The sequence below is a fragment of the Vulpes vulpes genome, chromosome X (genome assembly GCF_048418805.1).
Source record: "Vulpes vulpes isolate BD-2025 chromosome X, VulVul3, whole genome shotgun sequence".
Classification (NCBI taxonomy): domain Eukaryota; kingdom Metazoa; phylum Chordata; class Mammalia; order Carnivora; family Canidae; genus Vulpes; species Vulpes vulpes.
Genome location: NC_132796.1, coordinates 102731810 through 102875988, shown reverse-complemented (window position 1 = coordinate 102875988; position 144179 = coordinate 102731810). Strand labels below are relative to the sequence as shown.

General features: G+C 45.3%; 2 protein-coding genes and 1 long non-coding RNA gene across 3 annotated transcripts; 1 reads left to right on the top strand and 2 right to left on the bottom strand.

The window, feature by feature from the left end:
- The first annotated feature begins 40704 nt into the window (after positions 1–40704).
- LOC112912392 (small integral membrane protein 10-like protein 2A) lies at positions 40705–44638 on the top strand. Its single transcript, XM_025989099.2, has 2 exons — positions 40705–42087; positions 44527–44638. The coding sequence occupies exon 1, from the start codon at positions 40960–40962 to the stop codon at positions 41164–41166; it is 207 nt and encodes a 68-aa protein (XP_025844884.1). The 5' UTR covers positions 40705–40959; the 3' UTR covers positions 41167–42087; positions 44527–44638.
- Positions 44639–59558: 14920 nt separating this feature from the next.
- Positions 59559–99306, bottom strand: LOC112912388 (uncharacterized). The gene is made up of 5 exons (XR_003233496.2): positions 99118–99306; positions 97669–97731; positions 68933–69100; positions 65691–65837; positions 59559–64922 (listed from the first exon to the last, which is right to left on the bottom strand). It is a non-coding gene; the product is annotated as an uncharacterized lncRNA (long non-coding RNA).
- Positions 99307–139279: 39973 nt separating this feature from the next.
- On the bottom strand, positions 139280–139893 carry LOC140596288 (small integral membrane protein 10-like protein 2A). Its single transcript, XM_072744876.1, has one exon. It carries the CDS (start codon positions 139759–139761, stop codon positions 139525–139527), a length of 237 nt encoding a protein of 78 aa, XP_072600977.1. The 5' UTR covers positions 139762–139893; the 3' UTR covers positions 139280–139524.
- Between the last annotated feature and the right edge of the window lie 4286 nt (positions 139894–144179).

Here is a 144179-nt window from a genome sequence, read left to right as displayed (position 1 = left end):
GCGGGTGGAGGGACGGCCCCGGACCATCTGGGCCCTCCCTGGTGGTCGAGCTGGACGCTTGGGGCCCGTGTGCGGAGGGCTGCCAGCTCTGAGGCCCAGCACGGTCAGGGCACGTCCACAGCCCAAGCGGCCCGCTTCCTGGATGCCTTGGAGCCGCGAGGAAGGCTCGGGGCTGAGGGCGGGCGAGCAATCCCCCTGCAGGAGCGCTTCCTCTGGGCCAGGCCGGCCTGCTGCCCGTGGCTTCCGTGCAGCTGCATCCGCCGCCGCGGGAAACCTGGGGAAACTGGAGGCTCAAGGTTCAAGGAGAGACACTGGGCATCCTTTGAGATACTTTCCGCGAGGTGGGGGGCGGGAGGGCAGAGGCGGGGCGGCGGGCGGGGCCTGCCTGAGCGGCTCAGTCGCTTGAGCTTGGGATTCTTGGGGTCAGCTCAGGTCCTCACCTCAGGGTCCTGAGGTCAGGCTCCCGCTCAGCCGGGAGTGCGCGCTTGGCAGTCTCTCCCTCCCTCTCCCTCTGCCGCCCCGCCCTCCCTCAAGGGAAGAAATCATTCTTCGTCCAAAGAAACTTGCCCAGGGATGGGGTGGGAACAGCGCCGTTTTCCAGGACTGGGCAGGAAGACTCATGAGTCGTTTTCTGTTTCATCCCCTCCAGGGACGAGGCCGGGGACCCCAGGGCTGTGAGCAAAGAGAGGGAGAGCATGTGGGGGGCGCGGGTGGGGGGCGGTAGAGGTCTCGAGACCTGTGCTGACATGCACGTGACCACCCCTGTGTCCACCAGCGTGGCCCCAGACGTTGCCCGAAGAACCTTTGGATGTTGGTACACGTGAGCACTGCAAGGGCTATCCACTCTAGCCGGTCGCCCTAACCCTCTGGCATATTCTGTGTGACCTGGGACGAGCCACAAGCCTCAGGCCCCTCCTCCGTACTCCGGGCATGATCCTAGCCCCCACCTCTGAGCTTTGGGTGAGGCCTGGGGCACCTGACCTATGCATAGGAGGCTCAGAGCAGCACCTGGACACAGCAGGAGGAGCGTGATCTGATCGGTGTCCTTCGTCCTTCACGCAGCCCAGGTGGCCGGTGGCCCACCCTGTTGCGGTCTGTTTTTCTCTCCCCCGTGAAGCCCCGAATGCCCTAGCAGGAGGCGGGTCACGCTGATGCTGGCTGAAGGACGAAGGACGCGCACCCCTTGAGCGGAGAGGCACGAAGGCTTGTGGATTTGCAGCCTTTGGAGGCATGGCTGCAGCTATGATGCCCGTGGCGGAAGGTGACCGAGGGTCACTCAGGGCCACCTGGACCTTCAGGGTTGCTCAGCAGAGCTGTGAGCGCTGCCCCCCACTTCCTCGGTGGCCCGCCTCTATACAGAAACGGAAGGCGGCGCACAGTAGACCGGCAGTGGGGTTACACGCCACCAGATGGATAGGGCTTCGCTTAGGGGGTGGGGTCCTTAGCCTTCGGCCTGTGGCGTTTCAAAGCCGAGCTGTGCCGTAGCACTTCCTGCCATTCCGTCTCTAGAGCACTTGAATGTGGCTAGTGGGAATGAGAAACTGAATCTTTCGGGTTAATTAAACTGAAACTGCCACATGGGACGTGCACTATCGTATGGGGCAGCACAGTCTTAGAGGGTCCTTGGATGTTCATGAACATCTTGTAAACCTTTGGGGTGGGATGTGTGTGTGTGTGTGGCGTGCATTTCTGGGAAGTGAGTCCATGGCTTTCATCGGCTTCTGCTAACTACCAAAGAGGTCAGGACCTGCAGCTTGATGGCTTTGGCAGAAAGGCAGCAAGGTAAGGGAGGTGAGGGTGGCCTCTGGTAACCACTGCGGTTGCTCCTTCCGGCTTTTGCCTGTGGGTGGCTTCTCGGGATGAACTCCTTTGTCGTTGACTTCTTCCTAGCAGGCTAGGACCGCTAGCCCAAAGCCCACTGGTGTGAAGCTCGGACTCTCATGCATCCCGCGGTTTTATATGTTTTTAAGATCTTATTTATTTGGCAGAGAGAGACAGAGCGCAGAAGCAGAGGGAGCAACAGAGGGAGAGGGAGAAGCAGGCTCCCACTGAGCAGGGGACCTGATGCGGGGCTCTGTCCCACGACTCCGGGTTCACGGCCTGAGCCAAAGGACATGCTCAGCCGCTGAGCCACCCAGGCGCCCCTCTCTCTGTGTCGCCCAGGAAGCAATCAATGCAAACTTTAAAAAAAAAAAAAAGGAATAGGGTGTGACCCTTGAACTCAGGGGTGTGAGCTTGAGCCCCTCGTTCAGTGCAGAGAGGACTAAGAGGCAAGTAAACTTTTGACAAAGGGAGCACCTTTTAAGTGAGACACTGACTTTAGAAATTGCCTCTCTTTAGCAGTGTGCAGCGCCCATTCTAGCCCTCCCACCTCGAGCCAGCCGCGAGCTCTTTGTCATATCTTATGGGCATTCTAAAAATTTTCTGTGAAGTAGTTCATCGCATCAATGCCTCGTACTTCATGAAGACAACCTGCTCTTTTGGATAGAGCCCTTGCTTCCACATCTCCAAACCTCTAAGTCACGCTTGATGGAAACGCCTGAGCACGCAGACCCTGCTTGCTGTATGTTTTAGACCCGTGACAGCGGGTGAGCTGGAACACTGGGCCAGGTCCCCTGAAATGGGAGTCACTGGAGAACGGTCTAAAGATAGGAATGGAGAAGAGACAGCTCAGAGAATTCAGAAGAACAAGTGCCCTGAGGCTTTAGGAGTCAATACTTTAGAGCAGGCACCGGATCTGAGGTGGAGTCTGAGTGTGTGTGTATGGGGGCGAGGGGGTCCCCGGTTCCAACTCCTTCTGCCCTAGGACATCCACCAAGGTGCAGCCCCCCTTCCTCCAGCTCTGCCAGCTGAGGCTTGAGTCCAAGGCTACTAGGCCACTTGGCGGAGGGTGACCTGATCCCAGACAAGGTCACATGACATCCAGATCCTGCTGCGAGCACCGTCTCAAGAGAAGGTGCACGTAGCAGCAAGGGCCCCTAGGAGAGGAGCAGGCAGCAAGGAGGAAGGGCACCGGTGGGCGGGGGGTGTGTTTTTGATTGGGGGGGGGCACAGCAGCAGCACCTTGCACACCAGCCGGTTCCATCATCTTGTCCCCCGAGGCCCCCCTGAGGGGGTAAGAGAGATGTCAGGGGACAGATAATGATGGAGATGAGAGAAATGCCCAGGACAACCGCGTCCCTACTGGGTAGCATCCTGCGGATTAGTAGCACGTGGTGTGCCTTCGCCGACCCCTGGGCCCTGCCCCGTAGGACTCCAGTCTCCAAAGAGAAGGCAACTGTCGGGGGGAGGCGGGGGAACAGTACCTGGAATGATGGGGACACAGGAAAGGAATAACAGGTCCCTTCCCCGCTGGCCTACAGTGCTCCAAGCCTCCTGTGGTCCAGTGGGCCCTCCGCCAAGCACCAAGAGGACTCCACTCTCCACCAACGTCCGAGGTTCCCCTCCTGACACGGAGACACCTTGTCACTGGATGACAGGCAAAGGACATGTCACCACAAGGGGCATCCCGCCTGGGAAGCACTCTCGTTTTCCACCTAGCCTGAGATGCCCCCCCACACCGACACGGGCACGCCCAAACCATGGGTCTCCAGCAAGGGGGATCCCAGCACAACAAAGCGCCTGGCCCAGCAACCCTGTCCTTCCCAGTTGGGACCGAGAATGCCCTCCTCCACCCCACCCCGAGAAGCCCTGCTGCCCGCGGGCACCGACGCGGGGAATCAGGCTCCAAGGGTTTGGCCCAGAATGGTCCCCTTCTTCCACTGGTAGACGGCATCCTGCCTCCCAAGGCTCCCAACACTGGAAACGTTGCTTGCCCCGAAGACACCGGAATCCTTTGCCCCACCGAGAATCCTAAGGTAGCCTGGCCTGGGGAGATTTCTTCCATTTCCTCCAGCAAGATCCGCAGGGACAAGTGGAAGTCCCAGCAGCAGCATAAACCCAGGCGACCAAAGGAGCACCACCAAGGCCCCAGCGCCCACCCCACCCCCCAACGGCTGGCTCAGGCAACTCTTGGTCTCTGGGTCCCGACTGCCAGCCGCACGTAGCTTGAACAGATGTCTGTAAAACAAATAATTGAGAAACAGCACCACACGGACGTGGAAAATCATCTTGTCCCTACAACCACAGCCCACAACAGTAGGCCAGCACCTGCAGGCCAAACCTCCACAGGACGACTGCTTCCTCAAGTACCAAGTGGAAAGAGAACCCGGTGTCTCCTCCCATACTTTCCGAAATGGCTAGGACACGACGGTAAGTCATCCTTCGTGCAAAGATCCAGGAAATCCTCCACTTGGATGAGAACAGTCAAGTGATACTAGCTCCAGAATTAAGGAGATGTCAGAATGAACTCATAAAGCATCGATCCCAGAAATAACACTTACAAGTCCACGGCGGGGGCGCCTGGGTGGCTCGGTCGCTGACGCGCCTACGTTCAGCTCAGGTCATGATCCCAGCGTCCTGGGTTCGAGCCCAGCATCGGGCTCCCTGCTTCTCCCTCTCCCTCTGATTGCTGCTCCTCCTGCCTGTGTTCTCACTCTCGGGCTTTCTGTCTCTCTCTCCCTCTCTCTTCCTCTCTCTCTCTCTCTCTCTCTCTCTCTAACCAATATGACTCTTGTTTAAAAAATGACAAGTACATGTTCATACCAGGCTCTTTGTAATAGCCAACAGCTCGAAGCAACCCAGCTGCCCTTCACCGGATGACTGTTGCAACGCACCTGCGGTATACCTATACAGCCATACAAAGAAGCAAGTATGGTTGGTTACACAGAATGACTTGGAGAAATCTCCAGGGAATTGTGCTGTGTGTGTGTGTGTGTGTGTGTGTGTGGTGGGGGGATCCCATCTCCAAAGGCTACAGAGCATAGGATTCCATGTAGAAAACATTCTTGAAATGACAAAATGATGTGAGGGGAGAACAGAGTGGAGCACCTGGGGAACTCATGGGGTGAGCGCCTGACTCTTGATCTCAGCTCACGTCTTGATCTCAGGGTCGTGGGTTCAGGCCCTGCACTGGGCTCTGCACCGGGCACGGAGGCTACATTTAACAAAAAAACAAAATAGAAACAAACAAACAAAGAAGGAGATCGGACAGATTAGTGGTTGCCAGAGGCCAGAGAAGATCAGGGACTGTGTCACAGGGGTGGACGGGCAGCACAGGGTGCGGGTGAGTAGAGCCAGGCCTTCCTCATGCCAATAGGCTGGATTGGAAGTAGATTTTTTGCAATTCTCATTGGCCGAACTCCTGGAAGGGTAAAGGAGACCTCTCTCTTTGTTCAACTGCAGGTCAACTACAATCATGTCAGAGTGAAAAGTCGAATTGCAAACAGGTATGCCACGGAAAGATCTGCCCCACCTCCAGCAAATTCCGAACCACCGTTTCCGAGGCCCTTGGGTTCACAGTCCAGACACGACTTGAGAAATTGCCTGTCTTTAGCAGCTAAAGACAGTCTGAGCCACCGAAGGGTGCTTTGGTCTCTCGAATGGGGAGGCTGAGCTCTGTCTCAAGGACGGCGTGTGGTATAGTGTAAGAAGGAATGATGGAGGGGGCTGTGGCTGAGGTTCACAAATGATGGTCGAGTGGACGATCGGTCGTCGGAGGCGCAGGGCCCAGGGACCAATGCCTGTACTGATGTTGGGCAGGTGGCTGGAATGTGGGCGTCTGGCTTGCGGGGAAGGACACTTGAGTGTCTCATGGACAGTGGGAGTGCACGTTTAGGAATGAATGTACTCAATTCTTAAGCTGGACACATATTAATTTTTTATTTTTATTTTTTTTTGAACACCTGTGTGACTCAGTGGTTGAGCATCTGTCTTTGGTTTAGGTGTAAAACTGGGGTCATGGGATTGAGTTTCGATCCGGCTTCTTTCAAGTGACTGCTTCTTCCACTGCCTATATGTCTTTCTCTCTCTGTGTATCTCTCATGAATAAGGAAATAAAATCTTAAAAAATAAAAAATGTAGATTTTATTTATTTTTTCCTGAAAGAGTGGGAGACATCACAAGCAGAAGCAAAGGGCAGAAGGAGAAACAGACACCCGCCTGAGCACAGAGCCCTATGAAGGGCTCGACCCTAGCACTCCAGGATCAGTATCTGATCTCAAGGCATACTCAACCTACTGAGCCACCCAGGGGCCTCAACATGTGTAACTTTTAAAACTACCTGTATGAATTCCTGGGTTCTAGGTAGAGTACTAGGGGAGTCTAAAGCTGCCTGAGGCCATCCCTATCTTTTTATTCCTGATTCCAAAGGAGGACACATCTTCTTCTATTATTGATCTCTTCGTTTGCATTGATAGCAGAACCGTGGACTGGACAAACATACTTGCTGACCTTTAATTGCATTCTGTTGTTACATTTTCGGGATGATATTGTATTCCATGGTGACTCACCTACCTAGAAAATACCATCATTCAATAAAACCATCTTGTTCATTTAAAATGCTGGAGAAGGACGCCTGGGTGGCGCAGTGGTTTGGCCCCTGCCTTAGGCACAGGGGTTGATCCTGGGGTCCTGGGATGGAGTCCCACGTCAGGCTCCCTGCATGAACCCTGCTTCCCCTTCTGCCTGTGTCTCTGCCTCTCTGTGTGTGTGTCTCTCGTGAATAAATAAATAAAAAATTTTTTTTAATTTTAAAAATAAAAAAAAATGATGGAGAAAACAGACCTAGAGCATTAAGAGGTTTTGGATTGGTCAATTTTTTTTGTCAAAGAAAAACAAGATTATAGATAGAGGCTGTACCATTTTCACCAATTCATATTATCTTCACAGAGTTTTGTTGCTTTTCCTGGCACCCACCTTTTAAAAGAGAACATCCTTGGGCTTAGTGAATCCTGATGAGACAATCTTCCCATTGCTTCGGCAGCACCTATGAAACAGGATTGGATTAAGGATTGTGTTACCCCTGGTCTAAAATCATCATAAATGAATGCTGGGTTTTTGTTTCCATTCATTATGTGAATGCTCTGAAGAAAGGAATTTTAATTTTGACATTAATGGAATTCCTGTAAATACTTTAAAAAGTCCTAAGGTAGGTAGCAGGTACTTAGCAAGGAGATTAGGGGTAGAGGTGTTTTTTTTTCTTCTAGGCCTACAGTAACCATCTTTTTTTTTAAGATTTTATTTTTAAGTTATCTCTGCACCCAACGTGGGCCTTGAGCTCACCACCTCAAGATCAAGAGTCACATGCTCTACAGACTCAGCCAGCCAGGCATTCCTAGAGTAACCATCTTTTTAAGATGGTTATTTTCTATCATGGAAGAGAGTGTTGTTCTGTACATACACTGAATAGCACATAGTTGTGGTTTTTTTTACCTATCACCTTACACTGAGTTATGCCCTTACACTGAAAGGAAAACATTTATATCAGATCTGAAAGCAAGGCCCGACTTACTGTCATGGGACCACACAGACTGAGGATCTGAGAAGTGGAGCTGGAGTCTCCCCACAAGGAGTGGGGACAGGCACAAGGGCTGGGGAGTGGGGTTACAGCAGTTTGAGTCCCAAGGAAGGAGGCAGCTTTAGGTTTGGGTGTGTAGTTAGAATGAACTTGAACTGACAAGAAGTATATCAACAGGGATACCTGAGTGGCTCAGTCGTTGAGTGTCTGCCTCTGGCTCAGAGCACGATCCCGGGATCCAGTTTCGAGTCCCACATCAGGATCCTTGTAGGGAGCCTGCTTCTCCCTCTGCGTATGTCTCTGCCTCTCTCTCTCTCTCTCTCTCTCTTTCTTTCTTTCTTTCTTTCTTTCTTTCTTTCTTTCTTTCTGTGTGTCATGAATAAATAAATAAAATCTTAAAAAAAGAAGTATATCAACAGAATCTCAGAGCAGGGAATGAAATGGAATCTTTCACAGATTTGTTTTGAAAAGCCAGGCCCCTTGTAGCTAAAGGGGGAGGAAGGTCACCAGGTAGGAAGGAGAGAGAGACCTAACACTTCTACTGGCCACCCTTGAGTCTACCCTGGAGTCTCATCACTACTGCATGCTGTCTCCTCCACTCCACCTTCTTGACACACATGTAAGGAAGCCAGATGTGCTGGAAGGAACATCGGTTTCAGAGATGAGCAGACCTGGCTTCAAGTCATGGTTCCGTCATTTATTTACCTGCTGGGTGACTTTTGACATACAACATACCCTCTCTCTTTCCCCCTCTCTACTGTCCCATCTCCCAGGCCTCTATGGCTCCTGAAAGCCCTTCCTCTCTGCCCTGGCAGCACCAAGTACTGTTCCAGTGTGTTTGTCCCCCACGTTTTAGAGAAACCCTGTCTTAGGAAGATGCTGGGTTGCCTCTAAGCCTTATTTTTATGAGCGGTTCCCTTAGGGCATCTCCTCGTCTGCTTGAGGGAGGAAAAGATCATGGAACCCCAAACCAGCCCTCTTACATCTACCAGGCAGTGGGGCGGAAAGCTGGTTTTTCCCCAGCAAGATTTGTGGGCTGGAGGCTGGCTCTAATAGTTGCCGCTCCTCTAAACTCAGTTTGGGATAATGAATGTCTTTTGCTTTAAGTTTCAGGTCCTTAGCTGTAATCCTAAAGTGTAGGGAGAGGAACCAAACCTGTGGTTACCAGGGGCTCCAGGTGGGGTTAGGGGATTAACCCTGAATGGGGGATGCAGAAACTTTCAGAGGTGATGGAGCATTCTGCATCTTATTCTAGTGGTGATTCTATGATAAGATGCATAGGTCTGTGTGCCTAATATGGGTGGATCTTACTGAATCTAAATTATACCCTAATCAAAGGAAAACAACCAACCTCCAGGGGCCAGGGAAAGCAATCTCTCTGGGTACCTAACAGGACCCTATCCCAAGAGAATGTGGTAGTGCCTGGAACAAAGCATTCAATAACTAGTAGCTGCTGTTCCAAAGTGGGCCAGCTGGGTTGGAGCCCTGCCAGCACTGCGCTCTCACAAACCTATGTACCTAGTAATCCCATTGCTACCTCTCCTGGGTTTGTCCTGTTCCCAGTGACTGCTGGAGTGGCATCTCTAAGGCCCACACCTGTGAGGTTCCTATTTATGTGGGTCACCAGGCAGTGGGTCCCTGAAGGCTTAGTGCCAGGTGGAGGTGGACAATCCCTCCAGAGAGGGCTGAGTCACTGCTGGAAAACAACCAGCCCATGGCCTGCCCAGACACTGGCCAGCAGGGCCCTCTGGGCTCCACTATCCACATAGTCTTTCCTGATGTCCCTGCAGAGAAGCCTGACCTTACCCTGAGCCGACTCACTTATTCTTGTCCATAAAATCCCTGTACTCTGCACAGAGGAAACAAGGAGATAAAGCCAGAAAAAGAGGTTTGTTTTGGTTTTTACTGAGTCCCAACTTGTGAATAGTGACTTATTGGGCCTCACTTATGGAGCATGCCTCCCTGTTTTCGTCATAAACTTTAAAATATTTCATTTCAATATTTCAAGTTCTTAAGGCTTGACACTTTGGCAAAGGAGGTCTTGCCCAAGGCTTTCGAATAGCAGTTATAGGGAAATGAGGAGCCATCTGGGGTGGACCAGGGGTCCGCGTACCTCAGATGTCAACTCAGATCACCCTGTCACTTTAGATTCCCATATAATTGACTTAAACCCTTGTCCTGCATCCAGAGGAGCCACAGCATGGGTCTAGGCATTCTCAGGAGAACTCGCTTTTCTACTAATTACACTCTTCTGGCTCCAAGTTCTTGCTGGGGCTGAGTTAGGTCAGGAAACAGATGTTCTCAAGTCTCACCCACACTGACTCTTCCTCACCCTGCAGATAAGGGAGTGTAGAAATTAAGAGCTCAAGGGATCCCTGGGTAGCTCAGGGGTTTAGCGCCTGCCTTCAGCCCAGGGTGTGATCCTGGAGTCCTGGGATTGAGTCCCACATCGGGCTCCCTACATGGAACCTGCTTCTTCTTCTGCCTGTGTCTTGGCCTCTCTCTGTCATAAATAAATAAAATTTTAATCTTAAAAAAAAGAAATTAAGAACTCTGCTTGCATATTTGCGTCACCTGAGGAGGTTTTAAAACTCCCAATGCCAAGGCTTTGACCGGGGAAACTTCCCTCAGAATCTCTGGTGGTGGAACCCAGGCATCAGGATTTTATAAAAGCTCCCCCAGCTGCTTATGTTGGGCAACCAAAGTTGAGAAATAGCACTTTTGAAGTTCAAATAGATCTGGGCTCATTTACTTCTTTTTTTCAAATATTTATTAATTTATTTGAGAGAGAATCTCAAAGACTCCATGCTGAGTGTGGAGCCTGACATGGGGCTCGATCCCACAACCCTGAAATCATGACATGACCTAAAATCAAGAGTCAGACACTTAACCAACTGAGCTACCCAGGGGCTCCCTGGGTTCATTTGTTTCTTTCTTTTCTTCTGAAAGTCGGCTCCATGCCCAGTGTGGGACTTGAATTCACGACTCTGAGATCAAGAGCCACATGCTCTATCAACTGAGCCAACCAGGTGCACAGACCTTGGTTCATTTCTTACAACTGCATATGAATCTACAATTAATTCAAAGTGAAAAAATTTTCTTAAAAAGATTTTTATTAATTTGAGAGACAGAGAGAGGGAACACAAGTGGAGCGGAGGGCAGAGGCAGAGGGAGAAACAGACCCTTCGCTGTGCAGGGAACCAGCAGACACAGGGCTCAATCCCAGGACCCTGAGATCATGATCTTAGCTGAAGGCAGACACTTAACTGACTGGGCCACCCAGGTGCCCTGAAAAGTTTTTTAAAAAGAAAATTTCAGGGATCCCTGGGTGGCGCAGCGGTTTGGCGCCTGCCTTTGGCCCAGGGCGTGATCCTGGAGACCCGGGATCGAATCCCACGTCGGGCTCCCGGTGCATGGAGCCTGCTTCTCCCTCTGCCTGTGTCTCTGCCTCTCTCTCTCTCTCTCTCTCTCTCTCTCTCTGTGACTATCATAAATAAATAAAAAAAAGAAAAAAAATTAAAGAAAATTTCACAAAGAATTAAGTGTAATATGACTTGCTTTATATTTGTGCCCTCAAAAGGATATATACATATATATGTGCTTCTCTATGCACAAAAAAATTTCTAAAAGGCCCTACAAGGTACAGCTAATAGCAGTAGTTTTGAGAGCAGTAGCTCTGAGGAGCTACTGCCAATGGAAAGAAGAAGACCTATATTTCACTGTATACCGTTTCAGACTCTCAATTATTTTAATACTGCGTATATTTTCTATTTAATTTGATTTTTAAAAGTTTATTCATTTATTTAAGTAATCTCAACACACACTCACTGTGGGGTTCAAATTCATGACCCTGAGATCAAGAGTCACATGCTCCTCTGACTGATCCAGCTAGCCACCCCTCCTTTTTTATTTTAAACAAAAATTATGGGGTGCTTGAGTAGCTCAGTAGGTTACGCATCTGCTTCCAGCTCAGGTCATGATCCCAAGGTCCTGGGATCAAGTAGCGCGTCAGGTTCCTCGCGGGGAGCCTGTTTTTCCCTCTGCCTGTATCTCTGCCTCTCTGTCATGAATAAATAAAATCTTAAAAAAAAAAAAAAAAAAAGACTGCGATTCCTGAATACGCCACCAGGGGGACAAAATTGCTTTATTTAAGTAAATTAGAATTGTCTCTTAGGACAAAAGCAGGAGCCACCTTTGGAAAATACAAATGAAGCAATAGTAGAAAATAAAAATCACCTGATGTCTCATGCCTCAGAAAAGCACACAGAGCACTGTGGTATTTTATCCACATTACATTTCCCCTTTACTTAAATGTAAATACAATATTTTAAATGTGGTATTTTGCTGCATATTATCTTGTTTCCACTTTGTAACATAAGCTTGTAAAAACCTTTCCTAGGTGTTGTATATCCTTCTGCAGCATTATTTTCTATTGCTTAATTATTACCAAAAAAAATCATTCTACCTTGTGGTTAAATTTTGTACATAAAAAAGGGGAGGAAAAATACTTTTCCTTCTAAACCTTCTAGATTCTAACTTGAGAAACCCTACCCACAATAAAAGACAGGTTAACAGAAAAAAAACAAGCACATTTAATAATATGTATATTTCCGGGGCGCCTGGGTGGCTCAGTCGGTTAAGCATCTGACTTAAGTTCAAGTCATGATCTCAGGGTCCTGGGATTGAGCCCCTCGTCAGGCTCTGTTCCCTCTGTTCAGCAGGGAACCTGCTTCTCCCTCTCCCTCTATTGCTCCCCCCTCTGCTCATGCTCTGTCTCTGGCTTTCTCTCAAATAAAGAGTCTTTAATAATTAGTATAATTATAACGATAATAATTATAATAACAAGTATATCTCCTGTGTACATGGGAGAGACCCAGGAAAACTTAGTCATTCCCCCAAGTGGCCCAAACTACCACATTAAATACTGTCTTCAGACAAAATATGTTAGGGCTAGGGGGTGCTGATGATGAGAGGCTCCCCAGAAAAGCACAGGAAGCTAGAGCAAAGCTGCTCGGCAGATTTAAGTTGCTGTCTTTTCCTTTGATAAGAGTTTCTGGAGATTCAGAGACATTGCCTTCCCAGTATACCTACAGAAACACCCTTACAAACGGAGATTTCCCTATAAATGTAAATGTCTCTGGGCACCTGGCTGGCTGGCCCTGTAGGAAGAGCTCTTGACCTCAGGGTGGTTAGTGAGACCCTCAGGTTGGGTATAGAGATTACTTGAATAGATAAATAATCTTTAAAATGAATAGTTAGATGTAAACGTCTCTTAAAAAAAGATAGCTTCTACTAGGGTTTTCAGAGCTTCTCTGATGTCTTCAGGCTCTCAAAATAAGCAGCCCCAAAGAAATATGCCAAAGCGGCATATTTTGGGGAAGCAAACTCTGCTCACCCCCCAGCATCATTGATAAGTCCTTTATTTTAGGTAAGCAGTGACTAGAAGAGGAATGTCTGGCTCAAAGGCAATGAGATCCTTTTAGGTTTGGGACACACACTGCCAAGTTGTTTCCCACCAAAAAGTGACAGATACTCTTCCCAGAAGTGTGAGAGAGTACTGCTCTGGCCCCTGTCAGTTACAACACTGTTCCCGTTGTTAGAAAAACAAACTTGAACTGGAGAAATTTTAAAGATCTAGTTGGCTTTATCGAACAATTTAGGATTCGAGCAGGTCCTATCTAGCAAACAGAAAGGAGCCCCAGGGGGCTACAGAAAGGGAAAGGTTTTCTAAAGGCAAAGAGGGAGAGGAAATTGTTAGCAAAGAACCCATTGTTTTAGGCAAGGTCACCCACCCCTAAAGGGAGCAAGCAGAAAGGGTCTGTCAGTAAATTTCCTAGTGAGTGCCAACCAGGAAATTCCCATGTTGAGGAGCTAAAGGTCACATTCCTAGGATAGTTGCAACTGCAGTTAGATTAGGTATTAGGTCTTGGTTGGGTTTAACCGGCCCCATTACAGCCCTGTGGTTTTCTTTGCAACAGTACCTTTTGAAATCTGTGCCAAGGTGACAGGCAACGTATTACGTCACGTTGTTTTAAATTGTACCTCTTCAATGATCAAATGTAAAACAAATACTTATTGAGCATTGATTCAGTCTCATGCTCTATATACTGGAAACCCGGCAGGGAACAAGACAGGTACTGTTCCACTGTCCGAGTCTCAGGTTCTCAGGAGATGGGACATGCCACAACTAAGGTCAACTGATAAACCGCAGTCATGGCTTAGAAAGGATATCAGCAAGGTAGCATGGGTAAGGGGCATGCTCTTTGGCTACTGTTGGGAAGAAAAAAAATTCCTTTCCACTTTCTAGGTTCCTTGGCTGCTCTAATAATTCAACTGAGGTAAAACGGATCTTAAAGTAGATTTGCAAATGAAGCAAGCAAGCATAACTAAGAGAATCTCTCTTAAAAGAGGCACGGGAGGCCATAAAAGAGGAGGAATTAATGCACACTCTCAGTGGGAGAAACCATAAACTTCTTAAAAACTTTTCAAACTAACATTGGGAGGGAAACAGGCATTCAGATCCAAGAGATAGACAGATCCCCCCCTAAAATCAATAAAAACTATTCAAAACCTCGACATTGAATAGTGAAACTTGCACACTCCAAACATAAAGAGAAAATCCTTAAAGCAGCAAGAGACAAGAGATCCCTAACTTATATGGGGAGGAATATTAGATTAACAACAGAATTCTCCACAGAGACCTGGCAGGCCAGAAGGGGCTGGCAGGATACATTCAGGGTCCTATGAGAAGAACGTGCAGTCAAGAATACTGTATCCAGCAAGGCTGTCATTCAGAATAGAAGAAGAGATAAAGAGCTTCCAAGGTAAGCAGAAACTGAAAGAATATGTGACCACCAAACCAGCTTTGCAAGAAATATTAAGGGGTCCCTGTAAAAGAAAGAGGAAGCCCAAAGAAATAATCCACAAAACAGGGACTGAATAGGTATTGTGTTGACACTAAATTCATATCTTTCAATAGTAACTCTGAACGTGAACGGGCTAAATGACCCCATCAAAAGACTCAGGGTTTCAGACTGGATAAAAAAGCAAGACCCATCTATTTACTGTCTACAAGAGACTCATTTTAGATATAAGGACACCTCCAGCCTGAAAATGAAAGGTTGGAGGACCATTTACCATTCAAATGGTCCTCAAAAGAAAGCTGGGGTAGCCATCCTTATGTCAGATAAATTAACGTTTATCCCAAAGACGGTAGTAATAGATGAAGAGGGACACTATATCATATGTAAAGGATCTATCCAACAAGAGGACCTAATAATCATGAATATTTATGCTTCTAATGTGGGAGTGGCCAAGCATATCAATCAATTAATAAGCAAAGTAAAGACATACTCAAATAATAAAACACTAATACTGGGAGACTTCAACATGGTGCTTTCTGCAAAGGACAGATCTTCTAAGCACAACATCTCCAAAGAAACAAGAGCTTTAAATGATACACTGGACCAGATGGATTTCACAGATATTTACAGAACTTTGCATCCGAATGCAACTGAAGACACATTCTTCTCAAGGGCACATGGAACTTTCTCCAGAATAGACCATATACTGGGTCACAAATCAGGTTTTAACCGAAACCAAAAGATTGGGATTGTCTCCTGCATATTTTCAGACCACAATGCTTTGAAACTTGAACTCAATCACAAGAAGAAATTTGGAAAAAATTCAAACATGTGGAGGTTAAAGAGCAATCTGCTAAAAGATGAAAGGGTCAACCAGGAAATTAGAGAAGAATTAAAAAGATTCATGGAAAATAATGAGAATTAAGATACAACCATTTAAAATCTTTGGGATACAGCAAAAGCAGCCCTGAGAGGGAAATACCTCGTAATACAAGCATTCCTCACAAAATTGGAAAAAAAAATACACAAGCTAACCTCGCACCTAAAGAAACTGGAGAAAGAGCAGCAAATAAAATCTACACCAAGCAGAAGAAGAGAGTTAATAAAGATTCGAACACAACTCAATGAAATAGAGACCAGAATAACTGTGGAACAGATCAACAAAACCAGGAGTTGGTCATTTGAAATAATTAATAAGATAGATAAAGCATTAGCCATCCATATTAAAAACAAAAACGACTCAAACTAATAAAATCATGAATGAAAAAGGAGAGATCACAACCAATACCAAGGAAATACAAATGATTTTAAAAACATATTATGAACAGCTATATGCCAATAAATTAGGCAATCTAGAAGATATGGACGCATTTCTGGAAAACCACAAACTACCAAAACTGGAACAGGAAGAAATAGAAAACCTGAACAGGGGGGAAATTGAAGCAGTCATCAAAAATCTCCCAAGACACAAAAGTCCAGGGTCAAATGGCTTCCCAGGGGAATTCTATCAAAAGTTTAAAGAAGAAACCATACCTATTCTATTAAAGTTGTTCTGAAAGATAGAAAGGAATGGAATACTTACAAACTCGTTCTATGTGGCCACCATCAACTTATTTCCAAAACCAGACAAAGACCCCACCAAAAAGAATTATAGACCAATATCCCTGATGAACACAGATGCAAAACCTAACAGCAAGATACTAGCCAAAAGGATCCAACAATACATTAAGAAGATTATTCACCATGACCAAGTGGGATTTATCCCCGGGATATAAGGCTGGTTCAACACTCGTCAAGCAATCCACGTGATAGATCATACCAACAAGAGAAAAACCAAGAACCATATGATCCTCTCAATAGATGCAGAGAAAGCATTTGACAAAATACAGCATCCATTCATGATCAAAACTCTTCAGATGGCAGAAGAGTGGGGTCCCCAAGTCACCTGTCCCCACCAAATTACCTAGATAACCTTCAAATCAGCCTGAAAATCTACGAATTCGGCCTGAGTTTTAAAGCGAGAACAGCTGGAATGCTACAGTGAGAAGAGTTCGCGCTTCTATTAAGGTAGGAAGACAGGAAAAAAAGAAAGAAACAAAAGGCCTCCAAGGGGGAGGGGCCCTGCGAGGAGCCGGGCTGAGGCCAGGGCGAGTGCCCCCAGGACAGGAAAGCCCCATCCCAGGGGAAGCAGAAGCTTCACCAATCTTCCTGGGTGGAAAGGTGCTCGCAGGGAGTTAGAGCAGGACCCCAGGAGGGCGGGGGTGCCCTCAGGCTCCCTGGGAAACTAACAGATACCTGTGCGCCCAGGAGAGTGCGCCAAGCTCCCTAAGGGCTGCAGCGCGCATGGCTGGATCCGGGAGCAGCTCGGAGGGGCTCGGGCGGCGGCTCCGCAGAGGGAGCTGCGCGGCCAGGAGCAGCTCGGAGGCGGCGGCTCTGGCAGAGGAAGAGGCTCCGTGCGGAGTGGGGTGCGTGGAGAGGGCTGCGCGGCTCCGGGAGCAGCTCAGAGGGGCTTGGGAGGAGCAGAGAGGGGGCTGTGCGGCTGGGAGCACGAATCCAACAGCGCAGGCCCGGGACCACAGGGCGCCAGGGACACAGCCCAGGATCCGGCCTCCCCCCAGTACATGAAGAGGCCAGGAGGGCACAGGACAGCAAGGACACTCCTGCCCCGAGCTGAGTAGAACAGCGGCCCCGCCCCCGGAGCATCCAGGCCCCTGCAGACTGAGAGCTGCGGTATTTACTGCGGGAGCTGAATCCAGGGCTCCAGAGCTGGCCGCCGCCACTGTGGTTGTTCCTCCTGGGGCCTCAAAGGGTAAAAAACCCTCACTGAGCCTCACAGTGGCCTCACTGGATAAACAGGATAAACATTACTCATTGAGCCCTACACCAGGCAGGGGGCAGAGCAGCTCCCCCAATTGCTAACACCTGAAAATCAGCACAACAGGCCCCTCCCCCAGAAGACCAGCTAGACAGACAGGGGAAAAACTAATTATTGATGAGGCAGCACTGGAAAGTTCCAGGGGAAGTCAAGGGACTTACAGTATACAAAATCAGAGGATACTCCCCCGTGTTGTTGTTGTTGTTGTTTGCTTTTTGATTTCTGTTTGCTTCCCCCACCCCTTTTTTCCCTTTCTTTCTTTTTCTTTCTCTTTTTCTTCTCTTTTTTTTTTCTTCCTTTTTTCTTTTTCTCTTATCTCTCCTTCTTTCTCTCCTCTCTTTTTCTCCTTTTCCCAATACAACTTGTTTTTGGCCACTCTGCACTGAGCAAAATGACTAGAAGGAAAACCTCACCTCAAAAGAAAGAATCAGAAACAGTCCTCTCTCCCACAGAGTTACAAAATTTGGATTAAAATTCAATGTCAGAAAGCCAATTCAGAAGCACTATTATACAGCTACTGGTGGCTCTAGAAAAAAACATAAAGGCCTCAAGAGACTTCATGACTGCAGAATTTAGATCTAATCAGGCAAAAATTAAAAATCAATTGAATGAAATGCAATCCAAACTAGAAGTCCTAACGGCGAGGGTTAACGAGGTGGAAGAACGAGTGAGTGACATAGAAGACAAGTTGATCGCAAAGGGGGAAACTGAGGAAAAAAGAAACAAACAATTAAAAGACCATGAGGATAGATTAAGGGAAATAAATGAGAGCCTGAGGAAGAAAAACCTACATTTAATCGGGGTTCCCGAGGGCGCCAAAAAGGGACAGAGATCCAGAATATGTATTTGAACAAATCCTAGCTGAAAACTTTCCTAATCTGGGAAGGGAAACAGGCATTCAGATCCAGGAAATAGAGAGATCCCCCCTAAAATCAATAAAAACCGTTCAACACCTCGACATTTAATAGTTGAGCTTGCAAATTCCAATGATAAAGAGCAGCAAGAGACAAGAAATCCCTGACTTTTATGGGGAGAACTATTAGCATAACAGCAGACCTCTCCACAGAGACCTGGCAGGCCAGAAAGGACTGGCAGGATATATTCAGGGTCCTAAATGAGAAAAACATGCAACCAAGAATACTTTATCCAGCAAGGCTCTCATTCAGAATGGAAGGAGAGATAAATAGCTTCCAAGACAGGCAACTGAAAGAATATGTGACCTCCAAACAAGCTCTGCAAGAAATTTTAAGGGGGACTCTCAAAATTCCCCTTTAAGACGAAGTCCAGTGGAACAATCCACAAAAACAGGGACTGAATAGATATCATGATGACTCTAAATTCATATCTTTCAATAGTAACTCTGAACGTGAATGGGCTTAATGACCCCATCAAAAGGCGCAGGGTGTCAGACTGGATAAAAAAACAGGACCCATCTATTTGCTGTCTACAAGAGACTCATTTTATTTATTTTTTTTTAAGAGACTCATTTTAGACAGAAGGACACCTACAGCCTGAAAATAAAAGGGATAACCATTTACCATTCAAATGGTCCTCAAAAGAAAGCAGGGGTAGCCAATCCTTATTTCATATAAACTAAAATTTACCCCGAAGACTGTAGTGAGAGATGAAGAGGGACACTATATCATACTTAAAGGATCTATCCAACAAGAGGACTTAACAATCCTCAATATATATGTCCCGAATGTGGGAACTGCCAAATATATCAATCAATTAATAACGAAAGTGAAGAAATACTTAGATAATAATACACTTATATTTGGTGACTTCAATCTAGCTCTTTCTACACTCGATAGGTCTTCTAAACACAACATATCCAAAGAAACGAGAGCTTTAAATGATACACTGGACCAGATCGATTTCACAGATCTCTACAGAACTTTACATCCAAACTCAACTGAATACACATTCTTCTCAAGTGCATATGGAACTTTCTCCAGAATAGACCACCTACTGGGTCACAAATCAGGTCTAAACCAATACCAAAAGATTGGGATTGTCCCCTGCATATTCTCAGACCATAATGCCTTGAAATTAGAACTAAATCACAACAAGAAGTTTGGAAGGAGCTCAAACACATGGAGGTTAAGGACCATCTTGCTAAAAGATGAAAGGGTCAACCAGGAAATTAAGGAAGAATTAAAAAGTTTCATGGAAACTAATGAGAATGAAGATACAACCGTTCAAAATCTTTGGGATACAGAAGAAACAGTCCTGAGGGGGAAATACATCGCAATACAAGCATCCATCCAAAAACTGGAAAGAACTCAAATACAAAAGCTCACCTTACACCTAACGGAGCTAGAGAAAAAACAGCAAATAGATCCTACACCCAGCAGAAGAAGAGAGTTAATAAAAATTCGAGCAGAACTCAACAAAATCGAGACCAGAAGAACTGTGGAACAGATCAACAAAACCAGCAGTTGGTTCTTTGAAAGAATTAATAAGATAGACAAACCATTAGCCACCCGTATTAAAAAGAAGAGAGAGAAGACTCAAATTAATAAAATCATGAATGAGAAAGGAGAGATCACTACCAATACCAAGGAAATACAAACGATTTTAAAAACATATTATGAACAGCTGTACGCCAATAAATTAGGCAACCTAGAAGAAACAGACGCATTTCTGGAAAACCACAAATTACCAAAACTGGAACAGGAAGAAATGAAGAACCTGAAAAGGCCAATAACCAGGGAGGAAATTGAAGCAGTCATCAAAAACCTCCCAAGACACAAAAGTCCAGGGCTAGATGGCTTCCCTGGGGAATTCTATCAAACGTTTAAAGAAGAAACCATACCTATTCTACTAAAGCTGTTTGGAAAGATAGAAAGAGATGGAGTACTTCCAAATTCATTCTATGAGGGCAGCATCACCTTAATTCCAAAACCAGACAAAGACCCCACCAAAAAGAATTATAGACCAATATCCCTGATGAACATGGATGCAAAGATTCTCAAAAAGATACTAGCCAATAGGATACAACAGTACATTAAGAAAATTATTCACCATGACCAGGTAGGATTTATTCCCAGGACACAAGGCTGGTTCAACATTTGTAAAACAATCAATGTGATTCATCATATCAGCAAGAGAAAAACCAAGAACCATATGATCCTCTCAATAGATGGAGAGAAAGCATTTGACAAAATACAGCATCCATTCCTGATCAAAACTCTTCAGAGTGTAGGGAAAGAGGGAACATTCCTCAACATCTTAAAAGCCATCTACGAAAAACCTACAGAAAATATAATTCTCAATGGGGAAGCACTGGGAGCCTTTCCCCTAAGATCAGGAACAAGACAGGGATGTCCACTCTCACCACTGCTATTCAAGATAGTACTAGAAGTCCTAGCCTCAGCAATCAGACAACAAAAAAACATTAAAGGCATTCAGATTGGCAAAGAAGTCAATCTCTCCCTCTTTGCTGATGACATGATACCGTACATAGAAAACCCTAATGTCTCCACCCCAAGATTGCTAGAACTCATACAGCAATTTGGCAGTGTGGCAGGATACAAAATCAATGCCCAAAAGTCAGTGGCATTTCTATACTCTAACAATCAGACTGAAGAAAGAGAAATTAAGGAGTCACTCCCATTTACAATTGCACCCAAAAGCATAAGATACCTAGGAATAAACCTAACTAAAGAGGTAAAGGATCTATACCCTAAAAACTATAGAACATTTCTGAAAGAAATTGAGGAAGACACAAAGAGATGGAAAAATATTCCATGCTCATGGATTGGAAGAATTAATATTGTGAAAATGTCAGTGTTACCCAGGGCAATTTACACGTTTAATGCAATCCCTATCAAAATACCATGGACTTTCTTCAGAGAGTTAGAACAAATTATTTTAAGATTTGTGTGGAATCAGAAAAGACCCCGATAGCCAGGGGAATTTTAAAAAAGAAAACCATAGCTGGGGGCAACACAATGCCAGATTTCAGGTGTTACTACAAAGCTGTGGTCATCAAGACAGTGTGGTACTGGCACAAAAACAGACACATAGATCAATGGAACAGAATAGAGAATCCAGAAGTGGACCCTCAACTTTATGGTCAACTAATACTTGATAAAGGAGGAAAGACTATCCACTGGAAAAAGGACAGTCTCTTCAATAAATGGTGCTGGGAAAATTGGACATCCACATGCAGAAGAAGGAAACTAGACCACTCTCTTGCCCCATACACAAAGATAAACTCAAAATGGATGAAAGATCTTAATGTGACAAGATTCCATCAAAATCCTAGAGGAGAACACAGGCAACACCCTTTTTGAATTCGGCCACAGTAACATCTTGCAAGATACATCCACGAAGGCAAAAGAAACAAAAGCAAAAATGAACTATTGGGACTTCATCAAGATAAGAAGCTTTTGCACAGCAAAGGATACAGTCAACAAAATTAAAAGACAACCTACAGAATGGGAGAAGATATTTGCAAATGACGTATCAGATAAAGGGCCAGTTTCCAAGATCTATAAAGAACTTAGTAAACTCAACAGCAAAGAAACAAACAATCCAATCATGAAATGGGCAAAAGACATGAACAGAAATCTCACAGAGGGAGACATAGACATGGCCAACATGCACATGAGAAAATGCTCTGCATCACTTGCCATCAGGGAAATACAAATCAAAACCACAATGAGATACCACCTCACACCAGTGAGAATGGGGAAAATTAACAAGGCAGGAAACCCCAAATGTTGGAGAGGATGCGGAGAAAAGGGAACCCTCGTACACTGTTGGTGGGAATGTGAACTGGTGCAGCCACTCTGGAAAACTGTGTGGAGGTTCCTCAAAGAGTTAAAAATAGACCTGCCCTATGACCCAGCAATTGCCCTGCTGGGGATTTATCCCAAAGATGCAGATGCAATGAAACGCCGGGACACCTGCCCCCCAATGTTTATAGCAGCAATGTCCAAAATAGCCAAACTGTGGAAGGAGCCTCGGTGTTCATCGAAAGATGAATGGATAAAGATGTGGTTTATGTACACAATGGAATATTACTCAGCCATTAGAAATGACAAACACCCACCATTTGCTTCAACGTGGATGGAACTGGAGGGTATTAGGCTGAGTGAAATAAGTCAATTGGAGAAGGAAAAACATTATATGGTCTCATTCATTTGGGGAATATAAATAATAGGGAAAGGGAATAGAAGGGAAGGGAGAAGAAATGGGTAGGAAATATCAGAAAGGGAGACGGAACATGAAGACTCCTAACTCTGGGAAACGAACTAGGGGTGGTGGAAGGGGAGGAGGGCGGGGGTTGGGGGTGAATGGGTGACAGGCACTGAGGGGGGCACTTGACGGGATGAGCACTGGGTGTTACTCTGTATGTTGGCAAATTGAACACCAATAAAAAATAAATTTATTATTAAAAAGAAACTCTTCAGAGTGTAGGGATAGAGGGAACATTCCTCAGCATCTTAAAAGCCATCTACAAAAAGTCCACTGCAAATATCATTCTCAATGGGGAAACACTGGGAGCCTTTCCCCTAAGATCAGGAACAAGACAGGGATGCCCACTGTCACCACTGCTATTCAACATAGTACTGGAAGTCCTAGAATCAACAATCAGGCAACAAAGAGAAATAAAAGGCATTCAAATTAACAAAGAAGAAGTCAAACTCTCCCTCTTTGCAGATGACATGATACTGTACATAGAAAACCCTAAAGACTCCACCCCAAGATTGCTAGAACTCATAGAGCAATTCGGCAGTGTGGCAGGATACAAAATCAATGCCCAGAAATCAGTGGCATTTCTATACTCTAACAATCAGATTGAAGAAAGAGAAATGAAGGAGTCAATGCCATTTGCAATTGCACCCAAAAGCATACGATACCTAGGAATAAACCTAACCAAAGAGGAAAATGATCTATACCCTAAAAACGACAGAACACTTCTGAAAGACACTGAGGAAGACATAAAGAGATGGAAAAATATTCCATGCTCAGGGGTTGGAAGAATTAATATTGTGAAAATATCAATGCTACCCAGGACAGTTTACACATTTACTGCAATCCCTATCAAAATGCCATGGACTTTCTTCAGAGAGTTGGAACAAATCATCTTAAGATTTGTGTGGAATCAGAAAAGACCCCGAATACCGAGGGAATATTGAAAAAGAAAACCAGAGCCAGGGGCATAACAATGCCAGATTTCAGGTTGTACTACAAAGCTGTGATTATCAAGACAGTGTGTTACTGGCACAAAGACAGACACATAGATCAATGGAACAGAATAGGGAACCCATAAATGGGCCCTCAACTCTATGGTCAACTAATATTTGACAAAGCAGGAAAGACTATCCACTGGAAAAAGGACAGTCTCTTCAATAAATGGTGCTGGGAAAATTGGACAGCCACGTGTAGAAGAATGAAACTGGACCATTCTCTTACACCATACACAAAGATAAACTCAAAATGGATGAAAGATCTAAATGTGAGACAAGAATCCATCAAACTCCTAGAGGAGAACACAGGCAACACCCTTTTTGAACTTGGCCACAGCAACTTCTTGCAAGATACATCTATGAAGGCAACGGAAACAAAAGCAAAAATGAATTATTGGGACTTAATCAAGATAAAAACTTCTGCACAGGGGCAGCCCGGGTGGCTCAGCGGTTTAGCGCCGCCTTCAGCCTGGGCCTGATCCTAAGGACCCGGGATCGAGTCCCATGTCGGGCTCCCTGCATGGAGCCTGCTTCTCCCTCTGCCTGTGTCTCTGCCTGCCTCTCTCTCTCTCTGTCTCTCATGAATAAATAAATAAAATCTTTAAAAAAAAAAAAAAAAAACTTCTGCACAGCAAAAGAAACAGTCAACAAAACTAAAAGACAACCTACAGAATGGGAGAAGATATTTGCAAATGACCTATCAGATAAAGGGCTAGTATCCAAAATCTATAAAGAACTTCTTAAACTCAACAGCAAAGAAAAACAATCCAATCATGAAATGAGCAAAAGACATGAACAGAAATTTCACAGAGGAAGACATACACATGGCCAACAAGCACATGAGAAAATGCTCCACATCACTGGCCATCAGGGAAATATAAATCAACACCGCAATGACATACCACCTCAAGCCAGTGAAAATGATGAAAATTAACAAGACGGGAAACAACAAATGTTGGAGAGGATGTGGAGGAAGGGGAACGCTCTTGCATTGTTGATGGGAATGTGAACTGGTACCACCATGCTGGAAAACTGTGTGGAGGATCCTCAAAGTATTAAAAATAGAGCTACCCTATGACTCAGCAATTGCACTGCTGGGGATTTGCCCCAAAGCTACAGATGCAGTGAAATGGCGGGACACCTGCACCCCAATGTTTATAGCATCAATGTCCAAAATAGCCAAACTGTGGAAGGAGCCTCATTGTCCATCAAAAGATGAATGGATAAAGAAGATGTGGTTTATGTATACAATGGAATATTACTCGGCCATCAGAAACAACAAATACCCACCATTTGCTTCAACGTGTATAGAACTGGAGGGTATTATGCTGAGTGAAGTAAATCAATTGGATAAGGACAAACATTATATGGTTTCATTCATTCCCAGAATACAAAAGTGAAAGGGATTATAGGGGAAAGGAGGGGAATTGAGTGGGAAATATCAGTGAGGGTGACAGAACATGGGAGACTCCTAACTCTGGGAAACGAACAAGGGGTGGTGGAAAGGGAGGTGTGCGGGGGGGTGACTGGATGATGGGCACTGTGGGGGGCACTTGATGGGATGAACACTGGGTGTTATACTATATGTTGGCAAATAAAACTCCAATAAAAATATACAAAAAAAAGAATATATAGAAATTACATTAAAAATAAATTGAAGGAAAGAAAAAGAATAAATAAACCTTTTCAGGTAGGTACAGCTCTGGGCCTGGCCTTAATTCCCTCCTCACCATGGCAACTAGATTATCTGCATTCTTCACTTCGAAAGCCAATGCCTTTCACAAATTTCAGTCCCTCATTGGCAAATAAATCCAACCAATCCCAGTTCAACAAGTTTCTTTCTTTCTTTTCCTTTTTCTTTTGTTTAGTTCAGTTAGTTTCGATCCCTGTTTTGTATGGAGGACCTAAATGAGAGCTACAGTTGTCACTTCTCACCTTTCTAACCCAGCCCCCTCTTTGTCTTCCTTGGAACATTGAGTCTGGTTTCTACCAGAATTAGTGTCTCCCAAACTGCAATTTTAATTGCCCAAATAAATGTCCATTTTCTTATCTTCTCAGTGCATTCTTTCTCAGTTGAGACAGGTTAAACTGCAGAAAAACAAGTTTAATAATGTGTTCTTTTTTTAAAGATTGTATTTATTCATTTATTTGACAGAGAGAGAGAGAGAGCGAGCACAAGCAGGAGGAACAGCAGAGAGAGGGAGATGCAGGCTCCCTACTGAGCAGGGAGCCCAATGCAGAGCTCCATTCCAGAACACCGGGACCGGGACCATGACCCAAGCTAAAGGCAGACACTTGACCAACTCCACCCAGGTGCCCCTCATAATGTGTTCTTAAGAAAACCACAGGCCCAAAATGGTGTCAGTTAGACCAAGTTCCCAAACTGGGGCTTCCTGCCTTACCTAATTGCAGTTTCAACCTCCCCCAGAAATTTAGTCTTTTTAAGATTTTACTTATTCATGAGAAACACAGACAGAAAGGCAGAGACATAGCCAGAGGGAGAAGCAGGCTCCCCATGGGGAGCCCGATGCAGGACTCTATCCCAGGACCCCGGGATCATAACCTGAGCCGAAGGCAGATGCTCAACCGCTAAGCCACCTAGGTGTACCGGGACTTAAACTCTTATGATGGTTTGCAACAGGCATCCAAGTCACTGTCCTACCTTGTCCTCTGGCAGCAGAGGACACTGGTCGAGGAGTCGGCCAAGAGCATGAGGTGTCCCAGCTAGAGCTGTGGCCTGTGAGGAAGCACAGGGGGAAGAGGTAGATGGGCAGGTACCTCCTGGGGCCAGGAGATGAGGGAGAAAAAGTTCAAGCCCTTTCCCTCAAGCTGGCCCCCTCCAGTCCTGTCCCTCCTGGTTCCCTTCTCCCGGGCAGAAGGCTCAGAGTTACCATTCCACTCCTTGGCCCATGTCCCCATAGGGCACAAAAAGAGCCCAGATTCAATCGATAGGGTTTGAGCAAAGCTCTCAGTGAAGGAATGCAGTTCAAGTGACCTTGTGGACAGGGCCCTCTGTGCCAATTCAATCTACTGTTGTGAAAGTGTATAAAGACAGAGATGTGTCCTAGCCTTGTATTACAGATGCTCAAAAAGCGTCGGAAGAGAATCTCTCATTGAGGACACCAACGCAAGTGGAGAATTGCTAGCAGGACAAAAGCCCCTGCTACTTGTCACAGTGTGTGTGTGAAGGGGCTGGCTATCGGCATCTAGTGTGAGTGCCTTTGTCCTCTGATGTCCAGAGCTGTCACTGCATACATTATATCCTGGTGGTTGGCACATCAGAACTACAACAAATCAACAGCCCTGTTGGCAGCATTCCACGCTCTTGCTCAATGGGCAGGACTCAGCTGCTCTCACACGTTTGGCCAACTCCCCTCTGCCCATCCCCGAGATGAAGCTGGTTATATTTTTGCTCATTCTGGGGCTATTGCTGATGACCTAGCCATTTGATCAGCCACATGAAAGAGTACCAAAATATAATAATAATTATTTTATTTTATTTTATTTTATTTTATTTTATTTTATTTTATTTTATTTTTTTAAAGATTTTATTTATTTATTCATCAGAGATACACAGAGCGAGAGAGAGAGAGGCGGAGACACAGGCAGAGGGAGAGGGAGAAGCAGGCTCCATGCACCGGGAGCCCGACGTGGGACTCGATCCCGGGTCTCCAGGATCCGCCCTGGGCCAAAGACAGGTGCCAAACCGCTGCGCCACCCAGGGATCCCCCAATAATAATAATTTTAAAGAAAATAAATAAATAAAGTAATAAATAAATAAATAAATAAATAAATAAATAAATAAATAGTACAGACTGGCAAATTATTTTTTTAAAGATTTTATTTATTTATTCATGAGAGACACACAGAGAGTGAGAGGCAGAGACACAGGCAGAGGAAGAAGCAGGCTCCATGCAGGGAACCCGACATGGGACTCGATCCCGGGACTCCAGGATCACACCCTGGGCCGAAGGCAGGCACTAAACCGCTGAGCCACCCGGGCTGCCCCAGACTGGCAAATTAAAGACACCTCTCTTGGGGCACCTGGCTGGCTTAGTTGGAAGAGCATGTGACTCTTGATCTCAAGGTCATGAGTTTGAGCCCCACGCTGGGTGTAGAATTACTAAGAAAAAGAAGAAAGAATTTTCTTTGGGGTGACAAACTGTGCAAACCAACTCTGAATGCTTATGAGACTGTCAGGGTCACTTACCCTCCAACTCCTTCTCCCTCGACCCTGGCCTACATCTCCCTCACCCTCCACCTGCTTTTCCTTCCACCTTGCATATTTTCCCTCTCGACCTCAGGCTCCTTCTCTCCCGATGGCCTCCTTCCACCTTCCGCTTGGCCTCCTTTTCCCTAGCCCTTCACATCCTTCTACCTCGACCTCTGAACCTTCTCTCAGGGTATCAACCTACTTCTCCCTACACATCAGCCTCTTTCTCACCAGACCTCGGCCTGTTTCTCACCTACAAACGGCCACCTTTTCCCTAGCCCTTGTCCTCCTTCTCCCTTGACCTTGGCCACCTTCTCCCTCAACCTTGGCCTGCTTCTCCCTAAAATTTGGCTACCTTCTCCATCTGCACTTGGCTTCCTTCTCCGTTGCCCTTGAGCTCCTCCCTCGACCTTGGCCTCCATTTGCCTTGACCTCGGCCTCCATCACCTTCTCCCTCCACCTCTCTCTTCCTCAACTTCAACCTCCTTCTCCCTCCACCTGGGCCTATTTCTCTCTCGAATTTGGTCTCCTTCTCCCTTGACCTCGGACTGCTTCTCCATCAACCTTGGCCTGCTTCCACTTGACCTCAGGCTCCTTTTCCCTCACTCTTGGTATCCTTCTTCTGTGACCTCTATCCTTTCTCTAGACCTTGGCCACCTTGTTTCTCCACATCGGCTATCTTGTCCTTTGACTTGGCCACATTTCCCTCTGCCGTGCCCTCTTTTTCCCTCGATCTCAGACTCCTGATGCCTCTCCCTCCACCCGCTTCTCCCTCGACCTTGATTACCTTCTCCATCTGCCCTTGGACTCCTTCTCCCTCATCCTCAGCCACCTACTGCCTTGACCTCAGCCACATTATCCCTGGAACTCAGCCACCTACTGCTTCAACTTCAGCCTGCTTCTCACTAGAATTCGGCCACCTTCTCCCTACCCATCCACCAACTTCTTCCTCACCCTCCGCCTCACTGTACATTGCCCTAGGCTTCCTTCTTCCTTGACCTCAGCCTGTTCTCCATCGACCTTGGCCTCCTACTACTGTGACCTTGGCCTCCTCCTGCCCCAACCTTGACCTCATTCTTCCTCGAACTCAGCCACCTACTCCCTTGACCTCCGCCAGCTTCTCCTTCAACATGGAACGCCAATATCCTCAACCTCATCCTACTTCACCCTTGACCTTGGGCTGCTTGTCTCTTGCCCATGGCTACCTTTCTCTCTCCCTCCACCTGTTTGTCCTTCAACCTCAGCCACTTTCTCTCTAGACCTTGGCCTCCTCCTTCGACCTGGGCATCCTTTTCTCTAGACCTCGGCCTCCTGCTGCTTTGACCTCAGTCACCTTGCTCTCTCCCTCAGCCTCCTTCTCCATCAACCTCGGCCTCTTCTTCCCTTTCCTTCAGGCTGTTTCGCCATCGAACTTGGGCCCCTTTTCCCTTGACATTGGCCACCTTCTCCATTTGACTTGGCCTCCTTCTCTGTAGCTTTTGGCCTCCTTTCCCTCCCCATTAGCCTCCTTGTCCCTTGACCTCGGCCTGCTTCTCCCTCTCTCTTACATTGCTCCATCATTGACCTTGGACTGCTTATCCCTCGACCTGCGCCTCCTTCTCCCTCAACCTGGACCTTCTTTTCCATGGACCTCAGCCTCCTTTTGCCTCGAGCTCACTCTCCTTCTCCCACAACCTAGGCCATCTACTCACTCTATCTTGACCTCTTCTCCATCGACTGCAGCCTCCTTCTCCCTCACCCTGGGCCTCCTTTTCTCTCACCCTGGGTCTCAGGCTCCTTCTCCCATGTCCTTGGCCACCTACTCCCTAGACCTCTTTCTTTCTCAACCTCGGGCTCCTATTTCCTAGACCTCAGCCTCCATCTACCTTGACTTCAGCCTCCTCCCTCAACCTCGGCCTCCTTCTCTCTCTCCCTGGGCCTCCTTGTCACTTGACCTGGGACTCCTTCTACCTCAACCAAAGGCTCCTTTTCACTTGACCTTGGCCTCCTTGGCCCTCAAACTTGGACTGCTTCTGCCTCATCCTTGCACTTCATCTTCCTTGACCTCAGCCACCTATTCACTTGATCTCGGCTTCCTTCTCCCTCTCCCTCAGCCTGCTTCTCCCTTGCCCTCGTCTTGCTTCTCCCTGTCCTCACCCTGCTTCATCTTCGCCCTTGGCCTGCCACTCCCTCTTCTGTTCCCACTGCTTCTGCTCACTCTCTTTTTCTGTGAAATAAAATCTTTAGTATAATTCAGAGTTGACTAAGAAAATGATAGAGCAACAGTTGCAGTTTCAGGAGAGTCAATGCACCATGGGTTGTGATTCTTTCACACTTTTTTTATTGGGCATGCCAAGATGGCTGACCCTGACTACTCTTTTCCTGGCCATTTTTCAGGATTGTTTTTGCATTAGGGTTAACAGCCCTGAAGAATGAGGTGATTTCTTCCCCTACAAGAGTGGGCCTTTTTCCATCTGTTGTAAAACTAGCGAATTCCCCAAGCTTGCTAATCCTCTCCTATACTGTAGCCCACTGCACGTGCCAACACTGATGACTGGCCCGTTGCATCCCCTCAATGAATGTAAGGCACTCAGTGAACCACAAAAAGCACTCTATATCCTCTAGCTTCTGCTTTGCCATTTTATCAGACTCTGGATTCTCATTTCTTTTTCCAGCATCCACAAAGCAGTAAGAAATTAGCCTTTTAGCTGATAAGTAGGATAAAATCTCATATCCTATAGAATTCCTGACAATACCTAGTCTTTTCATTTCCTTACGAGTGACTTCTAAGAAGTACAAGTTTTTAATTTTGATAAAGCCCAATCTATCAGTTATTTCTTTTGTGGATCATACTTTTATATCACATATAAAAATTCTCTGTCCAGTCCCAGGTCACACACAGCTTTTCCTGTTCTTGCTTCTAAAAAGTTTTACAGTTTTGGGACCCCCAGGTGGCTCAGTCAGTTGAGCATCTGACTATTGGTTTCAGCTCAGATCATGATCTCAGAGTGGTAAGATCAAGCCCCACATCGGGATACGCAACTGGCAGAATATGTGTGTCCCTCTCCCTCTGCTCCTCCCCTGCCCTCACATTTTTTTTTTCTCTCTCTCAAATAAATACATACATAAAAATCTTTTTTAAAAAATAAACAATTTGTAGCAGCAATGTCCAAAATAGCCATAATATGGAAAGAGCCCAGATGTCCATCAACAGATGAATGGATAAAGAAGAAGTGGTATATATACACAATGGAATATTACTCAACCATCAAAAAAATCAGATCTTATCATTTGCAATGACATGGTTGGAACTAGAAGGTATTATGCTAAGTGAAATAACTCAATCAGAGGAAGACAATTATATGATTTCACCCATATGTGAAATTCAAGAAACAAAACAGGATCATAGAATAAGGGGGAGAATAAAATAAATTAAATCAGAGAGGGAGAGAAACCATAAGAGACTGTCAACTCTAGGAAACAAACTGAGGGTCACTGAAGGGGAGGGAGCTGGGGAGATAGGGTACCTGGGTGACAGGCATGAAGGGGGGGACATGTGATATAATGAGCACTGGGTGTTATATGCAACTAATGAATCACTAAACTCTACCTCTGAAACTAATTTTTTAAAAGTGAAAATAAATAAGTTAATAAATAAATAAATAAAATCTTAAAAAAGAATTTTTACAGTTTTATGTTTGACATTTAGATTTATAATCCAGTTTTAATGAATTTTTTAAATAAGGTGTCATTTTTAGGTCGAGTAATTTTTTTCTTTTTTTGCCTGTTGACGTTCAATTATTTCAACATGTTTGCTAAAAGGTATCCTTTCTCCATGGAATTGCTTCTTCATCTTTGTAACATATCAGTTAGCCATACGTGTGTAGTTCTGTTTCTCAAATCTATTTTGTTCCATTGATATGTGTGTTTATCTTTTCTTCACTACCACATTGTTACATTATAGTATGATAATTTACAAAATAAAATAGCTGAAATGCAAACTTAAGACATGATCCTATATATGTTAGACTGTGTTTCCTGCAGTGTGAAAGGAGAGTATAATTCATATTCCATACTGTATGATATTGTCATACTGCATCATACTACATACCTATAAATCAGTGAGTTCATGAAATATTAAATAACTAGATGGTTGGGTTATAAGTGCTTTATATCATGCAGAAAACTTTGATATTTTGGTGACATTTAGGAAAACTGATTTAGATGAGATGAGAAACTTTATTTTTCCCATTTAAATTAAGAAAACAGAGTTTTGCTATCCAAAAATGTGGCCTCCAGCATATTTTCAGGAATAGTTTAGATTCAAGTCATGATGAGTGCATATACAATCTTTTTCCACACTTAAAATTCTAAATAACAACAATGGAAGCAACAATAATGATGGGGCTCAGGGCACCTGGCTGGCTTAGTTGGTAGACGCACCACTCTTAACCTTGAGGTTTTGAGTTCAAGCCCCATGTTGGGTATAGGGAAGACCTTTAAAAAAAGATGGGGTTCAGGGCAGACTGCTCCAAAATATGCCACTTTGGCATATTGATTATTTTGAATTAAAGGTACTTAAGAGGGAGGAGGCAGGGGGAGGGAAATAATAAAAGTTACTTCAGAAACAGCCAGTGCAATAACACTCTGATCCTCCTCTGTCCCCCTGAAAACAGAAAATCAATTTCTACTGGTAGACTAATCATCAGACCTCTAAGTCAGCAGAACCTAAAATCAAAGCCTTGCAAATGGATCTTGAATAGGCAATCCACCCTTCCAGCTGATTTAAAAAAAAAAAAGATATGACCGGGGTAAGGTATGGCCAGTGTGAATTCTGTTGAGTTTTTTCTTGCCTTCTTTTGCTGTAAAATGAGGTCCATCGTCAGAAGCAGTGTCGAATGAGATATCATACTTGTGAGTATGCTCATGAAAGTGGTATCAGTTGAGGTGCCGCAGGCAGGGAAGGCAAATGCACATGCAGTCCCCTCCATGATGGAGGGGGCTCCATTTAATCATCCTGCCACCAGATGGCTGCTTGGAGCCTCCTCCCACAGCAGGAAAATGGTATATGTTGGGGGTTTTGGCACTAGCCTCTGCTATTGGCAGGTTGGGATTGGACACTCAACTTTTCTGATAGCCAGATCAGCCCCAATGAGGAGAAGTACACATAACTGAGCCCATGCAGAGATTCCATCTCTGCAACCATTGTCACTTTGTACATGGGCCCCTGAGCAAGCTTCAGAGTAGTTGGGGGAAAAGGTTGACATTCTTATGCAAGTCATCTTATTTACATGATTATTGAGTGTCTTCATCACAGTTGATGACCTCTATTGGGCATTTATATGGAATACAAATGTGTTTATATTCTGTGGCCATTCCTAGAGGTCCAACCACACATTACTTTTCCCAAACCTTCTTGTCACCAGTACTATAAATTTTGTTCATTCCAAGTCCCTGAACATCAGGCCATTTCTCCTTCTAAGCAAAGTGAACAACCAGATATACCACTTGAAACTATGTTCTCAGGTAAGATTTTACTTCTTTGCGGTCCTCTGGGCTATGTGTGTGGGGTTATAATGCCACAGCAGTACAATGTCACACAAGCTGTATTTACATAGCTTTGAATCATCTACTCTTCAAACAACTGGTGCGATAGTTAATTTTCTGTGTCTATTTGCTGGGCCAAGGGAGGCCAAATAGCTGGTGAAACATTATTTCAGGTTTGTCTATGAGAGTGTTTCTGGAAGAGATTAACATTTAATTTGTGACTGAGTAAAGAGATCACCCTCACCAATGGAGGCTAGCAGCTGCCAATCCTTCAAGGGCCTGAATGGAACAGTAAGGTGAAGAGAAGGAAAATGCAATTTTCTTGAGCTGAGATGTCCATCTTTTCCTGCTCTCAGACATTGGATGAAGCTCCTAGTTCTTAGGCCTTTGGACTTGGGCTAAATTACACCACTAGCTTTCCTAGTTCTCCAGCTTTCAAACAGTAGACTGTGGGACTTCTTGGCCTCTATAACCTTGTGTGTGAGACAATCTCTATCATAAATCTCCTCTTATATATCTATATCTATATCTATATCTATCTATCTATCTATCTATCTATCTATCTATCTATCTATATCCTATTGGTTCTATTTGTCTAGAGAACACTAATACAACTAGTTATAGAGAGGTCCCTGCATTAGTCTGCTAGGGCTCCCATAACAAAATATCACAGACTAGGTGGTTTACAAAGTAGAAATTAAAATTTATTTTCTCCTAGTCCTGGAAGGTTAGAAGTCAGAGATAAGATATCAGCAGAGTTGGTTTCTTCCGAAGGTCTCTTTCCTTGGCTGGTTTCTCCATGTATCTTCACACAGTCTTCCCTCTGGGCCTGTGTCCTAATTTCCTCTTCTTATAAGAACACCAGTCTTATTAGATTAGGATTTACCTCAGTGACCACATTTCACCTTAATACCTGTTTAAAGACCTTAGCTCCAAATACAGTCACATTCTATCATACTAGTGATGAAGATTTCAACAGATGAATTTGGCAGGGTCACCAGATCAGTCCATTAGAGTCCCCATGAAACCATATGTGTGGGTTGAGAAGGGGAAGGCAGTGTGGGAGACAAAGCCACATGAGGAGAGTGAACCACTGCTCATGAACTTTACACATGCCCCCATAATCTGCTGAAAGCTAAGTCATAGTGTTGCAGGATTTCTTTTCCTCCATTCTTGGTCACACCACTTGCAACAACAAAGATGTAGAGGAGCCAAAGAGCAGTAGGCAGCAAGGTAAAGTTTATTGAGCAATAGTACAAAGCTCCAGAAGAGGGAGGACCAGAGAGGGTTGTGATTGGAATTTCTAAGCCTAGGAGTTTTTATGAGGTTGTGGGTGGACCATTTTAATCTGATTCACCCTCCATGCTCCTGCCACCCTATGAGGTTTTCGTCCCCACACTCGTCTACCTATCAGGTCATTCATTGTTCACGTGGGCAGGGGTGGAGGGCTCCTCCCAGGGTGGTGTAGAATAACACGATAGGGGCTTTTCCTTTTTAAGTAGTTTACTCTCGGGATCCCTGGGTGGCGCAGTGGTTTGGCGCATGCCTTTGGCCCAGGGCGCGATCCTGGAGACCCGGGAGCCTGCTTCTCCCTCCGCCTGTGTCTCTGCCTCTCTCTCTCTCTATCATAAATAAATAAAAAATTAAAAAAAAAAATTAAGTAGTTTACTCTTTTTTTTAAAAAAAAAAAAGATTTTATTCAGTCATTCATGAAAGACACACACACACACACACACACACACACACACACAGAAGTAGAGATATAGGAAGAGAGAGAAGCAGGCTCCATGCAGGGAGCCTGATGTGGGACTCGGTCCCGGGACTCCAGGATCACACCCTGGGCCGAAGGCAGATGCTCAACCGCTGAGCCACCCAGGGGACCTTAGGTAGTTTACTCTTAAGATTGGGGAGTCCCTTGCCTCTGCCTTTCTCCCGATGATCCTCCATTAATATATAGTATATCTATTTCTAGTTCCCCCTGTATTCTTCATGAGCCAAACAGGTATGTCAAATGGGGATGTGACAGGGATCCCTAACCTGGAATTTTTTAGTCGTGAAGATGAACCTAATTTCTGTGAGTCTTCCATGCCTGTAGTCTTGGTTTTAGTTGACTCTTTTGAAAGGAGAGCATAGGGGTTAAGAGCATGGACTCTGGAGCCAGTTACTGGTTTCATTTCTGGTTCCACCAATTACTAATGGGTAAGTGACTTAAACTTTCAATTCCTTATTTTCCTTTTCTGTAAAGGTGTACAATGATAGTGCCTACTTTGTAGGGTTGTTGGGCTTTTTTGTAATGTTATTTTGAGGAGTAATGTGTTAATATATGCAAAGTGCTTGGAAGAATGTCTGCCAGAAAATAAGTGCTTTGTATGTTTGCTGTGAGTGCTGTCATTGGAAGGGGAAGGCAGTTCCAGCCTTCCATCTGGCCCTTCTTTTTTTTTTTAAGATTCTTTATTCATGAGAGACACACAGAGAGAGAGGCGCAGAGACTCAGGCAGAGGGAGAAACAGACTCCATGCAGGGAGCCCAACACTGGACTGGATCCCCGGTCTCCAGGATCACACCCTGGGCCAAAGGCGGCGCTAAACCACTGAGCCAGCCAGGCTGCCCCCATCTGGCCCTTCTTAACAGAAAAATTCTCACTGCACAGGTTAGGGAGCCAGTTGGCATGTTTGGCCAGTTGCTGGTTCTATTACAACTGAAAACCCAGGAACAGGGGAAATTACCACAGCATGAGTTTGTGTACCCACTGGGCCTACTATACATTGGATTTAAGCCAAAACTCCATTTATTTTTTAAAGATTTAAAAATTTTTATTTATTAATGAGAAACACAGAGAGAGGCAGAGACATAGGCAGAAGGAGAAGCAGGCTGATCTGAGGGGCTGTAACACTATCGTGGTGACCCGATTGGCAGAATTCTTTTCTTTTTTTAAAATATTTTATTTATTTCTTTTAGACTGAGAAAACATAAGTAAGCATTGGGGAGGGGCAGAGAGAGAGGGAAACCAAAGCTGACTTCCTTCTGAGTGAGGATCCTGATGTAAGACTCAATCCCAGGATCCTGAGATCAAGATCTGAGCTGAAATCAAGAGTCAGACACTTAACCGACTGAGCCACCGAAGCGCCCTTGTTTGCCAGAATTCTTTTCATGAAATGGGACATGCTTCTATTTCTGTCCTAGGGCTTCCATATTCCAGTAATCACCACCAAAGATCACTGTTAACCAAACCACTTTGATGGCCACTCTACCCAGTAACTCTATTCTGGGGCATGGTTATCAGTTAGCTTTTGCTGTAAAACAAACCCCTACAAGCTTAGAGGCTTAAAACAACAACCATTTATTTAATAACAGTTGTTAGGCATTGGCAGCTTGGGCTGGGTCATCCTGCTTGCGTCAGCTAGACTGTCACGTGTCTGTGGTCAGTTGCTGCTGGTGGTCTTGGTGACAGGACCACTAAGGGTTGGTTGGCCATCAGTTGGGGCTACAGGGATGATTGGGACCTAAGTCTCATCTGTTTTGTTCACATGGTAGTAGCAGGTTTCCAAGACTAGCAAGAGTACAGGCCCCAGTGCATAAGCACCTTCCAACCCTGTGCTTGCACTAGTTTTGCCAATATCCTGTTGACTAAAGCAAGTCATATGGTAGATTCAAGAAAAAAGAAACAGACCACCTCTTGTTGAGAAGATATGCAAATTTCATGCAAAATGGGATTCAGGAAAGGGAAACATTTGTTGCTATTTTTACTCTCTACCACAGGCACCAATTCCAACCCCCACCCCCACCCTTTCTGGACCCCTCTCCCTTTCAAGCACATCACCTAATCTCTTCAGAGAAACACTGTCCATTTTCATCCGGAGATAACTAGCTGGGGGAGGGAGGCGGTTGGAGGGTGGTGGTAGAAATGCACTTATTCAGCCATTTTTCAAATAGATTTTATTTTATTTTTTTAAGATTTTAAAAATTGTTTTAAAGATTTTATTTATTTATTCATGAGAGACACACAGATAGGCGCAGAGACACAGGCAGAGGGAGAATGCAGGGAGCCTGACGTGGGACTTGATCCAGGGACTCCCGGATCACGTCCTAGGCTGAAGGCAGGCACCAAACCGCTGAGCCACCCAGGGATCCCCAAGATTTTATTTATTTGAGGGAGAGAGTGCACAAGGTGGGGAGCAGCAGAGGGAGAGGGAGAAGCAGACTCCCTGCTGAGCATGGAACCCAATGTGGGGCTTGATCCCACAGCCCTGAGTTCATGACCTGAGCCGATGGTAGATGTTTCACCAACTGAGCCACCGAGGCATCCCTCAAATAGATTTCAAATAACCAGCTCCTTTGATGTGATCTTCCCACTTCCACTCTCCATACTTAGAGAGTGAAGGTGCTTCCTCCAGGAAATTGGCTTCTGCCTCTGCCTCACCTAGGCTTTGCCTGAGATTTGCTGGGCCCTGGTGCCCTCCCGTAAGACTGATCCTTCAGATGGAGCCCATCTGCATTCATTCAATTTCTCAAACTCTTGGTCCTTTATCCTCACCCTTTCTACTAATTTTATGAATGAATCTACTTGGTACTTCTTTCTAATTGCTTCTATTTGATTTGGAGAGGTAAACACCTGTCTTCAATTTGGTGTCTTCTACTACAAAAGCCTTCAATTACATTTAAATCTATTATCTCTAGACCCAATATAGCAGTTAAAAAAATGTGTTCCTCCCATATGTACTAAGAGTGGGTGATACAGATAGAAGACTTAAGGTATATGCACTCTATCATGGGAAAGAAGAGCCAGGAGACTTGTACACTTTCCTAAAGACAATAATTTTAGCCTATTGCTGTTTATAGTCAGTATGTGGTATGAGGAAGGAGGCATTTCCTTTACTTAATGCGTCACTACAGACTATTTTGTCTTCTCTGGTTTCTCCCAGGGTAATGGTTGAGATTTTATCATTTCCAGGCTGCTTGTGTTGTTCTGCCTTAGGCAAAAATTTTTTTTTTTTAAGATTTTATTTACCTATTCGTGAGAGACACACACACAGAGAGAAGCAGAGACACAGGCAGAGGGTGAAGCAGGCTCCACGCAGAGAACCCGACGTGGGACTCGATCCGGGGTCTCCAGGATCATGCCCTGGGCCAAAGGTGGCACTAAACCGCTGGGCCACCGGGGCTGCCCTTAGGCAAAAATTTTAATATAAAAATAAGCAAAGGGGCCAGGACTTACTACTAGGCATCCATAAGGAATAATACCTAGCCCATAAGGTATCAACATGGAAAGATATGCAAGATATATTATGTTTAAAAGCAATTGTCAGGGTGCCTGGGTGGCTCAATCTGCTAAGCGGACAATTCTGGGTTTCTTCTTGGGTCATGATCTCAGGGTCATAAGATCAAACCCTGTGTGGGGCTCTGTGCTCCATGGGGAGTCTGTTTGTCCCTCTCCTTCTGCTCCTCCTCCTGCTCGCTCTCTCTCTAAAATAAATATATAAAACCTTTAAAAAAGCAATTGTCAGGGCAGAAGGTTTATGATTCCATTTTTTGCTCTGTGACTTGCGTGTGATATATGTATATGCCTTGCTTATTAATATATGTAAATAATTTTTTAAAAGATTTTATTCATTTATTCTTGAGAGACACAGGGAGGGGGGCAGGCAGAGACACAGGCAGAGGGAGAAACAGGCTCCATGCAGGGAGCCCGATGTGGGACTCGATCCCGGGTCTCCAGGATCAGGCCCTGGGCTGAAGGCGGCGCTAAACCCCTGAGCCACCCGGGCTGCCCCAATATATGTAAATAATTGATAAAAACATATACCAATCTGTTAATAGTCTTTCTGATGAATTGTACCATTCTTATACTATATTTTTATAATATTTCAAGGTTTTACAAGTGATCAGTAAAATAATACTAAAAGATTAAGAGATTTAGAAAAGTTGCTCAGCAACTTAATTGATAATTAAAGTGAATGCAAATCAGAGGAGTCATGAATCTTAATTATTACCTTACATATTGGTGAAAAAATTTCAAGATTAACAATGTCGTATACAGCCCTGGTCCCAAAACTTTTTTGATCAACCACATGTATTAAAAAATAGAACTTCTTTGACCTCGAACACTAAACATATATGTTTATGTGATTGTTTGTGCAGGAAACAACAAATGTTGGAGAGGATGCGGAGAAAAGGGAACCCTCTTACACTGTTGGTGGGAATGTGAACTGGTGCAGCCACTCTGGAAAACTGTGTGGAGGTTCCTCAAAGAGTTAAAAATAGACCTGCCCTATGACCCAGCAATTGCACTGTTGGGGATTTACCCCAAAGATTCAGATGCAATGAAACGTCGGGACACCTGCACCCCGATGTTTCTATCAGCAATGGCCACAATAGCCAAACTGTGGAAGGAGCCTCGGTGTCCATCGAAAGATGAATGGATAAAGAAGATGTGGTTTATGTATACAATGGAATATTACTCAGCAATTAGAAACGACAAATACCCACCATTTGCTTCAACGTGGATGGAACTGGAGGGTATTATGCTGAGTGAAATAAGTCAATCGGAGAAGGACAAACAGTGTATGTTCTCATTCATTTGGGGAATATGAATAATAGTGAAAGGGAATATAAAGGAAGGGAAAAGAAATGTTGGGAAATATCAGGAAGGGAGACAGAACATAAAGACTCCTAACTCGGGGAAACGAACTAGGGGTGGTGGAAGGGGAGGAGGGCGGGTGTTGGAGGGGAATGGGTGACGGGCACTGAGGTGGACACTTGACGGGATGAGCACTGGGTGTTTTTCTGTATGTTGGTAAATGAACACCAATAAAAATTAATTTAAAAAAAATAAAATAAAAACGGGATTATATTCCTCATTCTTTTCTGCCACTTGAAAATTTATGCTTACAGTAACATCGCCTGCAACAATGTTTGGCATAAGAAAAACTGGAAACATTTAGAATGTTCATCAATAGGGGACTGGTTAAATAAATGATTGAACATTATTAGGCAACATAGATGTTAGGGTAGTGATCAGTCGTCCAAGAGAGTGAGATAGTTATATATTATTGACTCGGAAAGAGCACTGTTTGAACATACCAAGTCTGAAAGTATATACAGTAAACGGAATGGTAGTTCTGGCGGGGGCGGGGTGAAGAATGTGAAACTAAGCAGGGAATCGGCTTCCCATTGTTCTTATTGTTTGTACTGTTGAAAATTTCTAACCGCTTGTTTGCATAACTTTTCCCATTAGAAAATACTAAAGATCTAAAACCAAATTTTCAAAGTCGTTTGAATAATTACAGCAGAAGGTACACATTTTACAGTTGAGAAAATAAAGAGGTTTTGTGTGTTCCTACTAGCTCACAGTTGAGGATTGAAAAAAAATTCCTAAAGGGATTTGAGGCAACAAGAAATGGGTTCACGCTTCTAAGCCATTGAAGATCATGTTTATGAAGGAACTCTTTTAATGTTTGGAGCAAGTTTCGTTTTGCTTCCATTAAAAAGGACCACCCGGAGGAGAAAGCCCAGTCTCCCGGGAAAGCCATGCGCCCCTCCTCCTTCCCTCCCTCCTCGGCCTCCAGCCTCTGGTCCTCCCCCCGCCCCTGGTCCCCTCTCCCTCCCAAATCCAGGGGCTCACGCACTCCAGCGCACCGCTCGCCCCCGAGGCAGCTCAGCCTGGCGGCCCGGCGAAGCACCAACAATCACGGATCGCCGCTGCCCGAGAACAGCCAGGAAGGAGGGCGTGTGCGGTGCAGCGCGGCTAGCATCGACCGGAGCCCAGTGGGCCCCCCACGCGGATTGCCCCCGCGCGCATCCCTCGGTCCGTCGATCGGTGGGTCAGCACTGCTGGCTGGAAGCCCTGGGCTCCCTGCACTCGTTTGGGAGGCGACACCAGACCGATGGCGGCAGCGGCGGCCCTATCGGGCCTGGTGGTGCGGCTGTCGCGCTCCAGGGCGGCTCGTGGCTCCTACGGCGCCTTCTGCAAGGGGCTCACGCGCACGCTGATCATCTTCTTCGACCTGGCCTGGCGGCTGCGCACCAACTTCCCCTACTTCTACGTGGTGGCCTCAGTGATTCTCAACGTCCGCCTGCAGGTACATATATAGAGCAACTAACTTTGTGGATTTCGGGAGGGGGGAGCCTGGCAAGGATGGCTGGCTTCCACCGAGCGGCCCGCCCGCCCTAGGGCACAGCGCGCAGACTGGCGGGGCAGTCTCCCCACTGCCTGCCTTATCTTTTCATGTACACGGGTGGCTGGAAATCATTTGTGGAAAGTCTACCGAATATCCAAAAAAGCCACATAGAATGAAAAAGTGATTCATCAGGAAATAGAGAAACAGGAAAGAACTCTAAACTCTGAAAGTCTTCAGAAATACTCGAGAAGTTCTTTCAGCCGTAAAACACAAAACAGCCAGAACGGGAGGAACCTTCGAGCCACAGGATGCTAGAAGTGGGTCGGGGGGAACAAGAGGAAAGGTTACTCAACCGAAAGGTAAACCTGAACAGCACAACAACAGCCCCGTTAGGAAGCAGATCTTCCCAATTAGGATAAGATGTGAACAGACTTCCAACTGAACGGAATGAGCAATAGATGGATTGAGTTAGAAGCTGGAAGAAATTAACAACGTGATCTGAAGGGCAAACGCTTCTTCATCCCAAAAGCCAAGGCAATGGCGAACAGAAACTACAAGGGGAAACAAGTATCTCAAACTGTGCAAGGAAAGCAGGCTTCGGAGAGGAAGCAACCTCAGTCGTGGCCGGGTTTTGAAAAGCTGCCAGGAGTGGGAGAAAGGGAATCCGCTCCCACACTAATTTGTGCAGCAAAACTCTGCGTCCACAGAGACCAGTCATCCCGTTCAGCTCTGCTTTGCATTGAACCATATTTGAAGAATCACTTCGGCGGAGACAGAAGTTACAGTTTTCCATTTTTGGACCAAATCTGTCAGCGAAGCAGGGAAGACTTCATGATGGTTATAGAACCGGATGGGAACATTAGCCACTTTCACAGCGCAGGGTCCAGGCAACAAGTGAGAGGGAAAAGAGGAATTGGAACTGGGCTGGCCCGGGGGCGGGGGGGTCGCTATTCTCATAAAGCAGGAAGTCCAGATTCTGTCTCTAGTTGAAATAAGGCAGATTTAGGGATCATATTATTAAAGTGAACAAGGTAGCTAATGGGAGATTTAAAAATAGTGATTCGGCCATACTGAGGGAGGGGGAGGTGCTGGAACAGCAGGAAGACAAAATTCCTCATGTTATCAAGTCAAAAAAGAGTAATTAAAGCATGTTCTTAAGGAAGAAAGGATGTAACTGCTAAACAGGTGTAAACATTTTTGCCTCTGGCTTGGGAAACCGAGCTGAGCAGGATGGGCAGGGATTTACTACTTTTCATTATATGCTTTTTTTTTAGTATTTTATTTTATTTTTTGAAAACTAGAATTGCTTTGATTAAAAATTAAAACTTAATAAAAACTGAATTGACTGCAAGTAGAAGGAAATTTGGGGGGGTAGGAGCTGGGGATGGGGACAAGGCCAAGGAGATTCTGCCTTCCTATCTTTCTGCAAAAGTGTATGTGCAGAAATGTATGTGTATGTGCCTCATACACATGAGTGTATGTGCCTCAAATGTTCCTGAACATTTCCATGAAGTACGATTTTTTGGCTTCTCACACCAAACTTAGACCCCAGGGAAAAGCTTTAACAATAAAAATGGGGCAACCCGAGTAGCTCAGCAGTTTAGCGCCGCCTTCAGCCCAGAGCGTGATCCTGGAGACCTGGGATTGGGTCCTGCATTGGGCTCCTTGCATGGGTCCTGCTTCTCCTTCTGCTTGTGTCTCTGCCTCTCTCTCTCTCTCTCTATCTATCTATCTCTCCCCCCTCTCTCATGAATAAATAAATAAATAAATAATCTTTAAAAAAATAAAAATGGCTGGGACACCTGGATGGCTCAGTGGTTGAGCATCTGCTTTGGCTCAAGCCATGATCTCCAGGTCCTGGGATCGATTCCCACATTAGGCTCCCCACACAGAGCCTGCTTCTCCCTCTGCCTGTGTCTCTGCCTCTCTCTGTGTGTCTCTTATGAATAAATAAACAAAATCTCTTTAAAAAATTAAAATTAAAAAATTAAAGTGGCCAGTAATCTTCAAGTAGCCCAGAACCTCCTCACTCTCTGAAACTGCACATTTCTGCAGTGCCTTAGTTAAGGTAAAAATATACATTTATTTATTTTGTAAAACTCACAATTTTTCAAAACCGTTTTCCAGGTTTATCAAGGTGTAAGTGATATATAACACTATGTAAATGTAAGCTGCACAGACTGTTGGTTTGATACACTTCTACACTGTGACATGGTTGCCACCAGCATCAGCTGACTTCTCCTTCACATCACATAATTACTGTTTTTTTTTGTGGTGAAAACATTCAAGATTCGTCTCCTACTTGGTAACTTTCTTTCAAGTATATGATAGAATATTGACTGATCTCAACGTTGGGACTTAAATCCCTAAAGTTTCTTCATCTTTGTTTTTTAAGATTTTATTTATTTATTCATGAGAGAGAGAGGAAGAGACACAGGCAGAGGGAGAAGAAGCAGGCTCTCTGCAGGAGCCTGATATGGGACCCTATCCTGGACCCTGGGGTCACACCCTGAGTCAAAGGCTGAGCCACCCAGGCATCCCAGTTTATTCATCTTCTAAGTGGAAGTCTGTACTCTTGGACTAACATCTCCTCACTGCCCCCGCCCCCGCCCCTCTGGTAACAAGTCTCCTACTCGGTTTCTGAGGGTTTGGCTTTTTTCAACTCCATGTATAAGTGAGATCATACAGAATGTTGATGGACACTTTGACGATTGCCTCCAGATGTTTAGACGAGGTGCTGATTTTTTTTTAAGATTTCATTCATTTATTCACAAGAGACACACACAGAGAGAGAGAGGCAGAGACACAGGCAGAGGGAGAAGCAGGATCCATGTGGGGAACCTGACATGGGACTCGATCCCAGGACTCCAGGATCACGCCCTGGGCTGAAGGCAGGCTCCAAACCGCTGAGCCACCCAGGGATCCTAAGGTGCTGATGTTTTAGTGTTGGTCATATTAGAGAGCAGGTGTTCTAAACTAAATGCCCCACATTAGTATAGGGATGCAGGGCAGGCCACCCCACGATGAGCCATTTTGACATAAACATCACTTTGAGTCAAAAGCTTTGAGAACCCAGCAAAAGCCGCAAAAGCTCTTTATCTCCTCCTCAACTGCCTGCCCTTATCGGGCAGAGAGCTGGGAACAGAGTATCCTCTTTACCTAAAAAACTTATCTGTATAACAGAGCAACCTTTGTTTTCCAAACATCTTAAAAACAAAAAACAAAACAAAACAAAACAAAACAAAACAAAAAAACAAAAAAAAACAAAAAAATAAATAAAAACAAACATCTCTCCCCTTCCTGCTAATGGTCTTTCTCCCCTTTTCTTTTCAGATCCTACCCCTCTCCTGAGCTCCTAGAGGCCTTGTGTTGCCTCATTGTTTCTGTAATCTCCTGTCTGTGTGGGTTCCTCATTGGTCCACCATTAAACTTGACTTTCTGCTCATCTGTCTCATGTCAATTTGATTCTTGGTGGGGGGGTGGTGGTGGTGGTGGCAAGAAGTCCTTGAGGGTCAGAGGAACTTCCTCCCCAACAGTAGGAGCTTGGTTCAATAAAAATAGCACAACTATGCGACACCTGGGTAGCTCGGCAATTGAGCATTTGTCTTTGGCTCAAGACGTGATCCTGGATTACCAGGATAAAATCCCACATCTAGCTTCTTTTATGGAGCCTGTTTCTCCTCCCTCTGCCTGTGTCTCTGCCTCTCTCTCTCTGTGTCTCTCATGAATAAATAAATAAAATCTGAAAAAAAATATAGCACAACTATATAAAGGAGTACCATGTAGTCTTTTAAAATAAGGATTCTTTTATCCAAGTGGAATTAATCTAATAGGTGGGAAATCAGAGGCAGAGAGAGAAGCAGGCTCCATGCAGGGAACCCAATGTGGGACTCAATCCCGGAGCCCCAGGATCATGCCCTCGGCCCAAGGCAGGCACTCAACTGCTGAGCCACCCAGGCATCCCATGGTGATGATTAGTTTTTAATCATGTTTTTATTTAAATTGTGAGACCTTTATATTTTTGGTATAAGATTCACTATCTGGTGGGTGCCACAGATGCTAGAATTTGGGGAAAGCTTACAGTAGGCCCTTGATTCCCAGAAGCCTCACCTTGTACTTCCAGGGCCCTATGCTGGTCATACAAGAGGCTCAGATGGAGCTCAGCCACTTACGGAGGATTTGAATTCTAACCAAGGAAACTTGATTTAATAAAATATTAAAAGCATTATTTATACCAAATACTCAACATAAAAGCAAATCAGTTTCAATGTGGAAATTGTAACTAATTAAATACCACTTTCTTCCCAGAAATCTATCTTGCCCATGAACAAAGATCAAATGCATACATTTCTAAACAGTAAACAGTTTATACTTTTTAACTTGCAAAGAGCACAAGCTTTTGGTTTTGTGTTTCACTTTTCAAGTTATTTCCCCTAATTCATTGCAGGGATAATTTCTCTCACCTCACAGCCAAAAAAAAAAAAAAAAAAAAAAAAAAAAAGACAGGCAGTGTAACTACATCATCCTCAGATTTATTAACTTACTCCCTTCCGTGCTCATCCGTCCTTCGAGAGCTGAATATCTCTGGCAACCTTTACACTGGCTTATTGTAGTTCAATGCAGTTCTCTTGAGCATAGCTAACACTACCCTAGAGCAACAGACTTTAACTCACACTTTCCTATGGAATTCTCTGAAAGCACCAGATGGGAAGGGGCTCCTCTCTTACATGCCAAATATTTTCTCCCTTGACTCTATCATTTCCTCTTCCCAGGGCCTCTCCTGATAATACCAATCATCTGATTTGAGAGGCACAGATGCAGATTCCAGACCGGGGACTTCCTCAGCCTGGGCCTTCTCTTGTGACCCTTGACCCACCCCCCTCCTTGGACACAATTCCTAAACTGCCTTCAGACTCAGACTGGTTCTGGTCTGAATAAACGACTGGCATGGGCACCCTTCTCCAGAAACTTAAAGAGACTGTCTCTGGCATCTTTGTCCCCAGTGTAGGGGTAGAAGTGGTTGGAGAGTTACAAACATTGTCTTTCAAGACATGACTTACCAGAAATCCCCCTTTTGATGTTTTACTGCAAATCTAAGAGCTGCACTTAAAATCCTTCTCTTTCCATCACCTGTCTTTCTACCCTAAATACTGCTGAGGCCTGGAGTAATGAATCCTGGGAATTTTCAGCAGTTCCCAAAAGATAGGGTGTTAAGTAGATAGAAAAGTAATGTAGAGTATAATAACCTTGTCCTCCTTAAATTCCTAGCAGGTACAAACAGCCTTCTTCCATTCATGGGATTCCAAAAATATTTCCTCCTGGCATAAATTAATTGCTCAGTGTACAACCAAGAACTACACATATAAGCATTCCTAGTCATCCTAGTTGGAGATGAGGTTTTGGGGCCTCTGTTTATAGTTCAAGTTCTCCCAGTCATGATCCTTAATTGCTCTAGCTCTGCGACTATCCCAACTTGATACTGACATTCTGCAATACCATGACCTAAATGTTGAATTCATCACCGCCATGCTATCCTATTTACAAATGGAAGAGGTGAGAGAATTAAAAAAGCAAGTAAACAATCATCAGGGACACACAGGTAGAGGGTACAGTCCTGATTTCTGCAAAAGCCACGAAGTGGTCCTGTCATTTATGATTTCTCTGTCAATCCCATGTTCTCCTTCATTCCTGAAGAGTCTGAACCCTAGATGGTCCTTTGTAGGGTTGCAGTACTCTGTCGTGTGCCCCCTTGGGCTTGTAGTGAAGAATTAGGGGATTAGGGAATACCCTAAGTCTCATCCATATTCGTGCTTGTCCTCATTCTACAGCATAAACACCATGATCACCGATTTCGAGTGACTCCAGGAACTAAGAGTGGCTTTATGGAGTGGAACCCTGGTTTCAGACCATACTGGATGTTTTTCTTCTAGGGAACTAAAACCTCTAAACCAGCAGAGTAGAAGTAATGAGAAGTAAAACTTGCAGATGGGTCAAGTGCCATGATGAGAAGCACTTCCTTTATTCCCACCCCTCGTTCCTAGTCTTGCAAGTCTTGGGAGTGGGAGAAAGACATGTTCTTTCTCAGGTTCACCCATTGGCCGTGCTGCTGCTGACCGACGGAGATGTCCACATCCGTGATGATGGGCACTGGGCCACCATCTCACTGAGTGACAGCGACCTGCTGAGGCTGGAGGGCGACTCCCGCACTGTGCGGCTGCTGAGGGAGCTGCGCCAGGCCCTGGGCCGCATGGTGGAGCGGAGCCTGCGCAGCGAGCTGGCCGCTCTGCCACCTGGCGTGCAGCAGGAGCACAGGCAGCTGCTGGCCCTGCTGGCAGAGCTGCTGCATGGGCCCTGTGGCAGCTTTGACGTGCGCAAGACGATATATATATCAACCAAGATGATATATTGGTTGCTGGTTCATGCTATTCATTACATACTAGCAGTCTCTGCTGTAATTCTCTCATCAGGGCTTGCCACAGCTTCCATATAGTATCCTGATTTACCCCAAACTTTTGGGGGCACCGTTGTATCTGCTAAGGGCCAAGGTGGAGTCTTCCTAGCATGGGAGCCTACAGCAGGTGGAAAACCTGTTTTAGCTGTGTGTCCACAGTAGCCTGTGTGTGGCAGAGATTATATCTCCTTTATCAAGGATGGCCGCAAAAAATTCTTTGCAATTCCCATAAGGATTTTACTTCCTCTGTTGATAAGGAGAAGGAACTCTAATTGACTCCCTTTGCCCCTTTCCCTACCCTATACCCCCTTCTCCAAGAGCCAGGGAGCCAATGTGACAGTGTAGAGGAGGCAGATTTGAGTCTCTGGCTGGAGATGTCTGAAATCAAAAGGCTTGTTGGAGCAGCCTATACCCACAAGGTGAGTAGGAAGCCAAGGGTGGCTACCCCCTCCCACTCCATGCCTCTCTACAGCTCTCAGGGACGTGCAGAAGATAACTTCAGTGCTTTCTATCACACCATGTGTTCCCTCACAGAGCTTAGAGGAACCAACAGAACCCAGGGGAGCCCTGGAAGCTATCAGCCAGATAAGGAACATGCCATTTGAGGGGACAGAGGATTGAGGACTTGGTCTGATGGGTTTCAAAGGACACCTGAGGGTGCCTGGTTGGCTCAGTCAGTAGAGCATGTGACTCTTGATCTCAGGGCCATGAGTTCAAGTCCCATGAGGGGCATACATACATACATAGAAGCACACTCAGATGTCCCCCCCTTTGAGAGGGTTCTCAGCCACAGTTGAGGGGGGCACACCGAGAGGCTAAATATCAAACAGCATAAACAGTAGCTACATACTCTAAGCCATGTGCTGCCCAATGCGAAGTCTACCCAGGAATGGTAGAATCATCCTGGAGAAGGACCTCAGGGTCTCACTGGGCAGACTCAGGGAAGAGCTCCATTTTTCCCCTAAACTCCATCAGCACCCTGTCTACTATGCGGTAGGTACTCCTCCAGGAGTATTCTGAGTCCTTCAGTGCTCACATTCCTGAAGGCACTTGATAATTAGCCTCTGAAAGGTTTAAGGCTGTCCTGATCCCAGCTGTAAGTCGCCAAGGTCAATGTGTACAGGTGCTTTCAGGGCAAGGCCAAGGGGGAGGTTCACAAATGTAACAACAAATTTCTTGCTCAGGGGACACCTGGGTGGCTCAGGGGTTGAGCAACTGCCTTTGGCTCAGGATGTGATCCCAGGGTCCTGGGATCCAGTCCCACATCAGGTTCCCCACAGGGAGCCTGCTTCTCCCTCTGCCTATGTCTCTGCCTCTCTGTGTCTCTCATTAATAAATAAAATCTTTTAAAAAATTATTGCTCAATTTCACCTGTTTCCCCATTCTAAGGACTCTAAGTCTACGTAATTAGTGATTCAAGCCTGGGCCCTGTGTGGGAGCTATTCCTCTAGCTGTTAGATTGGTATGGTGACTCAAATGCTAGACGCCTCTGTTGGCCAGACCTAAGCATCTTTCTGGTTATACAGATCAACTAAGGCCTTGGTAGATGGTCTAAAGATTTCATTCTTGGGAACTCCAAGCTTAGTTATCTGTAGTCAGAGATCTCTGTATGTGTAGTAATCTGTTCGGGCTGCCGTGATGATATTCCATAGCCTGGGGAGCTTAGAAAATAGACATTTATTTACTCATAGTTTTGGAGACTCAAAGTCCAAGATTAAGGTGCCAGCAGAGTTGGTTTCTGGTGAGGCCACTCTTTCTATTGTAGGAACTGAAGGCAGGCCGCCCCAAAATGGACCACTCTGGTGTGAAATTATTTTGAGCTGAAGGCCGCCGAGACCCTGCAGGCTCAAGGGAAAGTTTTGCCCCTTCTTAACTACTTAGAAGAATCTAAATTGAGGGTCTTTCCCAGAATAAGAGTTATTACCAGCGATAAATTTTATCCAGAGTTACCCATCTGGATGGCAGGCCAAACATCTAATTACCAATATCTGCCCCGTAAAATATATTCCTTTCCTCTAAAGTCCCAGATCCTTACCCTCTTCTGTTTAGTTCAGGATGACAGATAGACCTCAGATTGCCTGCTATCTTTGGAATTTCCATGTCTGTATGGATTCCCCGTAGGTATGCTATTATATGTGATTTTCTCATATCTCATGTCAACCTTTATCTTGTTCATTTGATTCTTAATCCATCTAGAAGGACCCTTGAAGGAGAGGGAAATTCTTCCTTCCCAACACTGTCTTATAGATGGCTGCCTTCCCATTGTGTCCTTACATGACTTTTTTAAATGTGTGTGTAGAGAGAGATCTCTGGTGTCTCTTCTTCTTCTTATCAGGACCCCAGTCCTATAGGATAAGGGCCCATCCTTATGACCTCACTTAACCTTAATTACGACCTTGAAGTCCCTATCTCCAAATACAGTCACCTTGGGAGTTAGGGCTTCAACATACGAATTTAGGAGGTTGGGGGAGCACAGTTCAGTGCATAACAGTGTGGCAGAACACTCCCAGATGCCTTTTATAGTAACAATACCTACTTTGCTGCTGATGTTAACTGCCACCACCTAGACTCTATTCTTGTCTCTGTGCAACATGCTACAAACCAGACAGCCCATTTTAATGATATCTACTTTTTCACCAGCATCCTCAGTCTAGAAAGAACAGTCAGCATAAGTGCTTTTGAAAGTTTCTGATGCTTCACTACCTACTAGTTTCCTGAGGCAAAGGTAACAGGACAGACACTTAAATTTCTTTGGAAGGTAAAGTTAGGGAGTGAATGGGGAGGATGCTCATGGGATCTGACACAGTATTCTCATGTTCAGAACTTTTAAATCTCTTCCTCTACCTTATGCCAGTGGGTTCTAGCCCCTCAGTGTCATATATCACAGGGTAGCATGTGGGCCCAGTTTGCATTAGACAACCCAGAAATAGAATCACAGTCTGCTGCTTGAGCCTGGCCCAGGGAATAAAATTCATGAATGTCTATCACTCATTCTGCATTTAACTCTGTTCCTTGACCAACCTTGCATCTCACTTCTGACTCCTGGATAACATGCCTTAAGTCAATCTAGAAGGATGACAGAATCTTTGGATGGTGGATATTATGTTCTCCATGAGGTGGCTCCTCCCTGTCTACCCACAAACACAGAATAGACAGCCATTACTGGCTCACATTATGAATTAAATGACCATTGAATCCTTCTTGGTGGATTTGGAATAGCCTCATCTTCACAGGATACCATATTATCTTCTCTACGTGGGGAGGAAGGAGGGTTACAAACAGTTGACTTCAATATTTATTGCCCCCCACAATGATTAGTGCAAGCTGATCATGACTCTACCATTCCCTTTGTCAGCAGATGGGGAAAAAACCCCACTGATCCAATTGGGACCACTGAAATGTGAAAAGTGCACTAGGGTGCTTCCAAGAAAGATCCCCTCTCTCCTAAGAAGTAAATTTCCCTCTGGACATTGTTAGATCTGAATATGACCCCTGTGAACTGCTGTAGCCATCTTGCCAAGATCCGGCCAATAATGAAGCCCCATCCTGGAGGATGACAGATCCACAGAGAACTCGAGAGCTGGAGATCTGTGTCTGGAGCCTGCTATACTTCTGGACTTGTTCCCTGATGTCACTAAAAAGGGGGAAGCTCTTACTAAGTGTATAACAGGTGACTTAAATACACACGTGCATTTCCTTTGTGTGTGAGAGGCTCTCTCTTGCCCAACATAAACTATTTGAGTTGTTGAGGTCAAAGCCATCATTCAAATTGTCACTAATTCACCGAAGGAGTTCAATGAAAATAAATCAGATGGTGAAACTGAGACTGAGGGAGGGGAGATGGCTTAGGAAAAGCGGTTGTTTCAGCACATTAATCTGTGCCTGTCTGTCAGGACTCCAGAGAGGGTGCTGTGGGCAGAGTAGTTGGCTTCGCTGCCACAAATCTTCCATGGCAAAGGGACTTCTGCCCCTCACCTCCCCCTTCCCCAGATAGACGTCATTTTCCGTCAGCTCTCCTCGTCCCAGGCTGGAAACCTGGCCTGTGACGCATACACACAACCAGCCCAGGACTTCCCTGGTACAAGCATCATGATAGACACTCATTTGACTAAATCATTTTATATCCTCACTCAACTTCATCCAGTTCCAGCTTTCCAGCCTGTGCAAACACAGCCTAAATCAAGAAATAGACTGCCATCTAGAGGTCAGTCATATCAGAGGAAAAAGGATTCAAACATTTTTTGCTGGGTTCACACTTAGGGAAAGTTCTTCTCCTATTGGGGCCTAAATTTTGTTGCCTGGAAAGTAAGGGGGTCGTCCTAGGTCAGTGGTTCCCAAAGTCATCTCCACAAAGCGGGTATGCCTGTAGTGGCTTGTAATTAGGGTTGTGCATCAGAATTTTCTATGATCTTTGAAAGAATATATATGCCCATGCTTCATCCCCAAATATTCTGGCTCACTGAGCATGGAGCAGAGTCAGGGCCTAGACACATTTGTAAGACAAAAGCAAAAAACATTCCAGGGGTACCCGAGTGGCTCAGAAGTTGAGCGTCTGTCTTTGGCTCAGGTCAAGATCCTGGGGTACTGAGACTGAGTCCCAAATTGGGACGTCTGCTTCTCCCTCTGCCTATGTATCTGCCTCTCTCTGTGTGTCTCTCATGAATAAATAAATAAAATAAAAAACATTCCATGGGTGCTTCTAAAGTACTCCCATGTTAGGGATCTGTGATGTAGGTAGTGATAAGAGCTTCTCCAACAATGCTAGCCAGGCTTCCCTCACTACTGGGCTCTGGAAACCTTTAATATTCCACTGTACATTGTGGATTTCCAATAGGTGTTAATAATATTTAGCTTTCTCAAAGGTGCTTGACTGACCACAAAAACACCTCCTAACAATTCAGACACACCAGTGTTTCTTAGATCGCGGTCAAGAAAATCCTTGATTGGTCACTTTGGATTGCCAAAACAAAATACCATATACTGGGACACTTGGGTGGCTCAGGGGTTGAGCGTTTGACACAGGGCATGATCCCGGGATCTGGGATCGAGTCCCACATAGGGCTCCCTGTATGGAGCCTGCTTCTCCCTCTGCCTATGTCTCTGCCTCTCTCTGTGTGTCTCTCATGAATAAATAAATAAAATCTTTAAAAACAAAAAACAAAATACCATAGACTGGGGAGCTTAAACAACAGAAATTTACTTCTTGGAAGTCCAAGATCAAGGGGCCAGTCAAATCAGTTCCCAGGGAGAATTCTCCTCCTGGCTGGTAGATGATTGCCTTCTAGCTATGTCTTCCATGGCTCTTACTCAGTGTGTGTGGACAGAGAGAGAGACAGAGAGAGAGAGAGAGAGAGAGAGAGAGAGAGAGAGAGAGAGACAGGGGGCTCTCTTCTTCTTTTCCTAAGAACACCAATCCTATGGGATTAGGACTCCCACCCTCATGACTTCATCTAACCTTAATTCTCTCCTAAAAGCCTTATCTCCAAATACAATAATTTTGGGGTTAGGGCTTCCACATATGAAATTGGGCAGAGGAGTGGGGGAGGACACAAGTCAAACTATAGTGCAAGGAGGTATCCAAGACAATCTGAGTATACATCTTAAGATTCTTAGTGAACTATGTTTTTTGATGAACCATTTGTCATGATATTAAGGAACTTCCCAGGGGAAGACAGCATAAAATGACCCCAAAGGGGTGTGTTTTCAAAGTGTTCTGATTGCCTCTGATGAAAGATATTGACAAAGAACAAAGTATTACTGTGATGACCAACAGGAACCAATATTCTGAGCCTGCTCAGAATGCTAGTCCATGTTGATATGGGGAACAAAAGCAGAAGAAAAAGTATTAGATTTCCTTACTGCTTACAGTTCACTGACAAGTCCTTGAAATCAGCAAAGTGGGGACACCTGGATGGCTGCCTCTGGTTGAATGTCTGCCTTTAGGCTCAGGCCGTGATCCTGGATTCCCGGGGATCTGAACTCAGCACCTTAGACCGCTCGGCCATCCTGATATGATTCCCAGGGATCTGATCAGCATTGAGATGGAGTCCCACATGGGGCTCCCTGCAGGGAGCCTGCTTCGCCCTCTGCCTATGTCTCTGCCTCTCTCTGTGTATCTTTCATGAATAAATAAATAAAATCTTTAAAAGGAAAAGAAAAGAGAAAAGAAACAGGCAGAGTAACATTGCTCCAGGGACTCAGCTGTCTCCATTTTTAACACTCTGCTAAGGGCAAAAGGCAATCCTAGACTGACACCCCCACCCCCACCCCACCCCAGAATCCTGTAAGCCTACTTTAACATATAAACATTCCTTTAGGGATCCCTGGGTGGCGCAGCGGTTTGGCGCCTGCCTTTGGCCCAGGGCGCGATCCTGGAGACCTGGGATCGAATCCCACATCAGGCTCCCAGTGCATGGAGCCTGCTTCTCTCTCTGCCTATGTCTCTGCCTCTCTATCTTTCTCTCTCTCTGTGTGACTATCATAAATAAATTTTAAAAAAATTTAAACATTCCTTTAGAAATTTCCTTTATCTCTATCCCCCAAGATATGAGTTGGCAATCATCCCACAAGCATATGGCCCACCTATATATATCTGAAGGGTCTCATGACTAAGGTTTTATTAGACAGCAACAAATGACCTTTTCCCAACAATAGCCAGCCCCCTCAAGGCCCTGGAAGCTTTGCTTTCAAAATTCCTGAGACTTACACTCTCCCCAACCCCCTCCCAACTTGAAAGTATATAATGCGCCACTCCTCATGATCCAAGTGCAGCTCTTTCTATCCCCGGGTCCTGTCCCCATGCTTTATTTATTTATTTTTACAAGATTTTATTTATTTATTCATGAGAGAAAGAGAAGCAGAGACACAGGCAGAGGGAGGAGAAGCAGGATCCATGCAAGAAGATTTACATGGGACTGGATCCGGGTACTCCAGGATCATGCCCTGAGCCAAAGGCTGATACTCAACCTCTGAGCCATCCAGGCATCCCTGTCCCCATGCTTTAATAAAATCACCTTTTTTGCACCAAGAATATCTCAAGAATTCTTTCTTGGCTGTCAGCTTCAAATCCTAACATCTTTCCTACATCACATAACACATTCTCACTCCTAACCTAGATGGATCCATGCCATGCCTTATTTATTATCACAAAGCAAAAACTGTATTCCTGAATCTGAACTTTGCACAACATTCAAGAAGTGGGCTAGATATTTACTTTCTTCTACTCTCCTGGAGGTAGACAGGAGATTCTCTTTATTTTTTTCCTCTCTCTTTGGGTACAAGAGGGAAGGCTGAGTTGAAATTCCAACTCCTTGCAAACTCACAGATGGTTCCTTTATGCCCAGTTTTGGATTCAATATTCACCATTATTAGGTTAGAAGAGATTCATATCCCACACATAGACATTGTCCTTATATATTAGCTCATGTCTATGAGTCTATGTTCTGTTTTTGAGACTTTGCTTTAGGTATTAGCTCATATTTCCATGCATAGACTGTGTTAGGCCACAGCTGCAAAGGCCATAGCAATACCTCCCAGCCCTGGATGCATAGCATTTTGTTCTGGGATTTTGCCACTCCTTCCATCAGGAAGTGGGGCCTATATCTCCACCCTCTTGAACCTGGGCTGGCCTGTGACTTGCTTGAACTAAATATAAGGCAGTGGAAGGGACACTGTGGGATTTCAGAGCCTCATCATGGAGACTCTGAAATTTTCATTCTTGTTCTCCTGGATCCCTGAGACCTCCATGTCAAGAGCCTGGGAGCCTAATCTCCTGGGAGCTATGAAATAAATAGACAGCTGAGCCATACTTTAACCAAAGCTACTGAGCATGAGGCCAGGCTAAGCACGTTCATCTTCAATCCAGAGTCTAAAGCTACCCTGGAAAATATTGACTTGCTATCTGGATCTGACACTAAGGACCAATGACTCTTGGCCTTGTGCTCTGTAAGGCCCCATATTGCTGGCAGTTGAGCAGTGACTCAGAGTGTTCTAAGAGGGCAGAGAGAAGACTCTGAACCCAATCTTCATATAAACAGTCCACAAGCCCTCCTCAGGGTGGTGAGATGCAGAGCCGGGGCTGGGCTCTCTCCATCTTCCAGGCTGCCTATTGTCATTTTCTGGATTCTTGCTGTTTGTCAAAGCCATCCTGAAGGTTTTATCTCACCAGAACCCATTTTATAAACACATGTGTGAATAGGCAGGGCTGAGGGGAAGGAAAGTGAGGAAAGAGTAGGCATGGTGGTCAGCCCAGGCTCTGCCCTGCCTGAAACACAGCCTTGACCCTCACATCCTAGGAGAGGCTCTCCTACCCATCTTGGCCCACAGGATCTGGTTTATTCTGTTCTGTGGGCTTGTGCTCAGGATCACATCCCACTGAAGCCTCATGGTCTACCACCAGTGGCTACATAAACATCATCTCGATGCCACTGTGCCATCCTAATGGCACAAATAAAGCACGTCCCAAATGAAAATGACAGAAAAAATGAATACACTGATGCACTGAAAATGTGGGATTGTGGCCGTGTTTTCCTCTCTTGCACAATTGCTGTCCTTGCCTTTACTGTGAAGTTAAACTGCTGATGGGAGTGTTAATTAGCACAACAAATGAGGGTCCCTGTTCAGCAGTATCTACTGAAGCTAAACATAAGCATCCCTTGTTACCCAGCAATTGGAACTTTGAATTCTCTGCCTCACAGATAGATGTGTATAGATGTTAAAGGAAAAAGGTGCTCAAGAACGGACTTTGGAGAGCAAGAGAAGAAGCAAAGAGACTAATTAGGAGGCTGTTAGATTATTAATCCAGGAGAGTGGTAAAGGCAGTATGGACAAGGGTAGTAACAGTGGAGGTGCAATGAAGTGGTCAGATTCTGGTTGTAGGTTGAAGGCAGAGTGAGGATTTGCTGAAGTTAATGTGGGGGCATGAAAGAAACAGAAGAGTCGAGGAAGACACCAAGGGGTTTGACTTGAGCAATAGAAAGGAAAGAATTACCCTTTACCAAGGAAGGGAAGATGGAGGAAGAGCAGGTTTGGGAGGGGCAAAACAAAGCCTTGAATAGAAACTTCACAAATACAAAAAAAAAAAAAAAAACATTTATTTTTAAGAGTAAAACTATAAAATCAGTGAAACTAAGTTTCCTTTAAATGTTCTAATATAGGGACGCCTGGGTGGCTCAGCAGTTGGGCGCCTGCCTTCAACTCAGGTCATGATCTTGGGATCCAGGATCGAGTCCCACATTAGGCTCCCTGTGAGGAGACTGCTTCTCCCTCCACCTATGTCTCTGCCTCTCTCTCTGTCTGTGTCTCTCATGAATAAATAAATAAATATTTAAAAGAATAAAAATAGGGCAGCCCCAGTGGCTCAGCGGTTTAGTGCTGCCTTCAGCCCAGGGCATAATCCTGGAGACCCAGGATCGAGTCCCACGTCAGCCTCCCTGCATGGAGCCTGCTTCTCCCTCTGCCTGTGTCTCTGCCTCTCTCTCTCTGTATCTCTCATGAATAAATAAATAAAATAAAAAAATAAAAAATAAATAAAATAAAAAAAGAATAAAAATAAATAAATGTTCCAATATATAAGCAATCTATAAACTTAGAGTTCTACTTAAGGGGAACCTTGGGTGGCTCAGCAGTTGGGTGCCTGCCTTTGGCCCAGGGGGTAATCCTGGAGTCCTGGAATCGAGTCCCACATCAGGCTCCCTGCATGGAGCTCTGCCTGTATCTCTGCCCACCCCGCCCCGTGTGTCTCTCATGACTAAATAAATAAAATCTTAATAGAAAAAAAGATTTCTACTTAAAATTCCAACTCCAAACCCTTTATTTGATTACATATTTTAAATTGGAACGTTGGGGGCCACATCATGTTTGAGCCAAGTTGTTGTGAGCATGCAGGAAGGGGGTGATCTGCAGCATTATTTCATTAAAAAAAAAAAAAACACGATTTACAAAAGACACTGGAGTGTCATAGCCCTAACTAAATGATGAGTTACATGCATACATGCGATTATATTAGAGAAGGTAATGTCATACTCAGAGTGGTAATTCAACATTGTGGTGTTGGTCATAGACTAAAGCACATGCCTCTCATAAAATCATATGATCCCTTGTTTTTCTCTTTTCAACATTTGTGGAGATGACCATATGATGAGCATCTTTGGGACTCTCAATATAGCAAATTAAGCGATCCCTTAAAATCTAATTCTTCTTATATTCCCTCATCATAGTGCATCACTCTGACTATGCTGCTTCGGATTATGTTGGCTAATATTTGGGGTTTTCTCATTAATGTTGCAAGAAACATCTGCAGCCTGGATGCCAGTAACCTCTGCCTGAGAGATGCATGAGTAAGCAGGAAAATGTGTCCACAGAACCTCGCGCAAGGGGCGTCCAGAGACGTAGGGTCCACTGAGGAACTCAAAAGGATGAGAGGCCCGCAGGAAAGGTGTGCACCAGGCCGACCTCTCAACTCCAAAACTTTGGAACCTTCCCCTCTCCAAGCATAGCGGGCTCCGCCCCCGGCCCCTTCCCTCACCAGCAGTCAGTTCCGGGGACCCTAGGCCTCACTCCTCGAATTCCACCCAGCCTCCTCTCTCTAACGTTAGGCCCTCCCCCGCCCTTCTCGGGCCCTTGCGCACTTCCCACTAGCGGCCTTGTGGGCGGAGCCTGCGCAGACGTCTGGTACTGCCCATGGCCCCGCCTGCCCCGGCCCTGCCCCGGACCCCGCCCCCGCAGAATGCACCTCTACAGAGGCCTAGGAATGTAATGATGGAAAGTAATGCCATTTAGTGGTGTTTGGTAAGGACTATAAGTAAATGCCTCGGGTAAAATCATACCCGCCGACCTAAAATAGGCCCAACGGGGAATGGGTCACAGCCTCACGTGAGACACATTCTGTAATACGAGAGGATAATAAAAGGGATATAAAGTTCCAGCTGTAGTTTGAGAAAAAGAGAAGTGATTTAAACTCTGGGTACTGATGAACCTCTCAAGCAGGAGGAAAATGAAACACTGCAACTGGGGTCTCTCTGGACTGGACACCAAGAACAGAGCTGCTGATGCCCAGCCATCTCATATATTTACAGACAGAACATACTGCAACAGGCTGGCTCTCCTTTCCCTTGGGACGTTTTACCACAGTAATGATAAAGCTATTCGTTGGGATATTTTGGTAAAGATTTAAGTAATCTCTACAACCCAATGTGGGGCTCAAATTCAACCCAGAAATCAGCCAAGCACCCCTGTTGAGATATTTAAACCATCGAATGCTGTGGGGGAGACATGTAATTTTACTTAACTGGAAATTTTAAACAAGCACTGGAAACTGTATTGATATGTTTATGGAACAAACTTCCAAAAAACCTCTTCTACCCACCTAACTAATTTAATTCTGCTGTTACTAAGCCTTTGTTAGACCTAGTGGAATGTTGTAATGAAAGATGCCTCAGATATAAGGGACCAAGATTCTAATGCTGACATCACTGGTGAATTACTAAGGACTTGCTGCTTCTAGTTTTGATCCTACTGATTTCTGGACTGATCTGTATAATCATGCTGGCCATTGTACCTCTGCCTTACCCTTGGGAGGACCAGGAAAATCCCCCATCACTTCCCCAATCCCCAAATATGTGTCTGTGGCCTGTAGAAAGTGCTAAAAGGACCACTTTTCCTAGGGAGCTATTGGATTGCCTAATAACTTCAGGTGAGTACTTTTGTAAACAAAAGGGTAGAGCTTTCCAAAGAGAGGGAACTTTTTAACCCCGACTCTCAGAGACCCCATTCCCTTGCCACACCCTACTGTTAATGTGTCAGATTCTATAGTTCAGAGCTCTGCCCCAGTTCAGGTGATGATGCACATGGCAGAGCTATAGCTTCTGTGATCATCCTGGCGTTAATTGTGAATAAGAAAAAACTACAAATGAGATTTTCTAAAGCAAATCGATTTTATTAGAACACAAGTATTTTACAAAATAAGAAACTTGAGCGACAGACCCATTTTATTTGTTTATTTTTTAAAGATTTTATTTATTAATGAGAGACACACAGAGAGAGGCAGAGACACAGGCAGAGGGAGGAGAAGCAGGCTCCATGCAGGGAGCCTGATGTGGGACTCGATCCGGGGAATCCAGGATCACGTCCTGAGCCAAAGGCAAACGCTCAACAGCTGAGCCACCCAGGGGTCCCCACAAACTCATTTTAAAGACAGAAATGAAGATATAGCTCAGGGGAACTCAACAGTATATCTTCTAAATTATATTCTCTGCAGTGAAAGAATATTAATGAGCCTTTTCAGGGAATTATCCCTTCTTTTTATTAAAAGGGTTTTTTAAAGATTTTATTTATTTATGAGAGACACAGAGAGGCAGAGACACAGGCAGAGGGAGAAGCAGGCTTCAGGCAGGGAGCCTGGTGCGGGACTCGATCCCAGGTCTCCAGGATCACGCCCTGGGCTGAAGGCAGCGCTAAACCACTGGGCCACCAGGGCTGCCCTTTCAAAAGGTTTTTTAAAGTAATCTCTACACCCAATCTGGGGCTTGAACTTCATGACCCTGAGATCAAGAGTCACATGTTCTACCGACTGAGCCAGACAGGCACCCCCAAGTTATCCTCATTCTTGGGGCCTAGTCCCAAACTCTAAATATAACAAAAGTATCACTGGCTCAACTATGATAGGTTGAAAAGTATAAAACCACATAGATATGGTTAGGGAACTCAGACTGGGGAACAGGCTAAAAGAAAAGTACCTCCTGGTGAGACCAAGTGGCCAGAGACTACGGCACTCCACCCTGTAGAATACAAATACAGTACACATACACATTTTGATATGTTCTCATATACAGAATATTTTGAAATATTTCTTGCATAAGCACAAAATCATTTCATTTAAACAATGAAAATAACCCCAATCCAGGCCAATCCCAAAATCACATTAACCCAAAGTCCAATTTCTGGTTATATGACAAATAGCTGTTGTCACAGGGCCAATCCTTGAGTCCAAGTCCTCCAGGTGAAGTTCATGGCTTCTGTAGAACGGCTGTGATTCAGTGACATTTAAAATCCTATGGACTAAAGGTTACCCTTATACATAGCCAGGGCAAAGGCCACATGGAAATGGAACAATCAAGGCAAAACAATAATAAAGAAGCAGTAATTTCCCATTTCCCTGCACAGAAACTTCCTTCCCTTTCAGTTTGCAAATCTAATAACATTTGAAGGGAGCACTCATCTGTAATCATGGGAGGGGTTTTATTTTATTTTATTGTGTGTCAGCACCCCCACTGGCACCACCTGTAGTCTTTGAGCAGAGAGCAGAGTGGGGTCTATGACAGGCCTTTAGCATTCTGTAAGGCTGCTGTTCTGATGGGGGAAATCGAGGCAATCAGTGAATCTCCTCATGAGTAACTGAATACAGCCCACTGCTCTTCTTTTCTGAAACTGATAAGAAGCAGTACAATAGGGTCTGTATAGAAATAAGAAAAGACACGGGAAGCTCAGAAGCCCCACCGGAATCTCAAATGCTGCAGGCTGCCATCTAATCCATAGACCACACTCCTGAGACAGCACAATGGACAGAGGGGGGTAAACTCAAATCCAAAGGGGCCCAGAGGCCATTGCTTAAGCTTTCTAAGGGTGCACAGTTTTCCATGCCATTCCCACCCGGTTGAGAGGCCTGCACACTAACTATCCCTAACACAGGCCCCGAGTTCTCCCCTCCTAACAAGTATTCTGTCAGGTCCTCTGTTTCACGAGGTAGGCAAATGACCCCTCCGGCCCACCAGTACACTTCAGAAAGGGAAGCTATGAGCTGCTGGGAAGTACAGCTCAAATTGCCAATGGACCCCTGAGGGCAGCCCATCTAGTCAAACCGTCTCCAAATGAGGTTTGTAGTTCCAATCCTCATTGCAGTGGGCTCTGTGGGTCACAGAGAGCTCTTCCAAACAAAGGCAAGGCTAAGAGCATAAGCATAAGCAGGAGAAAGGACAAACAGTTGCTCACACTCAATAACCATCTCTCAGGTGGTGCTTCTGGCACAAGATGCTCTAGAGGGAGTTCTCTGCACAGGCCTAACTTTGGCCAGTACTCAGGACTCACCAGTCGGGGGGGGGGGGGGGGGGGGCACACAAATCCCCAGGGGACCTGGTATCTCCTGGTAGCATGTTGTAAGGGCAAATAAAATAAGAATTAAAGTTAAATTATCCCCGTCAAAAGGAGGGAGAGGACCTCCTTATTCACAAAACTTGTAAATCTGAGTTCCCTGTCTCTTTGCATGGTAGGCAAACCTTTTTAAAAAGTTAGATAAGCCTCTTGCCAATTTTGCAACTCAGGAACTTCCCCAAGGGCCCTGCAGGGCCCAAGAACTAGGTAAGGGGGGTGGGACAATTTAGGCAGCTGAAGCCCTGAACTCAGCTACACCCTTGAGAAAAACAGAAAAGGAATGAACACCACAAGGTAGTGCCCAAGAGGCAACAAAGAATGTCTCTGGACAACAACATCACTGTAAGCAACAGAAGTTCCTCCTCAGAAGGAGGCCTCAGATTATTGTGACATGCAATAAGATAGCAGGGTGAGGGGCTGCAGATGCCTTTGTTCATAGGCCTACGGTAACACAGAATTAAAATGAGACAGCAGAACCCACACCAGTAAGCAAAACCATCACTTGGAAAGTGGAGAATAATCCTCTGTCATTCTAACGAATGTCTCAACTATACAAGACAGTCATAGTTTCTCATAGTATATCCATCAGTGGTCTCCTGTCCCCCAGCTATGCTGACCCAAAGGGAGTATGGGAGAATGGAGAAATGCAGGAGACACACTCCTGAATCTACAGTACCCACCACAACTTCCACACCAAGTCCCTTGTCCCCCACCACTGTCAAGTTTCCTTACCCTCTTAGAGAGCACTCATATCCCTGCTGGACCCCATATTTCACTGATCAAGTGACCAAGAGGCTGCAATGGGGAAACTAGAGTACCCACAATTCAAATTCCAACTCCCCCTTCTGCTTTCACCCCTTTGGTATTTGGTAGCCTCAGTACAGCACACGGATGCATGAATCCTTTACTGTTGTGCCTACAACACTTTGTTTCCTTGACTGGAAACAAAATCCCCTTAAAGCAGTGTCTCCAGTACCACGTCCAGTCCATTGACAGAAACCATGCGCTTCCTGTCTTCCCACCAATGTGCAGAGTTTAGTCAGCAGAAGAGTGTAGGAAGTTAACAAGAAAATGCTTGGACAGAATTCCAACCACATTCTCATATGCAAAATCAGGATTCCTATTGATCCCAAATATGCCATTGCTCTGCATGGTACACCTCATTTGTTCAGCACCTTTGTGTCAGAGCACAGAAGCCTGACAACTGCCCATAGACAATTTTTTCCCTGCAACCCAATATTTCCCAAGCCCCAGATGCTGCCATTGCCAGTATGCACTTCCTGTAGGCGTTTAACAAGGCATTTGAGCCATGGGCATGTAGAGGGAAGAAGTGTCTGGCCTGTGTATTAGAAAAACATACCAGCAACAGCAGTTCACCTTCATTAGTCTCTCCCTGGCAACACAGGTCACTATCAATTTTAAATACTGAGCAGTCAAATCAACCACACACAATTAGTCACCAGAAACAACAGCAGTTGCCTCTAAAAAGACTCCCTCAGAGTACTGTTCTAGAAGACAGTATGGGGGAAGGGCCACCATTCCTTGAGCCACTTTTCAAAGGCTAAAGCAATGCACAGAATGAGGGAGAAACAACAAAGCCTTCCTCAGCAGAGTCCAAAATTCTCAGGGAAGGTAGAAAAATAAGGAACAGACCCCATCATAAAAATTTTATCTTTGCCAGAGGGTCATATGTTCTCATGTGACATTCAACAATGTGTACTGTTGTCTTCTGTCCTTCAGCTATGCCAATCCCAAGTAGTGCCAGGGATGGGAAAGTGGGCAGAAGACACTGTTGAACACACAAAGTCCAATACACCTTTCACACTGGAGACCCATATTTCCCTGTCCTCTGAAAGCAGCTCTACAGAGGGAGGACCTCTCCCTAGAGAGGGAGAGGCCACTCTTCCTAGCCCTCTCTCCATCTCTAGGTTTTAGGCACCCGAAGGAAGGACCACATCTAGTCAGTCATTCCAGCTCTCCTGATCAGAGAATCCCTTCCCCTTTTTGAGCCCCTAACCCCTACAGTTCTTCTCCTTAAAAGAACAGACAATCAGAAGTGGCTGGAGCACCAACCATGAAAACCATTTAGTTAAAGATGTGTTCACCCACATAAATCAGTAGAGCCACTATGGAAAACAGTATGATGGCTGCTCACACAATTAAAAATAGAACTACCATATGATCAGCAATCCCAGATCTGGATATTTATATAAAGGAAATGAAGCCACTATCCCAAAGAGATATCTACATCCCAGAGTTCATTGCAGCATTATTCACAATAATTAAGACATGGAAGCAACCTAAGCATCCATCAACAAGATAAATGGATAACAAAAATGTGGTGCATTTATACAATAAAATATTATGGAGCCATCAAAATGTTTGCATGTAACAGGGAACCAATGTAACAATGAATATACTCCATTTCAAAGGTCGTACCTTAAAGTGTTCAATATTCATCCTCTTTCCATCACCCACATAAACCAGAGGAATGAAAAAAAACACTTAAGGCAAACAGATTTGACATGGAATACTTTACACCAAGAATTTATAGCACATTAACATTCCTGCTGCTAAATAGACATCCATTGAGTACAGGCCTCATGAGGCAAATAATATGGGCTCCTGGGAAAGAACCACCAAGTTAGATCCTCCCTTAAATTCTGAGAAGGGTCACTTTCTCTTTCCCTGAGGGTCCTGGTTTTGAGAATGCAACCAATTAGAGTTACCCTCTTGGAATCCTCAACATGTGACTTATTTTTAACTTATTTTGACTTATTTTAAGTCAATAAGCCAAGAGTAATTCATATTTGTATTTAACACTCTCCCACTCAACTGTCAAAAGTCTTCACCTGACTTTCAACAAATGAACCACTGCCCAGAAAGAAGTAATTTTATACAGGACAGGAAAAAGAGAACTTTTTGGCACTGCCAGTTAACAAGCACCCTGTAGCCCCAACTTGATGCTGAGCCACATCAGCTTCAATGTAAGATGTCCACGTGAGCCAGAAAAGACAGCAGCTCAGAGCAAGGCAAAGTCTGCGTTGCCCAGCAACCTCCTGGCATCATAGCAGAATTAAAGAGGTTGATTTCCAAAGAGATGCCCAATTCTCTGTGAGGATACTTGCTGGCCCTGTGAAAGGAAACAAACACTTAACTGAAACCATGGCAAAAATCTAAGAAATGAAGTGGAAGTGAGGTCTGGACAGGTAGGGAGAGGAAGAGGAGCTAAACCAAGCTATAATGTTCTGCTCCAATATATGGATTCTGAAAATGTGTCCTAATTCCTTTGGTACCTCCTGTGTGCTGAACACTTACTAAAGATTATCACTCTTGATCTTCACAACATCCCTGATAGCAAGGTGTGACTTCCATTCTGCAAATGTGGAAGCTGAGGCTCAAAGATAAGAGCAAGAAAGAGCCAGGGGTCTTTCAGACTCAGATACTAGAAATTAATTGTGAATGAAACACAATGGGTGGTCTCAGCAACATCTACAAAGCAAATGAGCAACATCTGCAAGCCTCCTCCACCCCAAAATAGCTAACAGTGTATGGAAGGGCAAATATTTAAAAAAGTATTAACCTACATATTACCTACCACTGAGTTAATAAGTAGTGCCTAGAAAGTGATCCTGCCACTGTTTAAAGCTCCTATCTAGAGACTCATAGAAGGCATATCAACAACATCTTAAACAATGATACAACCGAGAGGAGAGAGATGCTATTCTCCACTCAACACCTGTGGCCTCAACACAACAACATAAGTTTGCACTTACCTGTATGGCTGCTCTGGACTACTAGGTCTAGGTCCTCTCTTCGCATTACAGGCTTATAGGCTGACCAGACTGCATCACAGATCCTAAAGGAAGTGGTGATTGTACAAATCTACAAAGAGACTTACCTGTGGGAGGCCAGCTTAGCACCACTGCAGGAAAATTAGGTAACTTGGAAACTCATAAGATGAGTGGATGGGGCAAACTTCCACTTTCCCTTATCCAGAGGAATTTCTGAAAGTGGTTGGTGGGGCCATAGTACCCAATCATGCAGCCTGTGTGAAGTAGGCCAAAAGAGTGAAAGATAATGTAAGACAGGAACTGCATGAATCAAACCACAAGATCAGGCCTTTAGAGGCCTGATTTTCCCCTCAAAATGAACCATAGTTCATCCTGCTTTAATCAAACATCATAGGGGAATTACTCAGTATTATATTGAGAAGTATCATCAGTTATTTGCTAGAAGGGGAGGGTCTCAAAATTCCATTTTTTCTATCTGTGGTTTGATTCAGTAACAATGACAGATAAAGTAAAACCCAAATACCAGCAATGAATCTTTCACATCTCCAAAGGTAATCAAGGTACATTTAGAGATCTATAGTGTTCCACCAATATGAGTCATTAAATCATTTCTACAGGAGATAATATACATAATTCAAGTCAGTATCAAGAACTGGCCAGCAAAAAGGCTAATAAGGCAAATTCAACTATCACCATTATCAAAAGGAAGTAACTTTTTTACTTAATACCAAGTATCAGGTTACTCTTAGTGATTAGGGTTTTGAGCAAAGCAACAGCTTTCCTTTAATTCTCCCCTTGAATACACATTAGGTGTCACACAGAGGCATGAGTATAAATAGACTGGCACTGACTATTTCTTAAGCCAATATGCTAGCACTAGAGGCATTAAGGCACAGTCAGCTCTTGTGGCTGAAGAGGCAGGGACCTCTGTGTTTGGGGTGGGGTAGGAGGAAAGGAGAGTAGCAAATCCAGTCTAGCCAAGGACCTCAAACAAGGAGGATTGGAGTTGTCCTGGGCCAAACTGTTCAGGACATAAACCAGTGTGCCCTTGTTTGTAAACAGAAATTACACGAGTAATTTTTTTTTCCTATGGGAGAACACCTGGGAAGGAGCACATAAGCCATCATTTAAAGAAATAACAATATGTCACATGCACAATTAGTTTTTTTTTTTCACAATTACAGTTCTAAAATAATTTTCAAAAGTGTGCAGGATGACCAGCAAGGGCCATTCCCTTCTAGAGAACAGAGAGCACTCATTCTGGGGATGAATTTCCTTCTAGGTAAATTGAAAATGCTCCACGATTTTCAAAGGAAATGCACTAAAGAACACTATTGAACTACATAAAGTTGATAATCAATGTCAATTATTGTGAGAAATAGAACCCCAGAAGGAACTCAACGACCTCTGGCAACGCCCGGTGACAGGCACTTCCCGGAATTCAATGGCCGGTAACAGGCACTTCCGGGAATTCACTGTCGTAAAACAACAACCGCCCAGCTAGTCAATGTCTGTTAATTTTTTTACATTTAAAACAAAAACTTTATCTTAAGTACAACTATGAAATAAAAGACACAGGACTCGGTTTTTTCACACATTTTAATGGCAAAATAAAATGAAACATTTTAATGGTAAAATGAAAAGTTGGGCTACCGGACCGCCGGCAGCCAGTAACTGTCGTAAAGCAAGAAGCACAAAAAAAAATTTTTTTAGAAGCACCAAATTAAAACACTTTTTTTTTCTCATTTGTAATTGAAAAAAACGTGAAAAAGTTTTAACACAAAGCTTATGAACCAACATTTAATAGAATAAAGTGATACCAGACACAATTCTTCTGTAAAACACAATCCCAAACTCTACTAACGGCAGGCATCAGATGGTTAAAAGCATTTATTGTCATAAAACGTCAAAGAGCCAACTGATTACAATTACTGCACTGTAACTTGAAAGTATCTCAAAACGTTTATTATTATTGCTTAAGATTTTATTTTTAAGTATCTGTATACCTAATGTGAGGCCCCAACTCCCAACCCGGAAATCAAGAGTTGCAGGCTCTACCCACTGAGCCAGCCAGCCCCCGCACCCGCCCCCCCCGCCAAAACGTTTAATTTTCAGAGAATTTATCAATATAGAACAAGACCAGAATTTAACAAAATAAATTATGTCAAACATGCAAGTTTATAAACTTAAGGCACTCAATCAGACGTTAAATTATTCCCCCGTAAATTGAAATTTACACCAAACCATTTAAAGGAAATATATGAGGAACACTGGGATCAAAATCCAATTGAATGCATTAAGATGAACATGTAAAATTAAATGCCAACACAGTGCTCAGTGTTAGCTAACAAGAGCGGCTAAGGGACATTCAGAGTGTAAAACTTTCAAAGTCCAGCTGGACAATTTATTTCCAAAAATGCACACTGAGAATACTTTCATTTGGAGAATATTTGTGAAACACAGCCAAAATAGAAATTAAATAAACTCAAATACTGCAACGTTGCGATATCATAGGGGGAAAAAACCCCACTGCTGTTATATTATAAAATAAAATAAGAACCAGGACCCAGGCAGGCATGATTCCCATCAGGAATTTAAAGCAACAAGGTCTTGCCAACCAGACTGCTTTTTTTCTTATTCGAAACTTGTAAATAACATGACACTTTTTTTTTTTTTAATGGAAAACACACGAAAAAGCTTCTGGACAACCCTCGGCTGAATACCAGGTATTAAATACACAATTACATAAAAATGCAATGTTCAATGATGCCTGAAGAAAATTCCCATTGGTCAGTGAACAATCCCTGAGCCGCCCTTGTGGATGTTTACTCATTTCACGTTATCAGGATTGTTCCCCCTTTTAAGGCAACATATGAAGAAGACCATTCCAATTTTGAAGCAAATGATATTAAACAGTCATGCTGTTAAATGAAAAACAAAACCGCGCTTTTTTTTAACCGCGCTTTTCAAAGACAAGCATCAGCCATCCTAATCACACACATGCTCCTCAGTGCCTTACTTTCCTTTTTTTTTTCAGATCGGAAGTAACAAATTCTGTCACTAAGATACTTCATTAAAATGGCCAAGACCAAGATTTCAACAATTCCTGGTGACATATCCATCCCACAACACTGGATATCAAAAGCAAAATCAGCTCCCTGGCGGCCAGCATGTTGTTAGGTAAATGGTAACACTTCGACCGGAGGCCGCTAATGGGCCTTCTCTAGTCATCAATTGAGAAGCCCAAAAGACACATCTGTCAAAGTATATTAGGACCCACCATCTACCAGCTTCTCTCAAAATCACACATACAAACAGCCAAGTATGAAATAAAGTAAATTAAACTTACGTTTTTTGAGATCGGAGAAAAAGCAACCGCCATTTTCCGTCAGCACTGACTGGAACCCTCTACGGAAGCTGCACTGTACAATCCAGATTTGAACGCACTTGGTCACGTGATAGAGCTGTTTTAACCTCCTTTCCATGGCCCTGCCCTCAAACGTCACCATTGGAGAGCCTGCAATGATTGACAGCAGCCTGTCCACTCTCCTCAGGTCTATGAGTAGAAACCGCCATGTCTCCAGGTCCAGCTAAATTACTCCAATCTTTGCTCATATTATTGTCTTTCTACATCTCTGTCCAGCCCTCAATGCTTAACTCCTGCATTTAGTCTTATGCACATGACTTTTCCTTTAGTTCTAGACATCTCAGACTTTGGAAATCTCCCTAACAGATTTTATTCCAGTCTAGCTCAATTGCACCCTCCTCCAGGAAGCCTTCCATGCTTTACTCTTCCCATCCCTAGAGGTCAATGTGAGTTCTTCTTTTCTATTAGATATGGATATGAAGAAACATCAGAGCAGAGAGGCAGGGACATCATGTGGGCTTTGGGATCAGACAGTACCAGGCTGGGCACAGTGTGAAGGACCCGAGGTTTGCACCTGGAATTTTGGCCAAGTCAGTGAAGGCTGCAGAAATCCGGAGAAAGTCAAGGGAAAACTGACAACAAGGTAACTTACAGGAGCCTCCTACGATTCATCCCAGCAATAAATTCAAACTCCCAACCACCCTTTTCAGGATTTTCATATCCTTTCTGCCCTTTCCCTCTGTGAAAATCTTGCCATCTCTTTTTTTTTAATTTTTTAATTGGAGTTCAATTTGCCAACATATAGTATAACACCCAGTGCTCATCCCACCAAGCGCCCCCCTCAGTGCCCATCACTCAGTCACCCCAACCCCCCGCCCACCTCCCCTTCCACTACCCTTTGTTCATTTCCCAGAGTTAGGGGTCTCTCATGTTCTGTCACCCTCACTGATATTTTCACTCATTTTCTCTCCTTTTTCCCTTTCACTAATTTTTATATTCCCCAAATGAATGAGACCATATAATGTTTCTCCTTTTCCAAATGACTTATTTCACTCAGCATAATACCCTCCAGGTCCATCCACGTTGAAGCAAATGGTGGGTGTTTGTCGTTTCTAAAGGCTGAGTAATATCCCATTGTATACATAGACCACAGCTTCTTTATCCATTCGTCTTTCGATGGGCCCCGAGGCTCCTTCCACAGTTTTTGCCATCTCTTTAGGGCCAAGACATAACTCAGTTCTCTGATTCTTTCCCTGATTTCATGTTCCCTCCCCCAATTGCAAGAAAAATCATATCTTCTGCTGCTATAGGATGAACCATAAAGGGACTTCCTATCTTTGCTGCAAAGGCCACTAAATTTCATGATTATTGAAAGTCCACTTCTTTTCGGGAGGCTATCTGCTGAGTAATTTTTGCAGCTGTTCTCAATTTATAAGCTGTACAAGCTAAGGGGTGCGGCTCCCCTGGGCTTGACTACGTTGAATGTTCAACTCCCTATACTTTATCATGGCAGGTGGACCCCATAGCCACTGGGTCACATTAGCTGGACTTCACACTCACCCGTGCACACTGGCCCTGGGAAGGACACTCTCTTGCTAGCACTATCCTTCCCGTATTCATCAGGGGCTGGGAAGAGTTGTGATACTTCACTGTATGAACAATGGTTATGCAGTGGTTGGTGTTATGCATGTTATGCAATGTTTGGTGATGTCACCCTACTCGCTATGACGATTAATTATCTGTGTCAACTTGACTGGCCATGGGATGCCCAGATTCAGTGTTATTTCTGGTTGGACCTGTGAGCGTGTTTCTGAATGAGATTTGCATTTGAATGGGTGACTTAGTAAAGTACATTATCTTCCCCAGTGTAGGTGAGCATTATCCAACCCACCTAGGCCCTGAATGTAACACAAGGAGGAGGAAGGAAGGAGTGTCCTCTTTTGTCCTTCCTCACTACTTGAGATGGAACATCTCATCTCATCTCTTTTTTTAAGATTTTATTTATTTATTCATGAGAGACACACACACACACAGAGGCAGAGACACAGGCAGAGGGATAAGCAGGCTCCATGCAGGAAGCCTGATGTGGGACTCAATCCCAAGACTCCAGGATCACGCCCTGGGCCTAAGGCAGGCACCAAATCGCTGAGCCACCCAGGGATCCCCTTCTCCTGCTCTTAGTCTGGGGTTCATATCCTGTCTCCCCTGGTTCTTAGGCCTTCAAATTCACACTGAATTACACCACTGGCTTTCCTGGGTTTCCAGCTGGCAGAGAGGACTGTGGAACTTTTTTGGCCTCCATGATTGTGTGAACCAAATTCCTCATAATAAATTTTCTGTTGGGATCCCTGGGTGGCGCAGCGGTTTGGCGCCTGCCCTTGGCCCAGGGCGCGATCCTGGAGACCCGGGATCGAATCCCACGTCCAGCTCCCGGCGCATGGAGCCTACTTCTCCCTCTGCCTGTGTCTCTGCCTCTCTCTCTCTCTCTCTCTCTCTCTCTCTCTCTCTGTGTGACTATCATAAATAAATAAAAAAATTAAAAAAAAAAATAAAATAAATTTTCTGTTATATTTATCTATCTAAATCTAGGCCTAGATATATATCGCTTATTGGTTCTGTGTATCTGGATAACGCAAATGGACTTGGAATATCTCAGCTAGCTGCAGCTGTTAAGAGATGGCTTCAGAGGCTGCAAATAGAACTCTGGAGAAACAGCAAAACCCAATAAAGTAAAATGAGTTCCAAACTATAGGTGAGGAAACTAAGATAGCAGAAGCAGACAGCCTGATAGTTGACAGTGCTAAGGACACAGCCATTGGCCCAGATAGGTTTCTTATCCACTAGAGTCTGGCCACTCGTTTACAAATTCAGGAAAGGTTTATGGTTGAACTCTTCCAGGACTGGGGTTGGGAGTAAGGATTTTGCAAAGATCTAGAGGGCAGGAGAGTTGTTGCCTGCTTTGTCCAGCAACCAGTGGAGGGATGGATTTGGGAACTTAATCCACAGGGGAAGGGAAGAGAAGAAAGACAAGAGCTGTTGATGTGAATCCTGTCCCAGGATCTGACAACCCTTTCAATCTGTCACAGAACCCTTTGACTGGTTCTGTGGGTGGACACATGCTGGACCCTTTCAATGCCTAGCATGTGATGACCAATACCACACAGGTCCTCTTTCTCAAATCACCTTTGTGTCACCAATCACTGTATCACCAATCATTCCTGTCCCATTCACACTTTATCCCAGGCCAATGGCTGGGCTTTCTACCTGTCTGGGAAGCACTACAAATCACTACTTATTGACTAAGCATTATGGCTAGTGGTCATGTTTTTAGGCTGGATCTTTGCTGCTTGGATTCATATACCAGTTCTTCCTCCTATCAGCTGGGTAACTTTAGATGATTTTTGTGCCTCAATTTTTTCATCTGTTAAACAAGCATACCAGTAAGAACCATCACATTGGGCTGTTATAATACGGAGTTAATGCAAAGCCCATTCTGAGTGGCTGGAGCCTTCCCATACCAACGTGGCTCATATAAATCTGCATTTTCTAATTACCAGTCAAAGCACATAATCTGCATCTAAGACACTATCCTAATTACCAGTCAAAGCACATAATCTGCATCTAACGACACTATCCAGTTCTCGCATTGTTGCTTCGGCAACTTTATCATTTTCATCTGTGGTAAATTCTCCATGCTACTTATCAAATCAACTAGTCCTAAGTTTTCAGGTCATATGCCTCATGTCTCCTTTCTAAATGTATCACCAGGGACACCTGAGTGGCTCAGTGGTTGAGCGTCTGCTTTTAGCTCAGGTCAGGATCTGGGGTCCTGGGATGGAGACCTGATTCAGGGTCCCTGCTCTGCAGGGAGCCTGCTTCTCCCTCTCCTTCTGTCCCTGCTTGTGTGTGCTCTCTTGTCTATCAATAAATAAATAAAATATATTTTTTAAATCTGAACTTGTGCTGTACCTGTCCCGCTGTGGTACGGAAAAATAAGTCTGTCTTCCAGTCCTGAGCACCCATACACTTTGATATATTTGTGATACACACACACACACACACACACACACACACACACATCTCACAGATATGCACAATACAAAGACATCACAAAGGAACCCTGTAACTACTATCCACTAAAAGAAATACAATTTACCAACCCCCTTGAACCCCCACACCTGGTCTCTCTTAATCACAATATCCTTAATCCCTCTCAAAGGTCACCATGATCCTAACTTTCATAATAATCTCTTCCCTGGGATCCCTGGGTGGCGCAGCGGTTTGGTGTCTGCCTTTGGCCCAGGGCGCGATCCTGGAGACCCGGGATCGAATCCCACGTCGGGCTCCCGGTGCATGGAGCCTGCTTCTCCCTCTGCCTGTGTCTCTGCCTCTCTCTCTCTCTGTGACTATCATAAATAAATTAAAAAAAGTAATAAAAATAAAATAAATTTAAAAAAAAATAATCTCTTCCCTTTTAGTTTCACTGACAAAGCTTGCGTCCGTAAATACTAAGCTTTGCCAGAGTCAAAAAAAATTAACCTCCCCTCATTTTTGGATATATGACTCATAGGTAAGTATTCAAATGAAAATGCGGAGAACCCTCTACTCCTGTCAAGAAAGAAAACATTTCCATTATCCCCAAAGCCTTCCCCCACTGCCTTGTATTCTCCTATTCAATTGCTCCTCCCACCTTCAAAGAATATACATTCTTCAGTCATTGTTTGTGTTGCTCTGTGCATCCCCATTAGACCCCATTTGCTATGAAAAATATTTAATTTCCTTGATGATTCCTTTTCTGTTTGTTCTATCAGTCACTGAGAAAACTGTATTAAATATCTTCCACCATGATTGCGGGTTTGTAATGAAATTTCTCCTAGAGGTTCTCTCCAATTGCCATTTTGAATTTTTAATTTGTCGAGACACATTAAGCAGTAATTGTTAAATACTACTAATGAATCGAATCTCTTAATATTATCATACTTTTTCAAAGATTTTATTCATTTATTGGAGAGAGAGAGAACAAGCTGGGGAAGAGGCAGATGGAGAATAAGAGGCAGACGCCCCACTGAGCAGGGAGCCCACATGGGGCTCCATCCCAGGACCCTGGGATCATGAACTGAGCCTGAAGGCAGATGCTTAACTGACTGAGCCCTCCCAGGCGCCCCACCATTATACTTATTAAGTGAGCTTCTTAATTCCTTTTCACCTTAAGTTTTGTCTTTAAGTTGTTTTGTTTGTTGCTACCTTATTTCATTTTATTTAAATTCAATTTACCAACATATAGGATAACACCCAGTGCTCACCTCACAACATGCCCTCCTTAGTGCCCATCGCCCTGCTACTACGTTAGCTGCACTTGATTTCTGTTAGCCGTTATTTGTGTAGTACGGTTTTACCCATCCTTTTCCTTCCAACCTCTATGCAAACTAAAATGGAGGATTTTTCTAGTAAACAGATTATTATCAAATTTTCTATTTTTAATCTATTCTGACAATTCTCATATATTAACACATTCAGTGCATATATATATTTTTTCAAGATATTTTATTCTTTTTTTAAAGCATTTTATTTTTTTAATTTTTATTTATTTATGATAGTCACAGAGAGAGAGAGAGAGAGAGAGAGAGAGAGAGAGGCAGAGACACAGGCAGAGGGAGAAGCAGGCTCCATGCACCGGGAGCCCGACGCGGGATTCGATCCCAGGTCTCCAGGATCACGCCCTGGGCCAAAGGCAGGTGCTAAACCACTGTGCCACCCAGGGATCCCAAGATATTTTATTCTTAAGTAATCTCTACTCACAACCCCAAGCTGAAGACTCACACACTCCAGCAACTGGATCATTCAGATGCCCCTATTTAGAGCACTTACATTTTATGACTTTACTGATATATTTGGATTTAAACTTGTCATCTTTCTAGGTGATTTCTCTTTGGCCTACCCTCCTGGTCTGTGTTTCCCTTTCTTTCTTTTCCTGACTGATTCTGAATTTATTGTTTTCCTGTTTCCTACCCCCACCTTCATTCTCATGGAAGCTTTATGTCTGTTTGCAGCTCTTAGTGGTTTCATTCATGATTACAATATGCCTTCTTACTGAGGTCCCCTCCTGCTGTGGTTGTGCAGAACCCCCGGGGAGCCAAGGTAAAAGCGACCCTCAGGAGGACCCTCGATATGCCTTCTTGATTGATCAAATCCTCATTTTATGTGGTACATCCAACATCTCCCCATGCAAAGCAAGATCTTAGAAAATCTTATTTCCATGTATTCCCATGCTGATTTCTATGCACCATTTTTATGTATTTTAAGGCTCTCTATTTTTTTTTAATTTATTTATTTATGGGGTGCCTGGATGGCTTAGTCAGTTAAGTGGCTGTGACCCACTCTGGATTTTGGTTTAGATCATAATCTCAAGGACAAGTGATCAGTGGGGAATCTGCTTGTCCCTCTCCCTCTGCTCCTCCCCACCCCACCTGCCACTCTCTCACACACTCTCTCTTTCTAAAATAAATAAATAAAAATTTTAAAAATTCTTATTTATTTATTTATTTATTTAAATTCCAGTTAGTTAACATACAGTGTTGTATTAGTTTCAAGTGTACAATACATTGACTCAATGATTCCATATAACACCTAGCGCTCATCATGACAAGTGTACTCTTAGTCCTCATCCCTTATCTCCCCCATCCCTCCAGCTACCTCCTCTCTGGTAACCAGCAGTTTGTTCTCTACAGTTAAGAGTCTCTTCTTTAGTTTGTCTCTTTTATTTCCCTTGCTCCTTTGTTTTGGTTCTTAAATTGCACATATGAGTGAAATCCTATGGTGTTTGTCTTTCTCCGCCTGGCTTATTTCACTTACTCTCCAGCTCCATCCATGCCATTGTCTCTCTGCATTTTAAACCCACAAAGTTGGAGATCGCTGCTGCGTGGCTCAGTGATTTAGGGGCTGGGTGGTTCAGCGGTTTAGCACCTGCCTTCATACCCAGGGCATGATCCTAGGGTCCCGGGATCTAGTCCCACATGGGGCTCCCTGCATGGAGCCTACTGCCTGTGTCTCGGCCTCCTCTCTTTCTCTCTCTGTCTCTCATGAATAAATACATAAAATCTTACATAAATAAATAAACTCCATAAAGCAGTATTCATTCAGATCTGCCCACATATCTTCCCAATCTATTACTTTTCACTCATTTGAAAATTTTTCTTTGGCCCAAGGAATATCTGTTAGTATTCTCTTGAAGTCCCACATTGGGGCCCTGTGAGGAGCCTGCTTCTCCCTCTGTCTATGTCTCTGCCTCTCTCTGTGTGTCTCTCATGAATAAATAAATAGAATATAAAATAAAAATCTCATTCTGAAACATTATTTAACCTGAATGGGAGGTAGCTGTGAGAAAGCACTATCATCAGGGCATTTACTGGGAAAAAAAAAAAAACCTCAGAGATAATTGTTTAACATTATCATCACCTGAGGTTGCCAGCATCTTGTATTTTAGAGTAAAAGATAATAAAAACAAATACATAATAATATATTTGTGAATACCTGTTAAAATCATTCATCCTTCATTGCCCTTATGTTTTATGTTTCAAAAATTTCCACCCTAATTTTGGTTGTTTATTCTTCCATGTGAATGTTAAAATCAGGTTGTCTAATCAAAAATATCCTCTTTGTGTTTCTGGTGAGATTATGTTGGAGGGGAATAGTGCACATAATTGGATTAGAAATAATATTGGCAAATCACCTAACCCCATCACTGGTTATGTATTGGAAGTATAATTTAACTTGGGAAAACTTAATATTTTTATGATGGTGAGTTGTCCTATCACAGATCTGTGGGTTCATTCCACTTCTTACAATATTCTTTTATAGAGAGAAAGAGGCAGCAACAGAGGCAGAGGGAGAAGCAGGCTCCACGCAGGGAAGCCCAACATGGGACTCAATCCCAGGTCCCCAGGATCATGCCCTGGGCTGAAGGCGGCACTAAACCGCTGAGCCACCTGGGCTGCCCCAATAGCAAGCATATTAAGAGACTTCTTAACTTTCAACTGTTTTTACATTTCCTAGTCATGTTGCATCATTCCTAAATATGCTCTCTGGATTATGTTGGCTAATATTCAAAGTTTTCCCATTAATGTTGCAGGGAACATCTGCTGCCTGGGTACCAATAGTTCTCTGGCTAAGAGATGCACGAATAAGCAGGGAAAATGTGATGCAGAAGTTCATGCAAGGGATATCCAGACGCTAAGGGTCCTCTAAAGAACTGGAAAAGATGAGTCTCCCCCAGATATGGTGCACACCAGACTGATTCCTCAGAACCAGAGCACTTTGCTCTCCCTCTCTACCCGCACCAGCCCCGCTCAAACCACCAAAGATTTGGGGTCCTGGGCTCCTCCCCTGGCCCCGCCCCTCGCCCACCGCCCACGTGGGAAGCCACGGCCACGCCCCTTCATTCTGACTCCGCCTCCTCGACCGGTAGTTAGGCCTGGCCTCCCGCGCACGCTCCCACCCTGTGAACAGCTCCCGCCCGAGCGCCTGCGCCCTAACGACCGCCCGGCCTCATGGGCCGGGCCCGCGCCAGCGCCCCGGCCGGCGCCAACCCCGCCCCCGGGCCCGAGCCCGCCTCCGCGCGCACGCACTTCCCGCCACGCCTCCCCGCCCACTTCGGCCCCGCCCCGCCCCGCCCAGCCCAGCCCTGTGAGCGCGAGCGCGGCGCGATGGACGGCCGGGTGCAGCTGATCAAGGCCCTCCTGGCCCTGCCCCTGCGGCCCCAGACGCGGCGGTGGAGGAACCCGATTCCCTTCCCCGAGACGTTTGACGGCGACACCGACCGGCTGCCGGAGTTCATCGTGCAGACGGGCGCCTACATGTTAGTCGACGAGACCCTGTTCTCCAGCGATGCCCTGAAGGTGACGTTCCTCATCACCCGCCTCACCGGGCCGGCCCTGCAGTGGGTGATCCCCTACATCAGGAAGGAGAGCCCCCTCCTCAACGATTACCGGGGCTTCCTGGCCGAGATGAAGCGGGTCTTTGGATGGGTGGAGGACGAGGACTTCTAGGCCGAGAGCCCCTCGGGCCTGGGGGCGGGTGCTCGGGGGGAGGGTCCGCTGCGCCCGTCGCCCGCCGCGCCTCCCCCTCCCTCACCTTCGCCGCGCTCGAGTGGCCGCGCTCTCCCCCGCGCTGCTGTCCCCTCCCGCGTAGTGCTTGCCTTTGTTCCAGGAATAGCGCTCCAGGTCCCCGCCGCTGCCTCTGGGCCCCGCTCCGGAGCTCGCCGCCGCCCCGTGCGGCCAGCCGGGCCCCTCCCGTGCACACTTGGACTCGGGCCCGCGCTCCAGCTGCGGGCCGGGCTCGCGTTACACGCCGGGCGGACCACCCACAGCCCGGCCGCCGCGGGCCGCCTCCGCCAGACTGACCGCCAGGCCTGCAGCGCGGTGCCAGGAGACAGACCCGCGCCGTGGCTGCCGCCGCCGCCGCCGCTGACGCCCCCCACCGCGCGCCACCACCAGACTGCGGCCTCCAGCGATCTGAGCTCAGCCACGAAGTGTCTGAGCCGGCCGCGGTCCCCGGACACTGATTCCAGCAGCTTGCCACCCACCCCCGCGGAGGGGCCGGCCAGCCTCTCGCCTCCAGTGAGACTCGTTCCACGCCCCCTCCTCCCAGAGACCTCTTCTGCTCCTGCCAGGTGGCCGTCGGGCCCCAGGGTTGCTGGCAGCCAGATCCAGGCACTCGTTTTCTTTTTCCTGTGGACCTGTGCGTTTTGCCCAGGTTCTTTTTGCCCAGGTTATCTTCTCAATTTGCATTATTTTCTTAGTTACGTGTTTGTTGGTCAGCATTATAACGCCTACATTCTACACAACTTCTCGACACTACCTGGATAAACGTTTTATCCTTCTCAGTTAATGTCAGACGCTATTGAAAAAGAAATGTCTCAATAAATATGGCATTTCTCCTTCCTTGTTTCTGTAAAGGGGTCCATGTCTTGTGCAGAAGAGCTTTCCCTTGCAGTTCCATGAGTTAATATTATAGACTCTCTCCTCTCCGTTGAGTCTTGCATATAAAACATCAACGTTAGATAGAATCCTTAGGTGGTCCTGGGGATGGAGACCCCACTGACAACTGGTCAATCCCAGATGATGACTCCTTTGAATGATTGAGGATTTTTCCAAGCCTCTTAAGAAATGGATCTTTACTTTGGCTAAAACAGTGTGAAAAGTTAACCAGGAGGCTACTCTTAAAAGGTTTCTTCTTTTCCAAAAAGTCATTTGAATGCACCTAAATTGTCAAAAACCATTAATCCCATATAGATGGTGAACAATATCAAATCTTTATTTAACCCATTTTTCAAGAAACCAGCAGAATGATGTAGGTGCTTTAAAAAACACTTATACAGCCTTCATTATGTGGGTACTGGGGGTGGGGAAAAGCATGCAGAAATGAGATTGTTTATGTACAAACTTGGTTATTGACCTGTAGAACAATAAACATATAAACTTATCTAATAAGCAGAGAAAAGTCATTGCTGCTTGTTTATCTACAGTTTAACCATTTATATATTTAGTACTGTAAAAAGCTTGCACTCCTTCACCAGTTATTGGTCATCAAAATTAAATATCCTGAGTCAGATGACCCATAGGTGGGCTTATACACAGTTCTTTAATGTGATGTGTAAAGGTTGTACCACCAACTTTTTGTCTCTTTTCTAAGTTTTGGTGATTTTCCAGAACACAAGGTAGTAGAATAAATCACACCAGTGTTTTTTGACTTATTCCTCTCTCCATCTCTTTCTTCATTTGAACATGTAAGCATTTGTTAGTCATTTGTTCTGATTCACAGGACTGTACATTGAACTGGAGGTACCTTACCTGCAGGATGTGCCTTGACTATTTTTTTTGTTCCTTCAAATAGTGGAACCACCATTAATTTGCAATTTGGTACATAATAGGTCAAAGTCTTGACGTCAGAGAAAGAATTTGAATTGCTTAATGAAATGTTTTTATAATTCTCAGCATTTTTAAAATAATTGAAAGCAAGCTCATTGTGAGGTTCTAATTTAAGGTGGTGGCAATTGGCCTTTTGGATGGGTAGAAAAGAGTATTGTTTTACATATATTCACTGTTTAGTTTTAAACATAGGACTCCTGGGTGGCTCAGTTGTTTAAGCATCTGCCTTTGGCTCAGATCATGATCCCAGGGTTCTGGGATGGAGCACTGCTTAGGGCTCCCTGCTGAAAAGGGAGCCTACTTCTGCCTCTCCCTCTGCCTACCCCCCCCCCATGCGCGCGCTCTCTCTCTCTATTGCACCTGCGTACGTACTCTCTCAAATACATAAATAAAATCTTAAAAAATAAACCTAGATTTAGCTAAAGTGGTTTGAAAAGAGTTTGGAAACACTTTATAGAGTCGGTCCAGTGTATTCCCTACAGTCTGTGTCCAACTGGCTCTAGAGGTAGGTAGGAATGGCAGGGGCTTCTGGATCTGTTATGAATGGTGTCAGTAACCCCCTTCCCCTCTCAACAAAAACTCTTGCAATTTTCTTCGTCTTGCCAGTGTGGCTCTGTTTGGGATTGTTCCTTTGTCTACTCTGGTTCTATAATCCCCAGTCCTTTATTGTGACAAAAATGTCTGGGAGATGGTTAATACTTCTCAAGAATTAATCATGAGCATTTTCACAAGATTTCATAAAGGGAGAGAAGGAAGAAATGGTATGTGTAAGGGCAGAAGGGAGGCTCTTTTTCATTTGTGTCTCAGTTCAGGCTGCTGTAATAAAATATCACCGGCTGGGTGATCTAAACAAAAGAAGGTTAATTCTCACAGTTCTGGAGGCAGGGAAAGGCAAGTCAGGGCACTGATATATTAGGTGTCCTGCAAGGGCTCACTTCCAGGTTTACAAATGGCTGCCTTTTTGCAGTATCCTCACATGGTCATAAGAGGCAGATAGAGAGTTCTGGTCTCTTCCTTTTACAAGGGCACTAATCCCACGATGGTGGCTCCAACCTCATGACCTCATCTATGCCAATAACCTCCACCCATACCCTACCTCCTAATACCATCACACTGGCAGGTAGGGCTCTGACATGCAGATTTGGGAAGGTTACACGCATTCAGCATGTGCAGTGACTTTGCCACCTCAACCATGACAGTTGTCCTTGGTTTGTTTCCCTCCCTTATTCTCAGCAATTGAGTCTCTGCCTCACCCTGAGGTCCCATCTTGGAAATGAACTTAACTAAAGGAGTGAGAAATATAAAGATTTTTTTAAGGGGTAATATATGAGAGCTGAGAGAGAAAAGGCAATTAACCCTTTTTTTTGAGGTTGGGACCAATATTGATTTAAAGTCTATAGTTAAGGGGATCCCTGGGTGGCTCAGTGATTTAGTGCCTGCCATTGGCCCAGGGTGTGATCCTGGAGTCCCGGGATCAAGTCACGCATCAGGCTGCCTGCATGGAGCCTGCTTCTTCCTCTGCCTGTGTCTCTGCCTCTCTTTCTCTCTCTCTCTCTCTCTCTCTCATGAATAAATAAATAAAATATTTTTAAAATGAAAATAAAGTCTATATTTAAGATAACATGGCACAGGGATCCCTGGGTGGCGCAGCGGTTTGGCGCCTGCCTTTGGCCCAGGGCGCAATCCTGGAGACCCGGGATCGAGTCCCACGTCGGGCTCCCGGTGCATGGAGCCTGCTTCTCCCTCTGCCTGTGTCTCTGCCTCTCTCCCTCTCTCTCTCTCTGTGTGACTACCATAAATAAACAAAAATTAAAAAAAAAAAGATAACATGGCACAAATTTTGGGACTCACATGGACAAAAAATTTAAGATGTAGACATAGAGAGGACGTAGTGACCTATTTAGTGTCTTGAGATCTTGGGTTGCTGGGCAATCCTGGTAGAGAACTTGTGTAATAAGTGGCTTGAAAGTACAATTTTCAAATTGTTACAACCCTAATTCTCACATAGCTTGGTGATGAACGACTGTCAAAATCTCATTCAATTTACTATCCAGGAAATCAGCAGAAAGACAGAGTAACTTCAAAGTGTGGAGAAAGGGATGCAGGAAGACAATTGTTAATTTAGATACAAGCCTGGTTGATGTCCCGGAAAACAGCACTTCTTTCTGTATTTCTACAAATTAACCTCTTAAATCTACAGTATGTTTTCAATTTTCACAAAGCCAGACTTTATTTCATTGAAAGGATGTCCTTGGATTAGAGATAAAGGTCTCTATAATAACAAAACAGCTGGATATGTTTGAGAACTTCCTATGTCCCCAGACATTTACACAGATGTTCTCCTTTAATCCTCAACATCCTCCACGAGGTAAGCACCATTTATAGTTAAGGAAACTGAGGCTTGACGTGGCCAAATCATTTGCCCAAGGTCCTACAGCTACAGAGTGGTAGAGCTTGGACTGATGGTGAAGGCACCAGAGCCCTGCATTCATAACCAATATACTTTTGGTCCTAGGGCCATTTTGATTTTTTAACAGCTTTATTGACATATAATTTACATACCATAAAATTCACCCAAATAAAGTGTACAGATCAATGGCTTTTTTTTTTAAGTTATGGAGTTACGCAAGTATCACCATAATCTCATTTTATTGTATTTTATTTTTTAAGATTTCATTTATTTATTCACGAGAGACACACAGAGAGAGGCAGAGACAGAGGCAGAGGCAGAAGCAGGCTCCCTGTGGAGAGCCTGATGTGGGACTCCATCCCGAGACCCTGGATCACAAACCCAGCCAAAGGCAGACACTCAACTGCTGAGCCACCCAGGTGCCCCTCCCTCAATAAATTTCTTGACTGTCTAGTTCTATCTTGGCATCTGCTTTTCAGAGGATCTCAAATAACGAAAGTCAAAAATTATAAATTGGATTTCATATAAACTATGAAGAATTTTACACTTCAAGAGATAGCTTTCAGAAAATTGAAGGCCAATGTACAGGCCTAGAGAAAAATATTCAAAATACATGTATCTAATACATGCGTACATATATCTGACAAAGGGGTGTTATGCACAATATATCAAGAACTACTATAACTCAATAGTAAGAAGAAAAATGGAGGTGCCCGGCTGGCTCAGTCACTGGAGCATCTGACTCTTGATCTTGGAGTTGTGAGTTTGAGCACCACATCAGGTATAGAAATTACTTAAAATTGAATCTTAAAAAAGAAGAAAAATGACAATTAAAAAATGACCCACCAATGTGCACTGTGGTGGCTCAGTCACTTGAGTATCTAGCTCTTGATTTTGGCTCACGTCGTGATCTTGTGGTGGTGGGATGGAGCCCTGGACTAGGTTCCAACCTCAGCAGGGAGTCTGCTTCTCTCCTTCTCCCTCTCCCTCTGCCCACCCCCATGCACAAGTTCTCTCTCTCTCCCTCTCTCTGTCTCTCAAATAAATAAATAAATAAATAAATAAATAAATAAATAAATCTTTTTTAAAAATTAAAAAATAAAATCTTAAAAATAAAAGAAAAACAACAATTTAAAAATGGCCCAGCAATGGGTATCTGGGTGGCTCAGTCAATTAAATGTCCAACTCTTGATGTCAGCTCAGGTCTTGGTCTCAGTGTTGTGAGTTCAAGCCCCATATTGGGCTCCACACCCAGTGAGGAGCTTACTTAAGAAACCATGGCTCAGTGACTTGAACAGATTCCTCACAAAAGAAGATATATAAATAGATGATAAGGCTATTAGAAATATGGTTAATATTACTATTAATCAGGTAAATAAAAAACAAAAATAAAACAAGTCTCTCACACACTAGATTGTCTAAAATTAAAAATAATAGGTGTGCCTGGATGGCTCAGTCAGTTAATCATCTGACTCTTGGTTTTGGCTCAGGTCATGATCTCGTTGGTTGTGAGTTCGAGTCCCACATTGGGCTCCATACTCAGTGGGGAGTCTGCTTGAAGATTCCCTCTACCTCTCCTTCCACTCTCTCTCAAATAAATAAATAAATCTTTAAAAAATTAAATTAAGAATACATTAATATAATGACAATACCAAGTGTTGGTAAGGATGTGGAAAAATGAAACTTTCATATACTGCCGACAGGAGTATGTAATTGTAAAACCATCTTGGGAAGCAGTTTAGCATTTTCTTACAAAGTTAAATATACACCAACTGTATAAGTTAGAAATTCCACTCTTGAGTATTTGCCCTAGAGATGAAAATATATGCTCAAAAAAAACTTGCATAAAGACTTGCATAATTATTTTCATAGTAGCTTTATTGGGATACCTGGGTGGCTCAGGGGCTGAGTGTCTGGGGATCAAGTCCTGCATTGAGCTCCCTGTGAGGATCCTGCTTCTCCCTCTGCCTGTGTCTCTGCCTCTCTCTCTCTGTCTCTCATGAATAAATAAATTCCTTAAAAGAAGTCACAGTAGCTTTATTTATAATGCATAAAAGTTGAAACTACCCACATTTTCATCAAATTAATAAAGAAGACAAACTGGTATATCTATGTGTTGGAATACTACCTAGCAATAACAAGGAATGAACAAATGAATGACTGCTGTGTGCTATAATATGGATGAATATAAAAACATTATGTAGTGGGGAAAGAAGTGTAGGGAAAGAAATATACTTCCTCTACCTTTCAAGGCCGTCCAGCTGAACTAAGGATTCAATTTATTTATTTTTAAGCGGAGCAGTTGGGTTTGGGAGGGCAGAAGGAAAGAGAGGATCTTAAGCAGGCATGTAGCCTGACAGGGGGGTTGGTCTCACAATCCTGAGATCCTGACCTGAGCTGAAATCAAGAGTCAGACATTCAACTGACTGAGCCACCCAGGATCCCCGAAAAATTAAATTTAAATGAAACGGATTAACAGGAGAAAAAAAACCCAAATTTCTTACACATGCATGGAAGCCCAATAATGAAAATGAGATCTAAAGAAATTACCAAGGCAGGCAGTTTTTTTTCTTAAGATTTTATTTATTTATTCATGAGAGACAGAAAGAGAGGCAGAGACACAGGCAGAGAGAGAAGCAGGCTCCATGCACAGAGCCCGATGTAGGACTTGATCCCAGGACTTCAGGATCACGCCCTGAGCCTAAGGCAGAAGCTTAACCCTGAGTCACCCAGGAGTCCTAGTTTTTATACTTTTTAGACAAACTGACAATAAATATGTGAGGAATTAACAGGATGACGTAAATGGATGCTTGGGAGATTTTAATTCATAAGGAATTTTTTAAAAGATTTTATTTATTGATTCATGAGAGACACAGAAAAAGAGGCAGAGAAATAGGCAGAAGGAGAAGCAAGCTCCTTACAGGGAACCTGACATGGGACTCGATTCCAGGTCTCCAGGATCAGGCCCTGGGCTGAAGGCAGCGCTAAACTGCTGAGCCACTTGGGCTGCCCAATTCTTAAGGAATTCTAAGCAGAATTTGGTCTGAGGCAGTAGATAAGTAAAAAAGTAACAAGGTTTGTCTCTACAGCCTTCTTGGCTGTAAATTTCCTATCTCTGGTAATAAGGATATCTCTCTATTTCTTAGGACAGAGAGGGTAGTTTTCATATGAGAGATTATTTCCTGCTTTCAGGAGGACGGAAGAGGGTCTTAGTGACCGTCATTGTACTGGCTGTTCCGCAATAGCTTCAACTCAAAATCATCAGTATGCCATTGTGGTAGATTTGGGGTGGCCTGTCCTTGGCCCCTACAGAAGCTGGAATAAAATAGAACATACTGTACAGTTGCATTTATATGAAATCCTAGAATAGGCAAAATGAATCTATGGTGCTAGACTGCTTGGGCTAGGTCTGTGAGTGGTCTCAAAGGGGCATAAGCAAACATTTTGGAGTGATAGAAATGTTCTTTTTTTTTTTTAAATATATTTTTTTCTTTATTTATTTATGATAGTCACAGAGAGAGAGAGAGAGAGAGAGAGAGAGAGAGGCAGAGACACAGGCAGAGGGAGAAGCAGGCTCCATGCACCGGGAGCCCGTCGTGGGATTCGATCCTGGGTCTCCAGGACCGCGCCCTGGGCCAAAGGCAGGCGCCAAACCACTGCGCCACCCAGGGATCCCGAAATGTTCTTTTTTTAAGATTCATTCATTCATTCATTCATTCATGACAGACACAGAGAGAGGCAGAGACATAGGCAGAGGGAGAAGCAGGCTCCTTGCAGGGAGCCCAGTGTGGGACTTGATCCCAGGACCCCGGGATCACAACCTGAGCAGAAGACAGACCCTCAATCGCTGAGCCTCCCAGGCGCCAGATAGAAATGTTCTATATCTCAACTCTGGGTGTTGACACACACACATATATGTAGCTATATACATACATACTGTGATTTAAGGCCTAACGTTGCAGCCCAGTATTATGTACTGCCTTGACATCCAGGGAAATCAGGAAGACCCCAAATGCCCTGATCATGAATTCTGCTCCCCGCTTTGCTCCCACAGACAGGGTCCCCCAGCCAAACAACTCTTCTCCATAAGACCAAGTACAGTCTTTGCTTATCCCTAAGTACCGGGTTTCTGTTTCCTGACAGCATGAGGGACAATTCAGCGAGGAATTATTCAAAGAAGCCAATCACATCTCTTCCTGGGACCCACCATGTCTTCTTGATGCCACAAAGCCCACCAGAACACTCCCTGTTTGTACACTCTGTGTCCAAGTGCAATCCCCGCCCCCATCTCTTCAGTATGGCATTTTTCCTCCGGGTTGTGAGTCTCTGTGACTAATAAAACCGTTGATTTTGTCTATCCAGTGCCAGGTGTTGTGTGTCCAGCCATCTCCATAACCTTAGAGCAGAAATCCCTCTATAACCAACGGGGTGAATTGGAAGCAATGAAAACACACTCATACAGCCAAACATGTCTGAATGCATTGAAACCCATACTTTAGAGTGGTTTTACTGGATGTAAAGTATAACTCCATTTAAAATTTATTTTGATTTGATTTGATTTTTATTTATTAATTTTTGAAGTAGGCTCCACACCCAGTATGGATCCCAACTCGGGGATTGCACTCACAACCCTGAGATCAAGATCTGAGCTGAGATCAAGAGTTGGATGCTCAAGCGACTGAGCCACCCAGGTAGGAGCCACCCCTAAGGTTGATTTTTAAACCTGCCACAACATGGATTGAATATCTACAATTTAATGAAATTTGTCCTATTTCAATATGATGCCATCTGAATGTTTGAGGACCCATGGGATGCCCATTAGAGGAGCCACTCAAATAGGCTTGGGTCTGGAAGAATTTCTGAATGAAAGGAACAGATCCAGTGAGTAGGAAATAGTCTTATGAGCCTGGTGAAAATTATGGGGAAGCAGGGGTGCCTGGGGGGCTCAGTTGGCTAGGTGTCTGCCTTAGGCTCAGGTTATGATCTCAGGGTCATGGGATTGAACCTCAAGTGGGGCTCCTTGCTCAGCGAGGAGTCTGCTTCTCTCTCCCCCTCTGCCCCTTCCCTTGCTTGTTCTCTCTCTCTCTCTCTCTCTCTCTCTCTCCCTATCTCTCTCAAATAAATAAATAAAATCTTTAAAAATATATGCAAAGCAAAGAAGAAATACAAAATATCCCAGGCAAAAGAATAAACAAGCTAGAGAGAGCCTGGCCCATGTCAGGTCCAGGAATGGTCCAATTCTTAAGCCAGAAACTCTAGCCCATCCCAGATTCCTCTTCTCCCCACCTTCCACTTCTCAACTAATTACTAAGAGTTCAAATGAATGTAAATGTCACTTTTATCTTCGTATCCTCTTTACCTTGAAGCACTGGATAGCTTTCACCTGCAAAATACTCATTGCTGGTCTTGTCCCATGTTCCATCCCTCCACAATCTATGTTCAATGTCATCCCCAGAGGGAATGTTAAAACACAAATCTAATCCCATCAGTGCTCCAGTCAGTATCTTCCCGCTGTTCCCCTGGTGACTATAGGATAAGTGATATGTGCTTTTGCATGCGTACAAGAGTCTTCACAGTGTAGCCTTCTACCTGTCCCCTCATATCCTGTTCATGACTTTTATATTATAGCCACACTGTCTCATTCTTCTGAACCTCAGATACAGGTGGCCCTCTTAGATTGGAATCGAGTCTCAACGAATTTACTACTTCCTCTATTGAGATGGTCCCTGCCTCAACTGGTGCAGATTTAACTGTTCTTTATCTGGGGCATCTGGGTGGTCCAGTCGGTTAGGCTTCCAACTCATAGTTTTGGCTCAGGTCATGATCTTAGGGTCACGATCCCAGGGTCATGATCGCAGGGTGGTGAGATGGAGCCCTTTGACAAACTCCACACTCAGGGGGAGTCTGCTTAAGAATTCTTTCTCTTGGGACGCCTGGATGTCTCAGTGGTTGAGCAGCTGCCTTCGGCTCAGGGCATGGTCCCAGAGTCCCAAGATGGAGTCCCATACTGGGCTCCTTGCATGGAACCTGCTTTTCCTGTCTCTGCCTCTCTCTCTCTGCCTTTCTCCTGTGTCTCTCATGAATAGTAAATAAAATCTTTAAAAAAAAGAATTCTCTCTCTTTCTCTCTCCCTCTGCCCTCCCCCTACTTGAACTTGCTCTCTCTCACACAAATAAATAAATCTTTTTAAAAAAAACATTCTTGGGGGGCCTAGGTGGCTCAGTCAGTTAAGCGTCTGCCTTCATCTCAGGTTATGATCATGAGGTCCTGGGATCCAGCCCCATGTGGGGCTCTCTGCTCTACAGGGAGCCTGCTTCTCCCTCTCCCTCTGTCCTTTCCCTCGCTCCCTCTCAAATAAAGAAATAAAATCTTTAAACACATTTTTTTAAAATAAAATAAAAATTTAAAAAATCCTTCTTTAGAGGTGTCTGAGTGCCTCAGTAGGTTAAGTGACTGCCTTTGGCTCAGGTCATGATCTCAGGGCCCTGAGAGAGAGCCAGCATCGGGCTCCCTGCTGTGTGGAGAGCTTGCTTCTCCCTCTCCCTCTGCCAGCTGCTCCCCTTGCTTGTGCTCTTTCATTCTCTCTGTCAAGGAAATAGATAAAATCTTTCAAAAAAACCCCACATTCTCTATCCTATAGTCCCACTGTGACATATACAAGCACCAATTCATTATCATATACTAAAAAAGTAATATGAATGATTGTTGTTATTATGGTTTTGGTAAGTCCCATTTACTGAATGCTCAGATTTTATATTTTTAATCTCATTGAATTCTCATTAGGAATTCAATATATATCTTTTGTTTCACCTACTTTTCGTATGAGAAAACAATGGTTTAGGGAGGTTATAAAGTTTACCTATTGTCATTCAGCCAGTGTGACTGAGCATGGACTCAAGCCCTTTATTAAACAAATCCCAAACTGAGATGCCATACACATATTGTTTTTACATTATAGCCAAATGGATTCTAAAGTCCCGGAAGACTTGGACTGTACTTTTGCAAAGACTTATCCATAGTTCATAGTAAAGTGCCTGGGACACAGGAAGTACTTAATAAATCATAAGTGACTGACTTACAAATGAGTGAAAAAGTCAATCAATCAAGGTCTTGCAGAGAAAATTAAAAGGGATGACAAATGAATTGTGAAAGCATTATACTAATGTCGGGCATTATAAGTATATCATATGTTAACCAACTAAGGTATATAACCAGCTAAAGATTAGAAGCTGAATGCAATAATGTAATTCACCAACGACATAATAATGTTTCAGATTGCAAAGATGTTGCTGTAAAAACATATATTTGTGTTGCTAGCACTCCCTTGTGTCTGTATATTATAATGTCATACAGAGATTTTGGAATGTATAAGAAATTATTAGGACAATTCATGACTCCAAAAATTATATAAGTACCCAGACCAATATACAGATCTACTAACAAGGGGACAATTATTTTTTAATTGAAAAATAAATAATATACACTATTGTAATAGTTTCAAGTGTCCAACATAGTGATTTGATATTTATATACATTATGAAATGGTCACCCCAATAAGTCTAGTCACAATCTGTCACCAAACCAAGTTGTTACAATATTATTGACCATATTCCCTATGCTGTACATTACATCCCTATGATGTATTTATTTATTTTTAAAGATTTTATTTATTTATTCATGAGAGACAGAGAGAGAGAGGCAGAGACACAAACAGAGGAGAAGCAGGCTCCATGCAGAAAGCCCGATGTGGGACTTGATCCCGGGATTCCAGGATCACGCCCTGGTCTAAAGGCAGGTGCCAAAACGCTGAGCCACCCAGGAATCCCCAATGTATTTATTTTTAACTGAAAGATTGTATCTCTTAATCCCCTTTACCTATCTCATCCCCTCTTTGACGAGTCAATAAGTTGGTTTTCTATATTTATGAGTCTGTTTTGTTTTGTTTGCTATTTGTTTTAGCCTTGAGATTTCGCATACAAGTGAAATCACACACTATTGGTCTTTCTCTGTCTGACTTATTTCACTAGGGGACCGTTCTGATGGGGAGGAGAGGATTGCAGAGTATGCTGGCTTCTCTAAAACGTTTTCTTGAAGAACTGTGCAAACCCAACCAGAAAAAAATGTGTACATGCTCACAAGGCCAATACGGAGATTAAAGGTCTGACTTGCATGGAGATTAATTTTTTAAAGATTTTTATATATTCATTTGAGACAGAGAGAGAGAGCGAGCAAGCATGAGCAGAGGGGAGAGGCAGAGCGGAGGGAGAAACACTCTCTGCTGAGCCAGGAGCCCAACATGGGGCTCAATCCAGGACTCTGGGATCATGACCTGAGCCAAAGGCAGAAGCTTAATCAGCTGAGCCACCAGGCCCCCTTGAGATTAATTTTCTCTCTCTCTCTCTGTCATTGTCTCGATTTTTATCTCCTCCCACAGGCCTGCTACACTGAAAGGAGCCAAAGGCTCTTTTTATTTAAAGGGTGGTGAACCACCTCACACCTTCTACTCATTTCAGAGTGAAATGACACACAGGATCTAGAATAAAGGGAGCGACGTGGACAGAACAGGCTAGGGAAGGGGATCTCCTAAAGATACTGATATGAATATGGGAGGAGTTTTGTAAAAATTGTGTCTCCCCCCAAATAGTATGTTGTAATCCTAGCCCACAGTACCTTAGAAAATGATGTTATGTGGAAATAGGGTCTTTACAAAGGTAATCAAGTTACATAAGGTCATAAGGCAGCACTAATTCAGCAGGATTGGTTTCCTTATAAAAAGAGGGAATTTAAACAGAGAGACACATAAAGGGAATAAAATGTGAAGAGACTGAGGGAGAGGGCAGCCATCTTGCCTCCTTGGAGGCAAGGAGAGGCCTGGAAAGCCTTTCTCACAGGCCTCAAAGGAACTTTTTTCACATCTTGATTTTCAACTTCTAGCCTCTAGAACCCTGAGAAAAACAATTACTGCTATTTAAGCGCCTCAGTGTGTGTTGCTGTGCCATGGTCACCCAAGCAAAATAATACATGACCATAAATTAAATTTTTCTTTGTGGAATGAACGTCTTTGGGTGAAAATCTAATTGAAGTTTGAGATTCCAAAATTAGAAGTGAGGCAGAGTTGACATTGCTGCCCGGGAAGCCCACCTTTTATCTGACACTAATGGGATACTTAACCTTTCCAGCCATAGATGAGGCAGCAGAGGCTTTTCTCAGCCACTATAGATTTCAGAGGTGAGCATGCAGAGAACAGTAAGAAGTGACGTTTTTCCTTTTCTGTCTTTCAGAGAAACTTGTAATTTCATCAACCAGGTTCAGACTAAATTAACAATCACACTTCTGCACTCCCTTCTCTACTACTCACACAACCAAGGCTCTATAAAGGTAATGCTTTTTCTAAAGAACCTGTCATTCTGCTGATTTCCTGAATAATATGTTAAATAAGAGTTGACAGGTGTTCAGCAACATATGTGTGAGATTCATGATTTGTCACAGAAAGATGTTATGCATTCCAGCAGCTCTTTGGAAACAAGGAAATGTTTTCCAGAGCTTCCTAGCTGCCTTTTCCTGATATTCCCTTGGCCAAACTCAGATGCAGGTCCATTTCCTAGGGGGTATGGGGTTGACGGGATTGGAAGAGTCAGGATATGGGCCCGCGTGAGAGTTGGTGGGCTCTCCGTCCCCGGGACCATTTGCTCTATTTGCAAAGATTCCACATCAGGCACAAGACAGCAGGGCACACCCCTGCTGAGCTAGACCCACGGACCCGAGTACCGGACCCCGAGTACCGGTCTGAGGAAGGGAGAGGTGCCACATTCACCGAGACTCAATTTCTTTTTATTTTTTTCTTTTTATTTTTTTAAAGATTTATTTATTTATTTATTTATTTATTTATTCAGAGAGAGAGAGAGAGAGAGAGAGAGAGAGAGAGAGAGGCACGGACACAGGCAGAGGGAGAAGCGGGCTCCATGCAGGAAGCCCGACGCAGGACTCGATCTGGGGTCTCCAGGATCACGCCCTGGGCTGCAGGCGGTGCTAAACCGCTGCGCAACCCGGGCTGCCCCTCAATTTCTTTTTAATAGCGTCTGACATTTATTGTAAAGAAGGAAAAGACGTTTGTCCAGGTAGTGTGGAAGGGCTGGGCAGAGTGCAGGGGTTAATTATTGTGTTGAACAAAAGGCACACATCAGAGAGCTGCGAATTGAGAACGGAACCTGCGCAAAACGCACAGGTCCACAGGAGAAGGAAAACGAGTGACTGGACCCGACTGCCAGGCACCCCTGGGACCTGGTGGCCATCTGGCAGGAGCAGAAGAAGTCTCTGGGAGGAGGGGGGGGGAACGGGTCTCACTGGAGGCGAGAGGCTGGCCGGCCCCTCCGCGGGGGTGGGTGGCAAGCTGCTGGAATCAGTGTCCGGGGACCGCGGCCGGCTCAGACACTTCGTGGCTGAGCTCAGATCGCTGGAGGCCGCAGTCTGGTGGTGGCGCGCGGTGGGGGGCGTCAGCGGCGGCGGCGGCGGCAGCCACGGCGCGGGTCTGTCTCCTGGCACCGCGCTGCAGGCCTGGCGGTCAGTCTGGCGGAGGCGGCCCGCGGCGGCCGGGCTGTGGGTGGTCCGCCCGGCGTGTAACGCGAGCCCGGCCCGCAGCTGGAGCGCGGGCCCGAGTCCAAGTGTGCACGGGAGGGGCCCGGCTGGCCGCACGGGGCGGCGGCGAGCTCCGGAGCGGGGCCCAGAGGCAGCGGCGGGGACCTGGAGCGCTATTCCTGGAACAAAGGCAAGCACTACGCGGGAGGGGACAGCAGCGCGGGGGAGAGCGCGGCCACTCGAGCGCGGCGAAGGTGAGGGAGGGGGAGGCGCGGCGGGCGACGGGCGCAGCGGACCCTCCCCCCGAGCACCCGCCCCCAGGCCCGAGGGGCTCTCGGCCTAGAAGTCCTCGTCCTCCACCCATCCAAAGACCCGCTTCATCTCGGCCAGGAAGCCCCGGTAATCGTTGAGGAGGGGGCTCTCCTTCCTGATGTAGGGGATCACCCACTGCAGGGCCGGCCCGGTGAGGCGGGTGATGAGGAACGTCACCTTCAGGGCATCGCTGGAGAACAGGGTCTCGTCGACTAACATGTAGGCGCCCGTCTGCACGATGAACTCCGGCAGCCGGTCGGTGTCGCCGTCAAACGTCTCGGGGAAGGGAATCGGGTTCCTCCACCGCCGCGTCTGGGGCCGCAGGGGCAGGGCCAGGAGGGCCTTGATCAGCTGCACCCGGCCGTCCATCGCGCCGCGCTCGCGCTCACAGGGCTGGGCTGGGCGGGGCGGGGCGGGGCCGAGGTGGGCGGGGAGGCGTGGCGGGAAGTGCGTGCGCGCGGAGGCGGGCCCGGGCCCGGGGGCGGGGTTGGCGCCGGCCGGGGCGCTGGCGCGGGCCCGGCCCATGAGGCCGGGCGGTCGTTAGGGCGCAGGCGCTCGGGCGGGAGCTGTTCACAGGGTGGGAGCGTGCGCGGGAGGCCAGGCCTAACGACCGGTCGAGGAGGCGGAGTCAGAATGTAGCGGCGTGGCCGTGGCTCCGCACGTGGGCGGTGGGCGAGGGGCGGGGCCAGGGGGGAGCCCAGGTCCCCTTGGTGTGGGCGGGGCGAGCTACTTGTCTAGAAGGGAGGGCTAAGTGCTCTGGTTTTGAGGAGTCCGTCTGGTGTATATTGTCCCTGCTGTCCATTCACCTGTCATGTTAGTTGAATGTCCCTTCCATTTTGCCCATTTCTCCCCCTCAGTCTCAGTCCAGCTGTATCCTTTGCGGACCTTGTCTCTTGACTTCACTTGAGATTCTGTGAACACATTTTCCTGCTGCTTTGTACTTATTCGTGAACCTTTCAGCCAAAGAAGTATTGCACCGCTGGTTGTTGATGAGGTTGCATTGCAACATAAAGGGAAAGCCCCAAATACTGGCCAACAAAATCCAAAGTAGCATATTTAAAGTATAATGCACCATGGTCAGTTAATATAAAGAGGTATAGTGATACAAACCTCTTAATTTTGTATCAAGCTTGCTGGCAGTACTCTGTGTTGCTCTCTCAATAGGTAGTTCAACACTGCAGCTTACTTCCTCATAGCAATGGGAGAGGGAGACGGAGTCAGTTTGCAAGATGGAGATATGCTTAATGTAACATAATCACAAGAGCGACATTCCATCACCTCTCTCATGTTCTTTGTTTAAAAGCAATTCACCGTCCCTATGCACACTCAAAGGCATCATCAGGAGGTCGGGATCTTGGGGCCACTTTAATGTTTGCCATAGTATAAATGTGTGTACCACAGTTTGGTGATCTGTTCATCTGTTCAAGGGCCTTGGGCATGTTTCACATTTTTAGCAGTTACTAATAAGTCAGCTCTAAACATTCAAGTACAGATTATTGTGTGAGCATATGTTTTCATTTCTCTAGGGTAAATACCTAGAAGGAGGATTTCTATGTCATATTGTTCTTAGAAAACTCTCATTAAACTAGGAATAAAATAGAACTCCTCAAACTAATAAAGGACCTAGGAAAACCTAAGGCTGGCATCATAATTCTAGGTGAAAGTCAGAATGCTTCCACTCTTAGATCAAGAACAAGACAAGCATGCACACTGTCAAACATCTGAATTAAATATTGTGCTGGAGGTTCTAGCCAGTGCAATAAGGAGAAAAGGAAGGAAGGAAGGAAGGAAGGAAGGAAGGAAGGAAGGAAGGAAAGAGAAGACAAAGAAAAGGCATCCATATTGTCAGGAAGAAAAAGACAATTTCTTGTTTTATGCAGACTACATGATCATGTATGTAGAAAACAGATTCTCTAGGATGTAGAATGAACAACAACAACAACAAAGTATAACTAATAGTGAATTTAGCAAGGTTGCGAGACCCAAATTAAATATTCAAAAATCAGTCATATTTCTAGTAATAAACAAAAGACCTTTGAAATTAGGAAAAATTTAACACCATAGAAATGTGTAAAACTTAGAGTTAAATATGACAAAAATATTTTTAAAATATTTTTAAATATTTTATTTCAATATTTGAAAACTATAAAACATTCCTGAGATAAATTACAGCCAATCTGAGTAATGGAAAGATATATGTTCATGGGTTGGAAGAGTCAATATTGTTAAAATATTAATTCTCCCCAAATTGATCTATAGATTCAAAGTCCCAGTAAAAATGTTAACATATAAAAAGTAATTGATTCTAAAATTCATTTCAAAATGAAAAAGACATGCAATGGCAAAACTGCATTGAAAAATGATTAAATTGAAGAACTAGTATTATTTGATTTCAGGATTTGTGGTAAAGCTATAGTAATTAAGACAGTGTAGTACTGTCACAAGATAGATTAATGGAAGAGAAAATGGGATCCAGAAGAAGACCCATACTTATATGGACAGCTGAGTTCTGACAAAGATGTAAATACAATTACGGGGAAAAGCTAGGCCTTTCAACAATGATACAGGAACAATTAAATATTCATTTACCAAAAAGCCCACAAAACATTGCAGGGGCGCCTAGGTGGCTCAAGTGGTTGAGCATCTGAGTCTTGGTTTCAGGTCAGGTCATGATCTCCGGGTCCTGAGATGGAGCCTGGAATTGGGCTCCCAGCTCAGTGGGGAGTCTGCTTCTCCCCCTCTCTCTGTTCTTTCTTCTGTGTGTGTTCTCTCTCTCAAATAAATTAATTGAATATTTTTTAAAAATTAACCCAAATGATTAATCGTTCTAATGGTAAAACCTAAAGTTATAAAACTAGGAGGAAACAGGAAGAAAAGTTGTGCAACCTCAGATTAAGTGAACATTTCTTACTTATGACACCAGAAACAATGCATAAAAGGAAAATTAGGTAAATTGTATTTCATCAAATTAAAAATTTGATGTTCTTCAAAAAACACTTTTAAGAGAATGAAAAGAAAAAGCACAGGCTAGAGGAAAATAGTTGAAATTACATATCTGATTAAGACTTGAACATGGGATATATATATATATATATATATATATATATATCCTACAACATTCAACAACAAAAAGTAAACAACCCAATTAAAAATGGTCAAAATATTTGAACAGTCTATAAAAGAAAAGATATCTATGGTAGATAAGTGCACACAAAAAGATGTTTAATATCATTAATAATTAGGAAATTTCAAATTAAAACCATGATGAGTGACCACTTCACACCTACTAGAAGAACTAAAGTAAAAACAAAACAGAAAAAAACAAAATTGAAAATACTAAGTGTCATTGAATTTGAAGAGCAAATTAATCCCATACATTGCTGGTGGAGATACAGAATAGTAGAACTGCTTTGGAAAATATTATTGGCATCTCATTAGATTGCTTCATGCAACTTTACAGACTATTATTCCCCCTCTTCTGATATAACCACTATTCTGAATTCTACATTTAGTTTTGTCCCTTCTTGACACTGATATAAAAAAGAATCATAAAAAAAAGAATCATAAACTTCTATATTTTCTTGTGCTCACTTGTACTGAATATATTTTCTGTAGCAGTCATCGATATTGCTGTGAGTCATCGATAGTAGTTCCTATTTAAATATCGGCTAGAATTCCTCTGTATGAATATAACACATTTTTTATCCATTTGCCTAATCTAGTAATATACTAAAAATACTACATCAAACTTATTTTTTCTAAAGATTTTATCCATTCAGTTGACACACATACAGAGAGGGAGAGCACAAGCAGACAGAGTGGCAGGCAGAGGAAGAGGGAGAAGCAGGCTCCTTTCTCTGCAGGGAGCACAGTATACGGCTCTATCCAGAACACAGGGACCACGACCCAAGCAGAAGGCAGAAGCCCAACTGTCTAAACCAGACGTCCCACATTGCAACGCAATGTTGCTTTATTAATTGAAAATCAAACATGTAATTTGCTATACTAACCAAGAATAAAGATGTAGTCTACAGAGCAAGGATGCCTCAAGGATGTCTGCATCCTAATCCCCACAACCTAAGAATATACAGCAACAGAAAATTAAAGTTGCAGATGGTAAAAAAATAAAAATAAAAAAATAAAGTTGCAGATGGAACTAAGGTTTCTAAGCAGTTTATCTTAAAATAGTGACATTATCCTGGATTATTTAATCAGGTAACTCTTAAAAACAGAAGAGGAAGGCAGAAGAGTGTGTTAGAGAAATACCACGTGAGAAACACAGAGTCCACCACTGTTGACTTTTAAGAAGAAAGGGTCCAGGAGCCCAAAAAGGTATACATAGTCAGCCAATACCAGGATTTTGTTTGAAAGACCCATACCAAATTTCTATCGTACAGAACTGTCATATGATAAACTTCTGATAACTCATGATAAATATGTGAAATTTCTTAAGACAGCAATAGACAACTAATTTAAAAAGAAAAAATCTAGGGTACCTCGCTGGCTGAGTCAGTAGAGCATTTGACTCTTGATCTCGGGGTTGTATGTTCCAGCGCCACCTTGGGTGTAGAGAGGACATAAAAAACAGTGTTCAAGGGGTGCTGGGGTGGCTCAATCTGTTCCGTGATCCGCTCTTGGTTTTGGCTCAGGTCATGATCTCGCAGTCCTGGGATTCAGCCAAGTTGGGCTCTGCAAGGGGTCAGGTTCAGATTCTCTCTTCCTCTGCCCTGCTAACTCTCTCCCTCTCACAGTCTCAAATAAATGAAATATAAATAAATAAACAAACAAATAAATAACGTGTTTAATTTATTATTTTTTTAATAACATGTTTTTAAAAAGAGAGGGGAGGGGGGTGCCTGGGTGGCTAAGTCTGTTAAACCGCTGCCTCTTGATTTCTGCTCCGGTTATGATCTCAGGATTGTGAGATTGAGGGGGTCAGACTCTATTCGTGGCACGGATTTTCTCTCCCTTGCCTTTGTCACTCTCTCCCCCTCTCCTCTAAGAGAGAAATCCATCTGATCATCCCAAGAGAAAGTGAAACTATATTTGACATCTTTCTTTTAAAAAAAAAAAAACATTTTGTTTATTCATGAGAGACACATAGAGCGAAAGAGAGAGGCAGAGACACAGAAGAGGGAGAAGCAGGCTCCATGCAGGGAGCCCAACGAGGGACTGAATCCCAAGACTCCAGGATCACGCCCTTGGCTGAAGGTGGCGCTAAACCGCTGAGCCACCTGGGTTGCCCCTGTTTGACATCTTTCATTTCCTACTATTAAAGAATAGATAGAACTCATGGAAAGCATCTTGGGATTTTTGGAGGCAAGAAATACATTCAGTTGCACTGGGAGAACACTTTTTAAAAAGATTTTACTAAAAATAAAAAAAAATAAAAAAAAATAAAAAGATTTTACTTATTTATTCATAAGAGACATGGAGAGAGGCAGGGACATAGGCAGAGGTAAAAGCAGCCCCCCACCCCCACCCGGGGACGCTGATGTGGGCCTCAGGTTGTGATCCCAGAATCCCAGGATCACAACCTGAGGCAAAAGGCAGATGCTCAACCACTGAGACATACAGGTGCCCCGGTAAACATTTTTATTGAAAAGTCTAGGTGGATGCAGGCAGAAGAAGTCAGGCTCCTCAGGCCTTGTAACACAGCAGATCGAACAAGTAATCATGATACACATCATGAGTAATAACATCAGTTAATAACATCATCAGTAATAACACATTACCAGCCCCATGAGATATGAGAGATACAGTATCTTTTAACTGGCAAAAATAACCAAAGCAAATGCAGAGGGACATTTCTCAAAATGACCCACCTATAATATTCCAAAGTGCCATCATCGAAGCTGGGCTAAAGAACACGCAAGGATAGGTGCACGACCCGCACAGAAGGTGTACAAGGGCGCGCTCCTCAGCTCCTTAAAACTGGGACTTACCCACTTCGAGCTGCAGCTAGCTCCACCTTCACCAAGAAGCCACGAGGCTGGGCCCCTCCCCTGGCCCCACCCCTCACCTACTACCCGCCTGGGGAACCTGGGCCATGCCCCTCTACTGTGACCTCCCCTCTGCTTGAAAACCCTAGCCACCCCTCCCCCGTCAACTCAAGCCCAAGGGTACCCACCCGTGTTGCGCCTGCGCGCCCATCCTGCGTCACGCCTGCGCACTAGCGACCACCGCAACTCGTCGGCCGGGCCGGCCAGGACCCACGCCGGCCTCGCCCCTGGACCCAGCCACGCCTCCTCACGCACGCACTTCCCGCCACGCCTCCCCGCCCACCTCGGCCCCGCCCCGCCCCGCCCAGCCCAGCCCTGTGAGCGCGAGCGCGGCGCGATGGACGGCCGGGTGCAGCTGATCAAGGCCCTCCTGGCCCTGCCCCTGCGGCCCCAGACGCGGCGGTGGAGGAACCCGATTCCCTTCCCCGAGACGTTTGACGGCGACACCGACCGGCTGCCGGAGTTCATCGTGCAGACGGGCGCCTACATGTTAGTCGACGAGACCCTGTTCTCCAGCGATGCCCTGAAGGTGACGTTCCTCATCACCCGCCTCACCGGGCCGGCCCTGCAGTGGGTGATCCCCTACATCAGGAAGGAGAGCCCCCTCCTCAACGATTACCGGGGCTTCCTGGCCGAGATGAAGCGGGTCTTTGGATGGGTGGAGGACGAGGACTTCTAGGCCGAGAGCCCCTCGGGCCTGGGGGCGGGTGCTCGGGGGGAGGGTCCGCTGCGCCCGTCGCCCGCCGCGCCTCCCCCTCCCTCACCTTCGCCGCGCTCGAGTGGCCGCGCTCTCCCCCGCGCTGCTGTCCCCTCCCGCGTAGTGCTTGCCTTTGTTCCAGGAATAGCGCTCCAGGTCCCCGCCGCTGCCTCTGGGCCCCGCTCCGGAGCTCGCCGCCGCCCCGTGCGGCCAGCCGGGCCCCTCCCGTGCACACTTGGACTCGGGCCCGCGCTCCAGCTGCGGGCCGGGCTCGCGTTACACGCCGGGCGGACCACCCACAGCCCGGCCGCCGCGGGCCGCCTCCGCCAGACTGACCGCCAGGCCTGCAGCGCGGTGCCAGGAGACAGACCCGCGCCGTGGCTGCCGCCGCCGCCGCCGCTGACGCCCCCCACCGCGCGCCACCACCAGACTGCGGCCTCCAGCGATCTGAGCTCAGCCACGAAGTGTCTGAGCCGGCCGCGGTCCCCGGACACTGATTCCAGCAGCTTGCCACCCACCCCCGCGGAGGGGCCGGCCAGCCTCTCGCCTCCAGTGAGACCCGTTCCCCCCCCCCTCCTCCCAGAGACTTCTTCTGCTCCTGCCAGATGGCCACCAGGTCCCAGGGGTGCCTGGCAGTCGGGTCCAGTCACTCGTTTTCCTTCTCCTGTGGACCTGTGCGTTTTGCGCAGATTCTGTTCTCAATTCGCAGCTGTCTCTCTGATGTGTGCCTTTTGTTCAACACAATAATTAACCCCTGCACTCTGCCCAGCCCTTCCACACTACCTGGACAAACGTCTTTTCTTTTTTTCAATAAATGTCAGAAGCTATTAAAAGAAATTGAATCTTGATGAATGTGGCACCACTCCCTTCCCGCGCCGGTACTCGGGGTCCGTGGGTCTTGTTCAGCAGGCTTGCGCCCTGCCGATCTGTGGCTGATGTGGAATCTTGCATTATGAAACCGAACAGGAGGACACTGGGTGGCTCAGCGGTTGAGCGTCTGCCTTTGGCTCGTGTTGTGATCCCAAGGTCCTTCGGATGGAGTCCCACATCGGGGCTCCCTGCGGGAAGCCTGCTTCTCCATCTGCCCGTGTCTCTGCCTCTCTCTGTGTGTCTCTCATGAATAAATAAATAAAATATTTAAAAAATGAAACAGCAAGTGGTCCTGTGGTGGTCCTGGGGATGGCGATCCCTCCAACCGTCATGCGGGCCCAGATGCTGACTCTTAGGATCCGGTCAGCCCCATGCCCCCTAGGAAATGGACCTGCATCTGAGTCTGGCCAAGGGAATATCAGGAAAAGGCAGCTAGGAAGCTTCTGGAAAACAGTTCCTCGTTTCCAAAGAGCTGCTGGAATGCATAACATCTTTCTGTGACAAATCATGAATCCCACACATAAGGTTGCTGAACACCTGTCAAATTTTATTTAATCCATTATTCAGGAAATCAGAATGACAGGTTCTTTAGAAAAAGCATTTACATTTATAGAGCCTTGGTTGTGTGAGTAGTAGAGAAGGGAGTGCAGAAGTGTGATTGTTAATTTAGTTCGAACCTGGTTGATGAACTACAGGACAATAAAATTATAAGTTTCTCTGAAAGGCAGAAAAGGAAAAATGTCACTTCTTACTGTTCTCTGCATGCTCACCTCTGAAAGAAAAGCCTCTGATGCCTCATCTATGGCTGAAAAAGTTAAGTATCCTACTAGAGTTAGATGAAAGGTGGGCTTCTAAGGCAGCACTGTCAACTCTGTCTCACTTCTAATTTGGGTGATTTTTCAAGAACATGCAAAAGAATCCATCATACCAGCGTTTTTTCTTTTTTTCACTTTTCCCCTTCTCTCTCTCTTCTTTTGAACAGGTAAACTGTTGCTGTATATGTACAGTTTTTCATAGGCTGTACAGAAACTAGAGGAACATTTGTGCTATATATACGATAATGTTTTTATTCCAAGAAATCATGGAAGCATCACTTACTTTCAGGATGGCTTATAATAGATCAAAATCTTGAAATCAGAGGGTTTTTTTAGTTACTTAATAAAGTTGTTATCATTCACAGAGTTCTTAAAACAATTGAACGCTGTCTAATTATGAGATCTCAAGTTGAGGTGCTACCTGTCAGCTTTCCTGCATGGGTTTCAAGGATGACTGTCTTAAGCATATTCACTGTTTTTTTTTTTAAGATTTTATTTATTAATGGGAAACAGAGAGAGAGGCACAGACACAGGCAGAGGGAAAAGCAGGCTCATTCCATGCAGGGAGCCCGACGCGGGACTGGATCCCGCGTCTCCAGGACCCTCCCGTACCACACCCTGGGCTAAAGGCAGCGCCAAACCACTGAGCAACCTGGGCTGCCCTCACTGTTTGGTTTTAAACATAGACCCTGCTCGGGCAGCCCCGGTGGCTCAGCGGTTTAGAGCTGCCTTCAGCCCAGGGTGTGATCCTGGAGACTCAGGATCGAGTCCCACATCAGGCTCCCTGCATGGAGCCTGCTTCTCCCTCTGCCTGTGTCTCTGCTTCTCTCTCTCCTCTCTGTGTATTCTCATGAATAAATAAATAAAATCTTTAAAAATAATAAAATAAATAAACATAGACCCTGCTCAAGTGGTTCTGGGGAGTGTTTGGAAACAGTTTATGTACTCCGTCTAGCATTATCCCTATGATCTGTGTCCACTTGGCTGGAGAGGTAGGTAGAATGAGCAGGGGTTTCTGAATATCCTTCGAACAATGTCCTTAACAGCCTGCCCCAACCCGCCTTTCCCAACAAAAACACCTGGCAGTTATCTTCCTCCCACCAGCATGGCTCTGTTAGGGATCATGCCTTCATGTACTCTAGTTGTATCATCCCCAGTCATTTTTCATGAGGAAAATGTCTTGGAGACAGTCTTAGTTTGCAAGAATGAATCATAGACACCTTAGTAAGAGTCCACAAAGGGACAAATGAACAGCATTTGTAAGGAAGGAAGGAAGGTGGTTCTTTCTCATTACTTTGCAATCCAACGCCTCTGCCTTGAGGTTATCATTCTCGGTCTGTTTCCCTGACCTCCTTCTAGCACTCAACTCTGTATCCACCAAGAAACTTTACCTTAGAAGAAGGGAGCGATTAAAAACCGAGAAAATGGAAGATGCATATAAGAGGGACAAGAGAGAAATGCAATTAACCTTTTATTTATTTATTTTTGGTAGTTGAGGCCAATGATGACTTGAAATCTGTAATTAAGACAACATTACAGAAATTTTGTGACAGTAAAATTCACAAAAATTTAAAATGGTAACAAAGTGGCCTTTGGGTGGTTCAGTGTCCTGAGTGTCCGACTCAGGGGAATCGTGGTAGAACATAGTGGTGAAATGGCTCTCTCTTCCCTTATCCCCGGAGTGCTGAGTATACCCCTGTATCCAGAGGCTGCCCTATGGCAGAGACAGAATAGGAATGGAATTCGGATGGACTCTTTGTGAGTACTCCTGATCCATCTGTTTACCAGAGACTTGGAGCTGAAGGGACAGGCTGAGAGAGTACCAGAAATCTGGGGAGCCCTGAAGCTTCCTCCAGGAGCATTTTCAGGGGTCTGGTACTCTGCTTGCTTCTTCAGGGCTTGAGACACTTCTTTGTCTTCCATCATGGAGGTACTGTGAGAACTTAGGTCCTTCATCAAGCTGTTCTGAGCAATACATCTAAAATGAAATGTCACACATCTAATGGGACCAGGCATGGAAAGGACAGTGATCAATCTAAAGACACTCAGTGAAATAAAGTAAAATGAATGCCCATTATGATTTTAAACTACCTAATGATATGGGGAAATGGTCACAACTGGACAGTAAGAAAAGAACCAGTCTACTGACCAATCAATACCTAGTGAGGGCATCAAGACCCCTGGATCCTATCATCACTACAGCTAATCACTAAGTCTGTACTGCAAGGACCTGAACTTTGCATTTATGATTGTAATCTTCTAGGCATTGATTCTCTTACTGGTTTAACAAAGGCTGTTGAGGAGAAGTGTCAGGTGGCCATCACGGGCCAATCGCTTAGAGAGAAGCACGGTGTTTATTAAACTGTTGGTCATGGAACACCTGGTTGGCTCCGTGGCTGAGCATCTGCCTTTGGCACAGATTGTGATCCTGGAGTCCTGGGATTGAGTCCTGCATGAAGCTCCTGGCAGGGAGCCTGCTTCTCCCTCTGACTGTGTCTCTGCCTCTCACTCTGTGTCTCTCACAAATAAATAAAGTCTTTAAAAAATAATGAATTGACATCCATACAATTTGTTTGATCAAGGTCATAAAGATGAGGAGCAAAGAATTTGCTATGTGAGTAGCCATAACATCAGGGCCAGCCCCGTCCATTCTGCCTACAAGAAAACATATTAATATCTGATACTTAAAAGTATTGAAGATTTGCATGTTTTGGGCTCCTAATATGTACAAAGAAATGTTAGATGTGCCTTGTGCACATTTCATTAACTTAGGATGAAGATCATGTTTCTGTCTACTCTTTTAGAATAGCACAGATAGAAGAAACAGGCATTTGCAAACAAACAATATACCCCAGGTATTTTAAGCAGGTGTATTTAAGCAGTTAGTGCAAATAACTATAAGAAGGGCTGGAGGGGCTGATTCTAGCTGTCATATTATTTTTCATGGTATTAACAGTATTAAAACTAATGCCCATGGAAGCAGATGCTATTAACATTCTGTCTTTCTCCCCCTTGGACCTCTCAACCATTTTCATGTACATCAGCTTCCTTTGTGCTTTTCCTCCCAACAGCTACTATCTGTGGCTCTTTGCCCACAGGCTACCAACATCCCCTTTGTCTGCAAGCATGAAGAGCTAGTAGCTAGTAATTTAAGTTCTCCAGAGAGAGCAGCCTTTAGCCAATGACTGATGGATGTGTAGTTATAAAAACCTTAGCTCTCATGTCCCTGATTGGAACAAGTTTGAGGTGTGACCTACATTGCCTGTACAATGGATTTTGTCAAGTGACCCTCTGTGACACTTTAGTTGATACCAAAACATTGCTTAGCTTTCTTCCCTTACTCTCCATCAGTGTACTTTTATTTGGACCACTTCTTGTGGTCTTGTTGTATCACTTTTACGTGAATTCTTGGTCAAAATCAGCTCACGGGGAATCCAGTCTAAAGGGATTGCCAAAGTGTTTTCCAAAATATTTCTCTTTTTTAAAGATTTTGTTTATTTATTAGACAAAGAAACAAAGGGAGAGAGCACAAGCAGAGGTAGCAGCAGAGGGAGAAGGAGACAAGCAGATTCTCCACTGAGCAAGGAGCCTGACCTGGAACTCCATCTCAGGACCCTGGGATGATGACCTAAGCTGAAGGCAGATGCCAGACCAACTGAACCAGCTAGAAGACCCTCCAAAATATTTTTTTCTTTAATATTTTATTTATTTATTCATGAGAGACACACAGAGAAAGGCAGAGACACAGGCAGAGGGAGAAGCAGCTTTCATGCAGGGAGCCCGATGCGGGACTGGATCCTGGGACTCCAGGATCATGCCCTGGGCCAAAGGCAGGAGCTCAACCGCTGAGCCACCCAGGCGTCCCTCTTTTCCTTTTTTAAAAAGATTTTATTTATTTATTCATGAGTGAGAGAGAGAGAGAGAGGCAGAGACACAGGCAGAGGGAGAAGCAGGCTCCATGCAGGGAGCCCCACGCGGGATTCATTCCCGGGTCCCCAGGATCACGCCCTGGGCTGAAGGCGGTGCTAAACCGCTGAGCTACCCAGGCTGCCCCAAAATATTTCTTAATTTACATTCTTAATTTTAATATATGTGTTCCCTTTTCCTCACTAGTACTTGGTATTGTTAGAGTCTAATTTTTTGTCAGCTGAAACTTTGTATACCGTTAAATATGCATGTTAACTTTTCAGATACACTAAAACAAGATAAATATAGTACATAACTTTAAAAAATATTTTATTTGTTTATTCATGAGAGACACAGAGAGAGGCAGAGACACAGGCAGAGGGAGAAGCAGGCTCCTCGCAGGGAGCCCAATGTGGGATTCAATCCCGGGACTCCAGGATCACGCCCTAGGTGGGAAGGCACATGCTTAACTGCTGAGCCACCCAGGTGTCCCAACCCACCCTGTTTTTAAAAGCTTTTTTAAAAAGTCATCCCTACCCTCAATGTAGGGATTATCTCACCACCCCAAGATCAAGAGTGTCATGCCCTGCCAACTGAGTCAGCCAGGTGCCTCCATCTATTGTTTTTAATCTTAAAATTCAATATTCTTATTACTGCTTGTATATATTTAGCCATATGTTTACCTCCTTTAAAAACTATTTTTTAAAGATTTATTTATTTATATTGAGAGAGAGACAGAGAGAGATAGCACAAGTAGGGGGGAGGGGTAGAAGGAGATGGAGAATGAGAATCTCAAACAGGCTTCACACCTAGTGCAGTGCCAGACATAGGCCTTGATCTCACCACCCTATATCATGACAGGAGACGAAATGAAGAGTTGGAAGCTCATGGTATCCAGGTGGTTTAGTCCGTTAAGCATCTGCTTTTGGCTGGCTCACGTCATGATTCTGTGGTCCTGGGATCCAGTCCCATGTTGGGCTCCCTGCTCAGCTGAGAGGCTGCTTTCCCCTCTCCCTTTGTTCCTCCCTATGTATGTTGTATGCTCTCTCTGTGTCAAATAAATAAATAAAATCTTTAAAAAAAAGAGTTGGAGGCTTAACCGACTGAGCCATCCAGGTGCCCCTACAAATCATTTTTGAGTCTCTTTCATTTACAGAATCACCAGATCTTTGTTTTTTCCACACAATATTCTTCTGTGTGCCTAAGATGATAGTGATGCAGTAGTTCTCAGCTGACTATTCCTCTGCTATTTCTGAGACCTTTGCCTTCATCCATGGGCATCAGTTCCTCCAGTTCTGATACAAATGCTTTTGATGTTTGCACATGAGCAAGGAGTGAGTCTGTCACAATGGCCACCTGGCCAACAGTAATTTATAAGACTACGATTTATTGTAAGAAGCACTCAGCTATTGGAAATGTCAAAATGTGAAAATATGAGTCATAGAATTGACGAAAACGATATTATTCTGTGGTCTTCCAGTTTCCATTTTACTCTTCATAAATCAGTTATTGGCCTAATTTTGTGCTTCTTTGTTGGTTGTTTTGAAGATAATTTCTTTGTATTTGATGTTCTGCAGCTTTTCTATTTATCTAAATGCACATTCTTTTACTTGTATTTTTAAAATGTAAAATATAAGCTACATCCAGAAAAGGATAAAAATCTTTAGTGTACAGCTAGATGACTTTTTCATTTGCACACATCAGTGTAACCACCATCCAGATCAATGTACAGAATATTTCCAACATTCAAAAATGGATTTTCATGCTCCCTTTCAGGCAGCGCCCCTCAAGTGTAATCATTCCTCTTCTTCTTTTTTAAGATTTTACTTATTTTGACAGACAGAGAGCACAAGCAGGGCTAGTGGCAGGCAGAGGGAAAGGGAGAGGCAGACTCCCCACTGAGCAGTGAGTTCCATGTAGGGCTCCTTCCCAGGACCCTGGGATCATGATTTGAGCCGAAAGCAGATGCTTAACTGACTGAGGCAGACTCATGTGCCCTGTAAACAGTCTTCTGACTTCTGTCACCATCAATAAGTTTCACCTGTGTTCAAACTTCTCATAAATAAAATTATATAATATGTATTCTATGTGTCTGTGAGATTCATCTATGCTGTGTATTTCAAGTGTCAATTATTTTTTAAAGATTTTATTTAGGGCAGTCTGGGTGGCTCAGTGTTTTAGTGCCACCTTCGGCCCAGGGCCTGATCCTGGAGACCCGGGATTGAGTCCTGCGTCAGGCTCCCTGCATGGAGCCTGCTTCTCCCTCTGCCTGTATCTCTGCCTCTCTCTGTGTGTCTCTCATAAATAAGTAAGTTTTATTTATTTACTTTTTAACATTACATCCTTCCATGTAGTTGTAGTTTTTCCTAGATATACTTTATCATTTTAATGAACTTACTGTCAAATGATTCATAAACAATAGATATGCATAGTAAGGCATATGTATAAGTACACATATGTTTGTATATCTGTATATAAAGGTGAATGTGATTCCAAAAATATACATTGTATCTATTTTATTTTATTTTATTTTTTGAAGCTGTAATGGAAATTTATTACATTTGTAATACGTACAAATAAAAGTATGACATGACAATACAGTAGGAGTAAGAGGGTAGAGAATTTCAGCATGTTACATGAGAAATGGTATAGTATTATTTGAAGGGACTAGAATGTGATCATTTAAAATTGCATAATATAAACTCTAGAGGAACCATGAAAAAGAGCAAGTGGTTTGGAATGACAGAATAACAGAATGAAAGGAGGATGAAGGAAGGAGGATAGGAAAGAAGGAAAGGAGAAAGGAGAGAAAGAGTGAAGGAGGGAAGAGTAAGAGAAACAAAGCAGTTAGCTAAAATAATCATGCCTGTCTAGTGGCTACTAAATTGGACCTACCCTAGGTTTATTTTTTTATATTATTTTTTTATTGGAGTTCAATTTGCCAACATATAACATAACACCCAGTGCTCATCCCATCAAGTGCCCACCTCAGTGCCTGTCACCCAGTCACCCCAACCCCCTGCCCACCTCCCTTTCCAATACCCCCTTGTTCATTTCCCAGAGTTAGGTGTCTCATGTTCTGTCACCCTCGCTGATATTTTCACTAATTTTCTCTTCTTTCCCCTTTATTCCCTTTCACTATTTTTTATATTCCCCGAATGAATGAGACCATATAATGTTTGTCCTTCTCCGATTGACTTACTTCAGTCAGCATAATACCCTACAGTTCCATCTACGTCGAAGCATATGGTGGGTGTTTGTCGTTTCTAATGGCTGAGTAATATTCCATTGTATACATAGACCACAGCTTCTTTATCCATTCATCTTTCGATGGACACCGAGGCTCCCTCCACAGTTTAGCTATTGTGGACATTGCTGCTATAAACATTGGGGTGCAGGTGTCCCTGCGTTTCACTGCATCTGTATCTTTGGGGTTAAATCCCCAGCAGTGGGGATCCCTGGGTGGCGCAGCGGTTTGGCGTCTGCCTTTGGCCCAGGGCACAAACCTGGAGACCCGGGATCGAATCCCATGTCGGGCTCCCGGTGCATGGAGCCTGCTTCTCCCTCTGCCTGTGTCTCTGCCTCTCTCTGCGTGTCTCTCATGAATAAATAATAAAAAAATAAAGTTAAAAAAAAATCCCCAGCAGTGCAATTGCTGGGTTGTAGGGCAGTTCTATTTTTAACTCTTTGAGGAACCGCCGCACAGTTTTCCAGAGTGGCTGCACCAGTTCACATTCCCACCAACAGTGCAAGGGGTCTCCCCTTTCTCCACATCTTCTCCAACATTTGTTGTTTCTGGTCTTGTTAATTTTCCCCATTCTCACTGGTGTGAGGTGGTATCTCAATGTGGTTTTGATTTGTATTTCCCTGATGGCAAGGGATGCGGAGCATTTTCTCCTGTGCTTGTTGGCCATGTCTATGTCTTCCTCTGAAATTTCTGTTCATGTCTTTTGCCCATTTCATGGTTGGATTGTTTGTTTCTTTGCTGTGGAGTTGAATACGTTCTTTATAGATCTTGGATACTAGCCCTTTATCTGATAGGCCATTTGGAAATATCTTCTCCCTTTCTGTAAGTTGTCTTTTAGTTTTGTTGACTGTTTCTTTGGCTGTGCAGAAGATTTTTATCTTGATGAAGTCCCAATAATTCATTTTTGCTTTTGTTTCCCTTGCCTCTATGGATGTATCTTGCAAGAAGTTGCTGTGGCCAAGTCCAAAAAGGGTATTGCCTATGTTCTCCTCTAGGATTCTGATGGATTCTTGTCTGACATTTAGATCTTTCATCCACTTTGAGTTTATCTTTGTGTATGGTGTAAGAGAATGGTCTAGTTTCATTCTTCTGCATGTGGCTGTCCAATTTTCCCAGCACCATTTATTGAAGAGACTTTCTTTTTTCCAATGGATAGTTTTTCCTGCTTTGTCGAATGTATCTATTTTATAAGTGGATAAATAGAGAAAGAAATGCTGAATGGGGTAAAAGGAATTAGGAGTTGCTTGAACTATTCTTGAAACTTTTTTTTGAAATTTAAAATTATTATCTACACTTTCAAAAGAAGACAAGAAGGCGGGGAAAGGATAAATGGAAATGTATATGTGTGTGTATATGTGTATTCATTTTCCTACTGATACTACTTAGGTTGTTTTCAATTTTCAGCTATTACAAACAGGGCTGCTGCTTATGGTCCTGTAGTTATTCACCTCTGCGATACCCCTTACCAAGAGAGTGACTTGCACTGCAATCCAGCCCCATCCCAGCCCACTGAGCCACCGAGCCAAACAATGAGAGTGCACCCACACTTACTAAGGATTGCTCTTTTTCTTTTTAGGAAATGTGCTCCTAAAGCGAGCACAGGGCTGCTTTTTAAAAAATATATATATATTTTATTTAAATTCAATTTGCCAACATACAGTATAACACCCAGTATTGGTCTTTTTTTTAAGCATAAAAATAATATCTGCCTGCCCTGCTCCACACACATGAGACTGCTTCCTAGGGGGCACCTTTTATTAATTTCCACAAAGGAGCCATACAGCTTAGCAGAAGTCCTAATTATATACACTGTTTAAAAAAATGCTGCAGTCAACATCCTCCTGGAATTGCTTGTTGATAGGGCATGTATGTCACAAGCTTTACCAGGTATTACCACTCTCATCTTATGAGAATTCTCATTTTCCCATATCCCTTCAACACTTGATGTTGTTTTTATGTTTATTTTTACCAATCAAATAGTTTTGAAATGAGACCCCATTTTTGTTCTATTTAAAATCTGTCTGGGAGCTTCCTGGTTGATTAACATGTGGGGATTTGGGGAGAATGGCATGCTCTGAGAAGGCCCAGAAGCTCTGTGCTCCTTCCAATGCATACCTTGCCCTATGCATCTCTTCCATCTGGCGATTCCTGAAGTATATCCTTTGATAAGCCAGTGATGTCTTGCACAGTAAAGGCCATGTGAGGACATAGCTTCTCTAGATGCCAGGAGAGAACCCTCAGGAGAAATCAAATCTACCTGCACCATGATCTGGTACTTTCAACTCTCAGAAATGCAAGAGATAAATGTCTGTTGTTTAACACACACACACACACACACACACACACACACCCCACTCTGATGACTAATGTGATTGTGCATCTTTTGATTGTCCATGTATGCTTTGGATATCTTCCATTTGTCCTTCTGTGACTACTCTCCCCCACACTACTCTATGCCCAGGAAGCTGACCTTTTGGGACAGCATTAATGACTTCCTTGTCCTTTGGCTCTGGGTTGAGTTTGCTGAGTTGTTGAATTGTCGAGATTGTTGAGTTCTGGTTGAGTTTGGCCAATGATAGAGCTTCATCTCACAGACTGAGGTGGCTGTGGCTGAGTTTCTTTTTCTTTTTTAAAGATTATTTATTTATTTATTCATGAGAGAGAGGCAGGGACACAGGTAGAGGAGGAAGCAGGCTTCATGCAGGAAGCCCGATGCAGGACTTGATCCCAGGACTCTGGGATCACACCCAGAGCCAAAGGCAGACGCTCAACCGCGAGCCACCCAGGCGTCCCTGTGGATGAGTTTCTTAACCAAAGACCACAAAGGCTCTCCAGGGATTCTCTTCAATGTGTATTTTTAAATTATTATTTGTTGCATCAAAGTATAGTTGACACACAATGTTACACTGGTTTCAAGTGTACAACATAGTGATTGGACGATAACTCTGACATTATGCTGTGCTCATCACAAATGTAGCAGCCACATATTTCCTAAGGGCCCTATTACAGTGCCATTCATGACATACCCTATGCTGTGACTTTCATCCTTGTGACTTATTCATTCCAAAACCAGAAGCCTGTACTTCCCACTCCCCTTCACCTAGTTTGTCCATCCGCTTACCCCCTCCCCTCCAGCAACCATCAGCTTGCTATCTGTATTTATGGGTTTTTAAAAAATATTTTATTTATTTATTTATGAGAGGCACAGAGAGAGAGAAAGAGTCAGAGACACAGGCAGAGGGAGAAGCAGGCTCCATGCAGGGAGCCCAATGTGGGACTCAACCCCAGGACTTCAGGATCACACCTTGGGCAGAAGGCAGGCGCCCAACCACTGAGCCACCCAGGGACCCCCTATTTATGTGTTTCTGTCTTGTTTCTTTGTTACTTTGTTTTTTGGATTCCACTTATAAGTGAGATCATATGATATTTGTCTTTCTCAGTTGGACTTACTTCACTCAGCATAAAACCCTCCAGGTCCATCCATGTTGTGGCAGGGATTCTCTTTTATAGTTATTGTGTTCTGATAACTACTCCCTGAATTTACCCCTTCCTGCTCTGGTGGGAGGTCACAGCTCCCCACTATTATGAGCTCTGGGGCATTTCAAAATCTCTTCTTGGTGTTACTTTTAGTCAGCTATTGTTTCAATAATGATGTATCAGGAATTCCTCAAAACTTGAAATAATCACCCTTGCCTCCTTGCTCATGTGCCCTGGGCTATTTGGGGTGATTTAAAAAAAATTTTTTTAGATATTTATTTATTTATTTATTTATTTATTTATTTATTCATGAGAGATACAGAAAGAGAGAAGCAGAGACATAGGCAGAGGGAAAGTAGGCTCCATGAAGGTTGCTCCACGAGGGGATTACATCCTGGAACTCCAGGACCATGCCCTGAGCCAAAGACAGACACACTAAACCGCTGACCCACCCAGATGTCCCTGTCTGGGGCGATTCTACTTCAGGATGCAGTTAGGGTGGGCTTGGCTCAAGGATACAGATTGTGTTCAGATCGGCTCCACATGAATCACAGTGGTGTAGTGCAGGCTGATGCATCAGCAACTACCTGGGGTAAGCTCTTCTCACGGCAATCACAGGAGTGAAAGAGGACCAGCAAAGCCACACAAGCATTTTGACATCCTCTATTCATACCATGTCTTCTCATATTGCACTGAAAAAAGCAAGTGCATGACAAAGCTTAGATGTAGAAGAACAGGTTTGTACACTCTTTCCTGGGAGTTGGGGGGGGGGGTAGCAGTAAATATTTGCAGAACTCTTATCTAATCTATCACAATTTTTTCTAACCGTACCCACACCTTTGTCACAGTCTCTTCATTTGCTTCTCCTCTATTTCCCCATTTGTGCATAGCACCTCTTTCTTTTTGGGACTCTGATGACAACTGCATCATCCTCACAAGTTTCTGTGGATTCTCCCAGTATGCAGGGGGCATGCAGTACCTCCCTCTCATTGTTGTAGACCTTTTTGCATTCTTTTTTTGTGTGGGTCTTCCTCCCCAGACATCCTACCCTATCTTTGACACCAACCCTTTCCCATCTCTCGTGACTCATGCTAACGATTGTATGTTTATTTCTATAGCTTTCTCCAAACCTAGCAGGTCTCTTGTGTGTGAGCACATGCATGTGCACATGGGCGTGTGCATTCATGTGTAAGCTTTTTTGAGTTAACATCTATTTAACAATAAAAACATGATGCAGTTTTCTACATATTCTTCTTCTTACTTAAAACCTTGCAAAATGGGGATCCCTGGGTGGCGCAGCGGTTTGGCGCCTGCCTTTGGCCCAGGGCGCAATCCTGGAGACCCGGGATTGAATCCCACGTCGGGCTCCCGGTGCGTGGAGCCTGCTTCTCCCTCTGCCTGTGTCTCTGCCTCTCTCTCTCTCTCTCTCTCTGTGACTATCATAAATAAATAAAAAAAAATAATTAAAAAAAAAAAACCTTGCAAAATCTCCCAATCCATCTTATTCCTTCAAAATGCTGAACTATACTCCACCATGTTGGTTCCATTCCACTATTGATGAGCAAAGTAAATGCTATGTATGAAGTACTGCCAAGACCCTACCATTAGGGACTAAGGGGCCTCCTTCCCCCAGCTGCTAGGAGCCTGGGCTGCTGAGAGCCATAGCTGAATCACTCCCCAGGAATTGCTATGTGTTGAAGGGAGCTGCCTTGCCCAGAGGGTACCCTGTTGCCTTCAGGTAAGACCATACCCAAGGACTAATCAATGTGGAGATAGCAAGGACTTGGCCTCAACTACAAGATCCAGAACTTTGCTGAATGGCTCTTTCAGTTTTACATATCCTTGTAGAATCATCTGATCCTCTATTGTAACTGCTGTGTTTCTTTAAATCCTCCCTCTGCTCAATCCTGCTTCCTTCCCTCCCTTACAAGTGTCATGAGATCTGTTTCTTTTTTTTAAGATTTTTATTTATTTATTCATGACACAGAAAGAGAGGCAGAGACACAGGCAGAGGGAGAAGCAAGCTCCACACAAGGAGCCTGATGCAAGACTTGAACCTGGGAATCCAGGATCACCCCCTGAGCCAAAGGCAGAAACTCAACCGCTGAGTCACCCAGGCGTCCCATGAGATATGTCTCTGAGGGAACTTATTAAAGTGTATTTGGAGTTAGAAGTTGTCCTAAGAGCAGATTCTGAAATGGGATTTTGGAATGTGGTTACCTCCCAGCTAGGTGTGAGGACTAGGATTGAGGACTCCATCACTGGCCACCGGCTTTAAGTGAAGTGCTGATAACCCATGATGTAGTAATGATGCCATTGTCAAAACTGTCACTAGTGGTGACGAGAGATAGGACACCAATGGATGGAAACTTGCTTACACATGCAATGTCTCTGGGGTTGACTGGTTGAGATGAAGTAGAAATGATTCACGATTGTGAAAAGAGATGGTTGTAACAAGAGACTGCTATAGCACTGGAGAAAGACAAGGAAAGCTTAGGAGTGATTAACACCAGTCTAACCTAGGCTCAAAAGCCAAGGGTCCCATCTGCAGGGAGAAGGTGCAGTCTGAGGGAAGACTGGCCTATAAGCATTAGTCCTCTTCACATGCTGCTCAGAGTCCAGTTTTGTTTTCTACAGCACGTCAGGCAACTCATGTACAAGCCAAGCTCAGCCTTTTCCCACTCCCTTCCCATGTTCTGGGAAAATAACGCAAATCAGAAATAAGAAGATGGTTGATTCCATGAACATTTAACATCGTACCAGACTGTTGCCTTATAAGCCCACCTTTCATCTAACTCTAGTAGGATACTTAACTTTTCCAGCCATAGATGAGGCATCAGAGGCTTTTCTCAGCCACTGTAGATTTCAGAGGTGAGCATGCAGAGAACAGTAAGAAGTGACATTTTTCCTTTTCTGCCTTTCAGAGAAACTTATAATTTTATTGTCCTGTAGTTCATCAACCAGGTTCGAACTAAATTAACAATCACACTTCTGCACTCCCTTCTCTACTACTCACACAACCAAGGCTCTATAAATGTAACTGCTTTTTCTAAAGAACCTGTCATTCTGATTTCCTGAATAATGGATTAAATAAAATTTGACAGGTGTTCAGAAACCTATGTGTGGGATTCATGATTTGTCACAGAAAGATGTTGTGCATTCCAGCAGCTCTTTGGAAACGAGGAACTGTTTTCCAGAAGCTTCCTAGCTGCCTTTTCCTGATATTCCCTTGGCCAAACTCAGATGCAGGTCCATTTCCTAGGGGGCATGGGGCTGACCGGATCCGAAGAGTCAGCATCTGGGCCCGCATGACGGTTGGAGGGATCGCCATCCCCAGGACCACCACAGGACCACTTGCTGTTTCATTTTTTAAATATTTTATTTATTTATTCATGAGAGACACACAGAGAGAGGCAGAGACACGGGCAGATGGAGAAGCAGGCTTCCCGCAGGGAGCCCTGATGTGGGACTCCATCCGAAGGACCTTGGGATCACAACACGAGCCAAAGGCAGACGCTCAACCGCTGAGCCACCCAGTGTCCTCCTGTTCGGTTTCATAATGCAAGATTCCACATCAGCCACAGATCGGCAGGGCGCAAGCCTGCTGAACAAGACCCACGGACCCCGAGTACCGGCGCGGGAAGGGAGTGGTGCCACATTCATCAAGACTGAATTTTTTAATAGCTTCTGACATTTATTGAAAAGAAGGAAAACACATTTGTCCAGGTAGTGTGGAAGGGCTGGGCAGAGTGCAGGGGTTAATTACTGTGTTGAACAAAAGGCACACATCAGAGAGACAGCTGCGAATTGAGAACAAAAGTGGGTTCTGGGCAAAACGCACAGGTCCACAGGAAAAAGAAAACGAGTGCCTGGATCTGGCTGCCAGCAACCCTGGGGCCCGACGACCATCTGGCAGGAGCAGAAGAGGTCTCTGGGAGGAGGGGGGGTGGAACGGGTCTCACTGGAGGCGAGAGGCTGGCCGGCCCCTCCGCGGGGGTGGGTGGCAAGCTGCTGGAATCAGTGTCCGGGGACCGCGGCCGGCTCAGACACTTCGTGGCTGAGCTCAGATCGCTGGAGGCCGCAGTCTGGTGGTGGCGCGCGGTGGGGGGCGTCAGCGGCGGCGGCGGCGGCAGCCACGGCGCGGGTCTGTCTCCTGGCACCGCGCTGCAGGCCTGGCGGTCAGTCTGGCGGAGGCGGCCCGCGGCGGCCGGGCTGTGGGTGGTCCGCCCGGCGTGTAACGCGAGCCCGGCCCGCAGCTGGAGCGCGGGCCCGAGTCCAAGTGTGCACGGGAGGGGCCCGGCTGGCCGCACGGGGCGGCGGCGAGCTCCGGAGCGGGGCCCAGAGGCAGCGGCGGGGACCTGGAGCGCTATTCCTGGAACAAAGGCAAGCACTACGCGGGAGGGGACAGCAGCGCGGGGGAGAGCGCGGCCACTCGAGCGCGGCGAAGGTGAGGGAGGGGGAGGCGCGGCGGGCGACGGGCGCAGCGGACCCTCCCCCCGAGCACCCGCCCCCAGGCCCGAGGGGCTCTCGGCCTAGAAGTCCTCGTCCTCCACCCATCCAAAGACCCGCTTCATCTCGGCCAGGAAGCCCCGGTAATCGTTGAGGAGGGGGCTCTCCTTCCTGATGTAGGGGATCACCCACTGCAGGGCCGGCCCGGTGAGGCGGGTGATGAGGAACGTCACCTTCAGGGCATCGCTGGAGAACAGGGTCTCGTCGACTAACATGTAGGCGCCCGTCTGCACGATGAACTCCGGCAGCCGGTCGGTGTCGCCGTCAAACGTCTCGGGGAAGGGAATCGGGTTCCTCCACCGCCGCGTCTGGGGCCGCAGGGGCAGGGCCAGGAGGGCCTTGATCAGCTGCACCCGGCCGTCCATCGCGCCGCGCTCGCGCTCACAGGGCTGGGCTGGGCGGGGCGGGGCGGGGCCGAGGTGGGCGGGGAGGCGTGGCGGGAAGTGCGTGCGCGCGGAGGCGGGCTCGGGCCCGGGGGCGGGGTTGGCGCCGGCCGGGGCGCTGGCGCGGGCCCGGCCCATAAAGCTGGGTGGTCGTTAGGGCGCAGGCGCAACAGAGTGAGGGCGCCCTCGGGCCGCCTGGGAAGTGTAGTCCGCCCTAATGCCGCTCAAGGAGGCAGGGTCAGAATTGAGGGGCGAGGCCGAAGGTCACTAGACCAGTTGCCAGTGAGGGACGGGGCCAGGAGAAGAGCCCAGGATGTCTGGGTCTATCTGGGTCTCTCTGGACCCATGTCTCTATTTGGTGCCGGCAGGGCCTACTGCATGTGGACATCGGTATGGCCCTCTTGTGGGGGTTGAGGAGTCCTTTCTTTTCAACTGTTCTGCCCCTGAGGCCTATATTTGTGGAGTCTTGCGTCTGAACACCACTTGAGAAAGTTTCTTTGAACAGTTTCCTGCTTAATCATAGCTTTCTCAGCTAGAGAAGTTTTACTTGAGAGGTTTAGATGTAGTTGCCTTGCAGTATAATGGGAAGACCCAAATATTAGCAAATATTATCCAGAACCTCGTAACCAAAGAATGATGCTCCATGACATCATTAGTGTAAAGAGGGTTAAATACAAGAAATCTCTTGGGATCCCTGGGTGACTCAGTGGTTTAGCCTCTGCCTTAGGCTCAGGGCATGATTCTGGGGTCCTGGGATTGAGTGTCACATGGGGCTCCCTGGGGAGCCTGCCTGGCCCTCTGCCTATGTCTCAGCCTCTGCCTATATCTCTGCCTCTGCCTCTCTCTCATGAATGAATAAATAAATAAAATCTTTTAAAAAATGATAAGAAATCTCTGAATTTGTTTTATACAAGGTCAAAAGAGGATTATCAGTAACGCCTGGGTGGCTCAGCGGTTGAGTGTCTGCCTTTGGCTCAGGGCGTGATCCCTGAGGCCCGGAATTGAGTCCCATATTGGGCTCCTTGCATGGAGCCTGCTTCTCCTGTCTCTGCCCCTCTCTCTGTGTCCCTCATTAAGAAGCAAATAAAATCTTTTTTATAAAACAAGAGGATTATCAGTATAGAAACCAAGAGACAAAAGAAGAGGTGTTGAATGCTTTCCAAACCTGACTTACATTTCCATGCCAAAAAATAAAGGAAAGGAATAACAGAGATTAATCTATTGAAGGAGGGGAAACTATTATAGGTTATACCTGAATTCATTTGTTCGGCTGAGTACAAAAGTAATATAAATTCACCACAATCTTTCATATATGGAGAAAATAAGTTAGATGAGTTTGTTAATGACTAAATTTGAAAAAGCAATTAAAAAGAAATAATACCTTGGAATATACTTGAAAAATTATAAAAGCCATGTAAAGAACATTTTTAAATGCTAAAGAGGTATACAAAAGAATACTCAAGCAGAAATGCATGCTCAGGTCTGGTACATAATAGCACAACTTCTTAAAGATACTCGTTTTCCATGCGTGAGGAAATATGGATTGGGTGGCACCCCAAGACGTGCAATTGTGGCCTTAGCAGTTAGAGAAGGTGAAGAATTGACCCAGCTGGAACTAGATGAGCTATAGAGCCAGCTGCTGCCCATACCAATAAGGTGACAGAAAATTTGCTTCAACCTGCTTGACTTGCAACAGTGCCCAGAGCCCGCATGATCTTTCAAGGGCAAAATATCTATTGTAGACCTAGCCAATCCAGAGTTATTTGCAAGAAAAAAAGCCTTTAAAATATATAAAATGACAGCCCGGTTGGCTCATCGGTTTAGCGCTGCCTTCAGCCCAGTGCCTGATCCTGGAGACCCAGGATCGAGTCCCATGTCGGGCTCCCTGAATGGAGCCTGCTTTTCCCTCTGCCTGTGTCTCTGCCTCTTTCTGTGTTTCTCTCATGAATAAATAAATAAAATCATATATATATATATATATATATATATATATATATATATCGTATATAAAATGACAGTTTTCTAATATCCAGCAGCCAGGGTAGTGTTTCCTAAGAGTGAAACACTCCGGTGAACCCTTCCATTGCCTTGGCTTACTGTCAAGAGCAAACACCCAGGCTGCCTGTTTTATTTATTTGTGTGTATATGTGTGCATCTGTGGGGGACTGTTTATCCCTGCTGACCCCAAATGGAAAGCAGATGTGAGAAATCCCTATGTCTCCCATAGTTTTGTTTAGCTTCTTGCCCTGCAGATCATATTTCTCTATTGAGGCCAATTAATAACATGCTTCTCTCCCGCTCCAATGTCTCTTTCTCCAGGTCCAGACCACTCCCTCCCAATCCAGGCTGGACTCTCATTGGCACTTAAAATCTCTCTGGGGGAGTTAGGGCCGGGCGCAACCAACCCTAAGCACTCCCTGGTATGTGCATGGTGACAGCTCAGAGAATCTCTAACAGCTGAGGGAAGACACTTGGCTGGTGTCCATAGAAAGTGAACAAACCTTTTACAAAATGTTTAAAGAGAAAGGAAAAGCATTTTATTCAAGCTCAGGATAGGCAGCTGCCCTTCTTCACAAAGAAGGAAGTCCCTGGGAAAGGAACATTTGGTGCAGGGTTAGACTTATTTTTTATATAAAGAGTTACAAGTTGTAATGAGGAAAGTGATTCCAGAAAGTTACAGACCTTACCTTATGTTTTTAGTATGCACAAGGCCATATGATGATAATCTCATAGGAATCAGGGAGGGATTTTGTTGTTGTTGTTGTTTTTCTTATCTTTATGTTTAGAATTCTCCTTTTTGGTTATTTATTATTTTTTTTTAATAAGGCAGACATATTATGTGGGCTCAGGGCAGAAATATAGCCCATGCATTGAGGCTTTGCTAAGCCATTTTAACCTCAGTAAATATTCAAGCACAGGTTCTCTGGGAGCCCAGGAACAGGTTCCACAAACATTAAAAGTTGAAAATTTCCTTTATCACTGAGCAGCTAGTTGAGCCAGGCATCCAAGCCAAATCTGAATTGTGACAAAGATTCATTACTGAGTCCCCATCAGAAGCTTGGAAAGACCATCTGTTGCCACTTGTGGCTCTGCCAGTGCTGAAATGCTGTCCCGTGAGTTAAAATACCCCATGTGTCACTGACCGTCTGCCCACATAACCCCTAAGTCCCTCACAAACTGGTCACCGCACGGAAGAGCATTTCTGAGACTCACAGGGACACACACTGTGGAGACAGTGTACTGTTTGCAGTGCGGGTGAGCATAGCTGGGTAGGAGTGGCTTACAGCTCCATGGACAACTCATTCCTTACCCCAGAGAGAGTAATAATGGGGATATTTATAAATACAATTCCAGCTGCCCTGGGAGACAGGGAAAGGAGGTGTTTTGTCTTCCGCATGCTAAGGAACCCCTCCCGCAGCACGGGAGATGTGGCAGGCGGGTCCCTCTTGACTGGGAGGCAAGAACAGAGCTGTTCACACCTATGGACCAAGATCCTTATGAAATTCCAGGGAGAGACCTGTGTCCCACAGATGGCCACAGTCTTGCTGTCCCTTCTCATGGGGGGAGTAAATAAGTTTTATTTATTTTTTATTAATATTTTATTTATTTATTAATGAGAGAAACACACACAGAGGGACAGAGAGAGAGAGAGAGACAGAGAGAGAGAGAGAGAGAGAGAGAGGCAAGCAGAGACAAAGGCGGAGGGTGCCTGATGTGGGACTCGATCCCAGGACCCCAGGATTATGCTGTGGGCCAAAGGCATGCACCAAACCGCTGAGCCACCCAGGCGTCCCGGGGTGGGGGGATTTTAATCATGACATTGATAAGGCTATTTGACAAATGTTTAAATCATAGTCAGCTGTACAGAGGACATGCAATAGTAGTTAATTGAAAATTTTATACAAGTAGTGGGAAATGTCTTGATATCTATTTTTAAAGATTTTATTTATTTGAGAGAGAGAGCACAAGCAGGTTAGGAGCAGAGGGAGAAGCAGACTCCCCATTGAGCAGGGAGCCCAATAACAGCTCGATCCCGGAACCCTGGAATCATGAACTGAGCCAAAGGCGGATGTTTAACAGACTGGGCCACCCAGGCACCCCTATATTGATATTTTTAAGGGACAGTGTCACAGATAATTTTCACTGACCTGCCTCTCCGGATTCTGCTCTTAATAAGACTTTCTGAGGCCAGGTAGTGTAGAATAATGAGAAATATTTCATATTTTTAAGGGACCAAGATTCTAACACAGGCTTGACCGGGAATTGACTGCGTGCTTGCTGCTTCCAGTTTTGAGTCTCATGACTTCTGAACTGTTCTTGGGCAGAATGGGCTGGTCACCCTACCTCTGCCTTATTCTAGCAGGAAGAGAAGATGCCCCATCACCCCCATAGTATCTGAACATGTATTTATAATCTCCATGAAGTGGCCACTTTTTATAGGAATTATATGTTGGATTATCTACTACAGTTCTTACCTTAGGCCCCTCACCCTGCCACCAACCACCTGACATCAGTGCCTCAAATTACAGAGCTGGGAGTTCTGCCCTGGCATATACCCTTGATGGCAGAAGCACATGCTGCCCTGATCACATTTGCATTCATTGCAAATAATAAAAATCTCCAAACAGGAGCTTCTCCAACAACAGCAAAAAATTTTATTAAAAGAAGGCAAGTAGGGATCCCTGGGTGGTGCAGCGGTTTGGCGCCTGCCATTGGCCCAGGGTGCGATCCTGGAGACCCGGGGTCGAGTCCCACGTCGGGCTTCCGGTGCATGGAGCCTGCTTCTCCCTCTGCCTGTGTCTCTGCCTCTCTCTCTCTGTGTGTGACTATCGTAGATAAAAAAAAAAATTAAAAGAATGCAAGTATTTTACAAAATTCAATTTGAACCAAGCCAATGAACAAGTGTCACAAGGACAGGAACAAGGGTAGCTTAGGAGAAACCAACAGTGGGTCATCTAAGTAAAATTCTCAAAAGAAATGATGTTAAAGAGACTTAGCAGGAAATCACTCGGGGTCCAGTTCAATACTCTAAAATTCATGGGACAAAGACTATGATTGCCTTAACTAGGGTGAGGCAACCAGTATCAAACCAAGTCGCTATGGCCAAAGGACTCTGTCACACAACCAGGAGAATGGTGTATTTGCAGTGGACAGCTCTCAGAGAAAAGGTGCCTGCGGTGGGGTAGTTCAAACAGTCTATGACAATTGCCTGCACCCTGTAGGATACAAATAGGGCACAGATACGTCTTGACATCTTTCCATGTATAAAATTCCAAGATCCTTTGTGTAAGCACAAATGGACATATTGTAAACAATGAAAGCAACCAAAAGACAGAGGCAAAGCCAAAGTCACAGTCTCCCCACCCCGGCAAAATACAAATCACATCAAACCCATCAAGAGCTGTTTTAGAAGGTTTTCTTAAATGAATGTTTCTTCATTTACTGCATTCCCTTAGCCCCATTTCCAAAGACTTTATATGGCTGATTTTGAAATAATTTTCACCAGTTTCACATGGGAGCAGGCCCATGGAGCTCTTCATGCCGCAGTGCCGGAAGCAGACCTCTGACTTATCTATTCTGAATCTGCCCTTGCAATGATTTTGTAAAAGCAGGCACTGTGATGTAATGGAAGATTCTTCAGAGTTAAAGAACCAAGGTTCTGATACCAGTTTAAACAGGATTTAACTGTGTGCCCGCTTTTTCCAGTTCTGTCCTTCCTGAGTTCTTTCTCTTTTTTTTTGGCATCAAAATGATCCCATAATCATAGGACCAACTGACCAGATTTCAGCAGGAGCCTGGGTTCTGGTTCAATACCATTGTCTGAAGTTGAATCTGAATTTACATGCATCTGAAAACATCTGAGCAGGGGACATGTGTGTGTGAGTGTGTGTGTATCCAATATATAACTTAGAATGTATACAGTTTCCCTATAAAAAAGATCAAATAGGTATGCTGAAAGCACTTGCACAAAACAACATTCCTATGAAGATCTTATAAAAATTATAGTATCTGAAGAGAGCAGCAGAACTTGCTAAATTTGGTTTCACTTGGCAGTTTCCTGATTAGGTCTCACTACACAGTCTGATTTACATGGTTGACTTCAATACATCCGCAGAGTTGAATAACATGTACTAAATCCATTATCCACTTTCAGTCCATAATCAACACAAGTCTCCTCATTCCATGTTAGTTTATTTACATTAAAAAAAAATCCAGGGATGCCTGGGTGGCTCAACGGTTGAGCATCTGCCTTTGACTCAGGGCGTGATCCTGGAGTCCGGGGATCGAGTCCCGCATGGGGCTTCTTGCATGGAGCCTGCTTCCCCTCTGCCTATGTCTCTGCCTCTCTCTGTGAGGCATGAGATAAATAAATAAAATCTTTAAAACATGAGAAAAAATCCAGTTCTTTTCATGGAGAGAAGAAAATGGAGGGTGAGTTTTTAAAAAGATTTTATTGATTTATTTGAGAGAAGGAGAGAGACAGAGTATGAGAGAGAGGCAGAGGGAGATTGAGAAGCAGACTCCCTGCATAGCGATCTGGAGCTCAATCCCAGGACCTTGAGATCATGACCTGAGTCAAAGGCAGATGCTTAACTGACTGAGCCACCCAGGTGCCCAGAGGGTGTTTTTATTTTTAAGTAGAATTAACATACAATATTATATTAATTTTAGGTGTTTTTATTTTTCCAAAGATGTGGAGAACAAAGCAAAAAAAAAAAAAGAAAAGAAAAACTGGTAGATTTGACAGTGAGTTGAATCCAAGTAATGGCTGTGAACAGATGTGTGTGTGTGTGTGTGTGTGTGTGTTTAATGGCCCTAAGAATGTATATACAAAAATACAAGAAAAAGAAATTAAGACTCTAGAAGATTAATGATAAATAACATGTTTCTTACAGAGCAGTTTTTAAATTTTCAGGAAGCTGAGATAATGCCTGAAAGTTGTCATGATTCCAGCAATTCTGCCCTGAGTATACTTGTTCATTGTAATATTAGTCCCAACTATGCTGTTGGAGCTGCCAATTTGGATGATTTTATATAGAGCCTCAAAACAAACTCCACGGCTGCCAAATCCAAGTGAAAACCAAAGTTGTGTCTACATGAGAAGTTAGAGTTAGAAAAATAATCAGTTAGGCACTTTTCCAAGGCTTGTCTGTGTTAGGAGAAGCAGGAATCTAAAAGGCTGGCTTCACTGTACAGAGAGATATCTGGACAAACCAGTGAACTGCACTGCACAAAATCTGTAGACATCACCCTAAGAGAGACCAAGAAAAAGGCTGATTTGCATCAATTCAACACAGAAAAAAAAGTCACACCCTGAAATCCAGTACAGTTATCTGTCATAAAATTTATTAATGACAATAATGATATAAGTTTTACCCATTCCAATATATACTGCCAATAATCATATGAATTCAAGGGGTGTCTGGGTGGCTCTGTTGATTAAGTGTCAGACTCTTGATTTCAGTTCAGGTTATGATATCAGGGTCATGAGATTGAGCCCCATGTAGGACTCATGTACATAGAGTCTGTTCTAGATTCATTCTTCCTCTCCCTCTGCCCATCCTCTCTCTGCCCCCCCCTCTAAATAATAATATGAATTCAAATTTAATTTTATCATGGAAATAAATCTCAGTTATGGCATTTCTAAGATTTTTCTTTTTTTAAATTATTTATTTATTTGACAGGGAGGAGGAGAGAGAGAGCACAAGCAGGGGGAGCAGGAGAAGAAGAAGCAAGCTCCCAGATGAGCAGGGAGCCTGATGTGGGGCTTGATCTCAGGATCCTGGGATCATGACCTGAGCCAAAGGCAGACACTCAACTGACTGAGCCACCCAGGCACCCCAGATTTTTTTCTTTCTAATGAGAATTACCTAAATTCATACTTTCATGTTCATCAGTGCACTCTTGTGTTTAATATTTTGCCCCTCGTTTATTGTGCTTAATTTTTATTTTTATTTATTTTTTTAAAGATTTTATTTATTCATTCATGAGAGAGACAGAGAGAGAGAGAGAGAGAAGCAGAGACACAGGCAGAGGGAGAAGCAGGCCCCATGCAGGGAGCCCGATGCGGGACTCGATCCCAGGACTCCAGGATCAAGCCCTGGGCCAAAGGCAGGTGCTAAACCTCTGAGCCACCCAGGAATCCCCATGTGCTTAATTTTAAAAAAGATTTTATTTTTAAGTAATTTCTAAACCCAATGTGTGGCTCAACCTCCTGACCCAGAGATCAATAGTTGCATGCTCCACCAACTAAGCCAGCCAGGTGCCCCAACTGTACTTACTTTTTCAATTGAAATATAACTGACATACAATGTAATATTAGTTTCCAATGTACAATGTACTGATTCCACAATTCTATACATTACTCAAGGCTCATCACAAGTGTCACCACAAAACATTATAAAAATATTATTGACTGTATTCCCTATGCTATACTTTTCACCTCTGTGACTTATTTATTTTATAACTGGAGGTTTATACCTCTTAATCTCCTGCACCTAATCTGCCCATCTCCAGTTTGTTCTCTGTATTTAATAGTCTGTTTGGGGGCGCCTGGGTGGCTGAGTTGATTAAGCATCTGCCTTCGGCTCGGGTCATGATCATGATGTCCCAAGGTCCTGGGATCAAGCCCCATATTGGACTTCCCACTCAGTGGGTAGCCTGATTCTCCCTCTCCTCCCTGCTCCTGCTCTCTCTATCTCTGTCGCTATCTCAATCTCTTTCTCTTAAATAAATAAATAAAATATTTTGAAAAATAGAGTCTGGGGACACCTGGGTGGCTCAGTGGTTGAGTGCCTGCCTTTGGCTCAGAGCGTGATCCTGGAGTCCTGGGATCGAGTCCTATATTGGGCTCCTTGCATGGAGACTGCTTTCCCTCTCTGCCTCTCTATCTGCCTCTATCTGTGTCTCTCATGAATAAACAAAATCTTTAAAAAGAAACAGAGTCTGTATTGTGCTTATTTTTATTATTACTTCTCATCTTCATAGTAGTTAGTGCTGAGCAACACTAGAAAGAACTTTGCTGGGATCCCTGGGTGGCGCAGCGGTTTGGCGCCTGCCTTTGGCCCAGGGTGCGATCCTGGAGACCTGGGATCGAATCCCACATCGGGCTCCCGGTGCATGGAGCCTGCTTCTCCCTCTGCCTGTGTCTCTGCCTCTCTCTCTCTCTCTGTGACTATCATAAATAAATAAAAATTTAAAAAAAAAGAATTAAAAAAAAAAAGAAAGAACTTTGCTCATCTACATAGTAGAATGCATCAATCAACAACTCAAATTATTTGTTCAACTTTATTTGAACTTGAGAATTACAACATCCATACCTCAGGGAGCTTCCTCTGATAGCGTAGCTGCTTTATCAAGAAACATAACTAATTAAGAGGGGAAAAAACAGACAGATATCCCCTTTGGAAACTACTGGAATTCAAAGGTGCCCTCCCCACCCCTGGCTCACTAAATATGAGGCTAAAGAAAAGTATATATGCTTAGGGCTTAAAAAAACTCTCATTCTCTTTTTTTTTCTTTCCTTTCATTAACACAATGTTCATTTGATACGTAAGACCTTAGATTTATTTATAAAAGCACCCTGTGTAATGAATTCTCATCTACTAGGGATCTGAGACAACCATCTGGAAGAGAGCATATGAGTCAGTAGGCCTCAAAAGCTGGCAATGATATACAACCTTCTGCCACTTTCCTTTGAATTTTCACTGCTAAGTTATTGTACTTCTTTTATTTTCTTTTAAAAATTGTTTTATTTATTTATTTATTTGTTTGTTTGTTTGTTTGTTTATAATTTAGAGAGCATGCGAGCCAGGGGGGACAAGCAGAGGAAGAGGGAGAGAATCTCAGGCAGGTTCCCTGCTGGGTGCAGATCCCATGGGGGCTCAATCTCATGACTCTGAAATCATGACCTGAGCCAAAATCAAGAGTCAATCACTCAACCTACTGAGCCACCCAGGTGACCCTTAAGTTATTATATTTCTAAACATCTATTGCTTCTTTTTTTTCAATTTTATACAAACTAAAAAATAACCTTAAAACAATTGACCCATTTCTCCCACCCCTAATCCCCTGCTTCTGGCAACCACAAATATGCTCTCTGTATCTATTTATAAGGTAAGTTTTTTTTTTGTGTGTGTGTGTATGCAAATATATATATTTGTTTAATATGTGTATATATGTCATATATGTATAGTATTACATGTATATATATCTAGATTCTCCATATACTAGAAATCATATGATATATGTCTTTTGCTATTTGACTTAATTTTAGTTAGCACAATGCTCTGGAGGTCCATCCATGTTTTTGCAAATGGCAAGATTTCCTTTCTTTTTTATGGTTGAATAATATTCCTGTGTGTGTGTGTATCTCAATTTCTTATTTTTTTAAAAAGATTTTATTTATTTTATAATGAGAGACACAGAAAGAGAGGCAGAGACACAGGCAAAGAGAGAAGCAGGCTCCATGCAGGAAGCCCCATGTGGGACCTGATCCCGGGACTCCGGGAGTCCGAGTAAAAGGCAGACAACCACTGAGCCACCCAGGCCAGGCGTCCCTGTATCTCAATTTCTTTATCCATTCATTCATCAGTGAACACTTAGGTTGTTTCTGTATCTTGTCTATTTTAAATAATACTGCAATGAACATAGGGTTGCATCTATTTTTTAAATTAATATTTCTGTTTTCCCAGAAATGGAATCGCTAGATTATGGTCATTGTATTTTTAATTTTTTGAGGAACCCCATACTGTTTTCCATAATGGCTACAATTTACATTTCAACCAACAGTGTACAGGGGTCCCATTTCTCCACTTCCTGCCAACACTTGTTAATTCCAGGCTTTTTGATACTAGCCATTTTAACAGATGTGAAGTGATATCTAATTGTGGTTTTGATTTCCATTTCCTGATGATTAAATGATGCATAGTATCTTTTCATGTACTTGTTGGCCATCTGTATGCATTCTGTGCAAAAATATCAATTCAGATCTTTGCCAATTTAGAAATCAAATTTTTTTTACCATTGAGTAGTATGGATTCTTTATATATATTTGGATATTCATCACTTATAAGATAATGATTTGCAGATACCTTCTTCCATTCAGTAGGTTGTCTTTTCATTTCACTGACAAGGTTTCCTTTGCTGTGCAGAAGCTTTCTTTTTTAAAGATTTTATTTTTATGTATTCATGAGAGACACAGAGAGAGAGGCAGAGACACAGGCAGAGGAAAAGTGGGCTACCTGTGGGGAATCTGATGTGGGACTCAATCCCAGGACCCCAGGATCACGACCTGAGCCAAAGGCAGATGCTCAACCACTAGGCCACCCAGGCATCCCTATGCAGAAGTTTGATGTAGTCCCATTTGTTTATTTTCCCTTTTATTGTTTTTGGTGTCAGATCCTCCTGTCTTTTTTTTTAAGTATTCTTTTTTTTAAAGATTTTATTTATTTATTTGAGAAAGAGAGAGAGCATGAGAGAGTGGGAAGAGCAAAGGGAGAAGCAGATTCTCCACTGAGCAGAGCATCTGATGCATGGCTTGACCCCAGGACCCTGGGATCATGACGCAAGCCAAAGGCAGACATTTAACCGACTGAGCCACCCAGGCGCCCCCCACTCCTGTCCTCTTATATGACCTTTTCTAAGACTATATTAGTCATGCTAGCTCTGCCTTGCCTTAGCAGGATCAGGAGATTTCCCTCAATACCTCTATAATCCTCAAATCCTCACATATTCATCTATGGCCTTTATGTAGTGGCCCAAAGGATCACTTTTCACAGGGACCTATAAATTTACCTACCTTCTTCCTTTCTTTAATAAACCTCAGGCATCACCAGTTGGGAAGGACAGATTATGGGATCTGGTTTCTCATGATGGGGCATTAAGTCTCCTAGTAGCAGGATCTGGTATTAATCCAAGAAAGGTAATGAAAAGGTAAAGAGGGCACAGCTTCACCTAAAAATATAGGGGAGTTGGGGGAGACGCCTGGGTGGCTCAGTTGGGTGAGCATCCAACTCTTGGTTTCGGCTGAGGTCGTGATCTCAGGGTCATGAGATACACCCTCGAGTCTGAGGAGGTGAGCTCGGTGCTCAGCATGGAGTCTGCTTGAGATTCTTTCCCCCTCCTGATCCCCTCCTCTGCTCCTCCCTCCCACACCACCTCCATAAATAAATAAATAAATAAATAAATAAATAAATAAATAAATAAAATATTTAGAAGTATGTGGCAGGAAGAATCCCATCCTGTTGCTGGCCAGAGACTTCATACAGCAACCCAATATGCAGTGCATCATACCGCCTACTACATTTGCTTGCATCACAGCCAGAGTCACATGCAAAGATTTATTCTCCTGTGGATCTGGGTACCTAGAAACCTAGGTACCCAGCTACCTTCCCATACCAGAAACTCAAAAAATTATCCCTGCATCAGCCACCCCAGCAACCCCATCCTGGCTTTGGGGATGTCCGAAGTAATTCACAAGCCAATAAAATGGATGAATACAACAGATCTGAAAATTGCATACTTGGAGTTCTTCATAAGGCTTTTCTGGCCCTCTTTTTGAGAGCTATTTCCTATACATACTCATATGTAATGTATAAGATTCATGTAAAAATAATCCTGTGGTAGTAGGAAAGTCAGAGGGGCAGAGATCAAGTGTGATCAAGTATGGGTTGATACTTATTGTCAACAGATGATGGGAATATGGAGTTTCTCATATTATTGTTCAACTTTCCTGTGCTTGATCGTTTCCATGACGTTTGTGAAATGCAATCTGCCTTGGAGAGCAACCGCAAATCCAGGTCCTCCTGAACATCAAGTGCTTTATTAAGCTTGTGATTCTCTGGATAGCAAGAAAACAAACCTCAGTGTACCTCTATGCATTGGAAATTAGACTCAGAGAAGAGGCATCAGAGGCTCTGGAGAGAAGTGTCCCACTCCTAAACGCTGAGATTTCTCAAAAGATGTTTAAAGGAGAGTGGCATGGCCATATTTATGTTTTTGGTGAATCATATTATCAGGGATAGGATGAATTTTGCATTGGCAGGGGGCAGGGCTGAAAACCTGGGAGGAGGTAAACAATGACAGGAAACTTGTCGAGAAGCAATGGGGAAATAATCTCTGTCTAAACCAAGGCAAGGCTGATGGGGATTGGAAAGTGGGGATGGATTCCAGAAGCCATGGGAAGGGGAGCCCTACTAACTGGATACTTGAGGAAGAAGAATACAGTTGACTCAGGGATGATTCCTGATTTTTGGGTGGATAGTTTTTGACACCACCCAAGATAGGGAGCCACAGAAGAAAAGAAGTGTATTTTTGGTTTTTAGTAAAGACAAGTTCAGGGGCACCTGGGTGGCTCAGTGGTTGAGCACAGAGTCTGCCTTTGGCTCAGGTTGTGATCCCAGCGTCCTGAGGTTGAGTCCAAAGAGCCTGCTTCTCCCTCTGCCTATGTGTCTGCACACATGTGTCTCTGTGTCTCATGAATAAATAAATAAAATCTTTTTTTAAGAAAATGAAAAGTTCAACTTGGAGCATTTTGAGTTTAAATATTTGAGTGTGCCATTAGCAGTTAGATTCTTAATCACAACTGCTGTGGTTACCATGGCTAAAGCCTGGTCCTTGGCATTGCAGGGTAATGAGTTCATTTTTACAAGTCAAGAATTGAGGTAAACTCACCCGAGATTGATCTACAAACTAGGACGTCAACCACCTGTCATGATGGAGAACTATAATGGTCAGGATACACTACAAACATGAATTTAGACAATAGAAGTTATTCTCAAGGGGAGGGTTTCCCAGGACAAGTGTATTTTAACTGAGTAGTGCAGATATAAGGACCTCAGGAGCCCCAGGTCAGGCATAGGAATCTAAAGTTATGTGATGGTTCCCCAGAAAGAAATGTGGCTGACTTTGCAATTTTACACCCTCTGTAGCATAAGAGGCTGAGGAAGTCCCTGTGCTACGTGGGAGCCCCACATGATGGAAAAGCATAGAAGGGGATGAGTGGAGGATGGCGGCAGAACAGAGCAGGCAGGGATGCGGCCAGGCTGTGGAGGGCATCAGACTGTTTCCCCTTTGTTTCATGTTTTCCTTTCTCTCCTGCTGCGAGGCCGACCCCCGCGTCCCGCACCCCCAAGCCCCCTTGCGCCCCCTTGCGCACCCCCACCCTATCCCCCTACCCCCCACCCCTGCGCTTCCCACACCCACACGCCCCGCTGCCCCGCGAGCCCCCACCCCCCCTGCAGCTGAGAGCCCCTGAGCAGAGGTGAAGCACCCCATGCGCACCCGTTGGAAGGAAGGGGGCGTTTCTGGGGGACCACGCGTGACAGGCCGGGCTCCTGCCCAGCGGGGTGCCACAGCCGCTGGGACCCTCGGGGCCCCTCCCACGTGCCCCCCCTCCCCGCCTCCGTGACAGCCCGCCAGGACCCTGTGGCACCTGCCAGTGTCACCATCAGTCACGGGGCTGGGGCTCCGGGCGGCCCAGGGCGCTCGCTCCCCACGGCGGCTGAGAGATGGTGCAGCTGTGGGACCCCCACCACCAGGTCTGTGGCCCTGACGCGGACACGGGGCTGCCTTTTGGCGTCCCTGACCCCGCACAGCCTGTGTGACTAGCTGCCCACACGGCTAAGCGCCGATAAAGACTCGTCTTCGTTTACCCCACGGCTTCCACGTGTCGGCCCCGCGCGATGCTTGTTCATTGACGGACATGTGTTCACCGACTCCCCCACAGGACCCCTGGGTCACTAATCCTTGTGCAGACGAAGAAGGGGGGGCAGAGAGTATGCGGGCCTGGCAGAAGTGCCCGCTCACAACCCGAAGAGCCAGGGTCCAAACCCCGCTGCTTTCCGCTTCCCCAGCCTGCCAGGACCGCACGGGCCCCGGTTTAAGGATGGGACTGACCATCTCCTGGTATTAACGGGGTTCTGAACAGACCCTGGTGACACGGGGGTGCCCTGCTACCCCCGTGTCTGAGAATCATGGTTGCTGCATGCCTGGAATCGGCAGCACATCATCCGTTCAGGGGTCTTCGTTGCTCAAGATCTTGCACCTCGGGTAACTGGGAAACCTCTATCTCATCTTCAGGGTTTCCTAGTTTACAGGCAGCTTAATTCTGTCAAAGCTGGATGAAAGGCCCTTTGCGCTCCCGGAATCTGGCCTGTGCTGAGCGTGGCGCCATCTCCTGGCGAGTTCCTCGAACTACATCAGAAAGCCTGGCGGGGCCGTTGCTCTCGCCTTCCACTAAGGGGCGGCAGTCAGCCATGCGGAGCAGTTTTTAAGGGGAAAGGTCTTGGGGCACCAAAAGGGGCTTGGGGATGTAGGGGTCAGTGTGAGCCTGCGGGGCATCTGCTTTAGCCTTATCGCCAGGGTGATGTGGTCTGACTTTTTTATTAAATTTGACATCGGAGAGGGGATCCCTGGGTGGCTCAGCGGTTTGGCGCCTGCCTTTGGCCCGGGCATGATCCTGGAGTCCCGGGATCGAGTCCCGTGTCGGGCTCCGGGCATGGATCCTGCTTCTCCCTCCTCCTGTGTCTCTGCCTCTCTCTATATATGTCTATCATAAATAAATAAATAAATCTTATAAAAGAAAAAAAATTTGACATCGGAGAGAAGCACAACCAGCAGCAGTTCAGCTGAGAACTACAGTAACCCACAAGTGGCATGTATTACAGTTTCGTCTCTTACATGTATGCCATGGTTTTGGATTAATTTTTGTATATGATGTGAGGTTAGGGTCAACTTTCATTTTTCCAGGCAGGCCTTTCCAATGTGCCCAATACTATTTCTTGAAAATATTATCCTTTCTCTATTGGATTGCCTTGACGCTTCTGTCAAAAGACAATTGTCCACCTAGTTCTGAGTACATTCTGAACTCTCTTCTGTTCATTCATCTCTTTCTGCAATACCACAAGGCCCGGATGATGGCTTACATTCTATAGTAAGTCTTGAAATGAAGGCGTCAAAGCCCTGGAACTCTGCTCATCTTCAAAATTGTTTGGCTGTCCTAAGCCTTCTGTATTTAGTATAAATGTTGGAATCACCTTGGTAATTTCTTTAAAAAGTCCTGCTATGATTTTGTTGGGAATGCGCTGAATCTATATGTCAGTTTCATCAGAGTCTTCAAATCTATGAGCATGGCATAGTTCTGCATTTATGTTCGTTCTTGAATTTCTTTTCAGGTTTTCAGCGTACAGGTCTTGCATATCTTTTGTCGAGTTTATCCCTAAGTACTAAACTTTCTACAAAGTTATACAAATGGCCAACAGGCAAATGAAAAGATGTTCAACATCCTTAGTCATTAGGGAAATGCAAATAAAAATTACAATGAGAGGGATGCCTGGGTGGCTCAGCGGTTAAGTGTCTGCCTTTGGCGTGACCTGGAGTCCAGGGATCTAGTCCCACATCGGGCTCCCTGCATGGAGCCTGCTTCTCCCTCTGCCTATGTCTCTGCCTCTCTCTCTCTCTCTCTCTCTCTCTCTCTGTCTCTCATGAATAAATAAAATCTTAAAAAAATTACAATGAGATACTACTTCACACCCGCCAGGAGGCCATAATTTCAAAACAGGAGAATAACAATTATAGGGTTGGATGTGGCAAAATCATAAATATACAGTGAATATACAGTGATGCAGCTCTATGTGAAATAGTTTGGTGGCTCCTTAATAAGTTAAACGTAGAATAACCATGTGATCCAGAAATTCCACTCCTAGATATGGATCCCAAAATTTGAAATCAGGTGTTCAAACAAAATTTGTACATGAATGTTCCTAGCAGCACTATTCAAAAGAGCCAAAAGTTCTTTTTTTTTTTGAGAGCCAAAAGTTCTAAACAACACAAATCTCCATCAGCATATGTGAATGGATAAACAGAAGTGGTATATTCATACAGTGGAATATTATTCACCTCCCAAAAGGAACAAAGTACTGACACATGTAACAATGTGGATGACACTCCCAAACCTTATGCTAAGTTAAAGAAACCAGACATAAAAGTCACATATCTGTGATTTCATTTTTATCAAATACCCAGAGGAAGCATATCTATGGAGGCAGAAAACACATTTTTGGTTGCCAAGGGCTGGGGTAGGGAGGGAACAGGGATTGACAGCTTCATGCATATGGTGTTTTCAGTTCAGGGTGATAAAAATGTTCTGGAACCTGAGACTGGTGACAGTTGCAAAATATTGTGATTGTACTCCATGCCACTGAATTGTATACTTTAAAATGGTTAAAATGGTAAATTTCATCTTATAGGTATTTTGCCACAATAAAAAAATATCAATGGATCATAAATGTAAGGATTTCTTTAAAGTCTCTCAATCTGTTCCAATGATTAATACACATATCTTTGCTCCAATACTACACTGTCTTTCTTACTGTAGTTTAAACTAAGTTTTGAAATAGGTATGGTGAATCCTCAACTTTTTCTTTTTTCAAAATGTTTTAGTTATTTAAGGTAATATACATTTCCACCTACATTTGGGTTCGGCTTGTCAATTTCTACAGGAAACTCAGCTGAGATCTGGATAGAGCATCTGTTCAATCTACAGATAAATTTGGGGAAGATTGCCATCTTTGACAATATTCAGTCTCCAAACTATGAAATGTCTCTATACCTTCATTCTTCATTTTATATATATATATATATATGAGAGAGAGAGAGAGAGAGAGAGAGAGAGAGCTGGAGCAGGGTTGTGGGGGAGATAATCTTCAAGCAGACTCACTTCTGAGCACAGAACCCCATGCAGGGCTCATCCTAGGACCCTGAGATCATGATCCGAGCCAAAATCAAGAGCCTGCCGCTTAAACAACTGAGCCACCCAGGCACCCCTCTATCCAGAGCTTCTTTAAATTTTCCCAGCAATGTTTTCTTTTTCTTTAAGATTTTAGTTATTTATTCATGACAGACACAGAGAGAGACAGAGATATAGGCAGAGGGAGAAGAAGGTTCCATGCAGAGAGCCCGATGCAGGACTTGATCCCGTGACTCCAGTATCACACCCTGAGCAGAAGGCAGAAGCCCAACTGCTGAACCACCCAGGCATACCCCAGCAATGTTTTCTCATTTTTAGTATGCAAGGTTGGTACCTATTTTATCTGCTTTATCCCTAAGTGTTCTACTCTTTTTAGGCTATTGTGAATGAAATAAAAATATAAAATATTTTCTTTATTCCAATTTTTAAAAATTTGTTGCTAGTATTCTGAAGTGTTCATCTCATGAGCCGAGCATTTGTCTGGGCTAAGCCCTGGGCACAGGGCCAGAAGACCCCACAAGGAGGGGGTTTTATTGTCATGTCCACTTTACAGCCAGGTCAGGGAGACATGACCAGGAGAAAGTGGGCACCCGACTGGTGTTATCCAGACCCAGAGGCCCAGCACCCATTCCCTGCTGGGTGTGCCCCCCCCTCCAGCCTCTGGGGCACCTCCTTCCACAGGATGAGTGAAGGGCGGGTTCCGGGCACTGGCAGTGACTGAGGTCAATCTCTCCTGTGGTGGCAGATGTCAGGAGGGTCTCTCTCCTGTCCAATTGCTTGGACCCCCAGAAATTCCCAGCAAGGGGAACACACCCAAGGCCCTTGCCCCAGGCTGTGCTCCTCCGTGTGACCATGACCCTGCTTCCTCGGCGGCCTGCCCCCTGGGGACCAAGAGCCTTCCTTCTTCTACCTGGGCCACTGTGCTCCCCAGGCCCCCTCCACCAGGCCTCTGCCTGCATACCCACCCTCAGCTCTGCAGCCCGTCGAGCCCATGGCCAGGCCTCTCTGAGGAGTCACCAGGCTGGGGCTCTGAAGGGACAGGTGGGGTCTAAGCTGGGGGGAAGGGCAGCAGGCTCCCAGTCCCCATACTTTACCTTTTCCAAATCTGGGCACCCACCCACTGGACTAGCAGGGAGGCAAGGGGTCCTCGCCACCTGCTGTGGCTTTTGGGGGCCCCAAAAAGATGTGCAGAGAGCCCATTTCACCCCACCTTCCCCAGCCCACCCTCAAGCCTCCACGGCGTTAAGTGCTTTCTGAAGCCCAGCTCGAAAATGGAGAAAAGACAGAGGTGCTTGGTCATTCAGATAAAGGTTGTGAGTAGGACAAATTCCCACTCCTTGGGCCAGGCCCCACTGCTGCCTTCTCCTCAAGGAGCAGTGGCCCAGGCCAGCCCATCTCCCCACACCTCCGGAGCAGGCCTCCACCCCTACCGCCACCCCCCACCCCGCAGCCCTGCAGCGTGATGTCACCGCTGGCCCCCTCCTCGAAGGCTACTGCGCCACACCAGAAGGATGGCCTCCACTTGTATTTCATTTTATTGAACTTAGGGAGGGTTTTCTTTTTAACTTAGAGTGACAGGATTTGACAGCACAAACGAGCCCATTCCTCTGAGCAGGCGGCGCTGACCAGCAGTTAATCACACACGGGAAAGTGACAGTCATCATATTCAGCCCCTGGCTCTGATGCTGTAGAAGCTCTGCCGCCTGGAACCCAGACTGCAAATAAATAAAGTGCATGGAGAGCCTGTCAGGCAGCCAGGGCCCAGTGCGGGAGAGGGAAGGGGTGGGGAAGAAGCGCGCTAAGTACTCAAGGCCAAACCGGTCAGAAAAGCAGTGGCAGGAACACGGGCGAAAGACGTGCATCCCCTCCCCTGACCCTTGGGGGCTGCTCTGGGACACCCTGTACCTTGGGGGAGGGGGTGGCACAGGATGGACCTTCCTGCAGGGGAGGGGAGCCCTGAGGCTTCCCCCACCCCTCTCCGCGGGAGCAAGAGATGTCACAGGCCCCAGGCAGCTCCACCTGAGCCACAAGACTGCAGCTGGGGAGCAGGTCACTTGAGGGTGGGGGGGGGGGTCTTGAAAGGGGCACATCAGTGGATCAGCCCTAAGGAGGCCCCTCGTCCTCTCCTCTCAGACAGCCCCAGGTGGCTGTTGAAGGCTGTCCCCAGACATCTGTAGATGGAGTCAGCAGGCTGGCAGGCTTCCGAACTGGACCTCGGTGGAAAGGGTTGGGGTATGGGAGGCGCCACCCGGATCAGGGATCCCAGGACACTAGGCACAAGGAAGGAAGCCATCACACCCTGTGGGGAGCTGCAGGGGCCACATGGTGGCTTCGTCTGGCCTCAGTCCCCGGGGTGAGGCAGGCAGGGCTCTTCAATCAGGATCAGGCTTCCGGCTTGGCAGCTGAGGAAAGCAGGAGGTGTGACACTGGGCCACTCTGTCCCTGGGGCTGACCAGATTGCTTTGGTTTTCAGGTCCAGGAATTCAGAGCGTGGGGGCCAAGAGCAACCAGTGGCAGAGCAGCTGTGGGACAGGGGTCTTTCCTGGCTCCCCTTGGGGCCATGCCTGGCCATCCTGGTGCACCAGGTAGCAGTACACCTGGGTCCTCCGGGGCCAATCCAGAGTAGGTTCTCTGAGTGATCCTGGGCTTGGGGGCCTGAGCCTGGGGACAGAGAGACGGAGTCAAACACGGGTCCCAGCCTCATCCTAGGTTTATCCATCCCTTCACCCTCCTGATTCCGTCATGTCCCTAGGAGCCATGCCACCACCCACCCCCACCCTGCCCCCCAAACTAAGATGCTCCTGCCACTCAACTGCTGAGGAGCCCTTGGTCAAGCCTGGGGTGGGGTGCTGGGGAGGCCAGGCCATGTGGGTAGACTTCAGCTCTGCAAGGGGTTCTAGGACTCTCCTGAGTCCACCTCAGCTCTCGCTGTCTCCCCTGTGACCTCTCACAGCACTCCAAGAAAAGCCAATCCCCCACATTCCCTACCCTGGACCCCTCTCTCTCCCCTTAGGTCCCTCAGAGGGGCCCTGAGTTCCCTCCCACATCCACCCCCTACCATGCCAGGTTTCCTCAAAGTCTGGGGGCAGATCAGATTCAGCCCCACCACTTCTTATCTGTATGACAAGGACAATCTCTCCCTGTCCCAGAACTAGTTTTTCCAATCATCAGGTGGGGAGAACAGAACTCCTTCAAAGTGTTGCTAGGAGATGTAGTGCTGAGATGACAGGGTCGAGCCCTTCCCCATGCAACAACTGGACCACTGGGTACCCCACCCCTCAGTGCCTCTGCCTGAAAGGTCCTTTCTCTCCTCCTGGCCCAGGCCTTTTGCCCAGCTGCTTCCCAGGCGGCTGTGGGGCCAGGGGCACCCCGTGGGCAGGGATTGGAGTCTCTTGACGAGGCCAGAGAAGGGGTGGGTCACCACTTACAAACACTGGCTCCTGAAAGACAGAAAGAGATGGAGATTTCACAGCGTGGCCTCCCCACGAAGAGTGGTGACGGTTTCCCCAAGTGCTGTCTCCTCCCAAGCCCCTCCTCCACCTGCTTTTGCCACGCGAGCCTGAGAACTGCCTGCCGGCTGCTCAAGGAGATCCCCATTTCCCCGGATGCTCTGGGTGCACAGAGACTGCTGGAGGCGGCACTCAGCAGCATCGGGAGGGCAGAGGTAGAGGCTGGAGGGAGGGTGGCTGTGATGGTGCAAGAGAGAGACTGTGGGGGCAGGGATAGGGCGGGGCGACCTTTCCACTCTAGGTCTCCAAATGTCCAAATGCCCAGCGCCAGAGGATGCCCCTGGGGGGAGGGGAGCAGCAGGCACAGCAGAAGCAGGCCCAGAGCAGTCCCCTGGACACCAGCACCGGGCAGATGCAATTCTGCCAAGCGCTGGGCGTGAGCTGCCCAGACCCCAGGGGCCTGAGGGATGAGAAGAGGCCTGACCAGCGCTTTGGCCAAGAGCACAACCAGCTTTCCTGTCTGGTCCCCCAAGGGAGCAAAGGGTGGCAGCATCTTTTCCTTCTACAGCCTTCCCTGGGGCCTCCCCCAGCTCATTCCCCTCCATTCACTGGCGTTCAGGTGGCAACGCCAGGGCCTCTGGGGAAAGCGGGGTGGGGATGGGCTGACCTCCCAGATGCCTAGGCCGCTGCTTCCCCTCACCCTCGTCTGGGAATGAGGACCAGGGAGTTTGGGGTGCCTGCGGCCCCCTGCCTGGGCAGCTCCGGGGCTAGCTTCCTGGCGTCCGGTCCACAGTTCCCCCTGCCACCAAGATGTCATGGCAAGCGCCGCCGCCAGCCCATGGGTCCAGCCTCCTACCTTGAAGACTGAGGCCAGTCAAGTCCCTGCTGCAGAATTTTTCCTTGCTGCTTCCCCGCCTCTGGCCAACGTGAGGCAACAGGTCGGCGGCACTTAAATCGTTTTTTTTTTTTTTCCTTTCGAGCTCGACAGAAAGGGCCCGTTTGTTGAGTTTTCTGTGCAATCGGTCACCGGCCATGCTGCGGGCGGGGGGTCGCGGGCCAGGGCCGGGCAGGGTGGGCCCACGGCCGGGTGGCCGGCGTCCTCCTGCGGGGGTCTAGGGCCCCGGGGCCCGGGCCGCCCCGCCCCCTGCCCGCGCCGCGTCCCGGCGGCGGCCGTGGTCCATGCCCGCGCCCCTGCCCGCGGCGGCCCGGCCCGCGGGACCCTCTGGCCGGGGCTGCGGGGGCGCGCGCTCACTCGATCCGCACCTGCAGGCGGACGTTGAGCATCACCGAGGCCACCACGTAGAAGTAAGGGAAGTTCATGCGCAGCCGCCAGGCCAGGTCGAAGAAGGTGATCAGAGTGCGCGTGAGCCCCTTGCAGAAGGCGCCATACGAGCCGCGGGCCGCCGCTGAGCGCGACAACCGCACCGCCAGGCCCGACAGGGCCGCCGCGGCCGCCGCCGCCGACAGGGCCGCCGACGCCGCCATGGGCCCCGGCCGGCGCGGGCCCGCCGACCCAGTGGACGCGAGGCTTGAAGCGCCCCGGCCCGCCTTCGGTCACCCCTTCCCTGGCCGGGCCGGGGATGCAGCCTGGGCTGCTGTCGCCTCCGCCTCCGCCACCGCCCCTCTCCAGCAGCCTATGGGGAGCTCCGCCCACGGAGAACTCCGCCCCTCACCGGCTGCCCGGGCAGCCGCCGCCAGCGTAACCCCGCCCCTGGCTTGGCCACGCCCCCTCACGGGCGCCACAGAGCGACGGTCCACGGGACCGCCCCGCCAGCAAGCCCCGCCTTCTCCTGGGCTCCCAAGGGCAGAGCCCGAGGGCGGGAAGGGATTGGAAGGTGGCGTTCCCCAAGGATCGCTTCTGGGGTGTGTCCTTGAGCGCGGCGGAGGGCCAGAGGGTCTAGAAAGCTATACTGATAACGTGAGGAAAGCCCAATGGGCATTTGACGGGATGAGCACTGGGTGTTATGCTCTATGTTGGCAAATCGAACTCCAGTAAAAAAATATACTAAATAAATAAATAAATAAATAAATAAATAAATAAATAAATAAAAGGCGAGCCCACTGGGAAGGCTCCTCCTGTTTACTTTATCCCCCCTTCTGCACTGTCTACACAAAAAACCCGGCCAGGCAATCCATTGTACCTTTAATTTGCATTTCTCTGCTAACTCAGCACTGTAGAGGTTCACCAAACCCACAGACGCATTTTTTTCTTTTTGGTATATTTGCTGGTTATGTGTATTTCTTTTTTTTTTTAAGATTTTATTTATTTTTCATGAGAGATACAGAGAGGCAGAGACGTAGACAGAGGGAGAAGCAGGCTCCCCACTTGAAGCCCTAGGTGGGACTTGATCCCAGGACCCTGGGACCATGCCCCAAGCCAAAGGCAGATACTCAACCACTGAGCCACCCAGGTGTCCTTATTTTTTTAATTTTAAAAAGATTCTATTTATTTGAGACAGAGAGAGAGCAAGCACAAGTGGGTGGAGGGGCGGAGGAAGAAGCCGAGGAAGCTGAGCAGGAAGCCCAACACTGGGCTCATTCCTGGGACCCTGGGATCACAATCTGAGCTGAAGGCACATGTTTAACCAACTGAAATACCCAGGCACCCCAAAAGATGGCCTTCTGAAGTTTCTGGGGGATCAGAAGTGTCTGCTGGACTTGATCAAAATAGCTCAGTAAATCCACTGGCAACTCTACCAGCCCACCCACACACCATCTGATTATGTGTATTTCTTTATTAAATTTCCCCATTGTCCTTCTTTTACCTGTAAGGGAGAAAAATTTCCCTCTATACTCTTAGAGTCTATTTGTACATACTTCTTAGGTCTATGAAATAAATCAACAACATGCAAATTAACTGCAGAAAAGGTATGCACATTTATTAATTTTTAATATTACCTGCACGGGGACATCACAGGAAAATAAATGTAAACACCCAGAGAGGCAGTGAGATTTGAGAGCTTATATACCGTCTTAATAGAGGAAGGGGAATGGAGATGTAGGCAATTTAGGGAAGTCTAAATGATTTTTGGGAAACATGAGTGAGTTCTTAATAGAATAAATGGAAGATGTGTTAGTTTGTGACAGAGTTTGCATGTGGTGTGGACTTCTCATCCGTTTACCTTTTGTCAGAATCAATTTCCCGGGGATCCCTGGGTGCCTTAGCCGTTTAGCGCCTGCCTTTGGCCCAGGGCATGATCCTGGAGTCCCAGGATCAAGTCCCACGTTGGGCTCCCAGCATGGAGCCTGCTTCTCCCTCTTTCTGTGTCTCTGCCTCCCTCTCTCTCTCTCTCTATGTCTATCATGAATAAATAAATAAATAATCTTTTAAAAGATTAAAAAATTAAAAAAAAAGAATCAATTTCCCTGGTCGATGAAATTTCTTTTTTTTTTTTTTATGATAGGCACACAGTGAGAGAGAGAGAGAGAGAGAGGCAGAGACACAGGCAGAGGGAGAAGCAGGCTCCATGCACCGGGAGCCCGACGTGGGATTCGATCCTAGGTCTCCAGGATCGCGCCCCGGGCCAAAGGCAGGCACCAAACCGCTGCGCCACCCAGGGATCCCTCGGTGAAATTTCTAAGGAGGGATTTTGACAATCGAGTTCCTCTTGGAGGATCTTTCTTTAGGCCCATAAGGGGATATTAATCTTAAAAATAAAATGGTCAGGGATCCCTGGGTGGCGCAGCGGTTTGGCGCCTGCCTTTGGCCCAGGGCGTGATCCTGGAGACCCGGGATCGAATCCCATGTCAGGCTCCTGGTGCATGGAGCCTGCTTCTCCCTCTGCCTGTGTCTCTGCCTCTCTCTCTCTCTCTCTCTCTCTGTGTGTGACTATCATAAATAAATTTAAAAAAAAGATTAAAAATAAAATAAAATTGTCAGTTATTCAGCAGCCAAAATGTTTATTTGGGAATCAGAGTGAATTACAACTAAAGACAAGCAAGCAAGAACATAATGGTAAGCAAATCAGTAGAACAAAAGAGAGGAAGCCTCTTTTTTTTAAAAAAAAGATCTTATTTATTTATTGGAGAGAGAGAGTGAGTGAGAGAGCACATCAGCAGAGGCAGAGGAAGGTGAGGGAGAAGAGGAAGAAGAAGACTCCACTACAAAGCAGGGAGCCCCAGGCAGGGTTGGATCCCAGAGCCCAGGAATCATGACCTGAGCAGAAGGCAGTTGCCCAACTGACTGAGCCACCCAGGTGCCCCAGAAAAACTCCTTTAAAAAGGAAAGGAGAAAAAAAAAAGGAAAGGAGTAGGCTGGGGTGGCTATTAGAAACGATAAGTCCATTAGAGTAAACTGGGAGTTCCAAGTATACTAACTTTTCATTGACTTGAGTTATGACTGCCTCTCATGGGCTGGGCTGTTGGGGGAGAGTGAAGGGGAAACAGCTTTTGTTTTTCCTGCCGAGGTAGTAATAACAAAGGTAGTGTCTATCTGCATGATAAGTCTCTTCTTGTTGAAGTCTGCAATTTATAAGGAGTGGTAGGACCTAAGAGCCTCCCATTCTGGTCTCCCGACTTCACTTTAAATGAGGTTTCCTTTTACTAATTTTTACAGGGATTTCAGAGAAAGCCTCTCCCCGCATTGGCTGTTTTTCAAGTGCTTTTTGAGCTCAAAAAATATATCAAAGTAGTGTATTTTGGCGTGGCATGTCCTGAACTCCTTCAAACCACACAGTGATTTCTAAGCACCCCTCTTAACCCATTGTTGGTCCTGGTTACTCTATGGGATCTTCTCAGGTTTTCATTAGCCCTCGTTCATGACAGTTCTTGCTGATGTGCTTAGAAGCACTTTTGTGGTTTCATCTAATCTTTATTCTAAGCCAAATCCAACTCAAGCTTGATCATTTTTAAAGAATATTTAATAAATTGTAGAAATGTTCATGCTTGATTATACACATAACTTTTATTTTTTTATTTTTAATTTTTTAAAATGTTATTTATTTATTTGAGAGAGAGAAAAAGAGAATGAGCAGAGGAAAGATGACTCAGGGCTCAATCCCTGGAGCTCCTTGATGGGATTGAGCCTCTATCCATCATGAGATCATGACCTGAGCCAAAGGCAGATGCTTAATCGATGGAGCTACCCAGGCACCCCAGCTTATACACATAACCTTTAAAAAGCTATCTTCAAGAAGTAGATTCACAATGATCCTGCCTAAGTTTTAACAAGGAGAGCTGGTCTGAGTATTTATATTCTCAAAATGCCTGTTCCCCACCAGACTTGAGCATCCCTGTAGCCTCTCTATAACTGTTTAAGGAACTAAACAAAGTCATATACACTGATCTGGCAATTCCTTCCTACTCAGTCAAGGAAAAAAAGGCAAACCTGAAGCATCAAAGAAACTGAAGGTGGTGGTAAGGAGGAAGACTAATCAGTGGTTCACTTCACTACCCAAACACAAATTCTATCTCTGTGAATACATCCTTCAGAAATGAAGAGGAAATAATTCAGAAATGAAGAAAAATTAAGAGAAATTTTCATCATTAGACATACCCTTACCTTACAACCCAGCAATTGCACTGCTGGGGATGTACCCCAAAGATACAGATGCAGTGAAATGTCGGGACACCTGCACCCTGATGTTTATAGCAGCAATGTCCACAATAGCCAAACTGTGGAAGGAGCCTCGGTGTCCATCGAAAGATGAATGGATAAAGAAGATGTGGTCTAGGTCTATGTATACAATGGCATATTACTCAGCCATTAGAAACGACAAATACCCACCATTTGCTTCGACGTGGATGGAACTGGAGGGTATTATGCTGAGTGAAATAAGTCAATCGGAAAAGGACAAACATTATATAGTCTCATGCATTTGGGGAATACAAAAATTAGTGAAAGGGAATAAAGGAAAGGAGAGAAAATGAGTGAAAATATCAGTGAGGGTGACAAACAGGAGAGA

What these genes read in the sequence shown, in the direction of transcription:
- LOC140596288 (XM_072744876.1), bottom strand. Translation starts at nt 139,761, where the DNA reads ATGGCGGCGTCGGCGGCCCTGTCGGCGGCGGCGGCCGCGGCGGCCCTG.
- LOC112912392 (XM_025989099.2), top strand. Translation starts at nt 40,960, where the DNA reads ATGGCGGCAGCGGCGGCCCTATCGGGCCTGGTGGTGCGGCTGTCGCGC.